General features: G+C 37.8%; 2 protein-coding genes and 1 pseudogene across 5 annotated transcripts; 1 reads left to right on the top strand and 2 right to left on the bottom strand.

The window, feature by feature from the left end:
* Nucleotides 1-8,280: 8,280 nt before the first annotated feature.
* TDRD1 (tudor domain containing 1) lies at nt 8,281-61,487 on the bottom strand. 4 transcript variants are annotated; one of them, XM_072740090.1, is made up of 26 exons: nt 61,364-61,487; nt 51,442-51,766; nt 48,978-49,036; nt 37,631-37,775; nt 35,486-35,591; nt 34,540-34,603; nt 33,440-33,544; nt 33,035-33,217; nt 32,402-32,545; nt 31,701-31,872; nt 30,549-30,635; nt 28,483-28,650; nt 28,252-28,359; nt 27,205-27,375; nt 25,004-25,246; nt 24,490-24,627; nt 21,634-21,744; nt 20,721-20,891; nt 18,761-19,033; nt 17,924-18,043; nt 16,709-16,825; nt 13,135-13,302; nt 12,083-12,304; nt 11,418-11,464; nt 11,243-11,335; nt 8,281-8,739 (listed from the first exon to the last, which is right to left on the bottom strand). In XM_072740090.1, exons 2-25 carry the CDS (start codon nt 51,734-51,736, stop codon nt 11,243-11,245), a joined length of 3,510 nt encoding a protein of 1,169 aa, XP_072596191.1. In that variant the 5' UTR covers nt 51,737-51,766; nt 61,364-61,487; the 3' UTR covers nt 8,281-8,739. The 4 variants fall into 4 exon arrangements, with proteins under 4 accessions (XP_072596191.1, XP_072596190.1, XP_072596192.1 ...); XM_072740089.1 differs by lacking the exon at nt 61,364-61,487 and adding an exon at nt 60,823-61,032 and having other exon boundaries at nt 24,490-24,645; XM_072740091.1 differs by lacking the exon at nt 61,364-61,487 and adding an exon at nt 52,171-52,275.
* Nucleotides 61,488-67,669: 6,182 nt separating this feature from the next.
* CCDC186 (coiled-coil domain containing 186) lies at nt 67,670-117,183 on the top strand. Its single transcript, XM_025993869.2, has 16 exons — nt 67,670-67,938; nt 77,901-78,587; nt 83,186-83,312; nt 88,201-88,329; nt 92,594-92,806; nt 93,737-93,856; nt 101,609-101,713; nt 102,141-102,239; nt 102,411-102,497; nt 103,756-103,898; nt 106,567-106,822; nt 107,729-107,918; nt 108,869-108,949; nt 110,415-110,625; nt 112,096-112,315; nt 112,954-117,183. Exons 2-16 carry the CDS (start codon nt 77,962-77,964, stop codon nt 113,035-113,037), a joined length of 2,691 nt encoding a protein of 896 aa, XP_025849654.1. The 5' UTR covers nt 67,670-67,938; nt 77,901-77,961; the 3' UTR covers nt 113,038-117,183.
* A 1,742-nt stretch (nt 117,184-118,925) lies between these two features.
* LOC112918095 (U6 spliceosomal RNA) lies at nt 118,926-119,019 on the bottom strand (annotated as a pseudogene).
* Between the last annotated feature and the right edge of the window lie 1,213 nt (nt 119,020-120,232).

The raw sequence follows: 120,232 nt of genomic DNA, 5'->3' as shown, positions 1-120,232 counted from the left end.
ACTTGGGCTGCCTGAACATTAACTTTTAATCATAAAATCAGGCATTTGTTTTTGTTCACTTACTTGGAGCAGAGTGCAAGAAGGTAAATTTCTAGATTATAGGGTATAAGCAATTTAAGGCTTCTGATGTGTATTATCAAACTGCCCTGTAGGAACATCAAATGGTTTCCTCTTTTCCATACCCCTCCATTATTCCTGGAAATTTCAGTCCAATAGACCAAGTTTACATTTTTCCTTTAAAACAAATTAAGACATTTCACTTTGTCTCATTGTCAGTTGATTTCCAACACTCCCAACACTGACAGCTTCCAGTGAAAGTGACCTGTGATAAGTAAATCTTTCAAATTCACAGAATTGAGGGAAAGGAGGATTCATTTTTCACCGAATTCCTTCCAACACTAGGTAAAAATGGAGCCATGCCAGAGCAGCATAAGCAATACAGGAGACCTATGCAGGGGAACTTAGCAGACCTAAATAAATGCTTAGTGGAAGAAAGGCGGGTGTTGTATCTCTACTTCTGGATCGGCATGGTCTCACAGAAAGGTAATGCAAGTAAATAGGTCATTTTAAATGTTCTAGCTGCCACGTTTTATAAAGTGTAAAGGAATAGTTGAAACTAATATTAGCCCGGATCCCAAATATCTTGTGTAACCAATGTAAAATACAGTTTATAGTCTTCAGAATTCTGTATTTCACATTTTATAGCACATCTCAATTTGGACTGGCCATATTTTAAGTGTCCAATAGCCACATGTAGGGAATGTCCTGTGCCACTGCAGAGGTTTGAGAAGGGCAGACCAAGTCTTGCCAAAAATGGAAATTTCATAGCTGACAGCCCTCTCTCCCACCTGTTACAATTGGTTGCTAAGCTAACATTTATCAGCACATCTTTACCTAATAAGGTCTACCTTAGAGAAGTCAGATTTCAGGGATGCCTGAGTGGCTCAGTGGTTGAGCCTCTGCCTTTGGCTCAGGATGTGATCCTGGAGTTCCAGGATCAAGTCCTGCATCAGGCTCCTGCATGGAGCCATGGAGCCTGCTTCTCTCTCTGCCTGTGTCTCTGTGTCTCTGACTCCCATGAATAAATAAAATCTTTAACAACAAAAAAGCCAGATTTCAATTCTGGACGCTGACAGTTTGATGGCTTTAACTGGGGAGCATTTCACATTTTTATTCCATTAATCCTGGAGTAGTAAAAGGCTACAACTATAAATACTGGTGGAGCTACCAGTTGCTTCAAACTCCTTCACATCAAAGTATAGTCCTGTCAGATCTGGCAAACGCGCATACAGGGTAGAGGGAAAGGCAAGAGACCAGGCTACGGAGAATGGGAGAGGTGGAGGCTTTTTACACAAAGCTGGGCAGCTACTCCTATTATCCACAGCAAATCCTTGTTTGTAAAGATTTGTGGAAATTTTAAAAAGTCATTGTGAAGGACCATCACCCCAAAGAGTTTGTGAGGCTCTTGCTTCCAAGGACTTACCTTATCCATCTTTGTAGCCCCAATACTTGCTAACTCTATGACGTGCCTTTTTACGAGAATTGTCCTATACAGCATGCCTCGGTGAACATACAAGGCATGAATTTCATGCAGAGAGTAATTGGGGACTTCAGGACTCAGCAATACAAAGGAGACCCCCCAGTGTTGTGGAATGACCATTGCTTTGGAAATGAGGGAATCTGGGGTTTCCAATCCAGCTCTCCCACCTACTGGCCTTGTGAGAGAGAAAAGATGCTTCACTTTTAAATGCTCAGTTTTTTGGCCTATAAAATTGCAGGTTTAGGAAAGCAATGGTTCCCAAACCTGTGGAAGCCCCCAAATTATTTGTACCTCGTCCCCCTAAATGATGAAAGCAAGGTGGAACAGGTATGAAAAGACCCAGAGGAGGATAGGTTATAGAACTGCAAATGTGGATTTCCCAGAATTCACTAGAAAAGTAAAAGAACAGGAAACCGCATATTAAAATGGCCAAGAAATCATCCCAGAAGAAACAAAGGGCCTGATTCTCAAGTGCTCCACAGGCAGCACATTATTAAGCCAGAGTAAAACCCACAGAGCAAAGGGCAGTGAAAGAACAATGTCATGGCAGGGGGACTTGTGGAACAGAAACACTGCATCTCAAAGCCCTAGAGACCCTTAGGTTTGGGGTAAGCACCAACTGCATTAAGAGCTAAAGCATACAACCCAACTCCTTAAGACAATGAGAAGAATCACACACAAGGCTATTGGATTTATTTTTGGGAAATGGAATGCTTTCTGGCTGAATAAGGAAACACAGAATGCCTCCAAAGGCAAGGGCTTGGGTAACAGTCATTTGACCAACACCCAAAACTGTAAGCACTTCTCCCAACTGCCAATACTTCCAAATTTTTATCTTCAGTTTTTACACATGGATGATTGCCATACTGTGTGTTAAATGCATTCTGAGAGGAATCTGGGCACACCCTTGGGGGCAGAATGGGCTTATTATAAACCTCAGTCTGTCTCATTTCCTGGAATGTTTATCAGTACAAGGTTTTAAGAGTAGCATCACTTCAGTGTCTCAAGGTAAAAAGGAAAGTGCAGGAAAATGGATGAGGCTGGGCAGCTCAAGTCTTCAGTGAAACCAATTCCAGGTTATCTGAAGGCTACTGCTGAGGTTCAAGAGGCTTCCTAGGGAAGTGGACAGCCATGTCTAAGTGGCAACTTGACTCACATTCAGGGCAGCAAAAAGCTTGTCAGGATTTCTGGGTGAGCCTCTGCCACTCCTACCCTGTGCACACATGCAGTAGTCTTAATATAACTTGAACCTTGCTTTAATTCTGGCAAGCAAAAAATCACCCTAGGAATCGGAGTGTTTGGAATCACAGGCTGCCCTCCAATTCCTTTCATCTGGAAAAACAAGGCAAAAACCATCCTTGAGAATCCTGTTTAATGAGTAAACACTGTGTGGGTGCATGACCAGCTACAGAACCACCTACACTGGTGAGTAGCCTCGGGCTACTACTCTCCAGCCTGCCCCAGAAGGGATCAGTTTGCCCAGTCTGGGCAGTAGTTGTGTTATGATGAGCCCACTAGTTACACTAATGGTTTACCACTCTGGGCTGGCAGCTTCCTGGGAGCAAGTCTTGTGATCACTTAATTCCCCTCTTGGAATACGTCTGTTGAGGGCCCTGCAGGCAGATAAAGATCCTCATCTACTGGTTTTCTGGCACGCTTACCATATAGCGGGAGAGCTCAAGTTCAGCATATTAACAACCTTCATTCAGTTTTGTGACTTTTACATGTCTAGTTGCCCCAGGCAAAAGAATTCTACCAAAAAAAAAAAAAGGCATATCAAATATACTTCCACATCCACACCTTTATCTCAATATTTACATGGCCTCTGCGAAAGGTTGATTATACAGTTTCAGCAATATTATACTTATCTGACTGAACTATGTATTTTGAGGGAAATGAAAACACCCAAATCAGAAGGTGTGATAGATCATACATGACCCTAATGCACAATAAACACAGCACCTACCTTGATCCCAGGCAAGTAGCTAGAGGTCAATAAATACTTGAATGTTAATTAAAATAGGCCCAGTAGAGGATTATAGAACATTAATTCAGATCTCTACTTGTGAAACTAGTGCTATAGATTAATTAGTATTCGTCTCTTTGGGGGAACAAGACAAATAGGTGGACCACCAAGTAATATTAAACTCCACTTAAACTCTTTGTATTCGGATTTCTAGTACCATAAAAAACAGTGGAATCTAAGAAACTGTGACTTATTTTTTTATGTGTTCTTTGACTTGCTTCTCTAATGTTCCATAATGAAAAGGCCAATTTTGTGATTACTTGGTTTTCATCTGCATTTTCATGGTGGCTGGAATTGAACTGAGAATGAACTAATCTTCCATTGCTCCTACTATATACAGAAAGTTAGCAAAACAGCAGCCACAAGAATATAAGAATGAAAAAGTGAAAGAATTTTGAGCAAAAGCAGCACACATTTTCATCTAATAAAAGTGCAATGTTTGAACTTTTATTTTTAAATAAATTTATTTTTAATTGGTGTTCAATTTGCCAACGTACATAATAACACCCAGTGCTCATCCTGTCAAGTGCCCACCTCAGTGCCCGCCACCCAGTCACCCCCACCCCCTGCCCTTCTCCCCTTCCACCACCCCTAGGTTCATTTCCCAGAGTTCGGAGTCTTCCATGTTCTGTCTCCCTTTCTGATATTTCCCACTCATTTTTTTCCTCCTTTCCTTTTATTCCCTTTCACTTTTTTTATATTCCCCAAATGAATGAAACCATATAATGTTTGTCCTTCTCCAATTGACTTATTTCACTCAGCATAATACCCTCCAGTTCCATCCACGTCGAAGCAAATGGTGGATATTTGTCGTTTCTAATTGCTGAGTAATATTCCATTGTATACATAAACCACATCTTTATCCATTCATCTTTTGATGGACACCGAGGCTCCTTCCAGTTTGGCTATTGTGGACATTGCTGCTATAAACATCGGGGTGCAGTTGTCCCGGCGCTTCATTGCATCTGCATCTTTGGGGTAAATCCCCAGCAGTGCAATTGCTGGGTCGTAGGGCAGCTCTATTTTTAACTCTTTGAGGAACCTCCACACAGTTTTCCAGAGTGGCTGCACCAGTTCCCATTCCCACCAACAGTGCAAGAGGGTTCCCCTCTCTCCACATCCTCTCCAACATTTGTTTCCTGTCTTGTTAATTTTCCCCATTCTCACTGGTGTGAGGTGGTATCTCATTGTGGTTTTGATTTGTATTTCCCTGATGGCAAGTGATGCAGAGCATTTTCTCATGTGCGTGTTGGCCATGTCTATGTCTTCCTCTGTGAGACTTCTCTTCATGTCTTTTGCCCATTTCGTGATTGGATTGTTTGTTTCTTTGCTGTTGAGTTTAATAAGTTCTTTATAGATCTTGGAAACTAGCCCTTTATCTGATACGTCATTTGCAAATATCTTCTCCCATTCTGTAGGTTGTCTTTGAGTTTTGTTGACTGTATCCTTTGCTGTGCAAAAGCTTCTTATCTTGATGAAGTCCCAATAGTTCATTCTTTTTTTTTTTTTCAGTTTTTTTTTTTTTAATTAATTTTTATTGGTGTTCAATTTACCAACATACAGAAAAACACCCAGTGCTCATCCCGTCAAGTGTCCACCTCAGTGCCCGTCACCCATTCCCCTCCAACACCCACCCTCCTCCCCCCTTCCACCACCCCTAGTTCGTTTCCCAGAGTTAGGAGTCTTTATGTTCTGTCTCCCTTCCTGATATTTCCCAACATTTCTTCTCCCTTCCTTTATATTCCCTTTCACTATTATTTATATTCCCCAAATGAATGAGAACATACACTGCTTGTCCTTTTCCGATTGACTTATTTCACTCAGCATAATACCCTCCAGTTCCATCCACGTTGAAGCGAATGGTGGGTATTTGTCGTTTCTAATCGCTGAGTAATATTCCATTGTATACATAAACCACATCTTCTTTATCCATTCATCTTTCGATGGACACCGAGGCTCCTTCCACAGTTTGGCTATTGTGGCCATTGCTGATAGAAACATCGGGGTGCAGGTGTCCCGACGTTTCGTTGCATCTGAATCTTTGGGGTAAATCCCCAACAGTGCAATTGCTGGGTCGTAGGGCAGGTCTATTTTTAACTCTTTGAGGAACCTCCACACAGTTTTCCAGAGTGGCTGCACCAGTTCACATTCCCACCAACAGTGTAAGAGGGTTCCCTTTTCTCCGCATCCTCTCCAACATTTGTTGTTTCCTGCCTTGTTAATTTTCCCCATTCTCACTGGTGTGAGGTGGTATCTCATTGTGGTTTTGATTTGTATTTCCCTGATGGCAAGTGATGCAGAGCATTTTCTCATGTGCATGTTGGCCATGTCCATGTCTTCCTCTGTGAGATTTCTCTTCATGTCTTTTGCCCATTTCATGATTGGATTGTTTGTTTCTTTGGTGTTGAGTTTAATAAGTTCTTTATAGATTTTGGAAACTAGCCCTTTATCTGATATGTCGTTTGCAAATATCCTCTCCCATCCTGTAGGTTGTCTTTTAGTTTTTTTTACTGTATCCTTTGCTGTGCAAAAGCTTCTTATCTTGATGAAGTCCCAATAGTTCATTTTTGCTTTTGTTTCTTTTGCCTTTGTGGATGTATCTTGCAAGAAGTTACTGTGGCCGAGTTCAAAAAGGGTGTTGCCTGTGTTCTCCTCTAGGATTTTGATGGAATCTTGTCTCACATTTAGATCTTTCATCCATTTTGAGTTTATCTTCGTGTATGGTGCAAGAGTGGTTTAGTTTCATTCTTCTGCATGTGGATGTCCAATTTTCCCAGCACCATTTATTGAAGAGACTGTCTTTCTTCCAGTGGATAGTCTTTCCTGCTTTGTCGAATATTAGTTGACCATAAAGTTGAGGGTCCACTTCTGGATTCTCTATTCTGTTCCATTGATCTATGTGTCTGTTGTTGTGCCAGTACCACACTGTCTTGATGACCACAGCTTTGTAGTACAACCTGAAATCTGGCATTGTGATGCCCCCAGCTATGTTTTTTTTTTTTAAATTCCCCTGGCTATTCGGGGTCTTTTCTGATTACACACAAATCTTAAGATGATTTGTTCCAACTCTCTGAAGAAAGTCCATGGCATTTTGATAGGGATTGCATTAAATGTGTAAATTGCCCTGGGTAACATTGACATTTTCACAATATTAATTCTTCCAACCCATGAGCATGAAATATTTTTCCATCTCTTTGTGTCTTCCTCCATTTCTTTCAGAAGTGTTCTGTAGTTTGTAGGGTATAGATCCTTTACCTCTTTGGTTAGGTTTATTCCTAGGTATCCTATGCTTTTGGGTGCAATTGTAAATGGGATTGACTCCTTAATTTCTCTTTCTTCAGTCTCATTGTTAGTGTATAGAAATGCCACTGACTTCTGGGCATTGATTTTGTATCCTGCCACGCTGCCAAATTGCTGTATGAGTTCTAGCAATCTTGGGGTGGAGTATTTTGGGTTTTCTATGTAGAGAATCATGTCATTGGCAAAAAGAGGGAGTTTGACTTTTTCTTTGCCAATTTGAATGCATTTCTTTTTGTTGCCTGATTGCTAAGGCTAGGACTTCCAGTACTATGTTGAATAGCAGTGGTGAGAGTGGACATCCCTGTCTTGTTCCTGATCTTAAGAGAAAGGCTCCTAGTACTTCCCAATTGAGAATGATATTTGCTGTGGGCTTTTTGTAGATGGCTTTTAAGATGTTGAGGAATGTTCCCTCTATCCCTACACTCTGAAGAGTTTTGATCAGGAATGGATGCTGTATTTTGTCAAATGCTTTCTCTGCATCTATTCAAAGGATCATATGGTTCTTGTTTTTTCTCTTTCTGATATGATGAATCACATTTGATTGTTTTACGAGTGTTGAACCAGCCTTGCATCCTGGGGATAAATCCTACTTGGTCATGATGAATAATCTTCTTAATGTATTGTTGGATCCTATTGGCTAGTATCTTGTTGAGAATTTTTGCATCCATGTTCATCAGGGATATTGGTCTGTAATTCTTTTGGTGGGGTCTTTGTCTGGTTTTGGAATTAATGTGATGCTGGCCTCATAGAACAAGTTTGGAAGTATTCCATCTCTTTCTATCTTTCCAAACAGCTTTAGTAGAATAGGTATGGTTTCTTCTTTAAACGTTTGATAGAATTCCCCAGGGAAGCCATCTGGCCCTGGACTTTTGTGTCTTGGGAGGTTTCTAATGACTGCTTCAACTGAACTTTTTACATGAGCAAAAACTCCATGTAACCTGGCTGACATGTTACCAGTTAAAAGGAAAAAAAAAAAAAGTCTTTAATTTCTTCTTTGAGTTGGTGACATCTTAGGTTTGTTGGAGTCTGATACTTAAATCATGGAAAAATTCCCAAACAGAAACTTACAGGCTAGCAGGAAAGTCAGTTAGTCCATAATTCTGCACATGAGATTACCTTATGTGATTCAAGAAAAATAAGTACTCTTATTTTTAACTTAAGTTGTTAACCATATATTTTGGGAAATGTAAATTCTACTGACAATAAAAAAGTCTAAGTGGCTGCAGATTTGGAAGGATGTGGATAGCAAGCAGGAGCAGAAAAGAGCAAATTCCTTTCCCTCAGAGTGGTTAAGAGCCTAAGGACACACTGGTACCCTAAGGCCTAAAGCAGAGAGATCCAAGTCAGGGTTGAGGGAAAGCAGCTAATGACCTCACAGAGTGAACAGGAAAAGAGGAGCCAGGACTAAAGCAACAACAAGCCAAAGAACATTTATTACGTGGAAGAGGCAGATGATGACAGGGAGAGCAGGGCACATTTTATAATGAAGTATTTCAAACATACAAACAAATCCAAAAAAATAAAACTCCTACACATCAAGTAGATTTATCTTCTAGTAACATGAAGCCCGTATTTTCTTCAATACCTTTAAGTCCTAAAAATTTATAGATACAGTAGAAAGTCCCTGTGTATCCCTTCTTGATATCCCCATAAACATGTTATGAAACTTTCATGCAAGATTTATTTGGGAGGAAGAACTCAGAGAGAAAAATAAAACTACCCAACCTAACAGAAGAATGGCAGGCAAACAAAGACAGAGGCACAGGAGACAACATTCCCAATAAACAAAAAAAAATAAGATGCTGTGCTGCCGGGAAGTCTAACCTTCGCTGTCTCCTTTCTTCTACATATTTATCTCTGAGAAAGACTGCTTCTGAAAGAGAAAAATCAACTCTCATTATGCCTTATATAGAAACTCCATCACTATGTTTTTTTTATATATTATTTATTCATGAGAGACACTGAGACATAGGCAGAGGGAGAAGCAGACCGAACACTTTTAACTGAAAGTACACATTCAAGTCAGGTCTGACGGTTAAAGAAATCCACCCCGTTCTGTGTGTTAACTACAGCCATTTGTACTACCCTTGACCAATGTAAAACATAGCTGTACTCGCCCTTTCAGATAGAAAATTTTCTATTAACTTGTGTGTTGAAGTACTTATTTATCATGTCTAAGCCACAGATACCAGTTTTCTCATCACAATACTACTTGGGGGGCAATTTTACAGTTATTAACAAATTTCTCCAGAAAAGACTGAACACTTCCATTTGAAATCTATTTTCTCTGTGTCTAGGAAGAACAATTTAAAAGGGTAAATGTTAACTATACTTTCACCACAATGAAGCAAGTATGCTTAAGCAACCGTGTATGTAATTTTTTGTAATATAACCCCCTGGTACCCTGCCCTCCACAACTGATCTAAGAACACTGTAGTGGGAAGAGAGCGGCTTGGGGTCTAAGACCTGGTTCCGTGTCTGTGCATCCTGTGCAGCTGTTCAACCTCTCTGAGCCTCAGCCTCATCTGTACAAGGGGGTGTGCTTTCTTTTCAGGGGTACTGTGATGATTAAATACATGACTAGATGTTCAAACGCTTTTAAGATAATATATAAAGTGTTTCACTATATTCAGATGTGGATATAATATTTATTCCCAAAGTAAAAGAAAAGTCAGTTCAACTACTATGCTTTATTTAAAACAGCTTTTTTTTTCTTCCTTAAAGCAATCTTTGGGGAGCTCCCTGGGTGGCTCAGTGGTTCAGCGGTTCAGCGCCTGCCTTTGGCCCAGGGTGTGATCCTGGGGTCCCGGGATCGAGTTCCGCGTCGGGCTCTTGGAATGGAGCCTGCTTCTCCCTCTGCCTGTGTCCCTGCCTCTCTGTGTGTCCATCATGAATAAATAAATAAAATCTTTAAAAAAAAAAACAACAATCTTCATAGAAACAAAAGAAAATCTACCTTTCATCTTGTGTGTTAGCACTCTCAAAACCCTTATAGAAAAGATTAATATTTAAAAAAATATAATAATTTGGCACTAGGACTAAATTCTAGAAGTTCGTGTCATTGTATATCCCTTCATCTATGAAGTAATCATTAAATTTAAGATTCTACCTTATTTTTTATTTTTTTAAATTTAAAATTTTAAACTCAAGTACACAAAGACAGCAGTCAGTATTGAAACTGCATGTATTAACTAGGACTAAAGGTTGTAACTGCAACTATAGGTCAGCGTTTATTAGAAATAACACAAAACTTGTAAAGGAAATACATCAGGAGGCTCAAAATTGCTGCTCTAGCATTAATGACACGCAACTTAGAATTCAGTTACACTTTCTTAGAAACAACACAACTGCACTGCCACAGTGAACCGAGAAGACGGCTCACAGTAGGCCCTGCTAGAGAGCTATCCCACCCCTGGAAGGCACTACCACCCGCAGAGCCACTCAAAGGGGCTGACACAGGCTGTGCTTCAGCCAACAAGAATACACATACTAAATCATTGTAAATCAAAAGATCATTTGCTTTTGGCAGGAATTTTATCAGTCAGACAAGGCAGGAAGGATGATTTCATTTTAATCAGAAATTCTAATTGGCTAACTGATCACGAAGTACTTTCTGAGGGCTATCTTGGAACAAAGCATCCCAAACAGTACAAAAGCAGGGGAACTCTTGTTTAAAACACACTAATTATTGCCTGTAAGCACCAGAATCACCATGGCCAAAGGCGAAGAAGTTTTGTTTGGAAATGAAATACACTATCAGTGCAGCCCCCTTTCTATTCTTGGCCCTTTAGAACTGCTTCACAAAAAGTGCTAAACAGGGGGTGCCTGGGTTAAGAGTCCAACTCTTGGTTTTGGCTCAGGTCATGATCTCAGGACTGTTAAGACTGAGCCCCGAGTCTGGCGCTAAACTCTGTAGGAAATCTTCTGGAGAATTACTTTCTCCCTTTGCCCCCTCCCCATCCCACTTCCATGCTAATACATAAATCTTTTTTTAAGTGCTAAACATTTTTATAGCAGTATGCACAAGTGAGAGTTAATTCCACACCTAGATACACAGAATTTAAGGCAGAGCTTCATCTCACAATGTTTACAAGTCCCTCCAGGTTTATCAGTAATGTGAGCATTCAGAATTAAACAACAGTAAGGTGAGTGGCTGCAACCTGAACAGCCCTGGACCCAATCCCATTAGCAGTGCCAAAGTAAGAGTATCAAAACCTAGAAGATAGCAAAAACATTACAACCAGACCTCAGATCATTAGGTCACAAAATAAAGAACCCCTGCATGATGTGTTTCACACCATCAATTCTACCCTGACATGCCTGGACATGTCCTGTTGATGGTTACAGAAGTGGTGAAAACATTAAACTTAACTTACTTAACTTTTTAACAATTTTTTCATTTCAATAAATTTATTTTGATTTGTTGGATTATTTAAGAGGAAGAGAAGAATCTGTTCATGTTTTTCAACCTATGGAAGAAGAAAAAATAGTATTATTTCATTTCTAAAAATGTAACGAGTATTAATTTCACTTCAAGGAAATTCTACCCACTTGTTTCTGTAACTCTGTGCAACAGCAATTCATCCTGCATGTCTTTTCTAAAAGCAAGTACAAAAGACTATTAAAGAATATACACCATAATGAATTAAAAAACTGAGTCGTCTGAATATACACAGCTCTACCCCTTAGGCATGGGTTCTAACTATAAAAGACTTAATTAACTTCTCCCTTGGGCTTTAATATTTTCTACTACTGAGCCCTGGGTTTCACCAAAGTAACGTCCCCATCTCCAAAATTCTAGGTCTTTTGCCTATCATATGTGGGATATCTCTTCAGCCAAGGGCAAGCCTTCCAAATAATCATCTTAAGAGATAACTATGAGATCCAATCTCAAACATACAAACTCTTCTCACTTTGGTCAGGATCGAATGTAGTTGGAAGTCCTTCTGAATGCTAGACATTTCTAAAACTCTCAGAATCAATGCTATCTCCAATGGGATCACTCAACTCTGCTGAGCCTAAGCTAAGGAAAATCTGGACTGGGAGGCCTGCTTCTATCCAGTGGGTCCCCTGAGGTGGCAGCATGAGTCTTACAAAGGGGGAGGATGAAAGAAACATGACCACAGAGACTAAGGAAAAACCAAGTCACCTACACTGATTACATCTGTTCTTAATTAGACTTATATTTGTCATTAAACTGGAAAAAATATACGTACTTAAAGTACTTTGCTTTTTAGACGTGATGCTTTTTGCCAGACCATATGTCACCAGCTTATCAGCTAGATTGACAGTAACATTTCCAGAGAATTTCTCAACTGACACTGTATGCACATTCTTGGTAATTCCTTTTACAGAAAGCATTACACTCTGATTCAACATGAAATTTTTTAGTAGTTCCATTACTAATTGAGAGCAGCTTCCATTCAATTCCATCAGTCCTGGGGAAAAAAACCTGAATATTAATCTTCGAGCCCCTTTAAAAAAGATAAGTATTTACATATATCATCTAAAGATAATAAGCAAAAGTCTCACTTTAGCTGGCTTGGGTAAGCTTTGATGTACTACTGCTGTTGCATTAAAAAAAAAATCACTCAATAAATACTCATTGGTCCCTATTACCTGTCAAACACTAATCTAGGTCTAGAGGGAATAAAACAGACAACTGTCTGTTGCCGTGGACCTATGTCCATTATAATGGGAGAAGCAAACAATAATAATATGTTCCAACTCTCTCCCTGAGTCAAAACCAAGCAAACTAAGAGGCAACGAGTGAGTTTTTATCTGCTAGGACCACTATGTAATGAAATCAGGAGTAAGAGTGAAAAGCTACTTTAACACTCATTCACTTTATTCAACCACCAACTAAAGAGCTAAACGTGTGCAGACAGAGTACACAGTAAAGTAGTCCCAAGTGGTATTATCTCTGTCTCCAAAGAGAGCACAGTGACAGAGCCTAGAAGCTCTTGGGTAAGGCTCAGATGGCCTACTTCTCCCTGGCCTTGCCACTTCTAGCTGCGCAATCTGGGGCCAAACAATCTCTGAACAACAAATGAGCTACCAATGTAATTTCTGTGACAATGAAATAAAGGATGAAAGATAGGTTTTTGTTGTTGTTGTTGTTTTTGTTTTTTTTGTTAGCTCTGCTTGATATTCAGAAGTTTGAGCAGTTTCTGAAATGCCCATTTGATTCAGACAGAGGCTACAAAACAGAGGAGAAAAAAGAAAAATCACACAGATATCCCAACCGGAAAGTGACTTGACTGCCTACCTTCAAGTGAACATTTAATAATTTGGAAAGGAAGCTCCAGGTGGCTGATAGAAATTGGTTGCACTCTAGAAAGAGGCAGAGTTTCAAGGTTTCCATAATCTGCATAGAGCACTTTCACTTCGGCATCTGATGTCCCCAGAACAATGGCACGGTACCAGAAATCATCATCTGAAAATATGATGGAAGCTCAGGTAAGAAGTTAGATACAATGACCCCCTCCCCTCCCTTAAGATGGTTATTCACAGTTATATTTACATCAGTGAGAAATTCATGCCAACATTTCTGGTTACAGTCCAGATGAAACACAAGCATCATCTCCATTCTTTCCAGATGCTACTAAAAAGATAACTACATGATTAAAAAGAAAATGGCACAAAACCACAAGGATATGATATAGAGGACAAGAGAGAAGACAATATAATATTGGAAGCTGGAAAGCAGATGGCAGGAATGGAAATGATTTAGCAGAGTTCAACCAAAGCTGGCTATGAGGAAGCAAAGAGGCATCTTCATTTGCATCCTGAATCCCAAGCCCTAATAATTAATGCATTCCAAGATAGTAGTGAGGATGGAGCTGAAAATGAGGGCTGAGTAAAGAAAGCAAACTTACTTCCCAAGACATCTGAATAGTTTATAAACACATACTTATTTTTAAAGCTGCTAAAGAGGATGATCAGTTTTATGTTCACGTGTTTTAATAAAGCTTAGAATGTCCTCCCCATTTCCAGGCATCTGCTCCTACTCAAGGGCAGAAGACTAGAGGTTTCTTCTCCAGAGAGGATGAACCAGATAGACTACTAGAGTCAATAAGAGGAAGAAATTTACCAAGAACACTGTTGGGCAAGCTATGCACACCAACCAGGAGACAGTGATTCCATCAAGTGAAATGCACTTCAAGATACCAACAGCAGGAGCCTCAGTGAAATGGCACAGCTTCATGACCCAACAGTGAAGGCCAGCAGTGTACAAGCTCTGCCCACAAAGAAGCTTCCAATTAACTTTTAAGTGCCCCACTGCAAGTCAACAGCAAAGGATCACCAGACATTTGAAGAAAGCTTCCAACGTGACAGAGTAGAACAAAACAGGAACTCAAGAAAACAGGGAGAAGACAGGGACAATTAGAAGAATGATACTAAAATCTGCTAACAAAATCGCCTTCCATCCTTGAAATAAGAGCAAGTCAGCATTAAAGACACACATCTGAATAAAGAAACAAAAAAGCTACTGAAACTAGATATGTGGTATCAAAAGTGAAAAACTCAATAAATTGGAAGATAGAATCAAGGAACTCTTATAAAAAACAAAAAAAATTGAAAGAGAACAGGAAACTTAGCAGAAGAATTTCAAGTCCAATATTAGAATATTTGGAGTTCCTTGGGGTACCTGGGTGGCTCAGTCAGTTAAATATCTGACTCTTGGTTTTTAACTCAGGTCACAATCTCAGGGTCTTGAGATTGAGCCCTGTGTGGGCTCCATGCTCAGCAGGGGGGTCTGCTTGAGATTCTCTATCCCTCTCTCCCTCTACTCCCTCCCCATTGTTCTCTCTCCAAAATAAATCTTAAAAAAAAAAAAAAAGATTATCTGGAGTTTCTAACAGAATAGGAAATGAAAGAAGGTAATAAAAAAAATTTCAGAAAAATTTCTCAAAACCGAAGCTCATCAATTTCTAGACTTAAGGGCCCACCCAGTATGAGTGCCCAAAACAATAGTGAAAACTAGTACCAAGTCACATTATGAATTTCAAAACATGTAATAAAGATATTACCAACAGTTCCAGAAAGGGGAAAATAAAATACAAAGTTTGGAGACTCTAAATGACCTCTCTCCTGACCAGCAACATCAACAGCTAAAAAACAATAAAAGCAGGACACATGGCTGGCTGAGTTAGTGGAGCTTGAGGCTCCGGATCTTGGGGTTGTGATTTCGAGCCCCATGCTGGGTGTAGAGATTACTTAAAAATAAAAAATCTTAAAATAACAAAAGCAATGTTTTCAAAATTTTAAGGGAAAGATGATTTTCAATCTAGAATTCTGTATCTAGGCAAGCTATCAATTAACTATCAGGGTAAAATCAACATTTTTTCAAACATGGAAGTACATGGGGAGATAAAGAAAATTTATCTTACACGTACCTTTTTTCACAGCTTCTGGAGGATGGGATATAACCAAATATTATAATAAATCCAAAGTAAGGATTTCAGAAAACAAGGTGACACGAGGAAGGGAGAAACGGAGCCAACATGGTGGGATGGGAGAGAAATCTAAACACAAGGGAGTGGTGTTGAAACAACCCCAATATGATGATGAAGGAAAACTTCAGGGTGATCACTCAAGTCTGGAGAATAAGGAGTCTAGATAGGAGGTCAGAAGGCTGCAAGCACTAGCAATGTAATAAAAGCTGACAAAGTACATGAAGTGTTCACTAGGAGAATTTTTTAAGTTATTTTATTTATTTATTAAAGACACACAGAGAGAGAGAGAGAGAGAGAGAGAGAAAGAGAAAGAGAGAGAGAGAAGCAAGTTCCATGCAGGGAGCCCGACATGGGACTCGGTCCCGGGTCTCCAGGATCAGGCCCTGGGTTCAAGGCAGCACTAAACCGCTGAGCCACCTGGGCTGCCCTCACTAGGAGAATTTATACCAATGCAGAGAACTGGAGATAATCAGTGAGAATATACAAAACACTAATAACAACAAAGGCTGCAAAAGAGATACGTAACCATGAATCTCATAGGTCATGGTATACTATGTAGCTAGGCTGTGAATAGTGTTTATGCAATTCCAATAAAGTAATTGTAAATACTCATCTAACCAAAAATTGTGACACATTTCTATCAGGAAGAAAGGGAGGGAAAGTATAGATCCAGGTATCATACAAAAGAAAAGCAAAACTAAAAATACATTTAAAAAAAAAAATAAAAAAAAAATACATTTAACTGTGTATGTAAATTTAAAGATTTTTTAAATGAATTCCATGTGGGCAACAGATCAAAAGCATTTTAAATCCATTGCTGGCAAGAGAAAGATGACATGGGCCCACTCACAAACTTTTGGTACATATGGATATTTCTTTAAGATGCCTACAGACCAATATGCTTCTGAAACTTACAAAACAATTTACATCCTTTGACTCAGGAATTCCCCAAATTTCTGTCCAAGAATTTTTACTCTAAGTATTATTTTTATTCCTAAAACATATTTGTTAACTTTTAATATGAAATATTAAACAACAGGATAACGGCTAAAGCATACCTGATTTAACAAGTCTAAGGCACTCACTCCTTTTTTAGTAAATTCATAAAGTTCTATAAATTATTTGCAATTCCTCCACATATATTATCAGTCCACCATATAGAGTTATCTAAAGCTAATTATCTAGAAATACTGATAGATTTGTAGATATCTACCTATATCCTTAACTAAATATAATCTATAATTATAAGAACAGAAAAGCTAAATGACCCCAACACATGAATCAAACCTACAATCTTGCTGTTAATCTAACAAAATACACATAATTTCATGTAAAAGAGAACCAAATAATTCCTCTTTAATATTTTACCTAAAAGAACCTTACTTGTGTATTTGGCACAGCACACATCTCCAATTTTGGGTCTGTAAGACAATTGGCTTTTCTGAGTATTGCAATATTCTAACAATTCAGCTGTCAATATATTCAATCTTTCCTGATCTCCTGAAACATAAGAAGGCAATCTTTTGTGAAGAAATTTGCAGTGCTGTTTAGACAGTATATAAAAAGAATGTCAAATTGAATCACTAAAAAAAAATCTGTTTACATTTATATTTTAAGAATATATAAAACCAATAGTGCTTACCTTATACAAAAGGGATGTAATACTGGGAGGGAATAAGAAGGAACCCTCTGGACAGCTAACTTCTAGATCAAGGTGGTTGTACCAGTGTGTTCACACTACAGAAACTTATTAAGTCATCCTTTGACAATTTTTCAGTATACTTTTCATTTTGGTATGTTACAGTTAATAAGACAAAATGAAATATTTCCAATTCATCAGGATTCAATAACCCTAAGTCCCTGCTTTCCACTACACAAATTAAAGATGATGATTTGGATCCCAGAGATAGATTTAAGACCACTTGTTGGCATCACGATTTGTGGTTTGACCATTTGAAACAAAGATTCACTTTCTCAGCCTTCAGGTACCTGCAATTATGTCGAATAGCCATCATCCACCTTGCATTAACTCTCCTTCTGACACTACTAGGATAAACTCAAATATATTGAAGAGATTTAATTATAAACTTCCATGAAACAAGAAAGAAAACATTTATATGCTACTTTACTAAGGAGTAGGTCCAGTATAAAACATTTCTCTAAGTTTCTAAGCTATAAAAACACTGATTATAGACTGATTACAAAGCATTTTCAATATACCAAAAATTTTTTAAAAGGTCATAGAAAGTTAGCTTTGTAAATGCAATTCAATATAGATAGTATCTATTTTTGTGGTGGTATATTTTTAAAAAATAAATTATACAGTGGTTAAGGACACCATTTCCTTATAAAAAGCTGTAGATTTGACTGTGTTGGGTAGGTGCTAAATGCAAAAGCATTTCCCTTCATGCTCTCATTTGTGTTTGTATAACTAAATATGCCTGAAATGTTATAATGGTCAATTTTTCCTTAAAACACTGAACAAAACAAAAATCACTAGCCTTCCCTTCTCTATCACTTCCTAAAGGGTTCAGATAAGCATTTTATTATACAGTTAAAAAGATGAGCATAAATGTGTCTCAAATTTTGGTTTCTTACCTGGTATCTCACTTGGTAGAGCATAAAATAAATGTGGGCTTACAATTTCTAATATGCTTGCTTGTACAGTTTTATTAACTGGCAATTCTATTGTCCTCCACTGCTCAGCTAAAGAGATGGCTGAAAACATACAAAACAGATGTTGTATAAAACAGATCAACGTTGTTATTCTCTCCCAGTTATATATTTAATCACTTAATTTATTCATCAACTGATAACGCTCACAAATCTCTAAAATGACAATCTGTATTTTCACAAAAACAATCTATTCAATTTGAGGGATTCTGTTAAAAAAAAAAAAAAGTCCAACCTAGAATGAGAATCTTTGACCTACCACACTCCATTTCTGTAAGTATATTTAATGTAGTATATTTCCATTTCTGTAAGTTTATTTAATTTAACTCTTATAAATGATTCACTTTAGGGGCTATATAACTGTATGATGCAAGATTATCTGATAAATAATTACAGTGTTTAATAAAGCCATGTTTCAATAAATACTATTTTTTAAAGACTTATTAATTTGAGAGAGAATGTGCATGTGCAGGAGGAGCAGAGGAGGAGACTCCATGCTGAGCACAGAGCCCAATGTAGGACTTAATATCCAGGCCCTGAGATCCCTCCCAGCCAGAGCTGAAAACAAGAGTCAAACGCTCAACCGACTGTACCACTCAGCCACCCAAATAAATACTAATTTTAATAACCTATTATTAACCTACTTCCACAAGCATGTATTCCTATGGAAAAACTGCATCACTTGGATAGAAAAAGTTTTGTAGCCTCCAAAAGCAAAGGATAACATAAATTTAAATAACAAATCAATGGTTTAAATGTTACCTTGAAGCCCGACATCAACTTGAAGATTATGTTTACCCACAGATCTATTATTTGTCAAGTCTTTATGTGGTGAACTAGTTCTTAAAACCAGATATTCATCAATCAGAACATCATTAATTATTCTGGGGTAAGAAGTGGAGAGATCAGTGAGCTCGATTCCCAATCCCTGTCCAGTGATTTCAACCACTCGGGCTTGGAGTTTTATCCCTGCAACGCATGTCTGAAATCTTGCTATGGCTTCTTCAGTCCAATGCTTGTTTCTAGGCTGTATATCTGGCAAATAAGAATAGCATTAAAAAGAATTCTGTGCCCAAGCTGCATTTTTGCTTCAACAGTGTCTGGAACTGGCCTTGACCAGTTTGGGCCAGGCATTTTGAATATCTTTTTTCAATGTTCAATTACATTTCTACACCTTTCATGCCTGAGTTACAGATAACACATTTGTAAACATACTAACTAGAGTTTTAGGAGGCTCAAAAACTTCCCTTACTTTCCCCACTAGTGTATCTTTACCTGGCATTTTTCCAATAGGCAAAAAATATGGTTAAAAGCCATCACTGTATTCTATTACACAGACAATGATGAGTTACTAATGATTCTGGTAGAAGACATCAGCCATATATTTTCACTTCTCTGAACAGTTTTCTAATGATTTCAAAATGTTAAACAACTTAACCAAAAATTATTTTTCTGATAATTTTGGTTTATCCCCTTATTTTTATAATAGCAATCCTCAAACTTGAATGTGCATCTGAATTACCTACAGGGCTCATTAAAACAGATTTCAGGGCCATATTCTAGAATTTCCAATTTAGCGGATCTTGGTTGGGAACTAAGAATCTGCAGTTTAAGTTCTCAAGTTGATGCTGCTTGTCTGGAGGCCACATTTTTTTTTTTTTTTAACATGGAGGACACATCTTAAGCACAGACATAAAACATGGTAATTAAAAATAATCTGAAACATATTTAGTTAAGTAGAAAGAAAACACTCAAAAGGAAAGATAAAAAGCATCTATGCTTCCAGACATAAGCACTATTAACATTTTGCTATCCAATCTTCCATAATTTTCATGTGCATATGCAAATATCCACAAGCACATACATACATCTTTTATAAAGAAACCTTTGCAATAATAACAGCTATTATGGATATAATACCAGGTAGCGTTAAGTGCTTTATATTTTTATCTCTTCTATTCTTAATGACTCTTTGAGGAAGAGGATAGAAACAGATGAGAAAACAGATGCACCAGAGACTTTGAATCTTTGCTAAGATTCTCACAGTAGGTAGGAGAGTAGGTTCCAGAGCCTGTCCTTATAATTATAATGCTGTCCTGTATCTCTTTTGTAACTTGCATGCTTCATGTACCTCATGAACAATTCTCTACATTAATAATACTTGGTTAACATCCCTTTAATTTCTGGGTAAGAGGAAACAATTAAAATCAAACTCTGCATGCCAGAAAAATTGTTTCTAAGCATTCATTTAGCCCTCAAAACAATCAACTGAAATAGGTGTTACTATTGTCAATTATATGGATCATCATCTAACCAATCCTCTGTAATTGGCTTTTTAGGTGGTTTTGATATTATTAACAGACGTATAATGAATTTCCTTGTAGGCAAACTTTGTGAAATTCCAAGATCATGTCTTTGGGATAAATTGTTATGAGTAAAAATGTGGAAACAAAAAGGAATATTTGAAACTCTTAAATCCTGCAAAATGCCTGCAAGAAAACACACTGGTTTTTACTCTCAAGCACAGAAAAGTAGCTGCTTCCCTACTTTAACATCAATACTGAACATTTCAGCAAATACCTTCAAAAACACATTTCTAAATGTTATAATATGAAGCAGGATCTTCTAATTCAAATGTAAAATTATAAATGTTAATACTTAAAAGTGCATATACTCTAAGAATTAGAAAACAGTTGAGAAAGTTTCTTATTATGCACCATACCTACTAACCAGCACCGTATCCCTTGAAATGGAAGTTTTAAAAATTTGGATGGGATCATTTGGAGTTCATCTGCAGTAACTTCTTCCATGTTCCCATAATCCACAAAATGGACCTTAATGTTTCCATCTGCTAAGATTTCCTTGACTAAAGCACGATACCAATTACCATCACCTATATTTAACACAAAGTTTGTAACATGGAACATTATTTCCCTTCTATTAACATTTGAACTTTCAATCTTCAACAACAACAAAATAACTTGTGTCTAAAGTAACCAAATAAAGTTGCTCTCTTCTCCAGATGATGGCTTTATTTTTCATTCAGAAATCCCCAGGAGAGTTCTCAAAATCCATTTTTAGAATACATCCAAAATATTTATAGCACCACAACTTTAACATCAGATATAAATTAAATATTTCATTTATCACTCATCCAATAATTAAGAACATGAGAGTGAATGGAAGACTTCATAACCTTGAACATATCTGTCATCTGGACGCCTTATAATACTCTTGTAACTAAGGACAATTTTTTTTTTACCGGTTTTAGTAAAATAATACAAAAACTCATACAGTGAAATTAAAGTGTTTAATAAAATATACTTTCACACTAAACATGCATGGTGTGACCAGAAGAAACAATGAACCTGCAGTGAACAGGTTCCCTGTTACCTAACTTTAATATCAGAAATTTTGAAAGAAAAGCATTTAACAAAATTTAACAGAGTTGAGGTAATAAAATTTCATTTGTTACAAAGAGAAGACAAAACATGGTATTCTAAACATTCATTTAGTCTTGATTGTGAGAAATATTTGCTTAAATATAAGGAGGAAAATACGCATTAAAAATAAGAGCTGAATGTCAGGAAACAACAATTTCTATCAAAATCAAGACTGTTTCAACTGCAACTTACCTGCAAAAGAAGCACAACATGGTCTCCCTATTTCTGCCTTAAAATCACTGGGCACCTTCTGCTGGCAATATTCTGCTAATGACTTGTTCAAATCATTGAGTTTCTTTAAGGCTGAAAACAATACACATATCACATTCAATGTTTAAAAAGCATGCAGAATACAGATTTTCCTTTAAAGTTAGGAAATGTTTTGATCATACAATCTCAGGTACATTCCCAAACAACTATTATGTATAGACGAGATGCTTTTCTCTTTTCCTTATTAAAAAGTTAACTGGGAAAATAAGTCATTATTAGTTCATGCTCTTGGTAACCCCCTACTATGGCACTATTACCAGCCTATCAGAGCATGCACACAAGCCTGTACAGAATGTGACATACAAGCTGTCCTGAAGGAGGACACAAAATTACTATGTGGACACACAGATGTCTGCTAAGGAAATTTAGAGGGATGACCTATGTGTGCTAAGCTTTTATAGGAAATAGGAGAGACAAGGAGAGGGTACTCCAGAAGGAAGAAATGGCTCTGAGGTAAAGTATACAATTAAGCAGTCAAAACTTACTCGGAGGGAGCAGTTTGGCAAAGTAGGGAAATAGAAGGTGAATCACTCAAACACACCAGCCAGAAGCTGGAGAGCTTTAAAATGCTGAGGGGTGCCTAGGTGGCTCAGTCAGTTAAGCATCCAATTCTTGATTTCAGCTCAGGTCGTTATCTCAGGGTCTTAAGACAGATCCTCCCTCCCCCCTTCTGGCTCCCTGTTCAGCTCAGAGAATGCTTCTCTCCCTCTTCTTCTCCCTCTGCCCCTCACCTGGCTCACACACACTTTCTCAAAGTAAATTTAAAAATTAATCTTTAAAAAAAAAGAAAAGAAAAAACTATGTAAATTTGCCTCTCAGTCCAAGACCTAGTGGAGAACGAAAGTGCATAAGTCATTTACAGTATTTTACCATTTAAGCAAACAGGGATACATACATTCACACAAGCATATGCATAGACTACCCTTCTATTTTTTTTTTGCATAGATTTAAAAAAAAATTTATTTATTCATTCATGACAGACACAGAGAGAAAGAGGCAGAGACACAGGCAGAGGGAGAACCTCCCTCCAAAGAGGGAGCCTGATGTGGGAGTCGATCCCCGGTCTCCAGGATCACACCCTAGGCTGAAGGCGGCGCTAAACTGCTGAGCCATCCGGACTGCCCTCATAGACTACTTCTAAAAAGATATTTAGAAAATTGAGAGAGGGACTGAGAAACTTACTTCCCACTATACACTCTTTTTAATTTTTGAATTTCGTACACTATGCTTGTATAATCACCTATGAAAATAAAAGCTTCAAAAAATTTTAATTTTATATGAAATCATGGCCTATCTACCAGATGATTCCAAAAGGAGGAATGACAATCTCACAAACTGGGAACCATATAGGAACGTAGGCACCTAGTTTAAAGTCCCCAAGTGACAGAGAAGAAAATCAAGGTTTAGAAATGTTAAAATTAATAATGCCCATCAGAATACCTCAAGTAAAAAATAATGCCCATCAGAATACCTCAAGTAAAAAAAAAATACAAGTGTGAGAATGTGGAGCAGCTAAAACTCTCAAACTGACAACTGTCATAATCACCATGGAAACTTTTTAGCATTCATTGGTCAAAGCTGAAAATATATATGCCCTTTAGGATATGGCCAGTAATTTCATTCCTGGGTATATATTCAAAAGAAACACATATACACATGCACCAAATTTACATGGAAATGTTTACACCAATATCATTTTATAGCTCAGAACTAGAAATAACCCACATGTCTAACTTTATAAAAGAAACAAATTTGCAATATAGTCAATGTGACAAGAAAAAGGATACTGCTACATGTAAAAATGAAGAAATGACCTCACAATGTGAAAAAAGATGACAAGGCACACAGGAGTACGTATTGTATGACTACATTTATGTAAAGTTCAAAACCAGGAAAAACTATGCTATTAGAAGGCAGGAGAGTATTAACTTTTTAAAGTGAAGGTGTAGTCATCAAAAGAGGCACATCAAAAGAAAAAATAAATGAGGTTTGAAACTTCTGGATTACTGGTAATGCTTCACTTCTTGACCAAGATATTGGTTATTCAGGGTTTTGCCTTAGTTTGTAATAACACATTATCACAATGTGCACTTATATATATGAACATTATGCTTTAATAAAATCAACCATTATATTTAATTTTCAAAAATGAATTTAAGGGACACCTGGGTGGCTCAGTGGTTGAGCATCTGCCTTTGGCTCAGGGTGTGGTCCCAGGGTCCTGAAATTGAATCCCGCATCAGGTTCTCCACAGGGAACCTGCTTCTCCCTCTGCCTATGTCTCTGCCTATGTCTCTGCCCTTCTCTCTGGGTCTCTCATGAATTAAAAAAAATAAAGAATTTAAAAGACATTCTGTGGAATCCAAACTGATTTGATTACTAAGAGATTTTTTTAAAAGATTTTTATTTATTTATTCATGAGAAACAGAGAGAGAGAGAGAGGCAGAGACACAGGCAGAGGGAGAAGCAGGCTCCATGCAGGGAACCTGACGTGGGACTCAATCCTGGGTCTCCAGGATCACACCCTGGGCCGAAGGCGGTGCTAAGCCACTGAGCCACCTGGGGTGCCCTGATTATTAAGAGATTTTTGAAAATAGAAATAATGGCTTAAAACGGGATAAAAAGCAATTAAGTATAACCAAATCTTTCTTGGAAGTAGAAATACCCACTTGACCCTTCTTGAAAAGACAGTACTTCTATTATTCAGTAAACTCCTCTTCAGTTAGAAGCTATACCACTGTATTTGTAAGAAAAAATAAATGAGAAGAGTCCACTTACCATCCTCTTGAAGCACATGGCAATAAAATTCTCCAGGACTGTACATCATACAGACCACAACATCTACTGTTTGGTCAACAGCAAGTTCAACCCATGTCCACTCCAATGGATTTAGTTTTTCTTCTACACCCAAGGGATCTGTGAAAATAAGTGAACCTATGCAAAACAGGGTCAAAGTGAGGATAAGAGATGGGGCTGGTGAGGAACCTGCTTTTGAAGAACTGAATTTCCAGTGATTTTTTTTTAGTGACTTTACAGGAAAGTTCATTGGTATTACAGTTAGCCATAACTACACCTCACTGAATTTCAAATTCACATTTCTGACTGATCCTTCAGCTCTAGTGACCCACAGTTGTTTTGCTTTTTTCAGTTTTCCAACATACTCATAATGTATTTAAATGAAGGCTTGATTCAAAAAGACAACATCCATTCTTTCTGAGAGTGTGAGAATCCACACATACACAAAACCATCTGAACTCCAGCACAGACATCATCAAGTAGACATTTTACTTACCGTTGGCTTCTTTCATGACACTGGGTTTTTCTGCCAACGTCCCTGTCTCCCCAACAGCAAAGCCAGCATCTCTAAGAGCCTGAGCAATGCTGAGGTGAGGCGTAACAGATTTATCTACGAGCTCCACCAGGGAGCTGTTTTCCAGCTTGTCTGCCACTCTCACCATGATTATTTTGTTCTGCACAATTTTTTTCATCAAACAAATAGCTTCTGGAGTCCAAATTCCTAATGATGGCTTTACTCCTAGCAAGGAATTTTTAAAAGAATATTAAAATCCTTCTTATAACAGGCATTTAGAAATTTAGATCCTAGTTTCCAAAAAGTTAAACCTAAGGAATCTGACAAACATCAAAACCAGAAAGTCCCACCTGAGCAGAAGGATTTTCTAATTAAAATGAAGGCAATATTACAAAGAAAAAGCCTATAGAAAACTGTTGTACTTCTATGTAAACAAACTGTAATTCCATCGATATAAAATGTCCAGAAAAGCAAATCTCGAAGACAATAGATGAGTGATTTCCTGGGGTGCTAGGATTAACTACCACCTGGCACAAGAAATTTCATCAGGGTAATGTCTATACAACTCAGTAAATTTACTAAAAATTATTGAATTGTATACCTAAGACTGAGAATCATAGGTATATAGATTATATCTCAAGAAGTTTAGAAAGTTATTAACAAAAATATCAAACAGTCCAGGAAGAAATACTGGTCCTTACATGACATAAAAAACATCTGCAGCACTTATTGCAAAGGCACTCACAAATCAATAACCCAAGGTTATGCCTAGTCTTTTCATAAGATTACAAGTAACTCAGGAAAAAAACGTTCAGCCTCACAGTAATAAAGTAATTGAAATGATTTAGTTTTAACTTCCCAAAACTGCCAACATGAAACAACAAAGAGGTGTATCTATTTGGTGTACAAACACATGAAGGAACGGGCACCCTGCTTGCTACCTTTCTGGTAGATGTGTAAACTAGTTCTACCCTTTTTGGAGAACAATCATAATATATATCAGAAACGTGAAAAGAAACATATCACCAGACACCTTCATTTCACCTAAGGAGGAATTTTGTAGAACGACATTTTGCAGCCAATCCTAACAAAAGGATCTTGGACAGGTTGCAAAATGTAGTTAGAACACCACTGCTATGGGACGCTTGGGTGGCTCAGTCAGTGAAGTGTCTGCCTTTGGCTCAGGTCATGACCCCAGGGTCCTGGAATAGGGGCCCACGTCGGGCTCCCTGCTCAGCAGGGAGTCTGCATCTCCCTCTGTGCCACCAACAACACTGCCCCACTCGCTCATGCTTGCTCCCTCTTCCTTGTTCTCTGTCTGAAATAAATAAAATCTTTTTTTTTTTTAATTTATTTATGATAGAGAGAGAGAGAGAGAGGCAGAGACACAGGCAGAGGGAGAAGCAGGCTCCATGCACCGGGAGCCCGATGTGGGATTTGATCCCGGGTCTCCAGGATCGCGCCCTGGGCCAAAGGCAGCGCCAAACCGCTGCACCACCCAGGGATCCCTGAAATAAATAAAATCTTAAAAAAAATAAATCACTGCTAGTAGCAAAGCCTTGGAAATATCCTTCTGATAATCAGAAAGTACTTTAATTTTGGTATATCTGAATGAAGGTTATAGAAGTCAATTTATTAACATGGAAAAAAAGCTCTGGCTCCTGGTGGGATTAATTTTATATACAATAATACTAAGCAGGGACACCTGAGTGGCCTTCAGCTCAGGTTGTGATTCCAGAGTTCCCAGGGTTGAGACTTATATCAGGCTCCCTATAGGGAGCCTGCTCCTCCCTCTGTCTATGTCCCTGACTCTGTGTCTCTCATGAATAAATAAAAATCTCAAAACAAAATAATCCTAAACATATGTTCATAATGTTCATGCTGTATTAATAAGGTTTTGTCCTACTTTATATAATGAGTCAGCTTCTATGATATTTATCAATAATGCAGACTCTACGAATAGCAGAAAATAACTTCATAATCACAGATACATTAAACTTATTTATTAGAGAGAGCAAAATAGTCCTGTGTATTTGAAATGTTCTATTAAGGATTATTTTTGCATTAAGGGAAGTTTTATCTAAACACATTCTTTTATTTTCTGGGTAGTTTAATCTCAATTCTAATGCTCTTACTTTAGGTTTTAATATTTTAAGAATATGGGGTCACAAAATACGTCTTACCTGCCAGCACACACTTTATGGCTTGCATTGGCAATTCCAACAGTTTTGGAGTTATGGGACAAAGTCTCGTCAAACTAAGGATTTCAAAGTTTCCATAATCTACATATCCAACCAGTACAGATTGTTCAGAAGCATAAGCTAAAACAGAGGCACGGTACCACTGATCATCCTCTGAAAAAAAGATACTCCATCTCAGATGACTTTTCAGTGCAGATACAAAAACTTTCCCTCTCAAATTTTGACATAGTCTTCTGTAGGTCTTACTTTAACAGAATATTAAGCTTTATAGAACAACATATGCTTAGTCAACATTGCTACTTGTGCTTCTCACAAGCCTTCAACTCCTAAAATCTCACCTTTATGCATATCTTACTAGACCACTCACGTCCTTGGCAGTCATGCCTTACAACATGCTTTGTCTTCCCCACAGACACTTAACTCCTTAGGACAGAGAGCATGTCCAGATCTTGTGAATGAGTCCACAATGATGCCTAATCAATACAGGAACAATTTGCTAAGCATCAAGCAGGGCTAATTTTAGAATACCTGGCAGTAGGAGTCAACTAGACTCCACTGACCAGGCAATCAACTTAATGGAGGCACATTTGTGTCTCCCCTTCTTGTATCTCCCCTCTGTGAGGCCAATGACTTCTTTCCCTTCAGCAGAGAAAAAATGAACCCAGTCATCATAGCTGTGCCATGACAGCTCCATGCTTCCAGGCCCTCTTGCTAGTCCCAAGAAAACTGGTGAACACATGACCTTGGAAGATTACATGTTATATACTGATATAAATGGAATTATCTGCAAAAGTCCACAAAAACTAAAGTGTTAATGAAACAATAGAAACTTCCTTTACCAACTCCTCCAGCATTTACAGGCCTTCTTCCATTACAGAAATTTGTTTCACTGTACATATTTAAAAATATGATTGGTGCACTTTAATACTCAGACTTCGAATGCAGCCACCCAACGCAAACTGAAGATTGTTTCATTTCTTTTTACTTTGTTAAGTTAAAAAAAAAAATTCAGTAATACTCTTCCGTTACCTGAGAATCGCGCACAACAGATATCACCAATGGTTGGATAAAAATCTGAGCGTGGAGACACTTGACCACAGTACTCGCTAAGGGATGCCTGAAGTTCAGCGAGCTTATCTGCAGATATAGATCACATCTTAAAATAAATACAAATCTGTAAGTTAACTTCCCTTTCACTTTTTCACTCTCTTGAAGTATATAAGGCTATACTGATAGCACAAAACAAGAAACTTTACTTACGTCCACTCTGTAGCTGTTGACAAAAAAAGTCTTCTGGAGTCTGAATGTGGGCAACCACACCACAAAACTCATCGCCTACATTCAAAGTTAACACTTTTGGGATTAGATCACTTCTGTCTACAACAATTTTGTTTTCAGCTGTCATTTTTCCAACATCCTCGAGGTCATCTTAACAGAAAACAAAAACAAGGCATTTTGGTTTCATTAATCAACATGTGGAGTTTTTCAGGCCCAATCAGGCTCCTTCCATACTATAAGCTACTCTTCCTTCCCAGAACACACTCCCAATCCCCCAGCAACTTCATCATTTCCTGCTCAGTGTGGTGTCACCTTAAAAGGCTTCTCTCCAAACCCAGGTTAGGTGCCTGTCCCAGGTGCTCCCACTATACTCTGCATGAACTTCTTCCTCATACCATTTTATTATAATCTCTTCTATGTCTGCACTGACAAAAGGTCATGAAGGCACCGCCATGAAGGCACCTCAACAGTCCCTCAGTGCAGTAAATGCTGCCCAGAAGATTTTTGTTCCTTCCACGGGATACCTCTGCAACACTTGCTACTATTACTGATGACTGACTCCTAGAACCACTCACCCTCCTGTTGCTCTGGCAACTTCTTCCCCATCCTTTGTCCACCTCTCCCATCATGGATTCTCACTTGATGTTGTATGCCCCAGATTTATCTCCCTTTTTCCCCCTCTCTCCACACCCACCCTAAGATGACATCATTTATGGTTTCAACTATGACTACTATCAGACCAGTAAGTATTTGGTTTTCTCTAAATGGCAAAGAATTACTGAAAGCTTTTCAGGAGAGCCATCATACCAAGATTTGTATTTTGGGGGATATCATGTATGTAGACAGGAGACAAAAGGTTAAGTCAGAAGGTTCTTGCAATTATCCATAAATGGTAAGGATTCCTCAACTAGAAAAATAGTAAGAAAACAAGTATTTTAAAAGAGAAAAGTCTTATACAAAAGATATTCAGGAAGAAGCACCACTAAAGACTTGTCAACCAATCAGACAAAGCAAAGGACAAGAGGTAGGAATAAGGTAGATTTAAAGATGAATCAACCTTTTTTATATAAAAGGATGCATCTGGGCAGCCCCAGTGGCTCAGTGGTTTAGCGCCGCCTTCAGCCCAGGATGTGATCCTGGAGACCTGGGATTGAGTCCCATGTCAGGCTCCCTGAATGGATCCTGCATCTTCTCCCTGTGTCTCTGCCTCTCTCTGTCTCTCATGAATAATTTTAAAAATCTTTTAAAAAATAATAAAAGGATGCATCTAATCACAGCACCATTAACCTGGCAATCACCTCAGGATGAATAAGCAAGAGACGATGAGGTATGTTCACATCCAAAGTAACTGGCAAAAGGAATAAAGAAAAAAACACTACAGTAACACATAAAACTAGGCAATGAGAAAATGAAATGTTGGTAGCAAAACTTCTTGGGGGGGGGGGTGTGCCTGATTGGCTCATTCAGTTAAGCGGCTGCTTTTAGCTCAGGTCATGATCCCAGGGTCCTGGGATGGAGCCCCATGGCTGGCTCCCTGCTCAGCGTGGAGTCTGCTTCTCCCTCTGCCGCTCCCCCCTGCTCATGTGCACATGTACTCTCTCTGTCAAATAAATAGAACTTTAAAAACAAAACCAAAAAAACAAACCTTCTTGATTCTCACTATACTAAATGAAAAACCACACATGAGAAATAAAAACTTTAAGAAGAAATACCATCTTACCAGAATAGAATGTTATACCCCTATTATTACTGCTGGCATACCCAAAAAAGAAGGAAAAATTTAACTCAAAATGTCACAATATTTACTACTTTAGAGATTTCTGATAATGTCAAGATGAACATGGAAGACAGGGAAGGAAAACAGGCAGGAAAGACTAAGATTAGACATAATGTACTACTAAATGAAAAAGTATCAAAGAATGGATTTCATTTCCATTAAATCTGGCAGTGTGATAGCTCTGCCTTTTTTTGTTGTTGTTGTTCAGTAGAGAAGATATTCTTTAGTACCTGCAGTCACTATACTGTTCATTATTAATCTGTATACTCACTTGGATCTGCACTTTGCTTCTTAGAATTTTGTGCCTTGGGTTTCAAGCCATATCCCATTTCTATGAGCACATCATCTAAGAGTTTTCCTAAAAATGATTAAGAAAATGTGTCATAATTGATATTATACCAAGTATCAGGCATAAACATGAAACAAATGAATCACAATCATCTGATCTAGAGACTATAGCTATTAATATACTGCCCTATTTCTCAATTCAGCTTCTTGTGCAAAATACAGTTTACTAATGTTCAAACTTAAAAACTGAGTCAAAATTCCAATTGTCATGTGGCAGGAAATTTTGTAAAAATATTTCACCTCAAATTCTAGGTAACATGAAAGATTTAGTTACCACCTCACTGGCATGAATATGGCCACCATTTAGGATAAAAAATAAATTTAGTGTTAAACCAAGACTACTTTTCTCAGACATAAAGCCTGGCTGAAACAAGGGGTAGCCAGCATGGCATAAACTTCAAGTTCCTTGAAACAGCATCCAGAAGCCAGAGTCCTAACACAAAACATACAAAGAAAGAAAATAGATTTTATACTTAATTTCACAAATGGCTTAACTGAATTTTCTAGCAAGTCACCAAGTGATGTGGGGTCTCTAAAAGCAAAAGATTAATACTTTGGAAACTGAGAAGCGATTATAAGCATACGGTCAGAAGTCACTTTTCAAACATACAGAAAGCTGGAACAGAAGAGTAGGATTCCAAGGCATTTCCATCTCACACTTAAATACTAGGCACTTATGGGCTCAATACTAACCAAATGCAGTTCTGTAAAATTTCTTCAAGAAAAACGCACTTTGTGGTGAAACCATGGACATATACATAAATTCTTGAGTTTTTCTCCATAAATGGGTAGAAGTCAGGAAAAGAAACCGTAATGTCAATATCAAAAGGTTAACACAGTCATCCCCACACTAAGTCTGCACCTAGCCTCTTAACCCATCCAGCTCCATGAACCTGTGCCGGGTCTCTGAACAACCGCAGGAGCAGGGCTAAAGCCATACTTTCATCACAACCTGAATGACTTCCCAGTGGAGCTTACTTGGCCTCACTTCATGTTTCTATTTTTTCTCTGCATTAATGGGTGAAGACTTAACATATTAAATGCTCCATGTGAAAAAGAAAGATTTTGATCTTACCTGAACTTGGCAGCATAACATCCACAGCAAAGGTAACCACTTCTTCTTTCAAGATGTCGACAATCTTTATAGAGCAATACTGCTCCATTAACAGCGATTTAATAGTTTTGACACATTCATTGCTCCAATTCCCCTCTGCTGGGATAACACTGGCAACAAAGCACTTTATGGCCTGAAAGATTTTACATGAATTACTAAAAAATTAGTGTTTGAAAATGATTTTTACTAATTAATAATGTGAAGAAAATATATTTCATGCTGAAAATTAATTAGAAGTCTTCAAGAACTAACCAAATGAACAATCTTATGTGTAAGTATCGGTCTCTTGTGTTACTCTATCCACAGTGCTTTTCCTTTTGGGACCTGAAGCTTGAGAAACTCATAAAAGGATAATAATTATCCCTCAAATACATATAAATTCAGGTTGCTTCCAGACAATGTAATCAACATAGAAATGACTGTTTTAAAAGATGTCCCTAAAAATGCTAAGTTTCTCATCTAAGAAAGTATTTAACTAAATAATGCTTATTAAATGGAGACAAGAAAGCCATTGAGTACTTATCTACATAGTAAAAGATGAAAAATATACCAATAGGTACTTTTTCATAATAACCATCACAGAATAGAACAGGCAAATACTGTGCCCATCAAAATGGGCTCTTTGGGGACACTATTAGGCATTTAGGAAGTGAAAGACTTACACATGGAGGAAATAAACCAATGTTTCTGTTTAGTTGGTGAATTCTGTTTATTGGAATTATTTCTTCATTTCCATAATCAATATATAAGACTTGTGCCTTCTTCTGTAGCATATCAATTTCTTGTATTATTACTCTGTTCCAGGTCTGAAAGTGGAATATAAGGTGCTCACGTCAAAACAGTATTTCACAATCTTAGGCTTACGAACTCTCAGCCAATCTGCAGAACATGCAAGGGAAAGGCTACAGCTCTGTTCTGACATAGTCAAGTTAATTTTCTAAGAATCTGACTAAGAAATCCCTAAATTTGTCAATTTAGGAGACTTTAATATGCACAATTATCCCTGGGTTATTCTAACCCAGGAGATACTATGACACACAATGCCTCACTACAAAAATAAACACAAGCTCCAGGACTCACCATCAGTCTGTAACTGGCAGCAGGGGAGCCTACCAACAGAGCTGGAGGGGGCAAGGGCAGGCAGGAGGTGACCCAACAGACCTAGATCACTGACTGAGGATGAGATAGCCTCTTATTAAGCTGTCAAATGCATTATTAAAAGCTCTGGTGTCAAGTTTATATGACCAAAGTAAATTAAAACAGTGTATTAAATAATTAATTTCATCAGCAGTTACCTGATCAACAGTGTACTTGGCAACACAAACTTCCCCCTTAACAGGAATGTAATCTTCCTTCTGAGTCATATTTGCATATGTTTCCTTGAAGCTCCTAGATAGTTGGTTCATGTATTCTAAAACTTCTGAAGAATATAACTGCACGTGAAAGTCACTTGGGTGTTTGAATTCAGTAACTGTACCCTTTCAAAAGATGGAAAGGTGCAATAATTCACGGAGAACACAAGCAAATGTGAACTTAACACTTTCTAATGATTTAAAAAAGGTATTACAAGACAGTTTTTGCAATCTTTATCAATTTCATCAGTTACATTCTGTAGCTATCTTATAAACTCAAACTAAAAACAGGAAACAAGGAATAAAAATCTATAGTTCTTTGGATCTCTGTCTATAGAAATTAAATACCTTTATTTCCATGGTTTTCCTGAGCTGTAGACTTCTCAAATCAGAAAACATTATTTTATCAGTACAAATGGCTATTTCTTTAGTAACTCCAAGAGGGTAGTCACTCTAGGGTTTAAAAAAAAAAAAACACGTGAGTCAAAGAAATAGTGTATACCTTTGAGAGCTGATAAAATGCCACTGTCCATAGGCAATGTACATAGCACTGGGATCACTCAAGAATCAGGCCATAATGGGCTAATAATGTTGAGTATAAAATAAAAAGAGGGGGTGGGGGGCACCTGGGTGGCTCAGTGGATGAGTGTGTGCCTTTAGCTCAGGTCATGAGCCCAGGGTCCTGGGACTGAGTTCCACATCAGGCTCCCCAGGGAACCTGCTTCTCTCTCTCTGTTTCTGCCTCTGTCTCTCATGAGTAGATAAATTAAATCTTTTAAAAAATAAAATAAAAAAGGGGGGTTATTTTGTACTTGTTAACATTTTGTAAGAATAAATATTTAAGGAAGTCAGATCTTAAGCAGAAGCTAGAACCAGCTAAAGAAGGCTAAAAATTAGACAAGCACTAGTGATATTTTTCAGATTATGAATGATTAAGCCCATATAGTCATCTAAATGGAAGAGGGGTATTACAGAAAAAAATGCTTTGATAATAGGAACCTATTAGAACGCAGTACACAAAGCCCAAGAATGTGTTCATCTGGGATTACAGACAGGGGCTCTTTCTCAGGAGTCCAAATGATTTTACACTAAGACACAAGCATCCCAAGTCCTTCTGGGAAAAGTGCTGGTCACACACAATGCTCAAAAACCCTAAAAAGTCACCCAATTGGTTATTAAGGTGTATAGATTTATTCAACAGGAAACTTTTGTTTTTAAATAAACACTGGTACAGGGGTGCCTGGTTGGCTCAGTGAGAGGAGCCTGCAACTCATTCTTGGATCTCAGGGTTGTTGAGTTTGAGCCACATGTTGAGACTGGATATTACTTGAATAAACATTGGTGAAATGCAGAAATAAGCAATACATATTTTATTTAGCTTAAGTCTTCTTAACTCAATAAAAGGAAGTCATTCAAAATTTACTGTAAAGGCAAAAAATACATCATACCTCATTTTTCACTTCCATGTTCTTTGTTTCAAAAGGTGATTTACTAGCTTCATATTTATGGAAACTGAAATAAAGCAGCTGATTATAATACTATAGTACAGAGTCAGTTAAGAGTAGGGGCCACATGATGCTAAATTCTCAATCAACAAAACCCAGGAAGGAGAAAAACAGCTTCCTTCAGAGAGAATCACAGTAGTAACAAAACAAAATAGTACACAGCTAGCCATGGGACAGTCTACCCTGTGTGTGGGCTGGCCTCGCCCACAGCCACCTAATTAAAGGGATATACAGGGCCACAATCTCCAGGCCCCAGCTTTCCTATCTGCAAAATGGAGATAATCGCTACAGGTTCTCAACAGTTTTGAGGATCAAATGAGGTTACAGATGTGAAATTGCTGTTTAAACTGGTAAATGCCATGCCTGGAAGAATTTCGTATTTTAAAATCACAACTCAAGAGGCACTGTGAGAGTTCTACCTTCCCAAACTTCAGGAAAGAACAGGTTAAAAAGTAAGGCATTCTAGGGACACTTGGTGTCTCAGCGGTTGAGCACCACCTTCGGCCCAGGGCCTGATCCTGGAGACCCAGGATCAAGTCCCACCTCGGGGTCCCTGCAGGGAGCCTGCTTCTCCCTCTGCCTCTCTCTCTGCGTCTCTCATGAATAAGTAAATAAAATCTTATTTTAAAAAAAGTCATTCTAAAGCTCTGATGATTACAAACTCAAATTTCTAACCATGAACATGTGCTAATAAAATTATATTCATGAGAACTCAGTCCTGAGTTTGTAAGCTGTTCATTTCAGATTTGAACCCTTTATGTTACACCTCAAATAAAAAGTGACAACTTCTACATAGATAGGCCTGCTTACCTCATTTAATCCTTATACTATTAAAAAAACCCCACAACCCTTTTAAATATTTTCTAATGAATAAAAAAATTACACTTACTTTTGTTGAACAGGTTTGCACACAATGCTGTGTGCCGACCAGTCCCTTCTCTGGCATGCTATGGAGCAATAGTATGTCTGCTTGCATTGTGAACACCTCAGCGATCCTACAGAACACAGCCCAGTGTTTTATTCCAAGGATTTGTTGCTGAGAGCAAGACATTTTCAAAGACCAGACATATCAAACACCATTCTATTAACCACATCAAGAAGATCACTTGAAAAAGATTATGCTGTTTATGACTAGGTGCTAAGACTAAATTTTTGCAGCTTTCTCAAACTGCAAAATTTTTGCAGCTTTTCTCAAACAGATGAAAATGAAGACAGAATGAAAACATAACTGACTTTCTTAGAGTCCAGAACACCTTATAAAAGGAACAAAGGAAATATAAAATGTGTGGTAGTGAAAACAGACTTGTGCAAGCAGACTCAGACATAGCTTACCACTTCACACTATTAAAAAATATATATAAGACAAAAACCAACGAAGAGAAATCACACCCAGAAAAACCCAGAAGTTTTAAAAATAAAGTACTAAAAAAATCCTATGAATATACAGGCAGAAAAAAAAAATGAAACAAACAAAAAAACACGTAACAAAAATCCAGGCCGGCCTTGAATGCTTCTACTCTAAACAGAAGGAAACAAAGGAGGGGTGCCTAGATGGCTCAGTCAGTTAGGAGGCTGCCTCTGCTTAGGTCATGATCCTGTAGTGCTGGGATCAAGCCCTCCCCCTCTTAAGCTCACTGCTCAGCAGGGAGTCTGCTTCTCCCCCTCCCCCTGCTCATGCTTGTGCGCTTTCTCTGAAATAAAATCTTTATAAAAAGAAAAAAAGGAGCTAAATATCCATATAGCCAGTAAGCAATGAAATACTCAAGATCATTCACTGATCATAAGGGAAATGCAAGTTAAAACCACAATGAGATACCACTAAACAACCACGAGAAGGGCTAAAGTTGAAAAGACCAACAAAACCAAATGACAAAGATGTGGAACCACCACATCTTGTCATAAAAATAATGTGGACCCATTATCACTGGGAAGGTAAAATGGGACAAGTACTTTGGAAAATGGTTTGGCTGTTTCCTCTAAAGTTAAACATATATCTAACCTTTGACTCAGCAATTATACTCCTAGGTATGTACCCAAGAGAAAGGAAAACCTATACCCACCCAAGGACTTGTACAAAAATGTGTAGAGAGCTCTATTCATAATAGCTAAAAGCTAAACACAAGCAAAATGTTCAACATAAAACCAGATAAATTGTGATATAATCATACAAATATTACTCAGCAACAAATAATACTGTGTATAGAACATGGATCAATCTCAAAAAATATTGTTTTAAATTATAAAAAGCTTTATACAAAAGAGTCGATACTGTAAGATTCCATTTATACGTAATTCTAAAACTGGCAAAGTCTCGGTGTGGATGGAACTGGAGGGTATTATGCTGAGTGAAACAAGTCAATCAGAGAAGGACAGACATTATACAGTCTCATTCATTTGGGGAATATAAATAATAGCGAAAGGGAATAAAGGGGAAAGGAGAAAAAATGAGTGGGAAATATCAGAAAGGGAAACAGAACATGAGAAACTCCTAACTCTGGGAAACGAACAAGGGGTGGTGGAAAGGGAGGTGGGTGGGGGGTGGCGGTGACTGGGTGACGGGCACTGAGGGGGGCACTTGATGGGATGAGCACTGGGGGGTATGCTAAATGTTGGCAAATTGAACACCAATAAAAAATAAATATAAAAAATGTTTTAAAATCAAACTGGCAAAGTTAATTTATGGTGTAAAAAAACAGCATGGTCGTCTCTAGCGGGTATAGAGAATCTGGAAGGGGCTAGGAGGGAACTTTCTAAGAAGATGGAAATATTCTGTATCTTGATAGGCATGTAAGTTGGTGCATGCCAATGCATGTAAATTTTATCACAAACAAAACTACAGGCAATAAGAAGGAAGCAGCGAGAGTGGAAAGGTACAGATGAACAAGAACTGTATGGTGTTGATAGCTGAAGTTGAGATGGGTATATAGTACATACTATTCTTTTCATACTTAATATGTTTTAAAACCTTTAATAATAAAAATATTTTTCAAATGTGTGAAAAAATAATCCAGACACGTGAGGGAAATATGCTTACCAAATAGGCCACAGCGATGGCAAGTTGTTGACCGAAGAGGAGGTCCTAAGGAGTTGAAGAGTGCTGAATTATTTATGGACAATGAATTCTCAACCAACTTGTGTACTTTTTTTGATTTTGCAGGAGGCACATTATTGCTAGGCTTCTATTAAGAAAAAAGAATAGTAATATTAAAACTTGGTAGCAATTGTTTTTAAATACCGTATTTGGGATTTCCTTTTTTGGGCAGATAAAATAGATGTACCTTTCTCTATCCTCCCGTTAAGTGCAACTAAAAAACCCTCAACTTGTGGTTAAACAAATATAAGTTCACTTTGAAAGAAGTCAGCAGGTAGCCTACAAACTTGGGACCCAGAGAAGATAATGAGTTTCTTCAGTTTTCTTTTTGCCTCACATACCCCAGACATGGTTCTGGAGAAGCCAGCAACCCAGAAATGCCAAAAGGTACAGGCAATAAAACCCCCAATAGAAAGTCTTTTCCCTTTAGCCAAAAGACCAGGAAAAGGGTAGCCCAACAATATAGAAAAATTTAATAAGTGTTCTACCCTAGACAAACACCACAGAAAAAACCGTGGCCCTGTTCTAGAGTAGGGACCTGGCACTTCATCCCTGGGAGTGTCCTCATAAAGCCCATATAGGGAACCTGACTTCTACCCAGCAAGTACTTCCCCCTCCCTCAACCATTGCTGGGGTGGTGGAAGAGGAGGCCTTGTAGAGAGTCAGGACTTTTCATCACCATTCAAAGGTAATGAGTGTCTCCAAACACTCTAATTCTCCTCCCTGGCACACCTACTCTCTCCCCACTCCATCCCACTCCTTTATTAGTAAAGAGGCACTAATCATTCCCAGGCAGGGAGATGGTATCACATGAGGCCTACCAGGAAGCTGGAACTCCCACCCTCAACCAAACACAAGGAAGCTTGGTCCTTGAGTGCCAAATGAGACTGAATGGGGAACCTAGACATTGACTCCTACCTGGAAGCACCCGCTTTCCTCTGAGATAGGGTCAGAGGAAGCTGGCCAAAACAAAGTTTAAGATACAGAATTTCATTAACATAATAGCCCAAATGTCCAAGTTTCAATAGAAAGTAACTTGTCATACTAGGAAACAGGAAAATCATAACTGAATTTAAAGAAAAGGATGCCAACACCAAGATGAGTTTATTTTAAAGCAGCCACTGATACTTCAATAAGCAATTATAAGCACACTTGAAGCAAATGAAGAGTCTCAACAAAGCAACAGAAGATATAAAGAAGAGCCAAATATAAGCTTTACAACTGAAAAGTAAAGTAACAAACATTAAAAATATAATGACTCAATATCAGAATGGAGGCAACAGAGGAAAGGATCAGTAAACTTGAAGACTAAACAACAGAAACTGCCTAATCTAACAAGAGAGAGAAAAAGTGAAGAAAAAACTAAATTAAAAGAGCCTCAGAGACCTATGACACTATCACAAAATATTTAACATTCATGTCTTTGGAGTCCCGGGAGAGGAGAAAGAAGGTAGGGTAGAGAAGTTCTCCAACAACAAAAAAAAATTACCCCAAACTTACAAAATTTGGCAAAAGTAAATCTACAAATTCAAGCTGAGCAAATCCCAAACCAAATCAAATAAATCCACACCAAGATGCATATAGTCAAACTTCTTCAAGCTAAAGACAGAAAAGCTTAAAAGCAGAGAGAGGAAAACGATGTTTTATCTACAGGGGAAAAAGTAATTCAGAAGAGAATAGATTTCTCAACAGATCCCATGCAGAGCAGGAGGAAGTCACACAACATTCTTCAAGTGCTAAAAGAAAACTGTTAGCTGAGAAACTTATCCAGGAAAAGTGTCCTGTAGGAATGAAGAAATCAAGAATTCTTGAATGAAAGAAAACTAAGAAGTTGTCACCAGCAGACCTATCCTAGAAAAATGGCTAAAGAAAATTCTCTAAACATAAAGGAAATAATGAAAATGTCTGAACAAAAGAAAAGAACACATTAAGCAAAAATACAACAAGCACTACAGATTCATAGAATAGAAAAAACTGTGAAGCAAAATGAAACTGAAAGGAGGAGACAATATAATCATAGCTAGGGACTTTAACATCCTTCTCTCAACAATTAATAGAACTACACAGAAAATCAGCAAGAATACAGAAGAACTCAAGATCACCCCATCAACCAACAGATTCTGTTAGACATTCACAGATCATTCTACCCAACAACAGAAAGGACATTCTTTTCAAGTGCTAACAGAACATACACTAAGACCACACACTGGGCCAGAAAACAAAGCTCAACAAATTTAAAAGAATTTCAATCACACAGAAGAGGTTTTTCAACCACAGCTGACTCAAACTAGAAATAAATAAGTGATAAATAATCTCTATACATTTGAAAACAATACACTTCTAAACTCAATCAAAGAGGAAGTCTCAAAGGAAATTTTTTAAAAAGTGAAAATAAAATGAAAGTTTAACAATTCAAAATTTGTAGGACACAGGTAAAGCATTGCCAACAGGTAAATTTATAGCACTACGTTCACACATTAGAAAAAAGAGAAAGTCTCCTTTCTAAATTCCCATCCTAAGAACCTAAAAAATAAGTCAAAAACATGCCCAAGGAAACATTAAAGATAAAAGGAGAAATCAAGGAAATGAAAAATGACCTGGGGGGGGGGGGGTGGAAATCAATGAAACAAAGACCTAGTTCTTTGATAAGATCAACAAGTGGTAAAGTGGATGGCTCAGTTGGATAAGTGTCTGACTTCAGCTCAGGTCACAATCCCAGGGTCCTAGGACCAAGCCATGGTGGGTCAGGATCCCCCTCTATCTGCCCTACTCCAGCTTGCATACACAAGCTCTCTCAACTAAATATAATCTTCAAAAAAAATAAAATTGATCTAGCAAGACTGTTTGAAAAATAAGACAGAAATTACCAATATCAGGAATGAAACAAAATATACCTTATTACAGACCCTGAAGACATAAAAATGATAATAATAGAATACTCTGTGCTCTGAACTATATACATACAGATTTCATGATGTTGACAAACAGACCAATTCTTCAAAAATTACAAATTAACACAATATGAAACAGATAATGTGAATAGTCCTAAAAATGTTAAAGAAATGGAAACTCCTAAAAAAGAAACCTTCACACTTAACATGGTTTTCACTGGAGAACAGTACCAAATGCTTAAAGAATTAATACCAATCCTATACAACCTCTCAGAAAGGTAATATTACCTTGGTTCCCCACCCATATGAAGGTAGTTAAAAAGAGAATATTACAAACTGCTCATAAAAACAGATGTAAAAATTCTACTCAAAATGATACCAGATATAATTCAGCAACATACAAAATTAACTATACACCATGACAGAGTGTTTATTCCAGGGATGTAAGGCTGGTTAAATATTTTAAAACATCAATGTAATCCACTATAGTAATAGGTTAAAGATCAATTATTGATGGATGAAGGAAAAACATTTAGAAGAACAACACCTATGCATGATCAAAACCATCAAAAAAAAGTAGCAAAAGAAAATTTCACCAAGTTGATAAGGATCATCTATAAAAATCCCATAGCTAAGATTACACTTAATAGTGAAAGGCTCAATGCTTTCCCACTGAGTTTGGAAGTAAAGCACAATACCCACCATCACCAGTGCTAGAAGTTCTAGCCCGTGCAATACGGCAAAAAAAAGGAAATATAAAATATATTGAAAAGAAACTGTTCCTTTTTGCAGAAGATACAACTGTCTACATAGAAAATCCCAAGGAATCTACAAAAAATTCATTGAATAAGTGACTTTAGCAACGTCACAGGATACAAGAGACACATGCAAAACCATATTTACATATATTAACAATGAACATGAGGACACATGGGAATAAAAAAATAAAATATTTACAATGACAAAAAAAAAAAAGAACCCAAATCCAAATCCAGATGTAAATATAACAAGCTGAAAAATACAAAGTGATGGAAATCAAAGAAGAGCTAAATAAATGGAGATATTACATTCATGGGCTCAAAAATTCAACACAGCAAAGATACCTATAATCCTCAAGTTGATATGCAAGTTTAATGCAATTACTATCAAAATCTCAGCCAGACTTTTTGCAGCTACGGACAACATTATTCTAGAATGTACACTGGAACATTGGAAGGCACAGGAACTATAGTAGCTAAAACAATTTTGGAAAAGAAAAAAAAAACAGTGGGAGAAATCACTGTACCCAACTTCAAGACTTAGGACTTAGCTCCAGTATTGTGTGATACTGGAGGAGGGATACATAGATCAATGGAAAAGAATAGACAACCCAGAATAGACACATACAAATTTGCCCAACTAATTTTTTGACAAAAGTGCAAAAGCAATTCAGTAGAGGAAATATAGAATTTTTAACAAATGGTGCTGGAGAAATTAGACATAAAAAATAAAACGTCAAATTAACTCAAAGTAGACCACAAATCTAAATGTAAAAGTATAAAACTTATGGGGAAAAAAAACCCAAAAATTTTCTAGATCTGAAGAAGCAAATAATTTCTAGACACCAAAAGCATAACTCATAAAAGAAAAAGTGGTCAGGACATCATTAAAATGAAAACTTGTGCTCTGCTAAACACCCTGGTAAGAGAATGAAAAGACAAGCTACAGGGCAGCCCGGGTGGCTCAGCAGTTTAGCGCCTGCCTTCGGCCCAGGGCATGATCCTGGAGTCCAGGGATCAAGTCCCACATCGGGCTCCCTGCATGGAGCCTGCTTCTCCCTCTGCCTGTGTCTCTGCCTCTCTCTCTCTCTGTCTCTCACGAATAAATAAAATCTTTAAAAGAAAGAAAAAACAAGCTACAGACTGGAGAAATCATTTTTGAATCACATATTTGACAAAAGACTAGAACCCAGAATATATAAAGAACTTCCAAAGCTGAGCAATAAAAAAAAAAAAAAAAAGAAAAAAAATCCAAATTAGAAAATGGACAAAAGGAGGAGGGGGCAAGATGGCAGAAGAGTAGGGTCCACAATCACCTGTCCCCATCAAATTACCTAGATAACTTTCAAATCATCCTGAAAACCTACTAATTCGGTCTGAGATTTAAAGTGAGAACAGCTGGAATGCTACAGTGAGAAGAGTTTGCGCTTCTATCAAGTACAACTTGTTTTTGGCCACTCTGCACTGAGCAAAATAACTAGAAGGAAAAACTCACCTCAAAAGAAAGAATCAGAAACAGTCCTCTCTCCCACAGAGTTACAAAATTTGGATTACAATTCAATGTCAGAAAGTCAATTCAGAAGCACAATTATAAAGCTACTGGTGGCTCTAGAAAAAAGCATAAAGGATTCAAGAGACTTCATGACTGCAAAATTTAGATCTAATCAGGCAGAAATTAAAAATCAATTAAATGAGATGCAATCCAAACTAGAGGTCCTAACGACAAGGGTTAACAAAGTAGAAGAACGAGTGAGTGCCATAGAAGACAAGTTGATGGCAAGGAGGGAAACTGAGGAAAAAAGAAAAATAATTAAAAGATCATGAGGATAGGTTAAGGGAAATAAATGACACCCTCAGAAGGAAAAAATCTACATTTAATTGGGGTTCCCGAGGGCGCCGAAAAGGACAGAGGTCCAGAATATTATTTGAACAAATCATAGCTGAGAACTTTCCTAACTTGGGAAGGGAAACAGGCATTCAGATCCAGGAAATAGAGAGATCCCCCCTAAAATCAGCAAAAACCTCTCAACACCTCGACATTTAATAGTGAAACTTGCAAATTCCAAAGATAAAGAGAAGATCCTTAAAGCAGCAAGAGACAAGAAATCTCTAACTTTTATGGGGAGAAATATTAGATTAACAGCAGACCTCTCCACAGAGACCTGGCAGGCCAGAAAGGGCTGGCAAGATATATTCAGGGTCCTAAATGAGAAGAAATGCAGCCAAGAATACTCTATCCAGCAAGGCTTTCATTCAGAATGGAAGGAGAGATAAAGAGCTTCCAAGATAGGCAAACAATCCACAAAAACAGGGACTGAATAGGTATTATGATGATACTAAATTCATATCTTTCAATAGTAACTCTGAACGTGAATGGGATTAATGACCCCATCAAAAGGTGCAGGGTTTCAGACTGGATAAAAAAGCAGGACCCATCTATTTGCTGTCTACAAGAGAGTCATTTTTAGACATAAGGACACCTACAGCCTGAAAATAAAAGGTTGGAGGACCATTTACCATTCAAATGGTCCTCAAAAGAAAGCAGGGATAGCCATCCTTATATCAGATAAATTAAAGTTTATCCCAAAGTCCATAGTAAGAGATGAAGAGGGACACTATATCATACTCAAAGGATCTATCAAACAAGAGGACCTAACAATCATGAATATTTATGCCCTGAATGTGGGAGCTGTCAAGTATATCAATCAATTAATAACCAAAGTTAAGACATACTTAGATAATAATACACTTATACTTGGTGACTTGAATGTAGCACTTTCTACAATCAACAGGTCTTCTAAGCACAACATCTCCAAAGAAACAAGAGCTTTAAATGATACACTGGACCAGATGGACTTCACAGATATTTACAGAACTTTACATCCAAACGCAACTGAATACACATTCTTCTCAAGTGTACATGGAACTTTCTCCAGAATAGACCACATACTGGGTCACAAATCAGGTCTTAACTGATACCAAAAGATTGGGATTGTCCCCTGCATATTTTCAGACCACAATGCCTTGAAATTAGAACTAAATCACAACAAGAAGTTTGGAAGGATTTTAAACACGTGAGGGTTAAGGACCATCCTGCTAAAACATGAAAGGGTCAATCAGGAAATTAGAGAAGAATTTTAAAAGATTCATGGAAACTAATGAGAATGAAGATACAACTGTTCAAAATCTTTGTGATACAGCAAAAGCAGTCCTGAGGGGGAAATACATCGCAATATAAGCATCCATCCAAAAACTGGAAAGAACTCAAAAACAAAAGTTAACCTTGCACCTAAAGGAGCTGGAGAAAAAACAGGAAATAGATCCTACTCCCAGTAGAAGAAGAGAGTTAATAAAGATTTGAGCAGAACTCAATGAAACAGAGACCAGAAGAACTGTGGAACAGATTAAGAAAACCAGGAGTTGGTTCTTTGAGAGAATTAGTAAGATAGATAAACCATTAGCCAGCCTTATTAAAAAGAAGAGAGAAAAGACTCAAATTAATAAAATCATGAATGAGAAAGGAGAGATCACCACCATTATCAAGGAAATACAAATGGTCTTAAAAACTTATTATGAACAGCTTTACGCCAATAAATTAGGCAATCTAGAAGAAATGGACGCATTTCTGGAAAACCACAAATTACCAAAAGTGGATCAGAAAGAAATAGAAAACCTGAACAGGCCAATAACCAGGGAGGAAATTGAAGCAGTCATCAAAAACCTCCCAAGACACAAAAGTCCAGGGCCAGATGGCTTCCCTGGGGAATTCTATCAAACATTTAAAGAGGAAACCATACCTATTCTACTAAAGCTGTTTGGAAAGATAGAAAGAGATGGAGTACTTCCAAATTCGTTCTATGAGGCCAGCATCACCTTAATTCCAAAACCAAAGACCCCACCAAAAAGAATTATAGACCAATATCCCTGATGAACATGGATGCAAAAATTCTCAACAAGATACTAGCCAGTAGGATCCATCAATACATTAAGAAGATTATTCACCATGACCAAGTGGGATTTATCCCCAGGATGCAAGGCTGGTTCAACACTCGTAAAACAATCAATGTGATTCATCATATCAGAAAGAGAAAAAATAGGGGATCCCTGGGTGGCGCAGCGGTTTGGCGCCTGCCTTTGGCCCAGGGCGCGATCCTGGAGACCCGGGATCGAATCCTACGTCAGGCTCCCGGTGCATGGAGCCTGCTTCTCCCTCTGCCTGTATCTCTGCCTCTCTCTCTCTCTCTGTGACTATCATAAATAAATAAAAATTTTAAAAAAATTAAAAAAAAAAGAAAGAGAAAAAACAAGAACCATATGATCCTTTGAATAGATGCAGAGAAAGCATTTGACAAAATACAGCATCCATTCCTGATCAAAACTCTTCAGAGTGTAGGGATAGAGGGAACATTCCTCAGCATCTTAAAAGCCATCTATGAAAAGCCCACAGCAAATATCATTCTCAATGGGAAAACACTGGGAGCCTTTCCCCTAATATCAGGAACAAGACAGGGATGTCCACTCTCACCACTGCTATTCAACATAGTACTAGAAGTCCTAGCCTCAGCAATCAGACAACAAAAAGACATAAAAGGCATTCAAATTGGCAAAGAAGAAGTCAAACTCTCCCTCTTCACAGATGACATGATACTCTACATAGAAAACCCAAAATACTCCACCCCAAGATTGCTAGAACTCATACAGCAATTTGGCAGCATGGCAGGATACAAAATCAATGCCCAGAAGTCAGTGGCATTTCTATACACTAACAACGAGATTGAAGAAAGAGAAATTAAGGAGTCAATCCCATTTACAATTGCACCCAAAAGCATAGGATACCTAGGAATAACCTAACCAAAGAGGTAAAGGATCTATACCCTACAAACTACAGAACACTTCTGAAAGAAATGGAGGAAGACACAAAGAGATGGAAAAATATTTCATGCTCATGGATTGGCAGAATTAATATTGTGAAAATGTCAATGTTACCCAGGGCAATTTACACATTTAATGCAATCCCTATCAAAATACCATGGACTTTCTTCAGAGAGTTGGAACAAATCATCTTAAGATTTGTGTGTAATCAGAAAAGACCCCGAATAGCCAGGGGAATTTAAAAAAAAAAAACATAGCTGGGGGCATCACAATGCCAGATTTCAGGTTGTACTACAAAGCTGTGGTCATCAAGACAGTGTGGTACTGGCACAACAACAGACACATAGATCAATGGAACAGAATAGAGAATCCAGAAGTGGACCCTCAACTTTATGGTCAACTAATATTCGACAAAGCAGGAAAGACTATCCACTGGATAAAGACAGTCTGTTCAATAAGTGGTGCTGGGAAAATTGGACATCCACATGCAGAAGAATGAAACTGGACCATTCTCTTACACCATACACCAAGATAAACTCAAAATGGATGAAATATCTAAATGTGAGACAAGATTCCATCAAAATCCTAGAGGAGAACACAGGCAACACCCTTTTTGAACTTGGCCACAGTAACTTCTTGCAAGATACATCCATGAAGGCAAGAGAAAAAAAAAACCAAAAATGAATTATTGGGACTTCATCAAGATAAGAAGCTTTTGCACAGCAAAAGAAACAGTCAACAAAACTCAAAGACAACCTACAGAATGGGAGAAGATATTTGCAAATGACCTATCAGATAAAGGGCTAGTATCCAAGATCTATGAAGAACTTATTAAACTCAACAGCAAAGAAACAAACAATCCAATCATGAAATGGGCAAAAGACATGAACAGAAATCTCACAGAGGAAGACCTACACATGGCCAATAAGCACATGAGAAAATGCTCCGCATCACTGGACATCAGGGAAATACAAATCAAAACCATAATGAGATACCACCTCACACCAGTGAGAATGGGGAAAATTAACAAGACAGGAAACAACAAATGTTGGAGAGGATGTGGAGACAGGGGAACCCTCTTGCACTGTTGGTGGGAATGTGAACTGGTGCAGCCACTCTGGAAAACTGTGTGGAGGTTCCTCAAAGAGTTAAAAATAGACCTGCCCTACGACCCAGCAATTGCACTGCTGGGGATTTACCCCAAAGATACAGATGCAGTGAAACGCTGGGACACCAAGCGTTTATATTTTAGCAGTAATGTCCACAATAGCCAAACTGTGGAAGGAGCCTCGGTGTCCATCAAAAGATGAATGGATAAAGAAGATGTGGTCTATGTATACAATGGAATATTACTCAGTCATTAGAAACGACAAATACCCACCATTTGCTTCGACGTGGATGGAACTGGAGGGTATTATGCTGAGTGAAATAAGTCAATCAGAGAAGGACAAACATTATATGGTCTCATTCATTTCGGGGATATAAAAAATAGTGAAGGTGAATAAAGAGGAAAGGAGAGAAAATGAGTGGGAAGTATCAGAGAGGGGAGACAGAACATGAGAGACTCCTAACTCTGGGAAACGAACAAGGGGTGGTGGAAAGGGAGGTGGGTGGGGGGTGGCGGTTACTGGGTGACGGGCACCAAGGGGGGCACTTGATGGGATGAGCACTGGGTGTTATGCTATATGTTGGCAAATTGAACTCCAAGTAAAAAAAATAAAGGAGATTCTATAAATGTTAATAGAAAAAAAAAAAAAGAAAATGGACAAAAGACATGAATAAACAGCTCACCAAAAAGACACAGAGATGGCAAATATGCATGAGATGTTTATAAACAATTAGGGGAACATGATTAAAACCACAAAATATCACCACACACCTCTAAGAATGGGGACAATAAAAACCACCACCACCACCAAATGCTGGTGTGATACTGCAGCAAATATTCTCTGTAGGAACACAGAATAGTATAGGTATGCTGGAAAACGCTTTAGTAGCTTCTTAAAAAAACTAAATATGCAATACTACATGAACCAGAAATTGCACCCCTGGGCATTTATCCCAGAGCAAAAACAAAAACAAAAAACTTATGTTCACATAAACCTTGGACAGGAATGTTTATGAGTTTTAGCTGTAATAATCAAAAACTGAAAACCCTGCAGATGTACTTCAATATGTGAATGTTAAACCATGGACTACTTCTCAGCAATAAAAATAAAACTATTGATACAACAACCCTAGATGAATCTCCAGAGAATTATGCTGAGTGAATATATCCAATCCCAAAAGGTTACACTGAAAAGGATTCCATTTATATAACATCCTTGAAATGACAAACTTTTGGATGTGGATTAGATTAGTAGCTCCATGGCTTAAGGAGGTGGTAGGGGCAAGAGGGAAATGGACATAACCATAAACAGCATGTAAGGGAAAGATGGAAATATTCTGTATCTTGACTGTTATCACCATCAACATCCTGACTGTTAAACACTAAATTCTGCAGCATGTCACACAGGGAGAAACTGGGAATAGCTACACAGGATCAGTAATATTTCTGCATGTCAAATAAGGCTGCATTTACAACTATATAGCATTACTACAATTACCTAAAAAGAACGGTTTTTACAAGATACTAGGATAAAGAAAAGGAAGCTTGACCTTGAATAATATCTGAAAATTGAGTAATTCTACATTAACAGAATACATGCTTAGAATCTTTTACCCAAACAAAAACACAAAATAGAAAAAAAAAAACCCAAAAAATCTTACATTATTTACTTCTTTGGGTGGGGAACGGTTTCCAACATTTAATGGTGACACTGAGTTTCCTGAAGATAGAAAACATAAAAGCAAATTACTTTATTCCTGAAAATGTATAATACTGTAATTAGATATTCAAATAAGAAAGCTATACCAAAATAGCCTTAAACCTACATTAGAAATAAGCAACATCCTAATTTTCCTAATGAGAAATAAGGATTTGTTTGAAACTTAATTACTACTCCTCTTACTGTGAATTTTTCTCCATTCACTAAGTTCTCAGACTTTTTTGAACTTGGACTCATTTATACACTTAGAAATTGAGAACCTTAAAGAGATTTCATTTATATGGTATATGTCTGTAAATATTTACTAATATTAGAAATTAAGGGCCACCTGGGTGGGTCAGTCAGTTAAGCATCCAACTCCCAATTTTAGCTCAGGTCATGATTTTAGGGGTCCTGAGACTGAACACTATGTGGGGCTCTGTGCTAGGTGTGGAGCCTGCTTAAGATTTTCTCATTCCCTCTGTGCCCCCCAAAATGTTAAAAACAAATTAAAATTATAAATTTTAAACTTTTAAACTTTTAAAAATTAAATACATTTAAAAATAAATGCATTACATTGACATGGTTTTTAAAACAACTACATTTTCCAAAGCAAAAAAAAAAAAAAATTGAGTATCATTGTTTTACGTTTTTACACATCTCTTTAGGTATAACTAATGGTAGTTGGTTCACATACCTGCTTTTGCATTCAATCCTCTGTGTTGCTTTTGTTGAAGCATATGAATAAAATCTGGCCTCTCACAGATACGTAGTTGCAAAAAGAAGTATTTAATGGCTTTCTCAGATAATTACAGATATTTTCCTTTAACATCATGCCAAAACTCAAGTGATAGTTTAATTGGTAGTTGCAATGTGGAACCTAAAACTTGTTCATAATGTGACACTGGAATCCACTGATCTATCCTGCACTTTGAGTGGATTTTTATCCATGCATGACTATGCATCCTGCATTGGTCATTTGGAAAATACTAAGAAACTCTGAGTTATGCAGATCTTCCAAATGTGGACAGATTTCATTATATATTTTAAAAATCATGTGTGTTAGTTAAGATCACCACTGCATCTCACCAGAAAAGTTTAAGTATTGAAAAGCTGTCAGAATGGAGTGGCAGAAATGGGTTTTCTGAAATTCTCATGTTTGCTGGAAATCTTGAATTTTATCATTAGCAACAAAATACTATCAAGTATTTTCCTTGAAGTAACAGCCTCCCTTTGTTCATTTTTGAGAAAATGAATGCCAGATATCTAAATCTGAATAACCAACTTTATCATTCTTTTCAAGTAAAAATGATGTTTCAACAAAAAGTTTCCATATAGCTCACAGCTCAATCACACACATGCTTCTCATACTTGCCTATAAAGCAGAAGTTAGGGGTAATTCCCATTGTGTTACACAAAATACCAAACTGTAACAAGTATCGATATTTAGTAATAATTCTTAGAGTTCTGTCAAGGACATCCCTAAAAAAGGCATTTCTGGCTTTGTCTTAACTACAAGTTCACAGCAATGAAAAACCCAATGACCACTAGCCCAGGCAGGTATCCCTACCTACAATGGAGTTAATGAAGCATCCGTGGTTTACTCACCTTTGCTTCTGCACCATCACTGTAAAGTCAGCACAATGATATTTTAATATTATTGGGAAAACAGTTTTGACCCCTTTCTTGGGAAACCCCAGAGGCCCAAGGGCCACACAAGTGAACTACAATCACCATTACATTAAAAGATCCCATCTGATATATATATTCACTGAAGGCCCAGCTTCCTTAAAAACCAGGGTTTTGGAATTAGGACTAAAGGAACAATTCTTAAAAATCTAATGAAACAATTTAACGTCTTACATATATCTTTGTGAGCTACTGTATGCATATAATTTGTACAGCATTTTAAAAATACGGCCAATCTTTAGAAAGCCATAGTATGTCCTTTTTATATCCCTAGTAGAGTTAGTTCTCCCACTGTGGGGAGAAAGCTCATCTGTAAACATTCTCTTCTCCTAAATACTTTTTGTGATGAAACTAGTCAAAGGAAGCTATTTGGCATGTGGCTTTCTAAATCTTTAAATGCAAATACTGTAAGGTAGCCATTTAGTTGTTAATAGCCCACGGATATGTGATTATATACCTGTGATAAGCCAAAGAAATTATCAGACTCAAGAATTAGTAAACCTGGGATCCCTGGGTGGCGCAGCGGTTCGGCGCCTGCCTTTGGCCCAGGGCGCGATCCTGGAGACCCGGGATCGAATCCCACGTCGGGCTCCCGGTGCATGGAGCCTGCTTCTCCCTCTGCCTGTGTCTCTGCCTCTCTCTCTCTCTCTGTGACTATCATAAATAAATAATAATAAAAAAAAATTTAAAAAAAAAAAAAAAAAAAAAGAATTAGTAAACCTATAGTTTTCACTCACCTGCTGACATCTTCCTATCTCCTTTGGATCCAACCACCTCTCCATTGATGCTGTTAGGGTTTGAAGATACTGAACTGTCTTCTTGACTAGCCAAATACTGTTTGGTTTGCTCACAAAGCAAAAAATTGTTTTTATTTCCATTGTCTGGGCTTTTCAACCGGAAATTAGGGTGGTTAGCATGTCCTCCAGGACTTCTTAAAGAATCAGGTGCTGGAAGTTGGTTTTCATTTTTCTCGAAATTAAATGGCTCTGTCATTTTACACGTAGATGCCTCCAAATTATTTCTTGAGATCATATTATGTGGCAATTTAACATTCACAGAAGTCTATGGGAAGAAGTGTATTTAAAAGGCAATTTTTAATGACAAAAGTAGAAGCACTGCAGGCCCAGGTGATTTCTTTTTATGTAACAAGTAATGCTCATGAATAATTCCAAAGCAGAGGTAACCATGATATCACAGCCTGGCCTAAAGACACAAACAGAATGATTCTCTATTGGTAAGTATAAACTCCCAAGTTTCACACAATTCAACTACAGACAAAAGGCTAACTCAAGAGACATCAAAAGAGTAATCTCAGAGTTCGACACCATTTTTTACTTTAAAAAGCTTTTCAAACAACAGGAATAAAAAGGACTTTCATGTTTTAAAAGAAATATTTCCAACCCAGAGCATGTAACTTAATGGTGAAATACAATAGAGGGTATTGTCTTCATCAGGTCATCACCTACCTTTCTAGCCTTCCAGAATCCCTCTACGACTCCTACTTTCAACACTAAGATCTTGTATACGCTGAATCCAGCTCCCCAGTGCCCTCTCTCTTCCTCATTGGCCTGGTAAACTCCTTCCTTCCCAGTCATCCCTTAGGGTTTGCCTCAGCTGACCTCTGTTTGGTCTGTTTTTCCCAAGTCCTTTGCTTTGATAATCTCCAGCTGAGCTTCCATAAATTATAACTTGTAGCTACTGCTTTTAAAGACCTAACTTTATGCACCTTTCTCTGAAAATAAGGTACATGTATTGTTACAAATTGCCTTTGAGAAACCTCTATCCAGACCCTATGCTAGCTTGTTTTTCTATTACTCTTAAAGAATACTAAGTGTCCTGCCCAAGGGAAGTAATAAAAGCGGACAAACAACTTTTCTGAGGTTGTGACCTACAGCTTTGTCTGTAGGCAGCAGGTAAAACTGCCTATTGTCCCAAAACTGCTCAGGGGAAAAAATTTAAAATAAAAGAGCCACAGAAAGCTAAACTGGAATACGTAGTATCTAAAAGTGATTTAACATTGTTTTAAAGGGAAGACAGGGATGCCTAGGTGGCTCAGCGGTTGGGCGTCTGCCTTCGGCCCAGAGTGTGATCCCAGAGTCCCGAGACTGAGTCCCACACTGGGCTCCCTGTGTGGAGTCTGCTTCTCCCTCTGCCTGTGTCTCTGTCTCTCATTAATTAATTAATTCATTAACAAATAAATAGAAGATAAACAAATAGCAAAAACATCCTTCTTCCTGGTGTCCTAAAATTTTCTTCTAATTTCTCAATTTAAATTAGGTCTAGCCTAATCCATGACAATACAGAAAAGAGAGTGAAATAATAAAGAAATGCACAGGCACACTCAAAGGTATGGAACTCTCAGTGGGCCAGATCTTGGGAAATCCCTAATTGAAGGTCTGTAGACAGGCAGTTATGGTGGGAGATCCTGCAGCTCAGGAAAAGCACATGTGCGGCAATGAACACACCTACACCAAAGAATCAGAGTGAGTGAGAATGAGAATGTTGGGCGCAGTGAGCAAGAAATACTGTGAAGTTACAAAAGGAAAATAACTTCTAGGGGAAAACTGGTGGGGTTAAGAATACTGAGTAACTCCAGACTCTGTAAAAGAAATACAAAGAATGTGCATTAAAATATTAGGGTAACTACCAGAACAAAACAATGCATAATTTTAAAATTACAGAAAAAAAACCTCAGACTAACAGGAAAAAAAATCCAAGTATGGTCAATGGAAAACAAATAAGATGACAGAACCAAACCCAAGTAATCCAGTTATCAATGATTTAGTCTCAAAAGAGAAAAAGACTTACGGAGAAAAACATCCTGCTAGATGTTACACACAAGCAGCACAAATAAAACAAAATGATATGGCAAGCTTGGAAATAACAACTAAAACATGTGCTTTGTAAATAACCAAAAAAGATGGAATACTAATATTAATAATTGATAAAACAGAACTCAATTGGGGCAAAGATTTTTTTACGTTGATGACTACTGGAGGAGAGAGAGCAGCCAATGTCCCCAGATCTATAAAACAAAGCGAAAGAGGAGAAATTCAGTCCACAGTGAGGACACACATGCCTTAGACAGTTGTCAACAGAAAACAAGTGGTGATATTTTAGTACCACAATAAACTTGATCTAGTAGGGACCAATACAATCAAGAACATTCATTTTTTCCAACACTGGGCATACACTAGACTAGAAAAGCCACCTCAACTAACTCCAAAAACACTAATGCCATGCAAAACACATTCACTTGCCACAGTACACAAACCTCCATCTCAAGTTTTGTTTCCCAGAGAATCAGCCTACAACAACCACATTAGTGGGTGAAGGGTTTTGGGTTTTTTTTTTTTTTAAGGTGGTAAAATATCACAAAGGAAATATCAAACATGACTACAGAAAACACCAAAAAAAAAAAAAAAAAATCACAAAAAAACAGCAAATAAGCCAGAAAATAAAGATCAACAAAAGACAGAAAATTCAGTATCAAATTTTTTAAAAAGAAGGATAAATAGTAAAAACATTCAGATACTATAGCAGACTATGTGACCCAAAGGCCATCTTCTACCTCTGATTTAGCAGCTTGAGTTAGAGACAATACTGCCCATAATCAATTCTCCTGAGCAGAATTTCTCAGAAAGCTCTGTCCTTTCCTGATGAACAGGAACATTTTTGGCTGCATTTACCCCTTTCTTCCTGTAACACAATCAGGAAGCAATAAACAAAAAGGAAGAGAGCACACCCTAAGGATAGTAGAACCAAAAAGAGCACCTGATGTCTCTGGCAGTGTCCTTGAGTTGCTACACCAGCCCTGATCTGTCTATGCATAGACTCACTGTGGCATCAAATAAACCCATAAGTTTTCTGCTATTTGCAGCCCAATTGATACAGATACCACTAAAATGTGAGCAAGAGGCATGAACAGAATGCACAAAACATGAAGATTACTTGATAAACATATGGGGAAAATATTCATCATCCTCTGTAATAAAAAAATTTCAAATTAAATGACTATTATTTTCTGCTCAGCATGGGTGTAATTAAGAAGGACACCATCAGGGAGCCTGGGCGGCAAAGTCAGTTAAGTGACCAACTCTTGATTTCAGCTCGGGTCATGATCTCAGATTATGAGATTGAGCCCTGTGTTGAGCTCCATGCTCAGGGCAGAGTTGGCTTGAGATTGTCTCCCTCCCTCCCTCCTCCCACCCCTCTCATGCACAGGCTCTCTTTCAAATAAACAGATAAGGGGCACCTGGGTGGCTTAGTTGATTAAGTATCTGCCTTCAGCTCAGGTCATGATCCTCGGGTCCTGGGATAGAGCCCCAAGTCAGGCTCCCTGCTCCCAGGGAGCCTGCTTCTCCCTCTCCCTCTCCCTCTCCCCCCTCCTTTCTGCTCATGCTCCTTCTCTCTCAAATAAATAAAACCTTTAAAAAATAGATAAAAATCCTTGGAAAGTAAAATGGACACTCATTGCAGGGAATATAAATATGTTCTTATGGGAAGACAGTTTGGATGTACATACACACATCTGCACGTCTATAGATATATATTTAAAAATATTTATTTGCTAGAGAGCACATGTGTACACACAAGCAGCAGGAACAGCAGGGAGAGGGAGAAACAGGCTCCTCACAGAACAAAAAGCAGGATGCAGGGCTAGATCTCAGGACCCTGGGATCATGACCTGAGCCGAAAGCAGACACTCGACTGACTGAGCCACCTAGGGGCCCAATAGATATATACACTTAAGGTATACATGTATTCTTTTTAATTTCTTGAGAGCGCGCGTGCAAGAGAGAGAGAGAGACAGCACACAAAGGGCAGAGGGAGAGGGATAACCTTAAGCAGACCCCACACTTGACAGGGAGTTCGACAAGGGGCTGGATCTCACCACCTGAGATGCAACCAAGAGTTGCACACTTAACGGATCATGCCACCCAGTCACCCCAGGTATACGTGTATTCTTAAAAATGTTCCTAGCCACTCATCTGGTAACTCTACATCTAGAAATCATCCCATTAAAATCGGGGTGCCTGGGTGGCTTGGTTGGTTAAGTGTCCAACTCTTGATTTCCGCTCAGGTCATGATCTCAGGGTTGTGAGATGGAGCCCCTGGGGCATGAAGCCTACTTAAGATTCTCTTTCTCCCTGTCCCTCTGCCCCTCCACCCTGCCCCTCATCAAAAATAATAATAATCCTGAACATCTAAAGATCCTATTTAATATAGTAAAAGAAAAATTGAAGAAAAAGGTTAACTGTGATATCGCTAGCAGAGAAATATTAACACTACCATTTAGAATCCTAGTTTCCAAAATTATACAATATGTTAGAATAGAAATGAAGAAAATCAGAAACGCTATTTTCAGAATAACTGCAAAAAAAGAAAACCTCTCCATGTAAGCAAGATCAATGAAACACATCAAATTTTAAATAACGACGAGTGTTAATGGGTAAGTAGGCTGATGAATCTTTTTTACAGTCTTTTTCATTTTCCAAGTGTTTAAAGATTACTCTTATAGAAAAAGGCATTTTAAAGACTAAAATATTAATATTACATTTAAAGTAAGCTATTTTCCCTTAAGTGTTGTTAATTTCAAACCAAGTAAAGGGGACACCTGGGTGACTCAGTGGTTGAGCCTCTGCCTTTGGCTCACGTCGTGATCCTGGGGCCCTGGGATGAAGTCCCACATCAGGCTCTCCCCACAGGAAGTCTGTTTCTCCCTCTGCCTATGATTCTGCCTCTTTATCTCTCATGAATAAATAAAATCTTTAAAAAAATAAACCAAGTGAAGGATTAAGTAATATTAAAGCCACAAAATTAGGGGATCCCTGGGTGGCTCAGCGGTTTAGCATCTGCCTTTGGCCCAGGGCACGATCCTGGAGTCCCGGGATCGAGTCCCACGTCGGGCTCCCTGCATGGAGCCTGCTTCTCCCTCCTCCTGTGTCTCTGCCTCTGTCTATGATAAATAAATAGATAAATCTTTTAAAAAAACACACACACAAAATTAGGATATAGTCCTCTTCAAGACACCATTGGGACCCTCAACACGTAACTCTTGAAATAGCCTTTCCTTTGTTTTTATTCAGTAAGGCTGATGGAAAGGCAATTCACAGCTTTCTAGCCTGTATCATAGCAATAGACAGTTATGTCTACATGCTAGATTTTAAGTAGCTTGTGCAGGAACCAGGTCTCACTAAAAACATTAACAACAAAAACCCTGGTTTCCCATAGCACCTAACATAGTGTTTTGTACAATGAGGCATTAAAAAAATAATTATATGATGAAACTATTTAAAGTGCATTATTGCACTGTCTTCATGACAATCTGGAGAGTGAAAATGAAATTCACGGTCTAAAGTTACATGTGGCAATCTTAAATAGAGAATTACATCACCTTATGAGGTTTTCTCCAATTTAATAGCAGAATTTCAAGTCTTAAATCCACTCCTCCAAAGTCCAAAAATTAGTAAATAAGTTTGACTCAGAAAAAAACCCCAAAATCAGTCTTAAACCCAATGTAGAAGTTTAAGCACCAAATAAAAAAGATTTAAGCTTAAAAGAAGCTCCACCTAGAGTGGAAATATGTAGGTTAGAAAGACACCTCACTTGCCTCACCCTAGTCAGGAATTTTCATTACAACGCCCAGGGCAAATAGACATGTAGACCTGTTCTATAGCTAGAAGCTTGTAACTTCAACTTTAGACAGCCAACTGTACTGCATTTTTATAAAATGGTTCACTTCCCAATTGACTGACTCCTGTTGCTGCCCTATAACCATAACCTTTCAAATATCTGAGATATCTACCATTTCCACTTTGCTGCAGGTCCTTCACCAGCTGTTATAAACATCTTTGAGAGTCCTCACAAGTCTGGACTTTCTCTAGTTCATTAGAGACCCTCACATAGACATCCTTCTCCTAACTGAACACTGGACTGCAGATGTGAGCCAACAGCCAATCAGAATAATCATTATACTACCCCTTACTTTGAACACTATTTCCCCTTATGCACCAGCTTCTGGAATAGCAGCCAGGACTACTGTGAGTATACATAAAACTTGCAGTTAACCTAACATCTTTTGGAATTTTTTTTAAGATTTTATTTATTCATTCATGAGAGATACAGAGAGAGAGAGGCAGAGACACAGGCAGAGGGAGAAGCAGGCTCCATGCAGGGAACCTGACATGGGACTCAATCCCGGGTCTCCAGGATCACACCCCTCTTTTGGAATTTTAAAATGTGTTTATCACATAAAAATTGCCTTTTTTTTCTTTTTACAGTCCTCTGAATTCTAAAATGTATTTCAACATTAAACACCTGTAAGAAATTGAAATGATCCCTGCTTGGCTTTATCCTATGTCAGCCACTGGGCATATCTGAATCTGGAACGGACAGACACTATTCCATAATGCTGTGCTTTCCCACCTTGGGCTGCTTCCTTCTGGTATACAGGTATAGGGGTGTTACAGACATTGCTGCAAGAGTCATGATACCTCATAGGCTAATCCTACTCAGTTTTAAAACAGTTCCCTCATATACAATCTACTATTTTTTTACATGCTACTGGTGATGAATACTTATCCCCAAATCCACAATGATTAGTTATTTAACATAAGAGGTTAATTAGGAGGGTCCCCAAATTTCTTCATGTTAAAGGAATCACTGATGTAATAAAAGACCAGTGGAATGGAAGTAACTATCATAGTTCTACAGGCAAAAATAAGGTCTTGACTTTTGTTCTGTGCTTCATGATTTGACACCAACAAAACATGAAGCTAAGGGGCAAACCCTGTCTTTTACTCCCTTGGAATCCTGTTCCCCCTCCTCCATCTGGTCAAAAGCATCCAGGATACACCTGCAACCAGTGACTGTAAGCCTTCTTCTTTCCCAGAAGACTAGAAGCTAAAGTTAATTTTTACCATGGTGAGTTAATTCTTTTACCACCAAAAGTACTTGCAGCAGACACTCAGCTATGATTTTTTTCTTCTCTAATGTTTTTTGTTTTTCTGGTAACCACACGCATTCAGTGAGAATGGCTACTCAAAGGAAACATTCAGTTCATTGAGGTTTTTATTTTTTTATTTAAATTCAATTAACATATAGTGTATTATTAGTTTCAGAGGTAGAGTTCAGTGATTCATCAGTTGCATATAACACCCAGCTCTCATATCACGTGCCCTCCTTAACGCCCATCACCCAGTTACCTCATCCCCCTAACACCTAACCTGGCAATCCTCAGTTTGCTTCCTATGGTTCAGGGTCTCTTATGGTTTGTCTCCCTCTTTGATTTCACCTTGTTCTATTTTTTTTCGCCTCCCTTCACCTATACTCCTGTTTCTTAAATCCCACATGAGTGAAAGCATAATTATTTTTCTCTGATTCACTTATTTCACTAACATAATATCCTGTAGTTTGATCCAATGGCAGGATTTCTTTTTTTGATGGTTAATATTCACTGCATATATATATGTATATACATACACACGCACACCTCCCACATCTTCTTTATCCATTCAAATGTCAATGGACATCTAGGCTCTCTCCATAGTTTGCTATTGTGGACATTGCTGCTAACCGAAGAGGTAAAGGATCTGTACTCTGAAAACTATAAAACACTTATTAGAGAAATCGAGGAAGACCCGAAGAAATGGAAAAACGTTCCATGCTCATGGATTGGAAGAACAAATATCTACCTAGAGCAATCTACACATTCAATGCAATTCCTATCAAAATACCATTAACATTTTTCCCAGAGCTGAACAAATTATCCTAAAATTTTTATGGAACCAGAAAAGATCCCGAATAGCCAAAGGAATGTTGAAAAAGAAAACCAAAGCTGGATGCATCACAAACTATATTGCAGACTTCAAGGTACATTACAAAGCTGTAATCATCAACACAGTATGGTCCTGGCACAAAAACAGACACATAAACCAATGAAACAGAATGAGAACCCAGAAATGGACCCTCAACTCTATGGTCAACTCATCTTCGACAAAACAGGAAAGAATATCCAAAGGAAAAAAGATGGTCTCTTCAACAAACCGTGCTGGAAAAATTGGACAGCCACATGCAGGATGAAACTGCATACACAAAAATAGGCTCAAAATGCATGAAAGACAAATGTGAGATAGGAATCTTCAAAATCCTACAGAACACAGGCAGCAATCTCTGTGACCTGAGCCGCAGCAACTTACTAGATACGTCTCCAAAGGCGAGGGAAACAGGCAGAAATGAACTAAGTCCAATAGTTCATTTATCTTTCAAGATAAAAAGCTTTTTGCACAGCAAAAGAAATAATCGACAAAAACAAGAATGGGAAAAGATATTTGCAAATGCTTTATCAGATATGGGGCTGGTATCCAAAATCTATAAAGAACTTATCAAACCCCACACCTAAGGAAGCATTCAGTTTTAAAGCTATGGAGCTCAAAGGTTCAGCAAGACGTGAGCTTTAAAATGGGTCATACCCAAATGTAAGCAGAGTCTCATCTTCCTCATTCAGCTATGTTATCTGAGGCAAAAAAAAAAAAAACAAAAAACACTTCATCTTTCTCGGTTTGAGTTTCTGTAAAATGCGGCCCAATCTTAGTAACTTCCTCATAACACTTAACTGTGATGATTAAATTCAAGAATGTATGTAAACTACTTAGCACAGCAGCTGGTGCTTACTAAGTTCTTAAGAGGCAGCTAGCATTTCAAACTTTACTTTTATGCCATTCCCACAAAGAATTCCCTCCACTCATGCGTAACTACTTTGGCACACTGAAATAACGAGGATTAAAGTATTCCTGAAAAATAGTAGTAAAAAAATAAAATATTCCTATTTCCTTTACTATTTCGTCCACGTAAGTAAGGGAGACCTGAGCAGGTGGAGGAACTTGCCAAACCCCACCAGAGCGAGCGCTCTTGCACAGCTGAGCTGAAAATCCAGGTCCTTTCCCATGCAGTACCTGGAGGACTCAACAAGGGAACTAGAAGCATCCTCTCCTACTCCAGAGGCCAAACAGGGCCAGCATATTTATAGCAGGAGCCCAAGTAAAAAAAAAAATCCGACTGGCACACAGCAGCAGACACGCTACAAACACTTGCAAAATGAACCAGAGCCGGCTTACCGTATCTAGCTAAAGCCGTGGTGCGTCTGCCTTTCCTACAGAAGGTAGGAAGTTAAGGACACTGTTAAGTGTTAGTGTTGTTTGCACTGCAGCTCTGGGTTAAAACGCAAGCACTGACCGAATCCACAAGCTAGTTTCTTTCAGGCACAAGAGAGCAAAGAGCTCCTCTGCTGGGATGCCAGCGGACGTCCACACTTTGCAAAGTCATGCCTGGAAGTACAAAGTAGTTTCCAAACCTGCGACAGCCCCCCCCCCCCCCCCCAGGCCCAGGGGGCTCAGTTCTTTTTCCTTTCGCCCCTCCCCCACCACAACCTCCAACCCTAGGCCTGCCCTTCCCAGCCCCGGCTCCAAGGGCTCCTCCACCCTTCCATCCTGTCTCCCACGTCCAGGCCCCCGGTGCCCGCTCAACGCCCGACCTCAACGCCCGACCCCAACGTCCGGCGCCCAACGTCCAGCCCCCAACGACCGAAGCCCCGCAGCCCTCACGCAGCCCCTTCCACTCCCCGCGCCCCACGCGCCCCACGCGCCCAGGAACCCTGACCTGGTAAGAGGCAGGAGGGCCGCTGCCCCCGAGCCGCCTCTGCAGCCCGGCCGTGGTGGCGCCCGCCCCGGGCCCTGCAGCCTCGCCGGCCGGAGGCGCTCCCCGCGCTCACCTCGCCTCCAATGGCCAGCCCCGCGCCAGCGCTGCGCCTGCGCAGTCCGCGCCCACGTGCGCCCTGCGAGGCCCTCGCGCGCCCTCCGCGCGCTGCGGCCTCCGCGCTGTGCCCCAGGGCTGCGCGCTCCCGAGTTCCTCCGCCCAGAGAACCGAGCGCGGAGCAATCCGGGCTGCTCCCAGGTAGGTGGCCCTGCGGCTCCCGGGGGCGAGTTTTGAGCGCAAGGACGCAGACTCTCTGCAATGGTCACTTGGGTTGCATTAGCCACTTAACATCTTACGAGGGTTTCCAAATAACCTACCTCCGCCCGCAAACTAGGCACAGGTGATGGCTTTCCCCCTGACTACGGCACCTGGTTCTATGTTGATGCTGCTCAAATATTTGTAAAACCTTTTCTTTCTTTCTTTTTTTTTTAATTTTTTTTTTATTTTACTATTTATGATAGTCACAGAGAGACAGAGAGAGAGGCAGAGACACAGGCAGAGGGAGAAGCAGGCTCCATACACCGGGAGCCCGACGTGGAATTCGATCCCGGGTCTCCAGGATCGCGCCCTGGGCCAAAGGCAGGCGCCAAACCGCTGCGCCACCCAGGGATCCCTCTTTCTTTCTTTCTTTCTTTCTTTCTTTTCTTTCTTTCTTTCTTTCTTTTTTTCTTTCCTTTCTTTCCTTTCTTTCTTTCCTTTCTTTCCTTTCTTTCTTTTCTTTCTTTCTTTCTTTTTTTCTTTTCTTTCTTCCTTCCTTCCTTCCTTCCTTTTCTTCCTTCCTTCCTTCCTTCCTTCCTTTTCTTTTTTCTTCCTTCCTTCCTTCCCTTTCTTTCCTTTCTCCTTTCTCTCTTTTCTTTCTTTTTTCTTTCTCCCTTCCCTTCCCTTCTTTCCTTTCCTTTCCTTTCCTTTCCTTTCCTTTCCTTTCCTTTCCTCACTAGGAACCTTTCAAAGCCAAGAGAAAAACTTCTCACCTAATTTCAACATTGTCAATTCACCAGCATCACTCTTGCTCGCATCTATACTTCAAAACACGTTGTTCCCGTTGTTCGGAAGCAATCTCTGGCCTGCATCTTTTTTTCTTTGTAATAGATTTTTTTTTTTTTTAAGAACAGTGTTAGATTCAGAGAATAAATTAAGAGGGCGCAGTTTCCCCACATTAACCACACCCAGTTCCTCTATTATTCGTATTTCATTAGTAGGATACATTAACTAGACGAAGGAACCAATATTGATACATTATTACTAAAGTCCAGAGTTTATGTAGATTTCCGGAGGCTTTACCTATTGTTCTCCTGAGCCAGAATTCCATTCAGGATGCCACATTATTACATTTAGTTGTCATGTCTCCTTAGGCTTTTCTTGGCTATGGCAGTTTTTCAGACTTTCCCTGTTTTGATGATCTTGATAGATTCCAGAAATACTTGTCAGGTATTTTGTAAGATGCTCCACTGTTGGAGTTTGAGGTTTTTCTCATGGTAAGACTGGAGGTAAGGGTTTTTGGAAGGAAGGCTATAGAGGTAAAGTGCCATCTGTATAGCACCGTATCAAGTACATGATTCATGACAGTTGATGTTTTCCACCTGTAGGGAGCAAGATGGTATCCCTCGTGTCAAGTAGTGACATAATCAGAAAAGCAGCTATGACCAGATATCACCAAAACTAGTATAGACTGGGAGTACTAAGGAAGTACTGTATAGACTGGAAGTACTCTTACGCCCATAAGGCCTGGAAGAACTAGGAGCTGATAATCACTAGAACCAAAAGAGGCCTGCAGGGATCCCTGGGTGGCGCAGCGGTTTGGCGCCTGCCTTTGGCCCAGGGCACGATCCTGGAGACCCAGGATCGAATCCCACGTCAGGCTCCCGGTGCATGGGGCCTGCTTCTCCCTCTCCCTCTGCCTATGTCTCTGCCTCTCTCTCTCTCTCTCTCTGTGTGACTATCATAAATAAATTTAAAAAATTTTAAAAAATATTTAAAAAAAAACAAAAGAGGCCTGCAAAGCTCAAGACTGATTAAACTGTAAAAAGGAAAAAACATTAATAAATACATAAATAAATAAACTGTAAAAAGGGAGGATTTCTGCAGCAAACTGCCAGACTCTCTGAGTGCTGACCCTTCCTCATCTGACCACATCAAAAGGCAACTGCTGCTGAAGACTGCCTGATTGATCTCCCAACATAATAAAGCTCCACTTTTTAAACATTAAGCAGTAAGTGCCTAGAGCTGGCCCACACCTGACCAAGTCCTCATCTTAACTGTGCTCACAGACTGACTTGCTTTGTTTCATTAACTTCTTACCCTTATTGTATCTTGTTTGTTGCATAACTTTGTATTGTACTTTGTGTAATGTATATGAAGCCAAGTTAAATACATAGTGAAATGTCATTGAGTTTAGAATCCTGAACCTGCTTGCTATTGTACTAACCGTATTTTATGATTGAATAAAGCTGACATTGTGGAAAGACACAACTTTTACACACACCTTTTTTTTTTTTTTAATTTTTTTTTTACACACACCTTTAAAACATGCTCAAGACACCACCACCTGACTGGTGTTCTTCAGTTTCTAAAGTTAGTTGCGTTTTCCCTCCATTTGCCTATTATATACTTTGGTAGGAAGTCATTAAACACAGTTTACACCTAAGAAAGAAGTTATGCTCCCCCTCTTTGAGGGCCGGATATTGGAATTATTTCAAATTTGTTTGCATGGGAGATTTGTCTCTTCTCCGTTATATATATGACCATATATACTGTAAATATATTAGTATGAACTGGTGTTTATTTTATGCTTTGGGTTGTAATCCAACACTACCTTATTTCCTTGCTCAAATTTTTCCAACTTTGGCCATTGGGAGCTCTTTTAGTTGGCTCTTGTTATCTTTTGACATATTCCCATCAATGTGGGGTTATTTTTATTTATTTGGGTTTTTTTAAATCACTTTTACTTTTTGGGACATTGTATCTTTATACATATGTATCTTTCAAAGATCATAACTTTAAAAAACATCATCAAAACCTATTCCACCTTTAACAATTTCTTAATATCATTAATATTTAAAATTTCCAGAGTCTCAGATGATTTTTAATAATTGGTATGCTCAAGTCAGGCTCCAAGCAAGATCCTATTTTGTATTCAGTGATGTATTTTAAAAAGAGATTTACTTTTAATCCCTTTCTTACAATTTATATGTTGAAGTAATGGCAGTTTTTCTTAAATTTTGAGCATGTCCCCTGTGGCAAGAATATTTCACAGGTGGTATTGTGTTCCTCTAGTGCATCACATCAGAAGATACTTAATATCTCATTGTTTCTCTTTGGGGAACTATTAAAATTCATCTAACAGGTTCCAGTGTTGTCAGCCCCATCAATCCATTATAAAGTTTTCCACTGGCTTTTTGTCTAATGATTCTAGACAATCTGATGATCCATTGTTTTTAATCAAAATTATGCATTTATTCAGGGCAAATCTTAATTTTCTTTGTCTTCTCCAGAACAAAGAACTGCAAGAATGCCTAGAAGACTTGAAGTAATGCTGATTTACCGTCACCTTTATTGAAACTTGATTCCTTGAGCCAGAGAAAGGTCCTTATTGTAGTTGATAGTACAAGTGGATCTTCTCATGTACTGTTTCCAGGCATCACTCCCAGACTCCGGACCACCGCCAGTGTGCTTTTCTCCTCCAAATGCACCTCCAATCTCAGCCCCACTCGTTGGGATATTGACATTTACAATGCTACAGCCGGATCCTTTCGATCCTAGAGCCATTATTTCAAAGGGGTTGCAAATTCCTGGTAGTCTATTTTCTGCATTTATTATCTGGAATTCTTTAAATAACCTTTCCACATTGACTTTCTGAGTGAGATTCAGTTTGTAACAGTGATTCTTTTACTTTTCAGACTGCGATGATTCTTTTTTTAACTTTTTATTTATTATTTATGATAGAGAGAGAGGCAGAGACATAGGCAGAGGGAGAAGCAGGCTCCATGCACGGGGAGCCCAACGTGGGATTCGATCCGGGGTCTCCAGGATCGCGCCGTGGGCCAAAGGCAGGCGCTAAAGCACTGCACCACCTATAGATCCCGACTGTGATGATTCTTTGGCATCCTCCCAAGGGGACCAATGATGTTTTGAAAAATCAATACACATTAATTTTTTTTTAAAGATTTTATTTATTTATTCCTGAGAGACAAAGAGAGAGAGAGAGAGAGAGAGAGGCAGAGACACAGGCAGAGGGAGAAGCAGGCTCCATGTAGGGAGCCTGATGTGGGACTTGATTCCAGGACTCCAGGATCACGCCCTGGGCCGAAGGCTGGCGCCAAACCGCTGAGCCACCCAGGGAATCCCAATACACGTTAATTTTTGACATAGTAGAGGAGTCTCAATTGCTATTATTTTTTTAATGCTATATTGTCTTTTGGCCCGTGGGCACACTTTTGAATTGGCTCCTGAGTCTTTGACACAACTATTATTTTTCTTCTTTGCTTTCTGATACAACCAACATGTCTTAGATTTTCTTGCACCTTTCCTGTCCCAGACTAAGAATATGCCCTTGATTTTACAAGGGGAGTCCAAGTGACTTTTTGTGGGAAAATATACTTAGAAATGATGGAGAAAAGGGTGTGCATTATGTTGAATGGTATTCCAGGCCTTTTCAGTGGACAGACTTCTAATTTTAAAAAAAGTATGGGACGCCTGAGTGGCTCAGCATTTGAGCACCTGCCTTGGGCCCAGGGTATGATCCCGGATACCTAGGTTTGAGTCCCACATGGGGCTCCCTGCATGGAGCCTGCTTCTCCCTCTGCCTGTGTCTCTGCCTCTCTCTCTCTCTCATGAATAAATAAATAAAATCTTTAAAAAGAAAAAAAAGGACCATGAGTTCATACTGATATATCTAAATTCAAATTTAGGATTTCAGAATTTTCACTTGTTTGATTTTGTATTTATATTTCCTTTATCTAACACTGAAAATCTTGGTTCCCAGAACCATAATTACTTATATGCTTATACTAATATATATATTTCAAAAATAACAATAAGGATGTTATTACTGAAACTCTGAGCTGAGAAAAAGGCTTACTTTTTCCCGCCTTGGAATAATATATCTCACAGGGAATGTTTGGTCAAATTTAAAGTCAAATCATTTCTTCACCGTCAAAAACAGTTTTAACTGCAAAGTGTGTTTTACTGCAGTATTTTCATTTAAGGAGGGAGGCGCGATTTCCTGTTGAAAAGGAAAGAGGAACAAAGTTACACAATGTTGAACTTTTCTAGTGATTTTTTTTTCTCCCAGCAGTTGGTATCAAAGAAGCTTCACATAACAGGAACAAGCTTTGCTTTACAAACTCTCACGTTGACAACTTGACAGAATTACTATTTTCACTCATGAGTTGTGAGTAGGAAGCCCTAAACCAGAGAACATCACCACTGGACAGCGCAGATTTGCAAAACCCTCACAGAATGAAACTGTTCCCCTTACTTATATGGACCTGATTAGGCAACAGTATGCAATACACTTTTTGTTGGTAATTACTGAGCAGCTCCTGCATGTCAGTCCCCATTCTTTTTTTTTTTTTTTTTTTTTATATTTTATTTATTTAATCATGAGAGACACACTTAGAGGGAGAGAGGCAGAGGCACAGGCAGAGGCAGAAGCAGGCTCCGTGCAGGGATCCCGATGCGGGACTCGACCCCGGGTCTCCAGGATCACACCCAGCCAGGCGAGGACGCTTCCTGCGCTCAAGGCTCTCACAGTCTGGTGCCAGAGACGAATGCACGAATAGTTTATTATTGGACAATGGCAGTGGGCGCCAGGCTGTAGACAGGAACGCGGTGTTACGGAAACCCTCAGAAGCTGTCCCAGGGATGCACTGTCAGGCGACCAGGTAAACTGCTCCTGCTGATGCCGCCTAGGTCAGGTGCAAGGTTTGCGCATCGGAGCAAGGAAGTCACAATTTCGAATTCTTTTATTGCTTTATGCCCCTGACTAATACGAGAGGGGTCAAGGGTGAGGTGGGCTTCTATCCAATGAGAGCGTCCTGGCTTGGGGCGGGACAGACAGGACAGGACTAGCAGGATCGCCCGCGAGCCGACTCAGCCCGGGCGTGGATGCCCAGCGCGTCTGAGCGCCGGGATGGGGACTCCGGGGGCAGGAGGCGGTGCCGCCCTGGCCCCGCCCACCGAAGGTGCGTTGCGTCACACCGCCCGCGACTCGCCGATTGGCTCCTCCAGGGAGCCCCGCCCCCTCAGCTGTAGCGGGGCCGGCTTCGGCGTCGCCGCCATCTTTGTTGATGTGTCAGCTCCGCGGGGGTTTGGGGACGCGGAGACGGAGGGAGCGCGGTGTCGGCCCTGCCCCTGGTCGCTGTTCCCGGCGCCCGGTTCCCCGCCTCCTGTCTACCGGAGCCCACAATGGAGAGATTAGGCGTTCAGCCGGAGCTTCAGCGGCCTCGTTAGGGGCGCGGCCCGGGGCTCGGAGAAGTGGGGTGAGTGCTTGTCGGCCGCCCGGCGCCGGAGTCGCGGGGTCTGGGCGGAGGGATGCTCACCGCCCCCGCGGCTCGGCGGGTCCCGGCTCGGCTCGGCGCCCGGCCGGCCTGCCCCGGGGCTGGGAGGCCGGCGAGCGCTGGGGGGCGCAGTTAGGAGTCCCTCCTCCCTCGGGGCCGCGGCCGGGAGCGGGGAGCGGGGAGCGGGGCTCGGAGGGCCGCCGCACGGGGGCCAATGGCCTGGCCCCTCCCGGCGCGAGCGGCGGCCGAGCCCCACCTGCTCGGCCAGATTTCGTGTACTGCATCTCCCGTCTCTCTCTCTCTCTCTCTCCCCGCCAGGTTGACTGTGGGTCTGTGTTTTAACTGTTGGGGCGACTCTTTACAAACACTTCTTCCGTCTCTGTGATCTTAAGTAACTTAAAGACGGTTCTTTGGGATTTTTTGGGGGGGGGGGAGTCTCCCGAGAAATGAGTGTTCTTGGTTGTTATGTTGCCTTTACTTCCAAGGACATCGAGGGATCCGACGCGCCCTGGCCGGTAAGGACATTTCAGATTCGTGCCTATCAAACTCCGAGCGAGGAGGGGAATGGGAAAGCCTGGTCTGGCACGTCCCTACCCACCACCCCCCCACCCCCACCCCCGCAAGCCCGGGTAGAGCGCAGGTGCCACGAGCGCTTAGCTGTTAGCAATTGAACAACTGCAGCTAACGTTGACTTAGGTCTTGGTTCTTGTCTCGAGTAAAGAAGCCTGGATTTGGATTCGGAGCGCCTGGATTAGAATCTGCCCCCCACACCCCACCCCCTTGACCTGCTCGTTTTGTTACCTTACGGGGGTTAGTCTAATAAAGATAGTGGTGCACAGTGCCAGGCGCTTGGCAGTTTCCTCCGTGTGTGTGTGATGTGCCTTGATGCTAGAGCGTTTTTTACTTGTTACCGAATGATGGGCTGGAAGTTTTTTTTGTAAGAAAAGCGTGCCGTAAATCCGTGGAACAGTATTTAAAAAGATGTGCTGGTAATCAAAAAATTAAAAAAAATAAAATAAAAAAGAATGTGTTGGTACGCTAATCGTGGGTGTAGCTTTCCCGACTACAGACTACAACTTTCTATTTGCGCAGTTGATCTCGTGGGAAAGATTAAGGTTCAAGAGACGTTCACAATAAAACTGAACAATCTCCGTGTGAATAAGGCCGGTTTAGTCTCTGTACAACTACTTTTCAACTTTTATTCATCATTACAAAAATAGAAAAGTGATGATTGGCCTCGTTTTTTTTTTTTCTTTTCTTTTTCAGTCTTTCATTTTAAGTTCAGTGAAGGTGTTGAGTAATTCGCAAATCTTACAAAGAACTAAAATTCCTTTTTACATTGCAGCAGGCAAACATGTATAAACACTGAAGAATCTACCTGGAAATTTCGTTTTTCCTGGAAATGCATGGATAGTGTTTATGTCAATGTTGTTATTCTTGAAACATTGTCAAGTTCAGAATACCAGCATATAAACGTGGAGATTTCTTTAAACAGTGAAAGTTCGAGAGAGTGTCATTGGTGTGTTCCAGTCTTACTGCTAACACAGTATATAGCACAGTAACTACTTTGTAAACTTTTAGTTCTTTCATCCATAAATGCAAGAGTTTTCCTTTAGTGCTATTCAGTGAGAGCCTAACTGATGGCAGTCGCTTTGTATATTAAGTTTAAAAACATGTTTACAGCTACATGTAAGTTAAAACATGTTTAAAAATCAAGTGAAGGTAAAACAGCACAGAATACTTTTTTTTTTTTTTTTACTTAAATTCAGTTTGCCAACATACAGTATAACGCTCAGCACTCATCACATGCCCTCCTTAATGCCCGTCACCCAGTTACCATATCTCTCCACCCACCTGCCCTTCTGCAACCCTTTGTTTCCCAGAGTTAGGAGTCTTTCATGGATTGTCTTTCTAATTTTTACCCGCTCAGTTTCCCTCCCTTCCATTATGGTCCCTTTCAGCATTTCTCATATTTCATATATGAGTGAAACCATATGATAATTGTCTTTCTCTGATTGACTTATTTCACTCCGCATTATACCCTCTAGTTCCATCCATGTTGATGCAAACGAAGAGATAATAGGTTGAAGCAGCCTCATATAGAAATTTAGAAAAATCATCTTTGCCTTTGAAGAATGGTAATCTGTAGAAGTTTTCCACTAACAATTTTTTTTTAATTATTTATTCATGAGAGACACAGAGAGAGAGAGGCAGAGAGACATAGGCAGAGGGAGATGCAGGCTCCATGCAGGAAGTCCTGATCCCGGGACTCTGGGATCACGTGCTGAGCCAAAGACAGAAGCTCAACTGCTGAGCCACCCACTGTCCTTCCACTAATAATTTCAGGTTAAAGTGAGAATCCTTGACCTCAAATTCTGTTTGTTTTTTTCTTTCAGTAAAATTTAGGTTTTTCTTTTATCCCTTATTTCCTGCTTTAAATAATAAAACTGAGGGGCACTTGGGCGGCTATGTGGGTTAAAGCATCTGACTTATGCTCAGGTCATGATCTCAGGGTCTTGAGATTGAGCCAGCATCTGACTCCCTACTCAGCAGCAAGAGGAGTCTGCTGCTCCCTCTGCCCCTTCCCTCGCTCGTGCACATGCGTGCACCCACTCTCATCTCTCTCTCTCTAAAATAAAATCTTAAAAAAGTTAAGCTGATTCTTGAATTTCTCATAAACGTTCACTGGGTTTGGGATATTGCAAATGTTAATATTTAGTGTTCTAGTGCAACACTGGGAGTTATAGATCATTTACATTTACAAATAACCCTCTAATCTTATTTTTTTAAGACTTCTTGAACTTTATTTCTTAGCTACTGAGATTTAAAAAATCTATTAGGCTAAGAATTAAACAGAAGGAAAGATAGCGGCATTAGGGGCAATAGACACAAAGTCAAAATTAAACCCAGCAAAGGAAAGTGTTGATTGGATTGTGAGTGTATTTGTCATTAAGACACATGAACTGATAGGCTGGTATAGGGATGATTATGGAGTAATTACTTAATGAATAATTTTTTTGGTAAACTTTATCATGCCTTATTAACTGAACGCAGGCCAAAGGTGGTTTCAAAATTTAAACATTAACCAGAACCTCTTAATAGAAGTCAGATTTACAACTTACCTTTAATTTTTTATTAGTCTTCCTTTTTGAAAAGGGAACTATAGGTCATTTTTTTTCCTTTTATTTTCAGATTTGGGAAAAAATTAGCCAAAAATACTTTTTATATTTTCTGAGACTTGTTAAAGTTTGTATAGTGATCTCTCTGTAGATAGCTTAAAAATATCTTTATTAACAGCTTTTTGCTTTTAAACTTATTGGATGGGTCTAAGTAAGTAAAATGATAATATGATACATGGTTTGATACTGTGATAGATGGTGTGGCTCCTTTTTTTCCTGGAATTCTGATGAGCCATAATTGCTCTTTTTCCTGTTATTCTGTTACGGGATTTGGTACTATTTTCAGGGACTCCTGCATCTAATGCCCTGAGTCTGTCTGGGGTTTTGTTGTTTTTTGTTTTTTAAAGACTTAATATTTAAGAGAACAAGATAGAGCACAAACAGGAGAGGAAGATAGAATCTCAAGCAGACTCCTCACTGAGTGTGGAGCCTGACTTGGGGCTTGGTCTCAGGGCTCTGAAATCACAACCTGAGCTGAAACCACAAGTCAGACCTTCAACCAACTGCACCACCCAGGTGCCCCGAGTCTGTCTTTTTAATATCTTTTTTTCGGTAATGTAGTGCACATAACCACAAAATCTACTCTGAGTCTTTCGTGCAAAGCTAAACAATCCCCCACAGGGATAATTGACCTTGGCTTCATACTCTTTAAACTAGTAGAATAAAGGCAACTTTTAAAATTTAGTGATGTTTCATGTAAAGGAAGCTCAAGGTATTAAGGTTAAATTTTACCTACGAACTTAATTAGAATGTGAGTACTGTACAAAATATTTCTCCCTTTTGATAGAATTTAACCTAGAGTTCTTTGAAATAGGTTATTTAGGGGCAACTGGATGGGTCAGTGATTGAGCATCTGCTTTTGGCTCAGATCGCGATCCTGTAGTCCTGGGATCGAGTCCCACATCAGGCTCCTCAGAGGGAGCCTGCTTCTTCTGCCTCTCACTCTGTGTCCCTCGTGAGCAAATAAATAAAATCTTAAAAAAAAAAAAAACTAGTTTAGTTTTTAAGTCTTTTTTTTTTTAAATCTGATTTGCATAGATTCACTTTCTGTGAACTTCAGTGTCTGATATTTTCATCACATGAAACAAAGTTTTCAGGTATCTTACACAGGTTCCTTTCTATTCTATTAGTTTATTCTGTTTAAAACCTTATCCAGAAAGTGTTTCTATTTTAAAGGTAATGTTCATCAAAAATCAGTTACTCAGGATTATGGTCAGATTATGTTGGATTATAGATGCATTTTTGATGTAATATATTCATTCTGATTTTAATTGTCATCAGAACTGGTCAGACATGGGATCCCTGGGTGGCGCAGCGGTTTGGCGCCTGCCTTTGGCCCAGGGCGCGATCCTGGAGACCCGGGATCGAATCCCACATCGGGCTCCCGGTGCATGGAGCCTGCTTCTCCCTCTGCCTGTGTCTCTGCCTCTCTCTCTCTCTCTCTGTGACTATCATAAGTAAATAAAAATTAAAAAAAGAAAAAAGAACTGGTCAGACAGATAAATTATTTTGTTCATGTTGCTTTCAAAGTATATTTAGGGAATATGTGAAAAACTTGTCAATGTACTTTGCCTGCAAAGGACAGGAAGCCATTATATTGAAGAACAGGACCAGTCTCACAGACTCAACTTGCTTATTGGATGTTATTTGAGAAATATACGGGTGGTATTTGAGATTCACATGATATAGTTTGTAATTTAAAAATTTATAGTTTGTTGTAAATAATATTTATGCTGTACAGAGCCAAATTTTTCTATTGGATTTAAAACATTTACGCATATCTTTTATAGCTTCTGAGGCAACACTAACAGATGTTAATATTAAAATACTGTGACCACAAAGAATAAAAAATTTAACATAGAGCCTTTTTTTTTTTTTAAACATGGAGCTTTTATATGTATTGGTCCACAATACCAGAAGGTAAACTCCCTGAGGGATGCATGTTTTCTTCACTGCCATGTTCCCAACACCTAGAACACTGCCTGTGCACAATGCATGTTTAATACATGTTTGGGGAATGAATTAATAGTTGGGAAATATATTTGTGACTTGGTATTTTTGTATGAGGCTTTGTATGAGGCTGTTGCCAAATATCTGTGGATTGGATTCATTTGTATTTGCAGTTTCTTGAGTAAGTTTTTTATTGTTTATATATACTGCTAACTACTAAGAGAACAAGTATTAGTACTAAAAGCTGTTAAAGATAATGTTTTTATTTGTAAGGCTCTTAATATGGAAATAATTTTGTAGAAATGTGAGTTTTTTCATGAAAAAAAGAAAGGGTGATAACGGTTGGCTTTAAGGCAGATAAATGTTTCTTGACCAGTTGCCTACAGCTGATGAGCTCCAGTAAGAGCGAAACCAATTCTCACTTTACTGAAACAGTATTGAAGTGTGAATTGGTCCTGTAGTACTGTCAGAAACAACTCTGAAAAAAAGTGCTTAAATTGAAAGGAATTTTGTGACTGTTAAGTTTTAAATATAGCATTTTTCCCTAATGAGTAAGAGTTGCTAAAAAGTCAAATAACCTGTGGCTTGTTTTTTTTTTTAACCTCCAAAAAGGAATAGATGTTGTAATCTATATCATCACTACATCTTCATATGTGAATGTGGATTCCATTTGTAGAAGCACTTATTTAAAACAGTCTTGTAAGCAAGTGTCTAGTTTTATATCCTCTTCCTTTAAACTACTCTTAGGCTGTTGGATCTTCAGTGATTTTGATAACTACCCCCAAAGAAAAAACTTGGACAACAACCAAACTGTCCTACATCTGTATGGCTAACTGGAGGCCTGCAAGAGGGCTCAGCTGACTGTTTTGGTTTTTTCCCTCTCTAGTTACCTGGTTAATAGTGCACACAATCAAGCTCATTATGGTGCCCCTCCTCCCCACCAATCTTTTACACTTAATCTTTGGTGATGGCTTTGTTGCACATGTATACATAGATTTTCCATAATCCATTTCCTTTTCTTTTGTGTCCAATTAGTATTCATTTGAGTTTCAGAAAACTAAGTTTGCAAGCTAAGTGGATACCAGATATCAATTTATGTGAAGATTTTTTCAAAGTCTGGCGTATTATTGAGCAACAGTATAGAAAGTACTTATTTTTTGAGGTTGAACAGCTTTCTTTAATTTACAGGAGAATAATATATAAAACAGTTTAAGCTAAGGTTATAAAAACAGGCTTTTTTTTTTTTAACGTAGACGAATATTCGGAATGAGACAAACTTCTATTGTTTTGCACTGTTTGTACATTGAGTCTCAGATCATTGTATAAACTCAGTGGACCCCACCCTCATTGAGAACTACTGAACAGCATTTAACATTTGCAAGAATGAATGTAAATGTAGTAGAGATTATATTTGTTTTATTATCAGGATCATATTGCTAGAGATTTAAGAGGTTTGTTTAGTTCAGAGTGATGTTCCTTCTTGCAAGTACGAGATCATTTAAAAAGCTGAAGACTGATCAGAAATGTCACAAGGAAGGCTGTGGCTGTGTGCTTAATGAGTATAAACTCAGTATGTTTTCATTTACATGAGAGTATTTTTGTACTTAAAGTGAGAGTAAATTTGGAGGAAGATGTGGCTTTAAAATTGGACCTTTGAATATAATTTGGCTCTGGATAGACTGAAGAGAATGACATTGTAGATGGGAGCAAAGCCATGGAAATGTTAATGTGTAGATTGGAGAAATCTTGAGTAGACAGCTCAGAGACTGGTAGATTATGGTGAAGGCCTAGGGTTTTAGAAATGTGTTGAGAGATAAGATTGGGAAAGTAGGATGACTGGTTTACTGAGGGATTGCAGCATAAAATGGTTTTAGTTTTTCCTTATTGGGTCTCTCATCGTACTGTGTAAAATGCTCTCATCCTTTCCACTTCCCTTTGAAGTACAGTCCCCTAATAATGTACTAGTTTGATGTTGTATCTTTCTGCCACTTTTGATTACTAGAGAAAATTTATTCCAGAAATTAAGACAGGTTTCAATCATTTGAAAAATAAAATAAGCAACACAAAACATTAATCACAGACTCCTTGTTCTACCTGAAGAAAGGTTGAAGGTATTAGCTTCTAGCTGCTTGGATTAAAGAAGAGGTAATTTGGCTCCAAAATATGTCCCTTTTTTTTCCTCTAGCTAGCCCTTTTGGAGTTGGGGGAAGGAGACCACCCAGTGGAGGCAGAATTCTTAATTCAGAAACCTCTAAAAAGGGAAGAGATAGGGCCTCAGTCTGATTCATCTGGTTGCATTTGGTGGTGGTCTCTGTGGAGGTAGTGTGTGGATTTTTTAGGGGCAGTATTGTAGCTTCCTGGTCCCTTCTGCCATCTAGGGCCGGCCCACTTCATAGGGCAGCTGCTATTCCTCTTTGGCAGAGTTATTATAGTACATAATCCAACCCTTTCTCTGGATTGGGTGACACTTGACCTGGTGCTGTCTCAAATCACTTGCCCATTTCATGCAGTGAGATTGAGAAACTAACATTTCAAGTGTTACAGATATGAAGTGATTACATCTGGTTTGGGTTGCAGGTAGAGGACAGTGGCAGTAGAAAGGAGGGTATAATTGGAGACATGAAATTGGTAAAAGAATATGAGGACAAAGGAAAGGAAGAAATCATAACCAAGAAAAATGATACCATTGACAAATGGGATTAACTGGGAATACTCAATTATAGGAGCTATCATTTTGATTTGGATTTTATGCTATTTTGAGTTTGAGGTTATGGTGGAACATCCATTCGAAATGTCTATATTCAGGTGAAGATTTGTTATCTGTAACTCAACACAGGACTGAAAGTAACTAATGTGGGTATCAGTGAAGAGCTATTGAAATTATCAAAGTGCTTGAATTCTAAGAGGGAAAATAAATGTTGAAGACTGAATTGTGGAGAATATGAAAGCTGGATAAAAGGATAATTCTTGACAATTAGTGCCTTTCTCTTGACAAAGCATGGCACACAGTCCCTAATGATAAAGTTTCTTCTCTATGCTGGAGAGTCATAATACCTTTATGTATTCTCATTTAAATAGATTATCATTTTGGTCAGTTGCTAACATTTACTGGTTATGTTTAAAACCATTTTTTGATTGATTTCTAAATTAAGATTTCAAATTCAGCAACACATTTACAAGTTATATCTTAAAGTGACTTAGTTTAGGGAGAACTATATAAGTGGCTAATATCCCTATATGAGAATTATTTTACTTTGTTCTAGATTTTGGAATGCAGCATTCTATGAGGCCTTTTATTAATTTGCTGCATTAATTTGTATTGTGTAAACCAAGCCTTTAACACTACTGTGGGCTTCGTCTTATATATAACATGTATGCAGTAAGATAATGATAATTTCTATTTAGTGGTTTGGAAATATGTTAATACAGATGGGTAGTTTGTGGTAGTGGGGCCAAGGTCCATCCTAGCTGATACCCCAAAGGACAGACTAAACTAAAAACGAGGCGTTTAACAAACTGGTCTGTCTTTCTTAGTATTATTCTTCCCCATTTTTTGCATTCCTAGAATATTCCTCAAGTAACAGTTTTATCACATCACTTCTGTACTTTAATTCAATACTTGAGAATCTACTATGTGCTAGAAACTATAGTACAAAAGTATCCAAGTCTATCATGATTTATTGTCACAAAATTCACTCCTGCAAATCAAAGCATTCTACGTGACGGTCTTCTCTCTCCCTCTGACCAGACCAGCATTTCTATCACAGACCGATGTAAATGTATATCTTTCTGTTACTCAAAAATTTTATATTTGTTTCTTTTTCATAAGTACATCTTCCATTTGAAATTATTTCTTTTCTAGTTTGTCAGAACTATGATGTCCCCTCTTTTTTTAATCCAACCTTATATGACATTGATAACCACCCTATATATGCTTTTTGGTATGTGATGAAAGAAGTTGACAATTGTTTTTCATCAAGATTGCTGGAATATTTTATATTTATCTGTCTTGGGATAATTTTTGGAGTTGACTAATTTTCAGAAAGTAGCTAAAATAGTAACCTTCATAAACAGCCTAAAAATGTATTCTAGTTGTTAAATTAGTTTTGTCAGTATTTCTTTTATGATCTGGGCAGTGTATGTGGGCTCCATTTGAGTTACCCTGAAAATTATGTATTCTTGATGAGAATGTTTGAAAGTCACCATGGTATTTTCCTAGATTTTTGCCTGGATAAAAAAAAAACCAAATTCCTATCAGGGATCTTTAACGTCCAGACTTCTTTTAGCTCAGCTTCAGGTGCCTGAGCTGATACTTGTGTTTTGTTATTTTCCTTCTCAGTAAATTTTTATTATCATTAATGTGTATTGTTTTATAATCATTCTCTTGTGTGTCCACTGCTGTCGTATTTCCTCAATATTTTCTTATAGACTTTTGAGATAGTCTTTTTCCCCTCATGGAGTTGAAGGAATTCTAAACAAGTCAATTGAATTCTAACAATTTAAACTCTAGCTATTTCATACCCAACATCTTATGGGGGTGTTAAGAAATGCCAAATTGTAGCTAAAGTGAAGTTGTGTGACTCAATTAAAGGAGAAAGAGTAAGACTTTGTAGCACCCTACTGATTGCAGCACACTCGGATTGACTGTGTTACTCAGGTTTTGGATTTTTCTGCTCTCGAAGTCTTAAAAGAGTTACTAGTGGTAAAATTTGTAGTCTTAGTTATTCCACATCATGGAGTTTGTGCAAATACGTATGAGGTCTTGGTTTGAAAAAACTTTAACTTTTTAAAATTTTGATATTTTGACTTTTTTAGATGTCAAACGAAGATCAGGAACAAATTTGAAGAAGTGCAGAGTGAGGTGGTGTCAATCAGCATGTCAGAGACAGAGCACATAGCCTCCATTTCCTCTGATAAAAATATTGGGAAAACATTTGAATTAAAGGAAGACTCCAGCAACTCATTTTCTGGTGATGAAAGCAGCTTAGAAAATGAATCTAAACTGTCATCATTAAACTTTGATAAAACTTCATGTCAGCCTAATGAATATAATGAAATTGAAGCACAGGAAAATTATATTCAGGATCATAGTGGAGGTGTGGATTCTTGTGCTAAAACAGACATATGCCCAGAAAATTCTGAACAAATAGCCAGTTTTCCTGGTGGAGATTTTACAAAGCAAGTTTTGAAAACAAATGAAACCGAGCAGACAGTAACACAAATATTGGCAGAATTAAGGTCATCTACATTTACAGAAGCAGCAAATCAAAAGACTTACTCAGAAAGTCCCTATGATACAGACTGCACCAAGAAACTTATTTCAAAAATCAAAAATGTTTCAGCATCAGAGGATTTGTTGGAAGAAATAGAATCTGAGCTCTTATCTACAGAGTTTGCAGAACACCGAGTACCAAATGGAATGAATAAGGGAGAACGTGCATTAGTTATGTTTGAAAAGTGTGTGCAAGAGAAGTATTTACAGCAGGAACACACCATAAAGAAGTAAGTTTTTAATTTTGAGGGTTTTTTTTCCCCTGCCAGGATTAAAGATTGAATTCTTTAAAGGAAGGTATCATTTTGTCCATTTTTAATTTCACAATCAATGGACATGTATGTTGTAGTTGATTAACAAATATGTAATTACCAAATAATTCAGCAAATGTCAAGTTTGATGATTTAATATATGTCTAAGTGAATAAATACTAATGTGATTCATTAAAGATCTAGAAGTATTCATAAAGACAACTCATGTTTTTCAGTTTTGAAAGAATATGGAGCAGAATAGTGTCAAAACTATGAGAAATTCAAAAGAAAATGAGAGTCATAGAATTCAAAAAGATTTTCTTAAAATTCTCATTTTAAATTCATTGGTTTTACAAATTAAAATTTAGAGAAGAATTGTTTGGTTATTAGTAATAAGAATGTAGTTACTTCTAGACTTCCCTTGGATTTATAGAGTTAATGATAGTTCAATTTTGTTTCATCTTTTCCTAATGGTATTATATCCTCTACTTTTATTCTAGATTTTTGTATCTAAGTGTTTCAGATGTTTGGGTAGTCTTTTATAACCTTTAAAGGAAAATAAAATGTACTGACCTTCACTATAAAATACAGACTGTTTCTCTTTTTTAAAAATGGTATTTAAGAAGAAACTTGTAGTGCGATGTCTGTACATAGAAAAAGGGGAGGAGAAAGTCTCTATACTAGAGGAGGGTGACAAAAAAATAAACCATAGTCCAACTGTTGCTAGATATGTAACTGGCTTTTAATGATCTCCTTGCTACTAGTGTTTACTCTTCTAGACTTTCTTTCCTTTCTTTTTAAAAAAAAGATTTTATTTATTTATTCTTGAGAGACACAGAGAGAGGCAGAGATGTAGGCAGAGGGAGAAGCAGGCTCCATGCAGGGAGCCTGATGTGGGGCTTGATCCCGGGACTCCCAAGATCACTCCCTGAGCCAAAGGCAGATGATCAACTGCTGAGCCACCCAGGGGCCCCTCTGCTAGACTTTCTTGTTCAGTGGATCAGTCTTCCCCAAACCAGCTTAGCCTTCATTGGTTTATCCAGTGAACTTTAATCTCTTAAGTGTCCAGAGCCCTTCTTTTTTTCTATTTTTTGTTTTTATTTTAGATGATGACAAAATACACATAAAATTTACCGTCTTGTTTTTAAATGTACTGTTCAGTAGTGTTAGGTTTATTCACATTTTTGTGCAATCTCCACAGCTTTTTCATTTTGCAAACTGAAGCTTCATACCATTCAACTCCCAGTCCCCTGCCTGACAACCACTGTTCTACTTTCTGCTTCTAAAAGTTTATTCTTGGTACTTTATATAAAGTGGAATCATATAGTATTTGTCTTTTTATAACTGGTTAATTTCACTTAGCAGATGTCTTCAAGGGTCATCCAAGTTGTAGCACCTGTCAGAAATGCCTTTTTAAGGACAAATAATATTTTATGTATATGCCATATTTTGCTTATCCATTCATTTGTCAATGGACATTTGAGTTGCTTCCACATTTTGACTATTGTGAATAATACTGTGAATGTGAGTATATAAATATCTCTTGAGACTCAAGGCCCTACTTACTACTGCCCCAAAACTAGTGGCTGCCACTTCTACTCCTATCCTTACTGGAATGCTGCTATTATAAATAAACTGTTTTGTTTTTTTTTTTTACTTAGAGCATTGGTGCTTTCACCATTGTTGAATTTTTTAGGGTAATTTCCTCATTTTTCTATTTGTACCTGTTCTTCCAGATCCTTTTTTTTTTTTTGAGACTGTCTGATGCTTCTTCCCATTCACCTTAGATCTGTACTCATCTTTTGCTTTTCTTGTAAATTGTCAGATGTACACTGAATAATAACAGCAAATACCTATATGTTGTTAATTATGTGCCTGGCACTTCATATACATGTATTAACTCATGGAATCACAACAGTCCCCTGTGGTGTGAACTATTACTCCTGTTTTACAGATGAGGTACCTGAAGCACGGAAAAATTAAGTAATTTGCTCAAGGTCACATGTTAGTAAATGCCCAAGTTAAAATCTGAGCCAAGATAGTTTTTTTCAACATGGTTATCTGAAATGAACTAGTTAGAAGTTGTTAAATTTATCTAAAAATATTAGGAATGCAATAAAAAAGTCTTTCTTGCCGCAGGCTGTCAGAACGGTGGCAGCATGGTACACTGGGGTAGGCAGTTTCCAGAAGCCTGCAGTTGGAAGAGTCCCACTTCCATGTGCAAAACTGTTTTGTGGTTCACATCAGCCTCTATGAATCAAACATTTTTCATCTCCGTGAGGGGGACGATACCTGAATTGTTTTATAGACATTAAGGCATTATAAAAATATTTTTTTTTTAACTAAGTTAGTCTTTTGTTATGCACAGAATGCTTTTAATTCCAAATACAATGCTTTGTGACTCAGGTTAGCTGTAGAACACGCATTTTTTTTTCTTTTGCCTTCACTTAATATTCTATAAAGAAAACTATCTTTTAGTTTGTTTGGCTTAAATTTTCATGAGTGCATCTATTTCCTAGCATCACTATTTACACATCCATTCCTCTATTTTCTTTTTTTTATTAATTTTTTTATTTTTTAATTTTTTTTATTTATGATAGTCACACAGAGAGAAATTGAGAGAGGCAAAGACACAGGCCGAGGGAGAAGCAGGCTCCATGCACCGGGAGCCCGACGTGGGATTCAATCCCGGGTCTCCAGGATCGCGCCCTGGGCCAAAGGCAAGCGCTAAACCGCTGCGCCACCCAGGGATCCCCCCATTCCTCTATTTCCTAGCATCAGTGTGTTGTCCAAAGACCCAACCAGAATTCTTAATTAAGAACGGTTAGTTGTGCATCGGATGTGACAGTTTGAGGGTTCGCTGCTTTTCCACTTCTGCCTTCCTAGATTGCTTACTTGTAAACTGCAGCCAGGATCCTTTGCTTCAGGTAGTTTTCTGCAACAGCTTGAGTGTACACCAAATCAAATAAATAATCTAAGTTAAACCACTGTGCCAAAAAGGCTTGAAGAAACTTGCATGGTATGTTTTTCTCCTTCCCAAGTATTTGCATGATTTGCTTTCTTGCTGTGGTCCTGTGCTCCTCAGAGAGGGCCATCTGGACTACCTTATCTACATTCACTGCCTAAGGGCGCCTGAGGAGCTCAGTCAGGTGAGTGTCTGACCCTAGGCTGCACTGGTGATCTCAGGGTGGTGATATAGAGCCTGTTATCCAGCTCTGAGCTCAGTGGGAAGTCTGCTGGAGATTCTCTGCCTCTGCCCTCCTCTGCCCTGCCGCCGCATCCTGCGCAGTCTCTCTCTCTCTCTCTCTCTCTCTCGCTCTCTCTCTCAAATAAATACATCTTAAAAAAATAAAATAAAATCACTGCTCAAGTCGCTCTCTGTCCTCTTGCCCTCCTTTACTTTTTTTTCTTTTTTACCTAATAGGACATGATCACTGCCTGACATTTTATTGTATTGTGTTTATTTTCATTTTCTCCCTTTGAATATAACTACCGTGAGGGCAGGGATGGTTTGCTGACATAACTTTTAGCACACTGAAGAATATAGGTACATAGTAGGTACCCAATAAGCATTTGTCCAGTGAATGAGCATCTTTAAAGAAGGGAAAGGCCTAGACTATGGAATTAGACCTGGGTCCAAATCTCACTTCAGCCACTTAGTAGCTGTGTGACCTGGAACAAGTGCAGGGCTTCAGGTTTTTTGCTTTTCTTATTTCTTAAAATTCATAAAATAGATAATTTCATAGGCTTCGTAATTTCATAAACCTGAATATTAAATGAAATTATGCACTTAAGGATAAACCTAGTGAATAGTAATTGTGCAATAAGTATTAAGTAATAGTTATTGCTATTAATAATTCAAAAATACTAGTTGTTAACTTCTTGAGGTATCTTATGTCAAAGTCCTGAATACTGCACAGGTAACTTTTAAGGCTTTATTTATATTTTTCTAGGGGACTCAAAATGAAATTTCTGCTTGAACTTTTATATTTTTTAATTTTATTTCAGTGTCTCTTGTAACTATCATTAGAACATCGTTGAAATATTCTTAAAATCTAAATAAAGCAAGATTTTTCACCCTCAGCATTATTGACATTTAGGAGATCACTCTTTGGTGGTGGGGGGTGCTGTACTGTGCATTATAAAATGTTTAGCAGCATCCCTGACCTCCATCCAAAAGAATCTAGTAGCAATCCCCCCACCTCTGTTGTGACAACCAAAAATGTTTCCAGGCAAATGCCTGGAAGGACTTTGCCTCAGGTTGAGAACCACTGACCTGGAGGAATTCAAATACAGACGGGATGAAGTAAATAGCTGAGATACCCAAAGTGGTAAACTTAAAAGAATGTGGTTTTCTTTATCTGATTATATTTCACTTGATTTGAAATATGCAAATTTCTGCAAGAAGTTAATAGCCTGACCACCAGAGAATGTTCTATAAAATACAATGTCTCATTACAAAAGGATTACTTAGGAATGTTGATATATTAATCGTAAGTATATCTAATCTGCAAACACTGTATTTCACATCTCCATTTTTAATTGTGTTTTACTTATACTGCTGTTTTTGTATTTAGGTTAATTAAAGAAAATAAGAAGCATCAGGAGCTCATCTTAGACATTTGTTCAGAAAAAGACAATTTAAGAGAAGAACTAAAAAAAAGAACAGAAACAGAGAAGCAGCATATGAGCACAATTAAACAGGTAAAAAGGCAAAAAATCTTTAAACACTATACTTCAATTTGTAAAATAAATACCTTCCTGAAAAATCTATGTATAAATTGAAATTCTGTAAGCTAAATTGTATTTTAAATTCAGAGGATTGCTTGGTATATAAAGCATTCTTTTTTTTTTGAAATGGGAATCATCTGATTTTTTTTCTCGTGTAAAAATTTATATTTTTATAGGATATGTGTGAGAGTATTCTATATGTAATAGAAATCTGAGGAAGAAAAGATTTGATTTGGCAAATAGACTTTCCACTACTTAAAGAAGAAGCAATATATACCTTATACCATATATATATATATATATATATATATATATATATATATATATCCAGCATTAGAATATTTTTAAGCTTATAGTTTAAGATGATTCCATTCTCAGTGTTATTGTGTACTATACTGGAAAACTGGCTCTCTTTCAGAATTTTATCTGGCTAGCTAGCTTCTCCAGTTTGTCTTTCCTCTTTTTCTTTCCTTTTTAAATTTTTAAAAAATGAATTCTGATGTATGGATCAACAAAGTGAATATTCAGACTTGTGGCAAAGCTGAGCTGCTCTTTATCTTATTGAGCTGCTTTTTTTCTTCTGTAGACAGGATTAGAAGCATTTTAACCTTAAAAGTCTTTCCTTTGGGATCCCTGGGTGGCGCAGCGGTTTGGCACCTGCCTTTGGCCCAGGGCGCGATCCTGGAGACCCGGGATCGAATCCCATGTCAGGCTCCCGGTGCATGGAGCCTGCTTCTCCCTCTGCCTGTGTCTCTGCCTCTCTCTCTCTCTCTCTCTCTGTGACTATCATAAATAATAAATAAAAAAAAATTAAAAAAAAAAAAGTCTTTCCTTTTGTCTCATCCATCACCAAAAACTATATAATGAAAAAAAAAACAATAAACAATTGATAATAAAAAAATTAAACCAAGTTTTACTTGCTTATGTCTTGGTATATTTAATGTACCATTACATAGTTGGAAGGTGATAGTATTTATAAATTTTACTTGCTTAATCCTCACTTTTATGTACTTTAGAGCTATACCATAGTAAAAACAAACTTAAAACTTTAAAGTGTAAGGGAGGCTTACAAATGGACAGAAGCCAGCTTTTAGTAGGCAGGTCACTGCTGATAATCAGAAACTAAAGACCAAAAATAGGGGAGAGAACCCAAGCTGTTCTTTTCATGAGCTTGTTAGTGGTTGTGCCTTTTTAAAGGAGAAAATTGGATTCTAGTTTCTTTTGCTAGCCAATATAGCAGGATTCTTTTTTCTTAGATTAATCTCTAGATCTTCACCTTTCAATATGGCAGCCACTAGCCACATATAGCTATTGAGTACTTGAAAGGTGGCTAGTCCAAATTAAATACTTTATGAAATACACAATTAATTTTGTGGACTTAGTATAAAAAAAGTAAAATATCTCCATTTCTAAAGTAAATTGATTATGTGTCAAAGTGTTAATATTTTGGATATATTAAGTTTAATATTAATTTCACGTTTTGCTTCTTAAAATGTGTCTACTAGAAAATATAAATTACACATGTGGCTTGAATTGGACACTGTCACTCTAGGTAATTTTGTCATAAGGGAAATTATACACATGTTCTATGAGCTAACATTTTATTTATTTTTTTAAGAGGTTTTATTTACTTATTCATGAAAGACACAGAGAGAAAGAGAGGCAGAGACACAGGCAGAGGGAGAAACAGGCTCCATGCCGGGAGCCCGATGTGGGACTCGATCCCAGTACTCCAGGATCATGCCCTGGGCTGGAGGCAGACACTAAACTGCTGAGCCACCCAGGGATCCCAATATAAGCTAACACTTAGGGTTTTTTCAGCAGCTTTATTGAGATATAATTTACATACCATGTAGTTCACCCATTTTAAGTATACAGCTTAATGGTTTTTAGTAGTACAACCTTCACCACAATTTTAGAACATTTATCAACTACCCCCAAAGAAACCCCATATCCATTGGTAGTCCTTAGGATTTTCTGTATATAAGATCATGTCATCTGCAAATAGAGAGTTTTACTTATCCTTTCCAAGTGCCTTTTATTTCATTTCTTACCTAATTGTCTGGCCTGGACCCTCCAATATGGGGTTGAATAAAAGTGGCAAGAATGGATATCTTGTTCTTGTTCTTGATCTTAGGGAGAAAACATTTAGCTTGTCACCATTAAGTACTATACTAGCTGTGCTAGCATTCACAGATGCTCTTTATCAGGTTGAAGAAGTACATTTTTATTCCTACTTTGCTTAGTGTTTTTATTATGAAAGAGTGCTGAATTTTATCAAATGCTTTTTCTGCATTTATCGAGGTGATCATATGTTTTTGTTCTGTTGATATACGTTACATTAATTGGTTTCTGGATGTTAAGCCAGCCTTGCATTGCTAGAATAAATAGCTTTGGGTCATGGTATATGATTCTTTTTATATATTTCAGGATTGGTTTGCTAGTGCTGTAATTTCCATTGATTGAGAATTTGTCTATATTCAGAAGAGATACTGGTCTTATAGTTCTTTTTCTTGTGATTTTCTTGGTCTTAGTGTCAGGGTAATACTGAAGTCATAAAATGAGTTGGGAAGTGTTTCTTTTGGGGGGAAGTTTGTGAAGAATTGATATGGTATTAATTCAGGGCATCTGGCTGGCTCAGTCTGAGGGGAGTGTGTGACTCTTGATCTTAGGGTCATGAGTTTGATTGAGCCCCATGTTGGGAATAGAGATTACTTAAAAATAAAGTCTTAAAAAAAAAGAATAGGTATTCTTTAAATGCATGGTAGAATTTATCTGTGCAGTCTCCTGGGCTTAAATATTTCTTGGTAGGTTTTGTTGTTTATTATTATTTTTTTACTAATTAAATCTACTTATAGGTCTGCTCAGATTCTCTCTTCTTGAGCCAGTTTTGGTAGTTTGTGCCTTTCTAGGAATTGTCCTTTTATTTCATCCAAGTTAAATTGGTCATAGTATTCATTTATACTGTTTTTATTTCTATAAGGTTAGTGTGTCTCTTTTTTATTTCCATTCTAGTAATTTGAGTCTTTCTCCCACACCTCCTTTTTTGCCTAAAGGTTTGTCAATTTTGTCAATCTTTTCAAAGAACCGTTTTGTTGAATTTTCTGTTTATTTTCTATTTAATTTTCATTCTAATATTTATTATTTTCTTCCTCTTGCTGGCTTTAGGTTTAGTTTGCTTCTCTTTTTCCAGTGCCTTAAGATGAAAGTTTGGTTGTTGACTTGAGAGATTTCTTTTTTTTTTTAAATATAGTTATAGCTGTAAATTTCCCTCTAAGCACTGCTTTAAGTATATCCCCTAAGTTGTGTATGTTGTGTCTTTGTATTCCTAATTTCCTCATATTTTCTAATTCTCCTTGTGATTTTTCCCATTGTTTATTGAAGTGTTAATTTTAACGTATTTGTGAGAATCTGAGATTTCTTGCTGTTACCAATTCTAGTTTCATTTCATTATAGTTTAAGAACATATTTTATAAGATTTCAATCTTTTAAGCTTATTGAGGTTTATTTTATGACCAGGCATATGTTCAGTCCTAGAGAATATTCCATGTCCACTTGATGAGCATGTATATTCTCCTGTTGTTGGATGGAATGTATAGATGTGTTAGATCCAGTTGTTTTATAGTTCTGCTCAAGTCACCTGTTTCCTTGTTAATCTTCTATCTGGTTCTGTCCATTATTAAAAGTGAGGTATTGAAGTCTCCCAACTATGAATTGCCTCCTTCATTTCTATCAGCTTTTGGTTCATGTATTTTCGTGCTATGTTATTAGGTACATATATACTTAGAATTATTGATCGACCATTTAATCATTATAAAATCTCTCTCTCTCTCTCTCTTTCTCTCTGGTAACATTTTTTTTTTGTAGTTTATTTTGTATATTAGTATAGCCACTCCTATTTTTTTATGGTTATTTGCTTGCTGGATCTTTTTCCATTCTTTTTCTTTCAGTCTCTATCTTTGAATCTAAAGCATGTCTTACATATCGTGTCTTGTTGGATTGTGTTTTTAATTATATCTGATAATCTCTGGGTTTTGATATAAATAGTTAATATAATCTCATTTAATGCTGTTATTGACAGTAGATTTATGTCTGCCATTTTTTTTTTAAGATTTTATTCATGAGAGACAGAGAGAGGGAGAGAGAGAGGCAGAGACATAGGCAGAGGGAAAAGCAGGCTCCTCACAGGGAGCCCAATGTGGGACTTGATCCTGGGACTCCAGGATCACGACCTGAGCTGAAGGCAGACCCTGAACCGCTGAGCCATCCAGGCATCCCATATGTCTGCCATTTTTTTTCATATGTCTCATGTCTTTTTGTTCCCCTATTCCTCTCTTACTGCTTTCTTTTGCATTAAGTAAATATCTAACATTTAAATTTCTTTCATTAAAAAATAAATAAATAAATCTCTTTCATATTTTCAGTATATTTTTGAGTTATTTACCTGGTGATTGTTCTAGAGCTTGCCACATACATCTTACCAGAAACTGCATCAGCTTTATACCTTAGTTCTAATAAGATTTAGAAGGAGGACACCTGGGTGGCTCAGCGGTTGAGCGTCTGCTTTTAGCCTAGGGCATGATCCTGGGTCCAGAGATCCGACTCCAACATCAGGCTCCCTGTGAGGAGCCTGCTTCTCCCTCTTTCTATGTCTCTGCCTCTGTGTCTCTCATGAATAAATAAATAAAATCTTAAAAAAAAAAAAAGATTTAGAAACATTGCTAACATTTACTTTTGATTTCTGTTTGAAGTATATTCATTACATTCTTTATGTTCCCTTTCATTGTTTATATTTATTTAAAGTGTTGGTAGTCTCTTTGGTATAGCTATAAAAATAATCTGGAAATAATTTTCTTTACAGTTAGAATCAAGAATAGAGGAACTTAGTAAAGAAGTTAAAACTTCCAAAGAAAAACTAGTAGCTCAAGACATTGCAGCTAAAAATGCAGTTCAGCAGTTGCATAAAGAGATGGCCCATCGAATGGAACAGGTATTTTTCAAATCATTATCATTATTAGCTTTATATTCTGGTGACTTTTTCTTGTTTATTATAAACTAATCTGTTAGACTATTTCGGGTATCAGTAGTATCTTAAGAATGGGTAATTTTTTAAAAAAAATGCTAAAGCAACACATAAATACATGCTAACTACAAAAATATTTTTTTAATAAATTGAGGAAGTATACAGAACAAAAAGTGAAAATCCTCCTTCATTTGTACTTCTCTCTTCCTGTGCCCAAATCCTTGGTATCCCATTCCTTGTTCCAAGGTTAACTGTTGATATTTTGGTTATGTATCTTATCATGTATACATGTATAAGGCACAGAAGCTTATGTGTATGTATTCATAAACATATTCTTCCTACTTAATTAGAATCTTACTGTGCATCTTGTTGGATTTTTTTTTTCCTACTTGGTATACCTGATCATCTCCTTGAGAGGTATATATAGATTTCAGAAGAGAGCATTTAAGCATTGTTTTTGTATTACTACCTGAGCTCTTTTTTCTTTTCTTTTTTTTTTTTAAGATTTATTTATTTATTTAAGAGAGCATATGTGAGGACATGAGTATGGGGCTGGGCAGAGGGGAGTGCAGAGGGAGAAGTGGACTCCCAGCTAAGCAGAGAGCCAGAGGCAGCAGGGCTTGATCCCAGGATCCTGAGATCATGACCTGAGACTAAGGCAGATGCTCAACCTACTGAGCCACTGGGTGGCCCTGAACTCCTTCTCAAGTATGGAATCTTACTTACAGTCAACTTCATTTCCTAGCATAGTGCCTGACTATTGGTTGTTATGATGAATTGAATCAGGAAGTATTAACTGACTATATAGGTAGAATGAATTTGAACCTTATACTTGTAAGAGGATAGATTTACAAATTCTCAGGTAATTTACAGCATGTTTCCTCCCGCCATATCCTCATGGCCTGGTATTGGGAAATGTCTACAGGGCAGTTCAAGCTTAACATACCGCTCTGGATTCCTGCTTCCCCTTAGCTTCTTTGGCCCTGGGGAGTTTCTCATACTTTCTTGAGAACTTACCTGTTTATTAAAAGGATGTTTGTGGGGCACCTGGATGGCTCAGTCTGTTGAGCATCCAACTCTTGGTTTCAGCTCAGGTTGTGGTCTCAGGGATATGAGATTGTGGGATGAAGCCCCAAGGGGGCTCCAGGCTCAGTGGGGAGTCTACTCTCCCTTTCCATCTGCCCCTCCCCTCTCTGTATGCTTGCTTGCTCTCCCAAGTAAAGAAACCTTTAAAAAATAAAAGGATATCTGTTGGATTTCATCTAAATATTTTGGATTTTGGATGGGGATAATTTATCTGCCATGTTTCAAAAAGCAGTACTTCTTATGTTTTAATTTTAGCACGCTGTTGTATTTTTTTTAAAGATTTTTATTTATTCATGAAAGACACCAGAGAGAGAGAGAGAGAGAGGCAGAAACCTAGGCACAGGTTAGAGGCAGGCCCCTCGCAGGTAGCCTGATGTGGGACTCGATCCTGCACCCTGGGATCACGCCCTGTGCTGAAGCCAGATGCTCTGTCGCTGAGCACCCAGGTGTCCCAGACTGTTGTATCTTGATTATCTTATTCATGCTTTCTTTATGTTCATCCAAGTCAATGATAAACATCTTAAACTGGTCAAATGCAAAGACTTACTGGCTTTTCTTCCTTTATCTATGCCATAAATGGACTTTCTAGGGAAGCTTAAGTAGTAATTACTATATTACTGTATAGTAATACTATACTATATTATCTTGTTTAATGCTCCCAGCAGTTCTGGGAAGCAAGTGCTGCCATGGTCTGGGTTGAGACCTAGAAACATGAACTTTAAGCACCCCAGGTTATTCCTTTGCAGCTGATCCACAGATGACTGAGTAACAGGACATCCCTGCTATAGTCAAGAACCTTACAGTTTTGGGCAGCACCAGTGGCTTCGCAGTTTAGCGCTGCCTTCAGCCCAGGGCGTGATCCTTGGAGACCCCGGATTGAGTCCCACATCAGGCTCCCTGTATGGAGCCTGCTTCTCCCTCTGCCTGTGTCTCTGCCTTTCTCTCTCTCTCTCTCTCTCTGTGTGTCTCTCATGAATGAATAAAATCTTAAAAAAAAAAAAAAAAGAAAGAAAGAAAAAACCTTACAGTGTTTAACTTTATCTACTTTGTCTCTTTTCTGGTTTTTCCACTTCTCATCTCTCAATTTCAGTGAAGCTTCCATCCTGCCATCAGTTAGTTATCTTACTTAAACACACGTTTAATAAAAGGTTCCGATGTATAAATCTTTTGGCTTCCCATTGCCTGTAGGATAAAATCTCACCTCATAAGCGTGATAAGAGAAGCCCTTCTTCCTTTGAAGATTTAATCTCTACCAGTCTATTTCATAACTACTTCCTCCCCAGTCCAACCAGCATGCCAAATTTAAATCCTATAAAATGTCTTGATAGCCTCCAAAAAAATCATGCTATTTTATACCCTTAGGTATTTGCACATTTCTTTATATATTGTATGTATATATGTTAAGGTAATGTATAAATGTTTTGTTTATATGTTGTTCATACTAGGTAGTGAGCTCTTCTGGGACAGAAGCCACAACTTTTTGTATTTCTAAAAGCCAATATGTTGTCTGAGGACTAACTTATGAAACCAGACTTCTTTTGTTTTTTTTTTGTTTTTTTTTTAAACCAGACTTCTTTTGAAGTGAATGTTGCCATTAATTGCCTTTTCTAAGAACAGTTATTCAGTTATCTAAAAGTATAGCTAATTCAGTTAACCAATTCCAGTACAATTTTCTCAGTCCTTGTCCACAATTACATTGTGAAACCCTCAGGGATCTCTGATATTCCTATTCTAGTGATTCCCTTAATTTCTCTTGAAAATTAGCAGACTGTTTCAGTGGGGGGAGGGGGGGGGAAATCCCAATTGGGCAATTTTAAAAAGTGTTTGTATAGTATTCTGAGTGTCTATTAGATGTACTTATCAGCTGTACCAGAACTTCATGAAACATTCTTAGTCAGTTAATTTTCATCAGAGCATGAGAGCTTTTCCTACATTCTCTTAACATTATACATCTTCAATTCAGTTATAGTATCAGTTGGCATTTACCACTAGATACCACTGAAAATCCCTAAAATTTAAGGTTCCATCTTTTATAACATGAATATGTGCTGCATCATATTTGCAAATTGTGAATTTAAATTTACTTAAATGAAAGGCTATCTGTAAAAGTTTTCATTGCATGAAACTTCAGAATATGGAGTACCAGCTTATATTAATAGAGAATTTTGAGGCCATATAGATTGTCACACTTAGTCCAGTTAGGTATTTTTTAAGTAAAATATTTTTTCTTTTTTAAGGATTTTACTTATTTATTTGAGAGAGAGGGTGAGCGTGTGGGGAGAGGCAGAGGGAGAGGGAGAAGCAGACTCCCCTACTGAGCAGGGAGCCCAATGCAGGCTTGATCTTAGGACCCTGAGATTATGACCTGAGCCAAACACAGCTGCTTAACCGACTGGGCCACCCAAGCACCCAATGAAGTGAAATACTTTAGAAACCTTTTCATATACAGAAAATCAAATGATTAATTAGCTTTCATATGATTACTTTTTGCAAGAACTTGATCCTGAACTTGATCCCAAACTTGATCCCAGGACTCTGGGATCACAACCTGAGCCACCCAAGTGCCCCTTGAGAAACCATTAAAACTCTTCAAGCTAAAGGAATGAGAAGAGGGAACCAGTAGTGTGGTTCAGAGGGGCTAATTATATAATGAGGGCACCTGATGTGAGCAGTGGCCTTCAGCCAGCCTGTGGTGATTGGAGAAGCCAGATGTCACTCTGCCTGTACTTGTGGTCTGCCAAGTGCCTCCTGTCGGTGGCCGAATCTAACTGGAAGTTCTGGGCAAGGAAACTTAATTATAGTCCATGATAGTCATTTCCCCAAAGCACAGGGTAGGATAGGATAGAGTGGAAAAGTAGATCTGGAGGAGTAAACAAAGTGGCAATTATGTCAGCCAAAGTAGAAGAAATAGGAAAGCATAAAAGCAAATACTAGTGATACTAATTTGTTTACTGTATCATTTTTCTCTAATTTTGAATATTTCCTTTCATTTAAAAATTTCCTGACACAGGTCCTGGAGATGTTGTGCAAAAAAAAAAAAAAAAGAAAAAGAAAAACAGAAAATACATTGGTAACATTATAGAAAAATATTTATTTTGATTTTGATTTAAAAAATTTTTTATTAATGCTGGATATTTTTTCAAAGGCCAACAAAAAATGTGAAGAGGCACGCCAGGAAAAAGAAGCAATGGTAATGAAGTATGTAAGAGGTGAGAAGGAATCTTTAGACCTTCGAAAGGAAAAAGAGATACTTGAAAGGAAACTCAGAGATGCGAATAAAGAGTCTGAGAAAAACACTAACAAAATTAAGCAGCTTTCTCAGGAGAAAGGACGGTTGCACCAGCTATATGAGACCAAGGTATAATTTGTGCTATTGTACTATAGTTGAAATTCATTCCTTTTGCTTTTCCTTATCGTATCAAACAATCATAATTAATGTGGTTAAAGTCACTATTAAGCATAAAGTTGTTTTTGTTAGTTTACCTTCTAAGAACATGAATGCTTTAAAAGTCTTAGTATCTCATTACCTGTCTGCAAAAAAAGTCTTTGCTAGGAAAAAAAACAAGATATCGACACATGTTGTTTATTAAATAACTTTTTCCTGATATTTTTTTAAACCTTTTAATATCTGTACTTTGAAGAAATGAGTTTCTGCTTCAAAAGAACATTTTATTTTGGTAAAATACATGCATAGTGGGATCAAGATGTGAATAGTTTCTCAGCCAGAACTATGTAATTTGACTAGAATCTTAATGTAATACTTATTTGTTATAGGAAAGAACTTACATTTTTCTTGTAGAAAAACATGTTCTCTTTAGATGCTGCCCAAAGAAATTTAATTACTGAGCTATTCAGAGTCCTTGGTGTTAACTAGCAGCCTCATAGCATGGTCTTATTTCTAGTCCATTATCATTTCTTGGTAATGAATGTTATTTTTTCATTAACTTTTAGTTCAGGAATGTTTTCATTGTTCTCAGAAATTCTGGAAGATTTTAATTTGTATTTCCTCTTAATGCCAGCCAGTTGAGAAGAATCATACTTAATGCTTGCTTGCAACATATCTAGTTGGCTGAAATATAAATGTTAATCATCTTATGTCTGTTAATTTGATTTAGGATTTTGGTCCTCTCTTTCATTTGAACTTTGAATTAGGTTTATGTACGTTATAATATACTAAACCCTAAAATATTGTGTTACTGAATTGATTGTTTTGAGGAGGTACAAAAGATACATAAATAACTAGTTGATTGTTCAGATGAAAAAATATGACCTAGTATTACTGTTTTAGGAAAGTGAAACTACTAGACTCACCAGAGAAATTGACAAACTAAAGGAAGATATCAATTCTCATGTCATTAAAGTAAAATGGGCACAAAACAAATTAAAAGCAGAAATGGATTCACACAAGGTAAGTACTATATATTGCAGTGGATATTAGATTCAGTTTTAAAAGCAAATACAGGGGCACCTGGGTAGGTCACTTGCATGAGTGACTCTTGGCTTTAGCTCAGGCCATAATATCAGGGTCATGTGATTGAATCCTCCATTGGGCTCTGCACTTAATGCAAGGTCTGCTTAGGGCTCTCTCCCTCTCTCTCTTTGCCCCTCCCCACTGCACGTGCACGCGTGCTCTTGCTCTCTCTCTAAAATAAATAAAAAATAAATCTTTTAAAAAAGAGAGCAAATGAAGTAATAGTTAATGAGACATAAAGCTTAATTTTGTGACTTCTGTGGGATAGGTTGGGCCTGAATATTTGATGAATGTGAGAAGATAATTTCCTTGTGTGATTTACATATTAAATTAGAATGCTAAATTTTATCATGAATTTTAAAAAATATTGAATCTTATCATTCATTGCTAACAACTCCAAAATTGATTTTGTTGTTCAAGGATATTTTTGGTAGCTATATTTGATATTATACATTGTCAGAAATTTAGGGGGAGAAGCATAGTCTGTATGTTATCAAAATTGAAAGTAAACTCTGGAAATTAAAAAAAAAACCAGTGCTACTAAGATTCTTATAATCAAGAAATATAAATTCTTATTTAAGAGTGTAATAAAGATCTTAAGAGTTTCCATATCTATTTGTTACGATATAATTCCATTGATATTATGCCTAATGAATATCATTTTTTTAAAAAAAAATTAATGAAAAGTGATCATAAAGGCTGGTACCTGATGCCATAATTTTAAGCACTAACTGTACTGGTATAAGAGTTATAAAAATCTGAATATGATAGAATGTGAAGTAAAATAACAACTCTGAAATACTTAAATAGAAAAGCAATGTTATTTATAACAGATTCCAGGTTTTCAAAAATAGACTTAATGTTAGTGTTTAAAACCATAATCATAAGTTATCTCATTAAATAATTCTAAGTTAGTAGAATAACCTTTGAATATTTACATATATTATCAGAGAAAACTGTAGGGAGAGGTGTCTGTGTTGACAGTGGTCAAAGAATAATGACTAGCAGCTCTCCTCAAGTTCTGAGCTAACTGTTGATCTGCACCCAAGTGTTAGGGAGCCACACATGTAGAGAAGGAATTGCCAGAAGGGAATATGAGCAAAAATCTTTGCAGTTCACATAGGGCTATAAATCGTTTAAAATTTCCTGTTACTTTCAGTTACAGAATGAAGAATTAAAATTCCAAATCCTAGATCATGGTAATGATTTCTAAACTGCCTGAGTTGCTTCAGGATCTGACCATAATACTGGGTCATAACTAATGTCTGTGGTACTTTTCTGCTCATCTTCTATAGCCCTAAGAGACAGGAGCTTGAAACCTATTTGCTAGCACTGGAGAGTGAAAGACTAATACTTGGTCTTCTGTGACCACATGTGTTAAAAAATATGGGTGATAATAGATATTTAATGGCAGTTTTGAGGTCAGATGAAACTGGATACTCTAAGTAGGTTAGAGAAATGGTTTAAGGCTGAGATACTAAAGTTACATGGTTTGGATTGCTAGAAAATGAAAATAACATGTATTTTGTCCTAGTATGTGAAAATCAGAAATTTACCAGTTCTTTTTTTTCTTTACATTTATTTTTGTAAAGGTTTATTTGTTCATTCATGGCAGACAAATAGAGAGAAGCAGAGATACAGGTAGAGGGAGAAGCAGACTCCCCGTGGGGAGCCTGATGCAGGACTCAATCCCAGGGCTCTGGGATCACGACCTGAGCCAAAGGCAGATGCTCAACCACTGAGCCACCCAGGCGTCTCTTTTCTTTACATTTTTAAAAAGATTTATTTATTTATTTGAGAGAGAAAGTGTGTGCACACTTGTGGCAGGGAAGGGCAGGGGGAGAGAGGGAGTTGGGAAGGACAACTGTACTCCTCAAGCCAACTCCACACCAAGTGTGGAGCCCAACATGGGCCTTGATTCCAGGAAACTTGAGATCATGATTTGAGCTGAAATCAAGAGTTGGCTGTTTAAACAACTGAACCACTCAAGCACCCCTTTACCAGTTCTTTTTAAAGACATTTTTTAACCAGCAAGTGTTTCATTGGGCTTTCCTCTGTGCACAGCATTGTATTAAATAGTTTGTATATAGTGAATAGTAGGGGTCTTGATTGCTCTGAGAGTATCTGGGATGAGATCCTGGTGACCGGTTATATGTATTTAACCTAGTTGATGTGAGGAAGAGTATCTGGATCAAAGGGTACAAGATTTAGTGACTATCCACACAGTGTTGGCCACCTGCTAAAATATGGACAAGAGCTAGGACTCTTGTAAGTTTTTCTCCAGGTACCCTTTCCAACTTCTAGTCCCTGCGCACCTAGTCCTAGGCATTAATACTAAAGTTCTGGAAGGTATTGGATTCATTGTGAACATTAGCTTCTGATCAGGACTCCAGGCCTGATTTCCAGAATTTAAGTCTCAGACTAAGTAGGTTGGATTGCTCCATCATCAGTAGAATTATCAGTTGGACCAAACAATAGGAACAATTTCATTTATTCCCTTTCCTAAACTCCCTCAGTAGTTAAACTAAAATGTGTTTTTAACACATAGCTTCTAAAAACAAGACTATTGAGTGTAGTAAAGGACTTCCCCCACAGTGTAAACCTTATATACTTGTTGACCTATCTGGTTGCTACCTTTGGGTCCCAGGATAAAATAATCTCACTGGGAGCATAGATGTGGCCAGTAACGGATGTGGTAGTAGACTGTGGTTTGACTCTGCTGGGTGCTTGCCAGTCATTTTTGCTTCAGAGAAAGCTTGAGAAATAGGGTCTTGGGTATCAAGGCAGCATCTAGACCAGTAGGAAGTAAGAGACTATAATACACTGCAGACCTAATGTGCAACTAGGGGTTGGTATATTTTATGATGTATTCCTTCAACAAGACTCTGCTACTTACTATCTATGCTTTTCTTCAAAAGTTATCACATTGTCAACAATAACCTCATTCTTAAATGGTTTACTCATAAAGCCCACTGATTAGAAGCTAGAGCTCACTTTTAATTAGCTTTGCTGTTACCTCACTTAGTAAAACTATATGTTCAGTTCTATAACTCTTCCATAACTATAGTCTATTGCATTATGGAGTAACAAGGTCCAGGTTTACCCTCCCATCTTAAAAACTTAAAAAAAAAAAGACAAAATGTATGAAATGAAGGTTTTTAGGCTTGGGCAACAGAGGCAGGACAGGACAGTGATCTCTGAGATTGGGAAAATAAGCAAGATGTAATGCCTGCAGTTTCCAGATTGCAGCAAAAGAAGAGGACCCCAGCCAGATCCCAGCAGTCTCCAGGAATTGAGGAGACAAACTGAAGTATAGAAAATATGGCAGAGTACCAGAGAAGAGAAAGGTTTGGAGATCTGCAGTGTGTTCCCCTCAGCTCTTCATTCAGCTCACTACTCACTGATGAGTGTGTGTGTGTGAGAAAGTTAGAGGTGGAGAAAGGACTATCAGAAAGGAGTAGGCGCAACAGTTCCTGGGGCTCCCAGAGGGCTAATGGAAATTGTTCATGTTTCCCCCAGCCAAGAGAAGCCATCTTAAGATACAGGGCATCCAGTGGTCCTCAGAAGGGTGTTACTTCAGCGAGACTCCAGTCTGTTATGGACCCATTTACAAAACTTTGAAAGAAAGCCTCCAAATTGTTTCAATAACCATGTCCCAGAAGAAAGCCAAAATATTCAAGTGAGTTAAAGAATCTCCAGGATCTAAGAACATAAATTCACAATGTTTAGTATCTAATAAAAAATTAAGAGACAGGAAGAGAAGGAGGAAAATATAGCCTATAATGAGATGAAAAGAAAAATCAGTTGATAAAAACAAAGCCAGAAATAACACAGATGAAAGAAGTAGGTAAAGATGTTAAAACAGCTATTATAAAAATATACTCCATATGTTCAAGAAGATGAGTGAAAGTGGGAATATGTTAAGGAGAAACATAAAAGATTTTTAAAAGGCCAAATTGATATAATGTTTGAAATGAAAAATACATTGGATAGAATTAACAGAAGATTAGATGTTCTAGAAGACAAGATTAGTGAACTTGAAAAACATGAAACTTTAAAAACATATGAAAATATAGCATAAAAAATTATGCTAGGGATACCTAGATTTATAACTTATACACAGAATTCCAGATTCATATATTCACTTGGCTACTTGACCTCTGACATCTTGGATGACTTACAGGCATCTTCAACTGAGCATATCTAAAACAGAATAGAAAATGTGCTGGCCCTCCATTACTCCTCCATCTCAAGAAATCGCAATTCATCCTTTTAGTTGCCCTGGCCAGAAATCTTAGGTTTATCCTTGATAAACCTATGGTTCTCAGTCACCATATCCAGTCCCTTAGCAAATCTTCTTGCTCACTTCTTTCAGGTCTTTACCATCTGTCACCTCTCAGTGACACTTTCCCTGGCTCTCTAAATTTGCATACCTCCCCTCAAACCCCCTTGTGTCCTAACTTTATTTTGACTCCTTAACATTTGTCATTATCTAATATAACATATTTTTACTTAGATATTTTATGTATTATCTGTGATCATCACTAGATTATCAGCTTTGAGAGTAGAGATCTATTTTTTTAAGATTTTATTTATTTATTCACAAGAGACACAGAAAGAGGGACAGAGACATAGAGGGAGAAGCAGGCTCCCTGCGGGGAACCAGATGTGGAACTCGATCCCAGGACTCTGGAATCATGCCCTGAGCCAAAGGCAGACAGACACTCAGCCAGTGAGCCACCCAGGCATCCCGAGAGTAGAGATTTTATCTGTCTTCTTAGTAATATTTCTTCAAAGCTTTGAACAGTGTCTGACATGACAGATGCTCAGGGAATAAATGAAACATAGTTCCTTAACCAAAACTTTTCTTTTATTTGGTTATTTACTTAATATATATTTAGCATTATGGGAATCTCTCAGTTGCTATTTTTTTAATGAATAGAGTGAATACCTACTGTGTACCAAGCTGTTTCAGTTATTGATGGTATAGAAGTAGGGGACCCTAAAAGATTTGGGGCACCTATGTGGTTCAGTCAGTTAAGTGTCTGTCTTCAGCTCAGGTCATGGTCTCAAGGTCCTAGATCAAGTATTGGCATCCCTGCTCATCAGGGAGTCTGCTTCTCCCTTTCCCATTGCCCCTCCCCCTGCTTGTGTGCACTCTCTCTCTCAAATAAATAAAGTTTTCTTTTTTTTTTTTTATTTAAGATTTTATTTTTTTTGTTAATGAGAGACACAGAAAGAGAGGCAGAGATGTAGGCAGAGGGTAAAGCAGGCTCTTCACAGGGAGCCTGATGCGGGACTCCATCCCTGGACCCCAGGATCACCCCCTCAGCCAAAGGCAGATGCTCAAACACTGAGCCACCCAGGCGTCCCAAATAAATAAAATCCTTTTTTTTTTTTTAAAAGATTTTATTTATTTATTCATGAGAGATACACAGAGTGGCAAAGACACAGGCAGAGGGAGAGAAGCAGGCTTCCTGCAAGGAGCCTGATGTGGAACTCCATCCCGGGACTCTGGGATCACACCCTGAGCCGGAGGCAGATGCTCAACCACTGAGCCACCCAGGCGTCCCTGAACAAAATCTTTAAACAAAAAACAAATCAAGTTCTTATTTAAAAACCAGCAGCTAGATATATATAGCTAAGTACTTAATTATATGATAGAGTTATCCAAAAATGATGTAAAAGAAGTAGTGTGTGAAGATAGATGCAATTTAGATGGTTCAAAAGATGAAGAGAAACATTTCAAGTGGAGGAATAGCAAGAAAAAAGGAAAAACAGGAGATGAGTATTTCATATTTAGGAAAACAAGCCTTCTTAGAGGGGATGTTTATATTAGTGATTCCTTCATAGATTCAGCAAATATTATGTGAATAATTAACATATGGCAAGTGCTAAGCTAAGTATTGTTCAGAAACTATGTTCTCAAGGGGGGAAACATGTAAGCTACAGACAAAGTATCAGTTGTTATGATCCAGGAATGCCCTGGACTCTGCCTATAGGAAAGCAAGATAGTAGCTTCTGCCCTTTTCTGAAAAGCAGCTACTAGGAGAAGATACCTAAACCCTCATTTCAAATCCAAATAATAGCCCAGGCCATGGGACTGGATAGGTCTGAAGAACTTTGGAAAAAGAGCTACAGAACAGGGCTTTATCTGGAAAATTGCCACAGGAAACAGGAAGCCAATTGAGACAGAGAAGACAACGGTGGAAAGGGGAAAAACAGTAGTATGTTGTCTTGTAATAGGAACAGAGGAAGGCTATCCAGAGAGTCCGGAGTGGTCAGAACTGGAGCAAGTAAGTCAAGAATAGAAAATGAGAGAAAGTCATTGGATTTGATGAGAGAATAGTCACTGCAAACCTTTAGAATTGCTATTTTAGGAGTGTGGTTAGGAACAGAAACCAAATTGTAGCATGGACCTATAAGACAGTTTTGAATAGATACCATGGCCATAAAACAAAGAATTATCTTTTATGTGTGTACAAAGAGCTGTTTAACACTTTCTTCCTCTTGTCTTACCGGGTTTATGACTTGTAGTGATTTACTGAAAACTATCAAATTTAACTTTATTTAATGGCTATGAATTAACTGCACAGGCTACTTTAGTTTTTTGTCAGAGCATGAAGTGTTATTTCTAGAATAGTATCCAACCACTCAGTGGCAGTACCAAGGTTACTCTGGTCATTGTTCTTACCATTTATCACATTATTGAGACCAGTCATGTCACTGTCTGTGAAGGAAAAACTGTTCTCCTCCTCAAGTTTAGGAAAGAACCCAGTTCTCCTTACTATGTTTCATCCCTTTAAATCTAGTTTATTTTTACGCAGAACACTTCACCTCTGACACTTCTGGTCATCAGATGTGCGCAGGTTTTTCCCCACGACAAGTAATTCTCTGCAATACCGCCTACAGTTTCACTCGACTCTGACATACCTACCTGAAGATAGCATCGAATCCCACAGATTAAGGGCTCAGTCCTATAAGAATGCCCCCTGTTCTGCACCACACACACACACACACACATTACAGATGCCAGCCATAAGCCCAGGTGTGCTTGTGACCAACCAGCTATAGATCAGAAGTTCCAGGGATCCCCTCCTTGGGTTTGAAGGATTTGCTTAAAGAACTCAGGGAAACAATGTTTATCATGTTATTAAAGGATATGATAAAGGATATAGACGAACAGCCGAATGAAGAGATAAATAGGGCGAGGTCTAGGTGGGTCCCAGGTGTAGGAGCCTCTGTCCCCATCGAGTTGGGGTGCATCACCCTCTCAATGTGGTTATACTTGACAGCCTGGAAGCTCTCTAAGCCCCATTCTTTGGGATTTTATGGAAGATTCATTATGAAGGCATGATCAATCAACTCCATCTTCTGGCCTTCTTTGGGGACTGAAAATTCAAGACTGCTAATCATGACTTGGTCTTTCTGGTGACCAGCTCTCATCCAGGAGTTCACCCAGAGTCGCCTCATTAGAAGAAAAGATACTCCTGTCACTTGGGAAATTACAAGAGTTTCAAGAGCTCTGTGTCAGGAACAGAGGTCAAAATCGATATTGCAACCAGAGATGCTCCTAGTGTTCTTGTGACTTAGAAAATTACAAGAGTTTTAGGAGTTTTGTGTCAGGGACCAGGGGAAGAAACCAATATATGTTTTTCTTTATCTCACAGTATCTTTTTGTCAATGCAGGAAACCAAAGATAAACTCAAAGAAACAACAACAAAGCTAACTCAAGCAAAAGAAGAAGCTGATCAGATACGGAAAAACTGTCAGGACATGATAAAAACATATCAGGTATGCTTAACTTTTCAAAGAGACTAGTAGCAAAATTACACCAAATGTCAGTACCCTTGCTTCATTAATATTTTGTATCTGTAACATTTGAAGCATGGAATGGATTTGGTAGGGCAGTTAAATAAATTACAGGTTTTTTTCTGTGTTAAAGTACATGTAGCTTAACTAAAGACCTTAGAGAAATTAACTAAATAAAAACACTAGAAAGTGTCAGAAGAATAAAGAGTACAAGGAACTCTGTATTATGTTGCATATCTTAAGTACTATTCTTGTTCATGCAGAATTGACGTATTTAAGATCTTTCAATGCAGTCATTTTTAGATATCTAAGGTTTGCATTTCACAATCTGTAAAGTTAACTGCAAAAGCTTTCCAAAGTATAAAACTTGAAAAATTCAGTCATACTTTTTTCATTTCCTTTACATTAGGAGTCAGAAGAAATTAAATCAAATGAGCTCGATGCCAAGCTTAGAGTCACAAAAGGAGAACTGGAGAAACAAATGCAAGAAAAGTCTGACCAGCTAGAGGTGAGTGGCTCTGGCCTTTTCATTACCCTGGATTGGGTAATAAATTGAGGAGGAGAGAAGGGATGAATACTGTCTCCCATTTTAAAGGCCCTTTCGAAGGAACAGGCAATAAACTTTAGGTCTTTTTTTTAGTACATAATGATTTGTGGTTTCTTTTAAACTTTTTAAAAGATGCATCATGCCAAAATCAAAGAACTGGAAGATCTGAAGAGGACATTTAAGGAGGGCATGGATGAACTTCGAACACTGAGAACAAAGGTGAGGAAATCTATAGTCAGGATTTCAAAGGAAGGGTAAATAGCTTCAATTTTGGACTCCTGATTTTTTTAAGTGTTGGGGAAACACTTTCATTCCAAAATGAAAGAACTCAGAGGAGTAGAATATCGATTTTCTAGCAATAAAATGGACTCTTATTGAAATGAAAATGTCTTCTACTTTGGTCCCTTTGAAGTTTTTGCCAAAAGTTCCTGTTATATAGCACATTTGCTGTTTCTGTCACTTATCCTTGGGCCTCTCATGTAAGGCAGTTGTATTGGAAAGATAGTTGGACACTAGAACTGAGTGACAGAAGTTAATGGATTTTATATTTCTCCTGTATAGTCTTGTACAGTTTTAATTTCTAACAATCTAGTATAGTCTTCATTGTAAAAATAGTATCCCTTTTAATATGAATGTGAAATATCATTGTATATCATTCATTTATTTAGAAATAGCCTTTTAAGTAGCCACCTTGACTTTGCCATCATTTAACAATTTTCAAAGTGTCCTTCATGTGCCCTTCCATTTGTTCTCTGTGACAGTTCTTTGAGATAGGTGGGGAAGGTATATCCTGTTGGCAGGTTAAGAAATGGAGATTTAGCCAAAACAACATGACATGCTAAAAGTCCCATGACTAAATCATGAGAAATCTGAGACTGAACGAACCCCGGCATTCTTATCATCCCATTATGTTTTCTTCACATTAATTAATTCTGCTCCAGAATTTAATTTAGGTGTTTGTTTTGTTTTGTTTTGAGCAAGAGAGCGAATGCATGTGTGAGCTCATAAGTGGTGGAGGAGGAGCAGGGGGAGAGGGAGAATCTTTTTTTTTTTTTTAATTTTTATTTATTTATGATAGTCACAGAGAGAGAGAGAGAGAGCGAGCGAGAGAGAGAGGCAGAGACATAGGCAGAGGGAGAAGCAGGCTCCATGCACCGGGAGCCCGACGTGGGATTCGATCCTGGGTCTCCAGGATCGCACCCTGGGCCAAAGGCAGGCGCTAAACCGCTGCGCCACCCAGGGATCCCGAGAGGGAGAATCTTAAGCAGGTTTCCTGCATAGTAGTGTGGAGCCTGATTGGGGGTCGACCCCATGACTCTGAGATCATGACCTAAGCCAAAATCAGGAGTCAGGTGCTTAACCGACTGTACCACCCATGTGCTCCTAGCTTGGATTATTAATATATAATCACTATATGAAATAGTTAAGGAACAAGTAAATTTTGTTTTTAGTCTAATTTGGTTATGATTTTTGATAGGTGAAATGTCTAGAAGATGAACGATTAAGAACAGAAGATGAGTTATCAAAATATAAGGAAATTATTAATCGACAAAAAGCTGAAATTCAGAATTTATTGGACAAAGTAAAAATTGTGGATCAGATACAGGAGCAGCATCAAAGGTATAAACCAAGCAACTTCTGTTTATGCTAATCAATAGGCTTTTTAATTCTATCTCAAGATTCTGTTATTAAATGTAATTATTGCATTAAACAGGAATAATTTTATAATTTTACTAACTAAAAAATTTTAAATTTCTATCTTCATTTGAACTTTTTTGGCTTTATGGCTTCTAAAAATCCAAGTTTATATTCTCTAAATATTGGAAGTAGCAATTTGCAAAACACAGTGGTTTTTTCTTAATCCATTCTTTAATATTCAAATTATGCTACTTAAAGTACTTCTTCTAAAAGGTATATATAGATATAGATAATCTGTATCTTTGCATATATTGTAGAGCAAAGCAGGAGCTGACGTTATTCCTTGGCTTCTTGTAAAACCAGTTAGCTAAATTCTACCATGATATCACCTGGCAAAGCCTGGATTCAGCCTGAATCCTTCTTTTTCATACTGTACCAATGTCTGCTGCTCAGTATTGCTAAAAATCTCACCATCATCCAGGTTGGTGCTGTGATAAATCCATGGTTAGAGCCTCAACTGGAAATGTTAATGACCTCTAATCCATCCATATGTCCTTAGTCACAGCCTCTCCACAACCTTGAAGCATCTATTTCACATCCTCCTGCTTTGTTTTCACTTCTGGTCTCCCTCCCCTTGCTATTTACTCTTTGCAGGTGATTACCTCTTATTTACTTGAGAAGAAACAGGAGCTGCAGGTATCTATTCTTCATAACCTCTTTCTGTCTGTTCTATGAACTTGCAACCATTCTTTTTTCTCTTCTTTCTTTATTATAAGGAATATTCCTGTTCCCCTCTGAACTGAATTGTTCTCTCTACTTCTGTGTATCCTATGCTCTTCTGCCTTCTCAGGGTCTTTCTGGATTATTTCTTCTTTATCCTTTATCTCTTACCTCTCTCTACTTAACTTTTTGTTTTTTCTACATATCAATATTAAAAACGTCAAAACTCCTATAACATTACCTCACCTTTTTCCTGTCCTTCACAACCAGACATCCTTGTAGAATCATCTAAACTCTTCCCCCTTGCCTTCCCTTCCTTTCTCCTTCTATCCTTCTCCACTGCAGTCTAGCTTCTATGCCAGCATCCCATTAAAAACTGCTAATACCTCTTAAATCTAACAGTCACTTCTCAGACTAAGCCTTTCTTGGATTTTCAGTATTAAAACCATTAAGCGCATTGTCTTTCTTGACATGCTTTGTCCCTGTGGCTTCATTTCCTATCATGCTTTCCTGGTGTTCCTCCCCATTTTCTGGCTACTCCTTTTCTCAGCCTCCTTGGCAGCCTTCTCTTTATCATAAAACTCTTTTGTTATTATTTTATGATACTCCTGAGTGATGCTAACTATTCCTGTAGTATGCTGTAGGGCCTCATGTCATTATCTTCAGCCCTTTTCGCTCAGCCCCAGTCACACAGGTGTCAAAGCACCTCTTTCTTTAACATGTCCCATACTGATTCATCCTACCCATATACTCCTTTGATGTTCCTCAGATGAGTGGTGAGTATAGCATCTACATGATTTTCCATCCCAGGAACCTGGGCGTCCTCCTTGGTGTTCCTCTTTTCCATCACATATCTAACCACTCACAGAGTATTATTGATGCTAACTCTTCAGGATCTTTCAAGTCCATTTATTTTTCACACTCCCACCACTGCCAACATTGTCCTTTCATCTGGAAAACTGCCACAATTTCTAAACTGGTTTTGTTTTGTTTTGTTTTTTACTTCCCTTGTCCATTTCCTACACTATCGGTTAGCATAGTCTTTTTCAAAAGGAAATCTCAAAACTTTTCAGTTATTTCCCATTGCCTCAGGGACTAGCCAGTAAGTTCAGATGCCACAGGATGGCTTGGAAGATCATTAGTGATCTTGCTTCTCCCTCTGTGCCTTCTCTTTTCACACTCTTGGGTTTCAGCAGTAGTTATTTACAAATGTGGATGGATTGTCTCCTATGTGCATGCGCTGTGTTAGGTGCTGGGGATGTAGTGCTGTCCTGATTGTCATCAGTGTTGAACATGTGTTCGTTAGTACCAAGAAAGTCATTCTCATTCCCTTCCCAGATCTAGCACGTACTGTTTCTTCTACCTGGAACATATTTTGTTGTCCCACTCACTCCTACTTTTCTTCAGATCAGGAAGTAGCAAACTGTGGCCCAGGAGCCAAATCCAGCCCACACTGCCTTTTTCTGTAAATAATTTTTTTTGGGACACAGCTCTCTCATTCCTTCGTGAATTATCTATGGCTGCTTTCACACTGCAGCAGCAGGGTTGAGCAGTTGCCGCAAAGACCATATGCCATAGAAACTTAAATCGTTTACCGTCTGGGCCTTTCACCAGAAAAATTTGCTAACCCCTACTTTAAGTATTAGTTTAAACATCACTTATACTAGTTAGGCAATCCGCTCTGTGCTTTCCTCATCAAAAATGTTTCACCACATGTGTAATTTCCTTAGTGACTTGAAAACTCTGAAAGCAGGGCCTGTGTCAGTCTTACATATTCATGCTTAGTTCCACAAATCCAAATAAATAATTTAAGTAAATGAATAAAAGTACCTTTATAAAGTATTTTATTTTATGAGAATCCAAAACCACTAATTTACTGTCTTTTATTTAATAGTTTATTTTTTTCTTAAATATAAACTTTGTTTTTTAGAGGTAAACAAGAAATTGAAAATTTGAAAGAAGAAGTGGAAAGTCTTAATTCTTTGATTAATGACCTACAAAAAGACATCGAAGGCAGTAGAAAAAGAGAATCTGAGTTACTACTATTTACAGAAAAGCTCACTAGTAAGAATGCACAACTCCAATCTGAATCAAATTCTTTGCAGTCACAATTTGATAAGCTTTCCTGTAGTGAAAGTCAGTTACAAAGCCAGTGTGAACAAATGAAACAGACAAATACTAATCTGGTAAGTATACATTTATATTTAATTTTTAAAGCAACATATGAAGCACAAGTTAAATTTTCCTGTTAGTATAAATGTACTGGTAGTTAAGTTGAGCGCTCTCTTTTATTGGCCTGATTTTCTGGTAATTTCAAATGCTGTGAGAAGTGTCAGTTTTTCGTTCCAACTTAAAATGTCCTTTTCCCTTCCTATTTATATAATTTGTATTAAAATATCTTCCTAAAATGCTTATGAAAAAATATTTCACTTTTAAAAGTAAGAAAACCATGGTCTTTGTCATTCGTTTTTTATTTTTAATTTGTTATTTATTTATTAATTTATTTTGGGTGGGGGGTTGTCATTCCTAACTGGAATTACTGTGTGTATGTGTGTGTATTTTTAAGATTTCTTTATTTGAGAGGGGGGTGGCGGGAAGAGGGAAAGGATCTCAAGCAGACTCTCACTGTGTGGTGCCTGACATGAGGCTTCATCTCATGACCCTGATATCATGACCTCAGCCTAAATCAAGAGTTGGGCACTCAACTGACGGAGCCACCCAGGTACCCCTGGAATTACTATATATTTTTAAAAGTGTTTCAAATTTCTGTATTTTTATAGTTTAAAAGTGGTTTAATATTTCTACATTATAAGAGTGTCTTCAAGTTACTCATAAAAATGATTTGAGATTTCAGTTCAAAATATACAGAGCCCTCTGACAGACTGTGTTGCATGTATAAAATGGCAGATGCTTTAATATGCCCCCCTCCATTCCTATACAAGGAATATGAGGAACACAGGAAACAAAACCTGGTAAGGAGCAATTCTAGAAGAATGCACCATCAAGGACCTTGTATTTTCGGGTTTCAAACTGTGAACAATAATGGAAACAAACAGGTATTAAAATTGGTGGGGGTTTTTTGTTTTATTTAGGAAAGTAGATTGTTGAAAGAGGAAGAACTGCGAAAAGAGGAGGTCCAGACCCTGCAGGCAGAACTCACTTGTAGACAAACAGAAGTTAAAGCATTGAGTACCCAGGTCGAAGAACTAAAAGATGAATTAGTGACTCAAAGACGTAAACATGCCTCCAGTGTCAAAGATCTTACCAAACAACTCCAGCAAGGTATAAAATTCTTTCCCACCTAGACCTTAATGTGGCATTCTTTTATTCTTTAAGGATTTATAGAAAAAATACATTTTACATCAGATTGTACCACACTGATTTGTTCCGTATGTTCTTTTTAATGTATTAAAGTTTATAAACCAAATCACTAAACCTCTTGTAGTTCCATGGATAGTCCATAACATCTTCTATGCTAAAGGACATTTATTCACAGAATCCCAAAATGTGAGAGTAGGGAATATACTTGAGGGCAATAGTGTCTAAACTTTTTTGATCACTTACCCCAATCAGTAAAAAATATTTGTTTGTTCTCAGATTTATATATGTTTATTTATAAATTTTAAACATATATTACTCTACATTAAAGAAAAATAGAAATATGAAAATATCAGATGAAATGTAAGTACAAATGGAAGTTCTAATATTTTCTCCCTGTACATGCTATGAGTTATTTTGTACAGGATCTGGGATTCTTGCACCCCACTTTGTAGACCTCTTAGAGATCATTGAGCCCTAACCCTTCATCTTTTTTGTTTTGTTTTGTTTATTTATTTGAGAGAGAGAGTGAGATACAGTGGAGCAGGAAGGAGTAGCAGAGGGATAAGCAGACCTCCCACTGAGCAGGGAGCCTGGCGCGGGCTCAGTCCCAGGACCCTTGGGTCATGATCTGATTCAAAAGCAGACACTTAACCGACTGAGCCACCCAGGCTCCTCTAACCGTTCTTTTTATAGGAAACTGAGACCCAGACAGGTTACATGTACCTGTATATTTCTAGATATCATTTTATATGAATGACAACTATAGTCCTCCTGTCTAAAGTATGCATTCCATAAATTTCTCTTATATTTAACCCATTTTTGCCAAAATGATTTAACAATTAAAATCAGAGATAGTGGGGCAAATGGTTGCGTGGTAATTGTCACAAGTAGTTTGTTTCTTTTTCCTGTAGCACGAAGAAAATTAGATCAGATTGAGAATGGAAGCTATGATAAAGAAGTTAGCAGCATGGGGAGTCGTTCTAGTTCATCAGGTAAAAAACCTCGTTTCAGTTATCTAGTGACTGTAAAAAAAAGTTCCTTTTTATGTGTTAAAAAGTGTTGATAAGCTTTTTTTTTTTCCATTTTGAGTTATAAAAGGTATTATTTCTAGTTAAATAAGTTTTTATTATTACCCAGAGTTTCATGTTTGTCATGGGTTCTGGATGATTTGTCTCCCTACCCTATTATCTTACCTGCTTCTTTATTCTATATGACAATTTCTTCTTCCATGTTTAAATTTAGATTTATATCAATCCATATAGAGATTTATTATAATATGGTCCTTTTTTTTTTTACTTTTATATTACTTTTAGTACCTGAAAACTAATGTAATGATCATCATTATATATCAAGATTCTTTATGTATACATGCATTTTTAAACCTTTCAGTTTTTCCCATGGTAAAAAAGCCTGTGGTCTAAAGTGAAAATGAATGGAGCCCATAAAATTATGATTGATATCACTGTGGAAATGCTAATTAGGAAAATATCAGTGTATTTATCATTTTGGAATGCCAGGAACCATGCTGAGAACTTTAAACATATTATTTACTCTTCAGAATAGTCTTGCGTGGTATTAAAATTCACATTTTAATGATGAGGAAATGAATGATTCCATGACTTGCCCCAAATCTACAGTGATAGAACTCTCAGACTCTAGAGTCCTTGCATGCCATGACACTACACTCCCTCCCAGGAATTGCACATTAGGGGAAAAACATCAACTATTACAGTAGTGGAAGATCCCACAGTAGGAAGAACATGGGTTGAAATTACATACAGGTATTTAGAACCCAGGTCTGTCATTTATTAGTGTGTGACTTTGGATAAGGGTATATTACTTGTCATAAGTCTACAGAATGGTATTAAAAAAAGACTTGTTTGTAGGATAAAGACAATCAGAAATTTTTCTCAACTAATGTTGATTAATAGCTGACATTTACTGAGTGCTTACTTATATGCATATTGACATATATTAACTCATTTAAATGAGGATAACAATCCTGTGGGGTAAATAATGATATTATTCTTATTTTAAGAATAAGTAATCAAGGCGCAGAGAGGTAAATAACTTGTCCAGCGTCACGGAGCAAGAAAGAGGAGTAGGATTTGAACCTTAGGAGACTAGCTTCAGAGCTTAACCCACTGGCTATATTCTGTCTTTTCTGTCTGTCTATGGCTCTCAGTTTCACTTCACACTTATTCTGACGTTTTGTTGAGTTTCTTGTTTCTCTATTGCCACTTCCTCATCCTGTTCCTGAGAGACATAAATTGGCCCTTTTTGGTACTTCTGTCATTCATGTATTCAGAAATAAGAACTCAGGCCAGGTATGACTTGTGTTATCTGCCCGAGTCTGTTAGATTGAGTATTTGGAAGTCATACTAGAAGAAAAAATATGTAAGATTAGAGATGACTCTAGGCTGAGTATAACATCTAAACTGATTTCTTTGACTTCAGGGTCCCTCAATGCTCGAAGTGGTACAGAAGATCGATCTCCAGAAAATACTGGCTCATCGGTAGCTGTGGATAACTTTCCAGAAGTGGACAAGGCCATGTTGATTGAGAGGATAGTAAGGCTGCAGAAAGCACATGCCCGGAAAAATGAAAAGATAGAATTTATGGAGGATCATATCAAACAATTGGTGGAAGAAATTAGGAAAAAAACAAAGTATGTATTAGTATGATAATAGAATCTGTATTCGAAATACCATTATTTGTATGATAAAGTTACTGTTTTAAAAATCAATCATATCAAGAACCCATCTTTCAAGAACTAAGTCTAATTTTAGCCATTAAGTGCCCAGTCTTTTATTGATCACTTACTATGTTCTAGGTTGTGGGAATATAGAGATGGAAGAAAACACAGGTCTTTAAGATGATCTAGAGTTAAATAGATGTTAGTTTTTTTAAGATGCTAAAATAACTTTGGATTTAATAAAAGTGCTGTACTTAGCTTTTGGTTTTCATGACTGTGGCTCTAAGAGAGAGATGGGGTTGTAGATTTTCTTTCCTGTTGGGGAGGACATACTGGGTAATTTTGGGGGCACCTGCCAAGTACCAAGATTTTGTGCCTGTGACTTAACAAAATTTCATTGGTTTCTTACAACTCAGGGATAAATAAATTAACTGGTGGTGGTCAGGTCAAACTACAAAATGTTCCAGAGTCACCACTAATCCAGTAAGTGACAGACCAAGAGCTGGGAATCTGGGCCCAGCTCTCACTCCAGAGCCTGTGCTGTGCAAAATCCCTCTTAAAAATACCATATTCTTTTAAGAGGTTTTTAAAATATATTGCAGCTCTTTACCTATGACTTTTTTTTTTTTTTTTTATGATAGCCACACAGAGAGAGAGAGAGAGAGAGAGAGAGGCAGAGACATAGGCAGAGGGAAAAGCAGGCTCCATGCACCGGGAGCCCAACGTGGGATTCGATCCCAGGTCTCCAGGATCGCGCCCTGGGCCAAAGGCAGGCGCCAAACCGCTGCGCCACCCAGGGATCCCTGACTTTTTAATTTTTATTTTGAAATAATTTTAGACTTAGAAAAAAGTTGGCCCATGATTTTTAAAAGAAAAAGAAGAGGTGTCTGGGTGGCTCAGTTAAGGGTCTGCCTTTGGCTAAGGTCATGATCTCAGGAGTCTGGGATCGAGCTCCGAGTCCAGCTCCCTACACAGTGGGAAGTCTGCTTCTCCTCTCTTTGGCCCTCCCCCCTGCTTGTGCACACGCTCTCTCCCTCTCTTAAGTAAAATCTTTTTTAAAAAGACACCATCTGTTCAGCCCCAGTGGCCCAGCGGTTTAGCGCCACCTTCAGCCCAGGGTGTGATCCTGGAGACCCAGGATCGAGTCCCACATTGGGCTCCCTGCACGGAGCCTGCTTTTCCCTCTGTGCCTCTCTCTCTCTCTCTCTCTCTCTCTCTCTCTTTTTTTCTCTCTCTCTGTCATGAATAAATAAATAAAATCTTAAAAAAAAAAAAGACACCATCTGAATAAGAAAAGTTATTTTCGGACATATTACTGTTCCTAACCTAATAGATACTTGTTTTATGCTAATCGTCTTCATGCTTAGGATTAGTTGGCTTTTGTAAATTTTAATGTTTTTAATTCTGCAAGCGTATAACTGACAGTGTCATTTTATTTTGCAGAATAATTCAGAGTTACATTTTACGGGAAGAATCAGGCACACTTTCTTCAGAGGCATCTGATTTTAACAAAGTCCATTTAAGTAGACGGGGTGGCATTATGGCATCTTTATATACATCCCATCCAGCTGATAGTGGATTAACATTGGACCTCTCTTTGGAGATCAACAGAAAATTACAAGCTGTTTTGGAGGATACATTACTAAAAAACATTACTTTGAAGGTATTTGTATTTCTCATTTACTTAGCAACCAATAAGTAAGTATGGCATAATGGTGCCTCTTTTGTAGTATGTGCTGGCATATAAATGGATGAGTTCTGTAATGCAAAGTAGCCGTTTTACCTGGAGATAAAATTTTTGTGTATTTCGTATCGAAAAATACAATTTTTTTAACAAGGAAAGGAAAAAAGCACAAAATCAGCCTAGCTATTGGACAGTTGTTTACTTTGTATTGTGTGGCCTTTGACTTATGTTCTAATTAGTTAAAATTGATCACTGAGACAGTTTTTAAAAATTGAGGTGTTCATATTCTAATGTATTTTCCAACTTTCTTTCTGCAGCTTTTATCTGACCCAACTATTCTGTTTGTTCTGTGTTTGGGTCTTGATAGTAAATAAAATTGTAAATCTAGTAGCAAACCAATGCAGCAAAATTTGCTGTAGCTTCAGTAAAAAGGTCCTGAAATTTACAGAACTTCTTTACTGAAAACCACCATGCACCTCGTTTATGTCACAAAGCATTGAAGACTAATCTTCACCCTCTCAGTGTCAAAATTTAAGCAGAAACTGTTCGAACTCAATCTATATACTTATGATACTTAATAGTTCTGTTTTCTTTCCCCCTTTTACTAATTGGTAAAGGAAAATCTGCAGACACTTGGAACAGAAATAGAACGTCTCATTAAACACCAGCATGAACTAGAACAGAGGTCGAAGAAAACCTAACACAGAGCTCTTGGTCATTAAACAGACAAAAGCCACACAAAAGGAGCAGGTGCCACATGCCCAGTATTGGAAACTTCTCCCTGCTTTGTGTGTCAGCCAGTAAAAAATTGTTTTCGTTCATCTGTATAAAAAAAGTATCCTTTTACAATACAAATGCATTGCTGTGTATACTGTAAGAGTATAAACTTTGATGAAATTTGTTTTTGTATAGTGACAACCTGTCACTGAATCAGAACACTGAAATTGCTAATAGTCCTTTGAAGTGCTGAACATTACTACAAGGGCTTTTCAAAACCCCTTCTCCATCTTTTTCCTTCTAAAATATATAATGTCAAAAATGATTCAGCTTTTTAAAATTACGCATGAAAGGACATGTGTTAATCATTCAGTAATATGCTATTAATCCAACAGGAAGAAAACTAAAGTGAGGAAAATTTTATTTGACATTCCCGAGTAACATTTGGTTGCATTTTAGGGATGCCAAATGAGTCCTTAAATCTTTTAATTTTAATGGAAGCTAATAGAAAATTTGGCTCTTGGTAGCTAGCAGTGATCAGATATTGCATGCCTCTGTCAGGTTTCCTTATCTGTGTAGTTACATTTTTTCAGATTCAAACTGTTTGAGTTAATAGTTGAGTTTTAAAAATTTTTAGTTACATAAAATATGATTTTAAATAACATGTTCATTTAGAAGATGTGGAATTCAGTTGTATTTAAAAATGTAAAATAGATTAGTCATTAGAGAGGCAAATAATTCTTTGAAACTGAAATGCTTTCGTTTTACTGACATCAACTGTAAAGATAAATGTTTAAGATATTTATGAAGAAGCAATTCCCAAGAAAATCCAGCATATGGCTCTGTTAACCATTTAATTTGAATACCATTCTTTAGCATTGACACAATTCTATATTCCAGTGGAGTGATCTTACAATCCCCAAATGTGATGTGTTTCAGTGTATTTATTTAAAATACAAAATAATTACATCTTTATAACCAAAGGAATCTTAGAACCAAATTAGTGTATCCTATTGGATTTTTACAATATTTATCTAAGATGTGCACTTAAATGTTGCCATAGTATCAGTATTTCCACATCATTGAATTTTGTTCCTTCCTCTTGTAATTTTTCACTTACCATTTCTGTGTGTGGTTTTTCATATTTCATTATATTCAGATCATTTCTCTAATAGAATACCTTGGCCGATACGCAGATGTTGTCACAAGCGTCATTTTTGTTTTGGATTTTTGCATCCTTTTTTCTTCCCTTCAGAGAAGTAAGCTTTGGGATGATGAATTAAAAAACTATAGAGAATTGTATGGCTCTAAAAGCTGGGCTCATGGTGGCAATGTCCCAGTAATGTGTTCTAACATTTTTTTTAAATCAGCATTGTTTAAAAAGATAATCTAATTTTCTCCTGAGGATTCAATGTAGCATCTTATTTTTTCTGTATATCGAGTTATGTCTTGCCATCCAAAACCAAAATCCTTTAAAAATGGATATATAAGTTCAAAAAACTCTTTTTAAATAGCTGTAACAAGTGTTAGTCTTATCATAATGTGTGGTGTTCTTTTTACCAATAACAATTTATCAAAATAAAGTAAGAGGGTAAGTGCAATCAAATCTGGATTACTTTCCCATTTTCTAGACATTCTATTGATCATCCTAAAGACTACTTAAAGTAGCCAGCATAACTAAATTTCATGGCTACTTCTGTGATGGAGATTTGTACACTACAATATTTGTTTTTTCCTCCAACACACAAAATATATGAATGGAGACCAAATAATGATCAGATCTATAGTGTCCTATGTTTGTTTATACACTTTAAAAAAATATGTACATTTACTATATACAAAAGTGAAACATTCCAATATTAACACTGTGCCACCGTTCATTTGGAGTAGTCAAACGGTGATGCAACTTTATAGGAAAGCTATTATAAATATATTCTGACACTGCTACTCCCTCCCCCCCATAAATGTCAGAAACTATGGAAAATTTTTGAAGAAAATGCTTTATTTTCCTTTGTCCTTCAGTTTCTACTGTATCTTTTTGTGTATGGATTAGAACCAAGCAAAGTAGTAACATACAAAGATGTGCATATATCAGATCTTTACACTTATTCACAAAAAGCTCCTAATGTGAGGATTTAGAGAGTCTTCTCCTCTTAATGTATTGAATATATATAGAGAAGAATGGAGTGTCTGGAAAAGGAAAAATGGTCCGGATAAACCTGAGATTTGGGGGAAAATTTGTTCTGAGTTGTACACATCGAAGGCTGTTTTGTTTAGTTACACTATTTTGGTTTCTTTGAGCAGGAAATTACTTTTTTGTGTGTGTGTATCTGTATATGCTTTTCTAGGTTTTAATTTTGAAGTGAATTCTTACTGTGACTCCCTTTTTCCCCATACCTTTTCAAACTCTAGCCTGTTAAGTGGTAAGGATTGAAAATAGTGAATTTGAGTGAAGCAATGGATTTGAACTTTGGTGTGTTTTTTTTTTAACTTTCTATCTTCATTTAAAGTGATTTATATTGAATTCAGTTTTATCAGGCTACCAGCATTTTATTTATTCACTTAAAAAAACACATGTATTGAAAACCTGCTATTGCCAGGCAGCATCCAGAGTATTGGGATCTTTTGGGGGATCAGATCAGACAGGGTGGTTGCTGTCCTCATGGAGCTAGTGACAGTGGTGGGGAGGCAGTGGGAACAGCCCTTTGAGCCTCTGCAGCCTTACAGCCAGCCTTCGTAAGAAAAAAGTTAATCCATTTGTGCAAATAGTGGCCCAGAAATCTCACTGTGGCATGCAACTTTGGGAAATGAATCCTTGCTCTGGGGTATGCTGAGAGCAGATTACTGTTTTCATGGTCTACACATTCATTCCCTAACTGTCACAGTTTGAGGTTTAATTATTCTTTAAGAAAAAAGGGGAAAAAATCCAAAGACCATAAAAAGGTATTTGATTTTCGCCATTTTAGTAAATTGTTAATGCCTACTTGATGCTCATAAAGCTAAATCTAATCATGTTTTCGTGTGTGTTCCTAAACTTTGTTTTACCAGTATATTATTTTCTAAAGATTTTTTTCATATAAAGGTAGACCAAGATTTACTGGTAGAAAAAATCCAAAATGTTAAAAACTATTAGTATTGTAATGTTATATATGCTACTGTGGTGAAAGTATTTTTATCAATCATGTTGCTACTCAGTATGGTTAGTTTGCCTTATGAATGTTGACTCTAGTAGTCTTGTTTTTCAATATCCTTTTTTTTTTTAACAAAACAATCTTTTTTTGACACTAAGATTGTTAATTTTTAACGCCAGTTGGTGGCACTAGAAACCTGAAATTATTCAAGGCTCCGAACAAGAGAAAATAATTGAAAAAAATCCAAATAGGAAGAATTTTCAGGAAAATAAATGAAAAATATAATTGTATATTAAAGATGTATTTTCTGGGATGGAATCCTTTTTTAAAATGCATATGGCTCTCCATTTTGACTACAATGATAAAACTTGTTTATCTTCCAGAAGTTCATATATATATATGTGTATATATATATATACATATATATATGTGTGTGTGTGTGCATTGTACAGATAATCTTTAATTTGATTACACTGTTCATTTTGTAAATGTTTCTGTATAAAATGAAGCTTTTCAAGAAAACTATGTATATATTGTACTTATTAAATAGGTAATGCTTGTTTACCAAGTTGTATTTTAATAGCATCTTTGATTATTTATTTACATACACCACTTGCTAAACAGACTGATTCTCCAGACTGTTGGCAAGGCTGCTTCAGATTGCTTGAATTTTCTTTTTTAAACCACACTAGGAATTTTTGCTTTCTACAATTATCTTTATTATACCAATTATTATTAAAAGTCAATGAACAATAGCAAGCGGATTAAATTGAATGCCAGGTTCTATTCCAAATTTGTGTTTTAATTATTGCTAACAAAATTAGGCATTTTACAAAAGGCAGATTTTCACATGCCTGTTTTCACATAGGCTGTACTGATAAAGCCAGTAATATATTCACGTTTTTCCACAAAACTGTGTACTCACTCAAATGATCTAGCTTTAATAATAAAGATTGAATATGTTCAATAAAAAGATCAAAATGGCATTAATTTCATGAAGTCAGCATGTGTGGTAGCTATTTCATTTCACACTGTGTTGGTTTCTGTTCCTCTCCCAGTTCTGGTACAATTAAATTTTGCCACATACCTTAATGACTTCACTACTGGAAAGAATCCCCTAAAATCAGGATCCTCGGAATGAGGAGTAAAATTAATAGAATAGAGGAAACTTGCCTAACATCCTCGATAGTCTGCTTCTGGGGGGCCTATGGATTTGTTTGCAAGGAAAAGAATGTATCCAGGAAGAGAGGAAAACAGATACTGGCTGTGGTGGTTTTTTGTTTTTGTTTTTTGTTTTGTTTTGGCTTGTAGTTCTTAACTGGTCAGTGTGACTCTCAAGCATGAGATGGGAAAGACCATTCTACTGAACTTATATATCTGTATCTGTTTTTTTTTTTTTCTTAATAACTCTGCTCCAGTCAATGAATGTAGAACAAGTACACACTTCTTGAGGGCCAGAAGCTTAAGAGGATACCTCTCGCTGACAAGTGCCAGTGCTGTTTTAGAGATTCTCTTTGAGAACAATGTGAACCAATGTGAACAGACTTGATGTTCATGCCCCTGTAGGCAGATGCACCCTTAATTCCTACATTATATGTAAGAGACTCGATTCTTGTTTTTCTTTCCTTTTTTTTTCTTTTTTAAACCATGCATTTAAGTATTCTATTCCTAAGGAATTTTCAGCCTTATTTTACTTTTTGAATGCCCAAAGGCCATGCTGTTTGCCAGATTGACTGCCCTTAATTTATACTCCCAAAAAAGAGAGGAATCTCTACCATTAATGCATTGCAAAAATAGTCCTATTGTCCATTTAGGATCCACTGAAATAAAAAATGTAAATTATTGCTGATCAGCTTCTAGTTGCAATAATTTGGGGAATATATTAAATACAGAAATGATTTTCCACATCATTTGGCTGTAGTCTTTGTTTTTAATAAATAATGGCCTAAGGGCAGTAAGTAGTGTGTGTGTGTGTGTGTGTGTGTGTGTGTGTATCTTCAGCACCCTCCCACTTTGCTGGTCCCAGAAAATATCACTTAATCTTGCCATACTACCTGTTATTTCTGGTTTCCTTTATGAGCTCTGACTAGGTGAGACAACCGGAAATGCCCATCACCGCTGTTACTCTTGCTGCAGATTTGAGCTGTTTCTGCCCAACCACATGGGAGAAACACTTTCAGTGGCTTCCACCAGAGCCCCCTTAGGTCTCAGCTCCCCAAAAACCAGGTCCAGTCCAAAAGCTGTCAAGCACAAATGCCACAGATGGATTTTATTATTTTTTTAAGATTTTATTTTTTAGAGGAAGAGGACACAGTGGGGTGAGAGGCAGAGGGAGAAAGAAACTTCAGTACACTTCCCACTGAGTGCAGAGCTCATTGTGGGGCTCAATCCCAGGACCCTGAGATCATGACCTGAGCCAAAATCAGACACTTAACGGACTGAGCCACCCAGATGCCCCCACAACAAACTCTTCTTGAGTATAGATAGCTCAAATACTGCTCCTAATGCAAATAATTTGTGTCTTGATAGAACTCAGGCTGTTTGCTGACGCTAAGACTAGTCCATTTTGCTCAGCAAGACACACATGTAAAGTCAATTCTTCATCCTTTCCTAGACAGTCTTCCTACCTTTGGATTAATTGAATATTTTGTATGATGCAATTATATCTCTACAGTTGGTTTCTGAGTTAGGCCTCATTTTAAAATGTTTTAGTGGTTGTCCTAGGGTTTACAAAATATCTTTAAAATATGAACTGCTTCATGTATTTTTGAGTCCTCATTGTGCAGGGGCCATGCTCATCTTCTGTGACCCACATTTACTGTTGCCAAAGGGAACACCTTTCCTATTTCTTCTGCCTACTTTAGCATAGATGATAAAGCAGGAGAGACTGGTAGGCCTTTTAGAAGCACAGATTCCAGAGATGAAAGAGTGCTTCAAGAGAGAACATCCAGTCCCAGAGTTCCACAGACTAGTAAAATTTCAAAAACAAAATTCTGAGCTTATTGACTTTTATTTGCTAAGTGAGGATCAAAAGGAATGGGCACTTATCAGCATCGTATCATAAAAGACAAGATGTTTTATCACTAAAATAAAAAGTGGTTGAAAAGTTCAAACTTTGAAAGAGTGTAGCTCTTTGAAACACTCTATTTGTTTTTCTCAGCTCTCTATAGCCTGGGTTGCAAACCCTCCCCTGCCCAGTGCAACTCCTCATTTGAAAATCAGAAAAAAGGCCTTTGGGCCTGGAAGTGATTCGTTCACCAGAGGTGACACCTCAGTAAAAGCCTCTTGCAGTTTCAGCCACTGTTGACTCTAATAGTGCCTGAAACACAGTTAATTTAATCCTCACACCGTCCTGCTTCTGTACCTACCTGGAACCAAATGAATTCAAGAAGTTCTGAAGGTGGAAGGTGTGTGGGCTATTGATTTATTACCTCTCAGATCCCAATGCATTTTTTAATTTCTACTCTGTGATAAACAAGAGAATTCCTTTAACCATTTCTCCCTGTAAGTAAGCATGGTATTAAGATTCCTCGGTAGAGGGCAATGGAGGTACATCACAGGAGGAAGAGGCTTCTGGAAATTTCTGGCAGGGACTGGGTTTCAGACTTGTGAGGACACCCCATGGACCCTGCCCCACCCATCCCTCTGCAACCTTTTAGCACTTGGTGATAACCTTCCTGCATGGAAGGTTCTCGACATGGAAACTAAAGTGACTACACACAGTCACTTGTGGTCCAGAGAGTCACCCACAGCATAGCCACTGCACTTCCACACCTGGCTGTCTGCACTTCGGAGGGCAGCCTGGTTACTGCTTGCCAAGCAACTCCAGACCAGCTCCAGGCTGGCCAAACCAGCTAACATCTCTGCTACCCGGTGGGCTGATCCACAGCTTCCCCAACAAGATCTGAACCGCTTCCAAGTTTGTGCTTCCTCAGGTAGCCCTCCTCAGCCCTAGCGTACCACTTAGACTTTTCTTATAATTACTCTTTTACCATAGGTAATGATTCTGTGTCTTCAACTCTGGCTGAACCTCCCAGGTGGTGTCTTT

This window comes from Vulpes vulpes, chromosome 15 (assembly GCF_048418805.1).
Source record: "Vulpes vulpes isolate BD-2025 chromosome 15, VulVul3, whole genome shotgun sequence".
Lineage (NCBI taxonomy): Eukaryota > Metazoa > Chordata > Mammalia > Carnivora > Canidae > Vulpes > Vulpes vulpes.
The sequence above is the reverse complement of the archived record's forward strand: the minus strand, read 5'-3'. Positions and strand labels throughout refer to the sequence as shown.

Coding starts and splice junctions, on each gene's coding strand:
- TDRD1 (XM_072740088.1), bottom strand. CDS start 51,736: ATGATCTCAAGAAATAATTTGGAGGCATCTACGTGTAAAATGACAGAG. Junction 28,360..28,482: donor TCAACAGCTACAGAGTGGAC/GTAAGTAAAGTT, acceptor CTATATCTGCAG/ATAAGCTCGCTGAACTTCAG. Junction 20,892..21,633: donor ATGTTGTGCTTCTTTTGCAG/GTAAGTTGCAGT, acceptor TGTTAAATATAG/GTGATGGTAATTGGTATCGT.
- CCDC186 (XM_025993869.2), top strand. CDS start 77,962: ATGTCAGAGACAGAGCACATAGCCTCCATTTCCTCTGATAAAAATATT. Junction 88,330..92,593: donor TGGCCCATCGAATGGAACAG/GTATTTTTCAAA, acceptor ATTTTTTCAAAG/GCCAACAAAAAATGTGAAGA. Junction 103,899..106,566: donor ATACAGGAGCAGCATCAAAG/GTATAAACCAAG, acceptor TTTGTTTTTTAG/AGGTAAACAAGAAATTGAAA.